Genomic DNA, 121,896 nt, shown 5'->3' with positions numbered 1-121,896 from the left:
TCCACTACACCTCCAATCTTTGTATCATCAGCAAATTTGCTGATCCAATTTGCCACATTATTATCCAGATCATTGATATATATGACAAATAACAATGGACCCAGCACTGATCTCTGTGGCACACCACTAGTCACAGGCCTCCACTCAGAGTAGCAATCGTCCACTACCACTCTCTGGCTTTTTCCATTGAGCCAATGTCTAATCCAATTTACTATCTCTCCATGTATACCTAGTGACTGAATCTTCCTAACTAACCTCCCATGCGGGACCTTGTCAAAGGCCTTACCGAAATCCATGTATACAACATTCACTGCCTTCCCTTCATCCACTTTCCTGGTAACTTCCTCAAAAAACTCTAATAGATTGGTTAAACATGACCAACCACACACAAAGCCATGCTGACTTTTTCTAATAAGTCCCTGTCTATCCAAATACTTGTAGATCCTACCTCTTAGTATTCCTTCCAATAATTTACCTATTACCGATATCAAACTTACCAGCCTATAATTCCCAGCTTACATTTTGAGCCTTTTTTAAACAATGGACTACATGAACTATCCTCCAATCCTCCAGCACCTGACCCATTGATATTGACATTTTAAATATTTCTACCCGGGCCTGCAATTTCAACACTAGTCTCCTTCAAGGTCTGAGGGAATACCCTATCAGGTCCTGGGGATTTATCTACTCTGATTTGCCTCAAGACAGCAAGCATCTCCTCCTCTTTAAACTGTATAATTTCCATGATCTCCGTACTTGTTTGCCTTGTTTCCATAGACTCCATTCCAGTTTCCTTAGTAAATACAGATGCAAAAAAAGCCATTTAATATCTCTCCAATTTCTTTTGGTTCCATACATACCCAACCACTCTGATCTTCGAGAGGACCAATTTTATCCCTTACAATCCTTCTGCTCTTAACACACCTGTAGAAGCTGTTAGGATTATCCTTCACCCTGACTGCCAAAGCAACCTCATGTCTTCTTTTAGCCCTCCTGATTTCTTTCTTAAGTATTTTTTTACTCTTTTTATACTCCTCAAGCATCTTATTTCCTCCCTGTTGCCTATACATCTCTCTCTTTTTCTTTATCAGAGTTCCAATATCCCTCAAGAACCAAGGTTCCTTATTCTTATTCATTTTGCTTTTAACCCTGACAGGAACATACAAACTCCGCACTCATAAAATTACTCCTTTGAAGGCCTCCCACTTACCAATCACATCCTTGCCAGAGAACAACCTGTCCCAATCTATGCTTTTTAGATCCTTTCTCATTTCTTCAAATCTGGCCTTTTTCCAGTTTAGAACTTCAACCTGAGGACCTGATCTATCTTTATCCATGATCAAGTTGAAACTAATGGCATTATGATCACTGGAACCAAAGTGTTCCCCTAGACACACTTCCGTCACCTGCCCTCACTCATTTCCTAATAGAAGATCTAATATTGCATCCTCCCTAGTTGGTACGTCTATATATTGATTTAGAAAAGCTTTCCTGAACATATTTTACAAACTCTAACCCATCTAGACCTTTAACAGTATGGGAGTCCCAATCAATGTGTGGAAAATTAAAATCCCCTCCAATCACAACTTTCTGTCTACTGCAGTTGTCTGTTATCTCTCTGCAGATTTGCTCCTCCAATTCTCATTGACTATTGGGTGGTCTATAATACAACCCTATAAATGTGGTCATACCTTTCCTGTTTCTCAGCTCCACCCATATGGCCTCAGTAGACAAGCCCTCTAATCTGTCCTGCCGAAGCACGGATGTAATATTTTCCCTGACCAGCAAAACCACCCCCCCCCCCCCAACCCTTCATCCCTCTGCCTCAATCACGTCTGAAACATCGGAACCCTGGAACATTTATCTGCCAGTCCTGCCCCTCCTATAGCCAAATTTCAGTAATGGCTATGATGTCATAATTCCATGTGTCAATCCAGGCCCTCAGCTCATCTGCCTTTCCCACAATACTCCTCGCATTGAAATATACACACCTCAGAAGATTATTACCACCACACACAACCTTACTATTTGTGACTTTGCATGAACTACTAACATCATTTATTTTTACCCCCATTCCACTATCTACTCTGGCACTCTGGTTCCCATCCCCCTGCAAATCTACAAACCCCATTTCCAGAAAAGTTGGGATATTTTCCAAAATGCAATAAAAACAAAAATCTGTGATAAGTTAATTCACGTGAACCTTTATTAACTGACAAAAGTACAAAGAAAAGATTTTCAATAGTTTTACTGACCAACTTAATTGTATTTTGTAAATGTACACAAATTTAGAATTTGATGGCTGCAACACTCTCAACAAAAGTTGGGACAGAGGCATGTTTACCATTGTGTTACATCACCTTTCCTTTTAATAACACTTTTTAATCGTTTTGGAACTGAAGATACTAATTGTAGTAGATTTGCAATTGGAAATTTTGTCCATTCTTGCTTGATATAAGACTTCAGCTGCTCAACAGTCCGTGGTCTCCATTGTCTGATTCTCCTCTTCACGATGCGCCATACATTTTCAATAGGAGATAGATCTGGACTGGCAGCAGGCCAGTCAAGCACACGCACTCTATGTCTACAAAGCCACGCTGTTGTAGCCCGTGCAAAATGTGGTCTGGCATTGTCCTGCTGAAATAAGCATGGACGTCCCGGGAAGAATCGTCGCCTTGATGGCAACATATGTCTCTCTAAAATCCTAATATACGCCTCAGAGTCAATGGTACCTTCACATACATGCAACTCACCCATGCCGTGGGCACTGATGCACCCCCATACCATCACAGATGCTGGCTTTTGCACCTTTCGCTGATAACATCAGAATGGTCATTTTCATCTTTGGCACGGAGAACTTGACGCCCGTTTTTTCTGAAAACTAGCTGAAATGTGGACTCATCTGACCACAGCACATGGTTCCACAGTCTTTTGGTCCATCTGAGATGAGCTCGGGCCCAGAGAACTCGCCGGCATTTCTGCATAGAGTTGATGTATGGCTTCCTCCTTGCGTAATACAGTTTTAAGTTGCATTTCTGGATGCAGCGACAGACTGTGTTAAGTGACAATGGTTTTCTGTAGTACTATCGAGCCCAGGTGGCTATAATTGTCACAGTAGCATGACAGTTTCTTATGCAGTGCGGCCTGAGGGCTCAAAGATCACGCGCATTCAACAGTGGTTTCCGACCTTGCCCTTAACGCACTGAGAGGTCTCTGAATTCTCTGAATCTTTTCACAATATTATGTACTGTAGATGTTGAAAGACCTAAATTCTCTGCAATCTTGCATTGGGAAATGTTCCTTTTGAACTGACTAACAATTCACTCACGAATTTTGGCACAAAGGGGTGAGCCACAACCCATCCTTGCTTGCAAAGACTGAGCCTTTGATGGATGCTACTTTTATACCCAGTCATGATACCTCACCTGCTACCAATTAGCCTGCTTAATGTGGAGTCTTCCAAACCAGTGTTACTTGAATATTCTTTGCACTTTTCAATCTTTTCACTCTGTCCCAACTTTTGTTGAGTGTGTTGCAGCCATCAAGTTCTAAATTTGTGTATATTTACAAAATACAATTAAGTTGGTCAGTAAAACTATTGAAATTCTTTTCTTTGTACTTTTGTCAGTTAAATGAAGGTTCACGTGAATTCACATATCACAGATTTTTGTTTTTATTGCATTTTGGAAAATATCCCAACTTTTCTGGAAATGGGGTTTGTAGTTTAAATCCTCCCCAATAACACTAGCAAACCTCCCTGCAAGTATATTGATCCCCCTATAGTTCAAGTGTAACCCATCTCTCTTGTACAAGTTCCACCTTCCCCAGAAGAGGTCCCAATGATCTAAAAATCTGAAACCCTGACCCCTACACCAGTTTCTCAGCCACGTGTTCATCTGCCAGGGCATCCTACTCTTACCCTCACTGGCACGTGGCACAGGCAGCAATCCAGAGATTACTACCCTTGAAGTCCTGTTTTTCAACTTCCTACCAAGCTCTCTCTGTCATTGGTACCGATATGTACCATGACATCTGGCTGATCACCCTCCCACCTCAGAATGCTGTGTCCATGATGAGAGACATCCCTGACCCTGGCACCTGGGAGGCAACAAACTATCCGGGATACTCTGTCATGACCAGAGAATCTCCTGTCTGTACCCCTGACTATGGAGTCCCCTATCACTACCGCTCTCCTCTTCTTCCTCCCTCCCTTCTGCACTGCAGAACAAGACTCAGTGCCAGAGATCTGGCTGCCACAGCTTGTCCCAGGTAAGCCGTCCCTCCCAACAGTATCCAAATTGATATACCTGTTTTGGAGGGGAATGGCCACAGGAAACCCTGCACTACCTGCCCTTTCCCCTTCCCTTGCCTGACGGTAACCTGTGGCCTGTACTTTAGATGTAACTACCCCCCGGAAGCTACTATCTATAAACTGCTCAGTCTCCCAAATGATCCGGTGGTCATCGAGCTCCTGCTCCAGTTCCCTAACACAGTCTGTAGGAGCTGAAGCTGGATGCACTTCTTGCAGGTATCGTTGTCAGGGAGACCTCTGGTCTCCCTGACTTCCCACATCCTGTAAGAGGAGCATTCCAACATCCTGCCTGACATATTCTCTAGTCTGAACAAAGAAAAGAAGAAAACAGAAACTTACCGGAACCTACCCTCGCCTCTGCCTGTTTCCTGCCAAAGCCTGATTGAGCCAAAGCCGTCCCAGTCCGACTCAGTCCACTCCAACGATGACCACTATGATGATGGCCACTGTATTTGGCGGTCTTTCTTTTAAACCTTGGCACGCTACGTCATGCGCCTGCGCAGTCTAACCTCTTTTCCCCGAGCTGTTAAAGAAAACCGACCTTCTCTCCACGATGCCTTCAGTCTTCCATTCTCAGCCTGTTGCTTTGATTGAAAAGACCGTTGAAAGTTTTTCTCTCCCTTTTAAAACTTGGCGCACTACGTCGCTACTGTTGACCTATTGTGGAGATAGGCAAATTACAATGGGTCCAGGTCCTTGCTGAGGGAGGAGTTCAGTATAGTCACGACCAACCTCTCAAAGCATTTCATCACTATCAATGTGAGTGCTACCAGACAACAGTCATTAAGGCTACCCATATTATTCTTCTTTGGTACTGGTCTAAATGTTACCTTTTTGAATCAAGTGGGAACTTCCACTGGTATCAATGCGAGGTTGAAAATGTCCTTGAATACTCCTGCTAGTTGGTTGGCACAAGTTTTCAGAGCCTTACCAGATAGTCCATCGGGACCTTCAGCCTTGCGAGGGTTCACTCTCTTTAAAGACAGCTTGACATTGGCCTCTGAGACAGAGATCACAGGGTCATCAGGTGCAGCAGGGATCTTCACAGCTGTAGTAGTGTCTCTCTTTCAAAGCAGATATAGAAGGCGTTCAGTTCATCTGGTTGTGAAACATTGCTGTCATTCATGCTATTGGGTTTGGCTTTGTAGGAAGTAATGTCTTGCAGGCTCTGCCAGAGTTGCTTTGCATCTGATGTTGTCTCCAATCTCATTCGCAATTGTCTCTTCACCCTAGAAATAGCCCTCTGCAAATCATACCAGGTTTTCTGGTACAGGCCTGGGTCACCAGACTTGAATGCCACAGATTTAGCCTTCAGCAGATGACGTACCTCCTGATTCATCTGTGACTTTTGGTTTGGGAATGTATAGTAATTCTTTGTAGGCACACTCTCATCCTCACAGGTTTTAATGAAATTGGTAACAAGTGCAGCATACTCATCTAAGTTCAAAGATGAATCCCTGAATACAGTCCAGTCCACCGACTCAAAGCAGTCCTGTAGATGCTCCTGTGCTTCCCTTGTCCTTACCTTCTTGGTCCTCACTGCTGGTGCTGCAGCCTTCAGTCTCTGCTTATACTCAGGGAGTAGAAGTACAGCCAGGTGATCAGACTTCCTGAAGTGAGGGTGTGGAATAACACGGTAGGCATTTTTGATGGTGGTGTAACAATGGTCCAGTGTGTTGTTTCCTCTGGTATTGCAAGTGATCTGCTGATGGTAATTACTTAGTGATTTTTTCAGACTGGCCTGGTTAAAATCTCCCAAAACTTGGTGAAGGCGTTAGGATGCACTGTTTCATGCATGTTGATCCCATTGCTCAGATCATCTAAAGCCTGATTGACATTGGCCTGAGGTGGAATGTATATTGCTACCAAAATGACCCCAGCGAACTCCCATGATGGGTAAAAAGGAATGAGTATTCCATATACTCATTCCTTTTGAATCAGAACACTCTAAACTGGCCAGTTTCAATTCTCATTGTCTTGGTGAACTAATTTCAACTTCACTCACAGAAGCAGATTTTCCCTGTTGAAGATTTTAAAACTCTGCATTTAGTACAAGTGGAAGAAACGGAAGTTTGTTCTGCTCTGTAACACAAGTTACAATCTTGTGGTCATAGTAATCTGCAACAATACTTGATTTATCCAGAAACCATAATAGAGCAAATTAAACTTTACATGAAGTCATGCAGGAATTAAAAAAGTTGAGCAAAAACTGGGCAGAAAATAAAGAGAAAAAAATATAGCAATAGAGGGAGACGAACAAGGGACAGATTTAATGGTGAAGATGGTGGGGCAGTGATAATTCACAGTCTGGGCCTATAAAATAGCCTAGTCAATAAAAGGTAAGTTATCATCATCTATTGCTGACCTCTGATCTATCCAAGTACTTGTTGTAGACCTTGTCTCCTCCAGGCTTGTGCATTCCAAACTATTTTCAATACTTCTGTAGTTCTGTAGTCTAGTGTAGTTTTTTTTCTGTGTTGTTTTTTACATAGTTCAATCTAGTTTTTGTACTGTGTCATGCAACACCATGGTCCCGAAAAAACACTGCCTCATTTTTACTATGCACTGTACCAGCAGTTAAGGTCGAAATCACAATAAAAGTGACTTGACTTGACTACTTTCACTGGAACAGACAAGAGTGTACACAATAGCTATGAATCAAAGGTGATTATCCAGCCTGCTCCTGCTGTACCACACTGCTCTCACACAATAAAGGTTAATTATAGCAGCTGAGAAAACATCAATAATTTCACATACCTTGGGAATCATTTCTCAGCAAATGCAGATGTTGATTATTACATTTAACACCTCCTTCAGTGTATCAACGTCACCTTTGGCCAATTGAAAAAAGGGGTATTTGAATTTCAATATCCCAGACATGGCTTAGACTTCATGATCTGTCTGACAGCAGTGAAGCTTGTCCTCCTGTAGTTAACATTTGAAAGACACTTAGACAATACGTGTATAGGAAATGCTTAGAGGAATATGGGCCAATATAGCAAACAGGACCAGCTCAGATGGGTGACTTTGTTGTAATGGACAGCACCAAAGGTCAGGATTAACCTACCTGAGTTGCTGGAGAAGATTCCGTGTTGAAAGTTGCTTATTCACAATAAAACCATTGATTCATAATATTTTATCAGATGTGAATTGAAATAATACATTTATTTCATTTTTTTCACTTTAATATGTGAATGCTGACTCCAATTGAGCAAGAACTATTCAGGATGTAATTGGAAACTGCAAATCTGTGGATCAGGAATGCACCACCTCATCAGCAGCCCATTTGCGTGTCAGTCCCCACTTGTTTGTGGAAGAGTCAGCAATTCCTACATTGGCCTCATTAGCCACCTCACATCCATAAAAATGGAGAGGAAATAAATCACCTGTAATCCTGCAATTTCATGTCCACTGTCCTGAAATGTTATTTTTTTAAAAACAGATCACTCCTGGCCTGTTGAATATTTTTCAGGAATGTATATTTTTTTCTTAGAAATGTTCAGTCTGTCCCAGTTAATTATTGCAACCATAAGAGGAACTCAGAGCTCTGTAAGTTTCATTCTTAGTCTAAAGATTTTGTTACATCTGTGACAGGATGTCAGTGGCTGTTCTCTACCTCCTTCCCAGCCCAGAGTTGGTCCGGTAAAATTGTCAGTGAAATTTCTTGGTGCTCCATCTAATCTATATATCCTGAAACTAATACAGATAAAAGATTCTTATTGTTAATGTGGATTTTTGCTAACATTTTGATTAATCTCGCAACAGATCGATGTCATTAATGTACATCCATATCAATCTACAGGATTTTTAACTATGAAGATAATTTATTAAGAATTATATCAAATGCGCCAAGCATCTATGTTCTATGCCACTGTTTATAGAAAGCAAGAGAGATGGCTTGGTAAAATACATTTGAACAATTGAAACTATCTTCATCAAAAATAACGTACATCTTAGCCCATTAATGGCAATCAAATTCCTATTTGGGAAAAATCATAGTTTATTTAATTGATAGTGTTTAGTATATAAGACGTTATCAAATAGTTTTAAGTTGTGCTTCACAAATCTGGATTATTTTTGCTAAAGTTAGTTCATGCTGCGGTAATATTTTATTCACCATATGTTAACATTTGTCTCAAGGACAGCCTTCACTTAAATTTGCAAAAGTGGGAACAGTGGAGTAAAAGACTGGAATTGCCACCGTGCCCACGAATCTAATCCGTTCCTTCATCTTCGTCACTTCAAGTCACGTTATCACTATCACCGCGCCGACAGCATTCCGCACATGCGCCTCTCAGATAGAAGTGACATCTGAACTTGACAAACTCTGTTAATCGTTCTTTACTTCACTGTCATTTAAATTGTTCATCAGCACCTGCTTTAACAGAGAAATGACGAAGCTCGCCGAAACACCTGCTCCTATGGAAGTAGACACAAACTCGGAAAAGATTGACATGTCCCTGGGTAAGTACAGATTTTCCTAAAGTTATGTGTACGTTTTTGTGACGCGAATCAGGCAGTAAGTCTTCATTACAAGGATATAGAATGTGTGATTTGAAATTGATAATTTTGAACTTTTAATGGGATCTTGGGTTAGTTATTAAAGTGTGAGATATAGCGAGATCCAAATCGTTGGAGTCAGTACTAAATAAGGAGCGATGATATCAAACACCGTAGCGTCACACGGCTGTGATCATAAATACTGCGGCCGTGGATCGGCGTTGGTTTAAATCTGTTTGACTATCAGCTGGTGTTTGTAAACTGATGGTTTACTGGTTTCTGAGACATTGTGCTGCTGAAATGTCCTCTTAAACCAGGTGTTCGCAACCTGTGGTCCACGGCTCCACGGTATTGGTGCGCGGCAATAAAAGGGGGTTGGGAGCCCCTGTGCGAGTAGTTTTAAAGCGCGGTCGTAAATTCAGTAAGTCAACAGATGAAAGGTTTGTTTTTTTTCTTCTGGGAATTGCACGATCCTAGACTGATGAAAATCCAATCCAACGCAGTCATCTTGGCATCATCTTTGTTTGTGGAGAAGTGGCTGGCAGCTGCTTTTCCTTCAAGTAGAGAATTGATCGTACAGTTCCAATTATTTTAGTAAGAAAGACAATCATTACTTCTTGTATGTACATCATACTTGATGTAGAAAAAACAACAACGTTAGCAAGGATTGGTAGATTAGCGGGATGGGAAGATAAAAAGACGCACCAAAGGGTATGAGGTGATCTGGTTGAAAATTGCAAAATGCTTACGGGGCTCGACCGGATGGATACAGGAGTGATGTCTCCTTCGCTGCGGACATCGTCATTTCACTGTGGGTGCTGTAATGAAATTAGGAGACATTTCTTCACTCAGAGTAGAGGGCTGATGAAATCTTTGGCATTCGTTATTCTTCAGTAATTCAATACTTTAAAGTAGAGATTGATAGATCTCTGGATATTAAGGGACTAGAAGGAAATGGGTAAAGTGCAGTAAAATTGAACTTTAGTAGATCAGTCCTGATGGTAAAACAAGTTCACAGAGCCAGATAGACATTCTCTTGCTTCGAATTTTATGCAACAGGGTTTAGTAGCATGGTGACCAATGTATTGGTGAAAAATTGATTTTGAGAAAGGGTTCCATGGAGTTTAAGGAAGCACCAGGACAGAGGGGCTTCAGAAGATAATCCAGAGTGAGTTAAAAATGGTTTTGCCATAACAATGATATGCATGGAGGAAACAATTCAGAGGAGCTGGTCATTTACAGAACGGACCAAAAATAGCACCAAAAGAGGTTGCAACAGCAATAACATAAATAGCCTCATAGAATTCCAGATGTAAAACACAAAAAATGCTGTCCAACTCATTATAGCCATTAATAAAATAAAGCTTTCCAACAAATTATTGCCTTCTGGCTCTGCGGGTAAAGGGCTTCGTGCATCATTGAAGCAATTTTCATTCAGTAGATTTCAAAATCCTATCATTTCCTTACTATTGCTCTAATCCTCCCACCAAATTCTTTAAAGGTGTGTTCCTACTTTTGAACATGATCCTAAAGGAACGAAGTCCTTCCAATTAAGCCCTTGTTGTTTTAAATTTTTCTCCTTGTTCAAAAGAAAATAACCCAGCCTATGGAATGTTTACTTATGGTTAAAAGATTCTTCTTGCTGTAATATTCTTGTGAAGCTGCCTGCAATTTCTCTACTGCATTATTCTCTTCCCAATACTCAAGCTGTGGCCTAATTGGTGTTGTATTCAGTTCTAATACAACCTTCTTGGTCTGATATTCTATATCTTGTCTATAAATAAAAACCATCCTTTATGTCTTTTTATCTACTGAATTTACGTAATTGGAGATACACTCCTACATATTTTCACAGATACCATTGGACAGGAGACACAGAAGCCTGAAGTTCCACATCAACAAGTTCAAAAACAGCTGAGGCCCTTCAACCATTGGGTTTTTGAATGAACCAGCAAAACTCTAATCACTACAGTGTAGCAATAATGAGACCACTTCGATCATTTTGCACTGAAATGATCTTTCTGTGTTTTAATTGTATTCTTTCTTGATCTTTCTTGCTGGAGGAACTCAGCAGGTCAGGCAGCATCTATGTAAGGGAATAATACACAGTTGACATTTCGGGCCGAGACCCATCATCAGAGCTCAGTGATTATACTTTGCTTCCTGACACTCAGCCAATTTTAAATCAATCTTTGCTCTGATCATGGATCCAATAGCTTTTCTTTTGTTCATTAATTTATCATGCTCACTTGTCAGAAGCCTTGCTAAAATCCATGTAGACCACATCAAACAGACTTCCTTAATTGAACCTATTTGTTGTCAAGCACGATCTTCCCTAACAAATATATTTAACTATCCCTAATTTATCTGTGCCTTTCTAAGTCAAGGATTAGACTATTTTATGGACTTGATTCTAATAATTTCCCACAGCTGAAGTTATATTAAACAACTCCAGAAGGGACAGTTCCTCCTAAACTGGAAGAGGGCTAATATACTTTATTTTCTGTTTAGAAGTCTATGGCTAATGGTCTACTGCAGGGATCAACACTCAGACAGTTTCAGTTTATTGTAAATATTAATGGCTTGGTTGAGAATGTTATAGGAATGATTAGTAAGTTTGCAGATTGCATAGAGGTGGTGGTGATGTGGAGAGCAGTGAAGGTTGTCTGAGGCAACAACAGGATACAAATCACAATGAGATGACATTGGGAAAGTCTATAGCATAATGAGGGAGGTGGCCTGATGCATGTTCTTTTTTCCCTAACACATCAGCATATGTCTTTTGCCTCTACAGATGCTGCTTGACCAATTGTTCTTCCTGCCTTTCAGAGACTTGCACCGGTTTATAATGTACCCATTCTGGTGACTATTACAACACTGATCCATCTTGAATGAATATTTTGAGGCCAGTGATTACTGTGTCTTTCATGATAGAACGCCCTGCTTGGTTCCAGCTGAGCTACTTGTGGTGCCTTTGTTACAAGCTCTGAACAGAAAGACCACATCACCATTACTATCTCTGTGGGCTCTGTGGTTACACCTTGAATCATGAGCTGAGAGAAGATGCATCATGTTTTTAAGTGTCATCTCCAATTATGCCACTATGCTGCCTTGAATGTTAGGCCTGCTGGTTTAAACAGCGCCAGCTATTTTCTCTTATTTCCCAATCATCACCTTAAGTAAACCTATAACATCTGGTCTAAAAAAGTCTAGAAAAGACATGCATTTTCCAGTGTGCTTAATTTGATCATACTTTCTCTGGTTGTAGTTGTCCAATATCTTCAGAATGGAGTGTCACTTCAAGGTTTACACTGTGCTTGACATTATAGTTTGTGTGTCTGCAACGTCCATCTTTAGTCCTACCACCTGCTGCAAGATTATCTTCTCCTTGTGTAATGTAATATTTCTCGGGTCTGTGCTCTCTGCTTGCACCTCAACAAAATATTTCTATCATTCAAATTTGGCCAATTACTCCTCAATTGGTCAACTCACTTTGATCACCAAACTGATGAAAGCTGTCATGGATAGTGCTATCAAGTGGCATTTTCTCATCAATAAACTCACACAAAATGCTGGTGGAACACAGCAGGCCAGGCAGCATCTATAGGGAGAAGCGCTGTTGACGTTTCGTGCCGAGACCCTTCGTCATGACTAACCGAAAAGAAAGATAGTAAGAGATTTGAAAATAGTGGGGGGAGGGGGAAATGCGAAATGATAGGAGAAGACTGGAGGGGGTGGGATGAAGCTAAGAGCTGGAAAGGTGATTGGCGAAAGTGATACAGAGCTGGAGAAGGGAAAGGATCATGGGACAGGAGGCCTCGGGAGAAAGAAAGGAGGGGGCGGGAAACTCAAACTCAGGTTGGAGGAACAACACCTTATATACTGGCTGTGTAGCCTCCAACCTGATGGCATGAACATTGACTTCTCTAACCTGTTAATGCTTCTCCTCCCCTTCTTACCCCATCCCTGACATATTTAGTTGTTTGCCTGTTCTCCATCTCCCTCTGGTGCTCCCCCCCACACTCCTTTCTTTCTCCTGAGGCCTCCCGTCCCATGATCTTTTCCCTGCTCCAGCTCTATATCACTTTCGCCAATCACCTTTCCAGCTCATAGCTTCATCCCACCCCCTCCGGACTTCTCCTATCATTTTGCATTTCCCCCGCCCCCCACTACTTTCAAATCTCTTACTATCTTTCCTTTCGGTTAGTCCTGATGAAGGGTCTCGGCCTGAAACGTCAACAGCGCTTCTCCCTATAGATGCTGCCTGGCCTGCTGTGTTCCACCAGCAATTTGTGTGTGTTGTTGTTTGAATTTCCAGCATCTGCAGATTTCCTTGTGTTTTCTCATCAATAATCTACTTGCTGAGATCCATTTTGGATTTCACCAGGACCACACTGCTTCAGTACCTTTCTGCAAGTCTTAATTCCAGAGGTTATATGCCCATGACCAGCTTGATAAAATTGAAGTCAACGGAAATCAAAAGGAAAATATTCTATCAGTTGGGGTCATACCTTGTTCAGAGGAAGCTTACCTTAGTTGTTGGATGTCAATTATTCTAGGCTCAGAACATCTCTACAGATTTTCAGTTGCTTCATTAACAACTTCCATCATAAGAAGAAAAGCAAGAGTATTTGCTGACCTGTACATCGTTCTGTTCCACTCCTCATCAAACAAAGCAGTTCATGTCTGCATTAAGCAAGACCAAGGCAACATTTTGGCATGGGCAGGTATGTGAAGCAATATTCTCAACATCAATTTGCCTGATAATTACTGTTTCAGCCAAGAAAGTTTCTAATCAGGTACCCAGTGTTTGAGTTCCCTGTCCCCCTCTACTATCAACATCCTGAGTGTCATCATTTATCAGAAGTCTGACAGGAGTGAGCATAAATACTGTGGCTACGAGAACATGTCACAGAGTGTCCCATGGCACCTCCTGACATGCTTATGCCTTTCCACAAGACACAGGTCAGGACTATGATGGAATACTCCTCACTCATCAGAATCGCGCCAACACAAACACATAATGTGAAGTGTCTACAAAATGCACTTGTTAATTGTCAGCCTGTTCTGTCGGAGAGTACCTCTCAAACTGATGACATCTACCACAAAGAAGAACAAGGACACTAGACAAATGGGAACACATCATTTGCAGGTCTCTATAAGTCCAAATGCAGCAAGATACAAGCAATATCCAGGCCTGTGTTGATAGGTAGCAAGTAACATTTGTGCCACAAAATTCCCACGTTATCATCAACAGGTGGTAATCATACACCAGAGACTGAACAGGAGTAGATATACAATCTAGAACAATATGGCTACAAGACCAGGTCATGAGCTATGAATCCTGCAATGAGTAACTGATTTCCTAACTCTCCAAAGCCTGTTACAAATCAGAAGTATGACTGAATATTCTCCACTTGCTTGGGTAAGTGCAGCTTGAAGAACACTAATGAAGCTCAATGCCATACAGGACAAAGCAACCCATTTTATGAACACCACTTTCACATCCATTCAGTCTCTCCACCACTGATGCACAGCAGAAGTATTTTATACCACCTACACGGCAACAACTCACCAAGACTCCTCAGACATCTTCCAAACCATGCCCTTTACCAGCTAAAAGGACAAGGGCAGCAAAATCATCAGAACACCATCACCTGCAAGTTGTCTCCAAACTATATCCCATCCCGACTTGGAAATATATTGTTGTTTCTCTACCATCACAGAACAAAATCCTGGAACCTTCCCTAACAGTATTTTGGGCATAGCTCCATCTTGGGAGATTCAAAATGGCAGCTTAGCACCAGTTTATCAAGGACAATGTGGGATGGACAATTACCTCAGCTTGGAAAATCCATATCCCTTGAATGAATAAAACAAACTCACATGTCACTCTGGTTTGGAAGCATATTCTTCTTTTACCAATGTGGCATTTAAATACCAGATCACTGTACCCAGCAGTGCTATGGGAACTGCAGAATTACAAAGGAGTGGTTCACCACCATCTGCTCATTAGGGATGAGCAATAAATATTGTTTGTTTTCAGTAATGCATTACTCATCCCAGATCACTGTCACATGCAGAAACCCCCTGCCCATGTCACCAAATGTAATATCTGTAGGTTTATTTTATCTTACTGCATGCATAACTAAATGGAAAGAATACACTTTATTGAAGATAATTGAACAATGATAATTGAACAATGTTACAATGAATCCAGCATACATATGTTTTGATGACCAGAATGTTTAATTTGTTTTATCTCTTTCCCCATATGTTGCTGAAATTGCTAATTGGTTCACAATCTTTCTCTTTTCTGGGTTTCTTTTTTTTCACAGTGTTTTACTTGATTTCCTATATACATTGTATTTTACTGAACGTGCAAGTGCATGTGTTTAATGTGTAAAATTATTTAGTTTTCCCTATTATCACCAACCAGTATGTACAATTAAAGCTGATCTTTTCCAATAAATACTAAAATTAATATGTATGAACACTCTTAACTAACTTCCAAACAGGTTAAAGTTCCTTCATGTGGAAATTGTTTCTAATTTTGTAACCTTTTCATTTTTCACTCTCTCATGAAGGCTGTTAGCGCAGGTAGTAACAGTGATGCATGCTTCTATGATTCTGTGATAATGTTCTCATTATTTTCATGGAGAGCTTATCACTTAGAATTATTTCACAGCCACAGATATGCCCTTATCTTGGTTGATCTTGGTCCAATTTTCCTTTGGCTGACCAAAATAAGGGGAAGTAATTGAATTTTGTTTTCCTATGCACAAATCAATATTCTGCATAATACTTGGCAGCATTTTCAAAGTTACATTGTAGTTACCATGTTAACGATGTTTATGCATTATTCAGATGACATTATTGAACTGAATAAAAGGGAAAACAACTCTACAACATCTGCAGTAAACAAGACAAAACAACAACAGAAAAGACAATGGAATTCACGCCTTCGTAACCCAACAATTAGGCCAGGACAAGGAATGCAGCAGAATGTACAAGGTAAACATCTTCATCAAAACTTTGCATTTGAAATCCCAAGAGTTGTATAGTTTATCTAACCTTGCATTTTTTCTTGGCACATTTGTGTTCCTGTCTATTATGTTTACAATGAGAAATTGAGATGTTTAGCACTTTACTTTGGAAATGCTATTCAAAATCATGTTTGCCTGTGTGTGCACTTTTTACTGGATGGAGGAGCAATATATTTGCAAGGCAGCATGTTGTCTAATATATGACGGATGGAGGAAAGCTAAAGACAGTTCTCTGGCGTCTGAAACCTTTCTTGTTCTTGGCAAGGGGCCTCAGAATTGGGATGTGCCATTGGAAATGTCTTTGCATTGAGTTGATGAAAAATTTTGAAGTCATTGTGTGCTTCAATGCTTAAGGGAATGAATAATTAGGATGATGGATGGGTTGTCAGTCAAGTGGGCTTCTTTGTCCTGGATAATGTTGAACTTGAAAGATAATCTAGGTAAGAAGAGAATATTTCATCATTCATCTGACGTGCCATGTAGATGAATATGGTGAGATTTTGTCTCACAAAATGCAAAGGAGGCTTGACCCAAAAGCAGTGCAGTTGAAGTGATTTATCAGTGAACAATAACTTTAATAACAACTGCAAAATAACAAGCCACAAAGGGCCACAAAACAACTGCAAACAGGTGCAAAACATCACAGGCAACAGTTATGAATAACTGGTTAAGACTGGCTGGTTTGATGGATGAACAAGCGCTGTGGATGGGAGCTTGGTTTATATAGGCTGCAGGTGATGAGTTGGAAACAAGAGGCAGAGGATTCTTGTTAGCTGGGTGGAGACTGGAAGGTGCTGGCCAGTGCAAGCCTGACAATTGGAGTATCAGAAAGTGAGTCAATCCCTTTAACATTGGGATTTATGTGGTTGGCTCAGTTGAATTTCTAATTATTTCAAAAACATTGATATTTATGCACAGCTGTCGTACTTTCATCACATTCTGGCATGAACATTCAAATTTTAAGGAATTTTGATTTAATACAAACAGGTTAAGTCAGTAGGCAGAGATGGTGAAAAGAGGAAAGTGATGGAAAATGTAATATTACCGTCTTTGGCAGGAAAAAATAATAAAGAAATGCATTATCTAAATGGTAAGAAATTGTAGAGTGCTTTTATTTGATTATTGCTTGGGGAAATTGAATACAAAAGCAAGGAAGTAATGATTTCAGTTGTACAGGGGGATTGCTGAGATCACATTTGGAGTATGTGTGCAGTATTGATCTTTTTATTTAATGAAGGATATTCGTCTAACAAAGCAGTTAGGAAAGGGTTATTAATCCAACACCTGGAAGGCATGGGATGTCTTACAAGGAAAGGTTAAACTTGATGGAAACATAAAAACTCTTAAGGGGTCTTGAAAAGTTGGAATGTGAAGATGATGTTTCCTTTAGTATCTGAATCTCAAACTAGGCTAAAAGTGGTTAAAATATGGGGTTACATATTTAAGGTGGAGATAAGGTAAATATTTAAGGTAAATTTTGCCCTCTTAGATTATCATGAGTCTTTGGGACACTCAGGATCAGAATTGGGTATGCTGCCCCTGTGACAATTGCTGTTTTATAGCAGCAGTAAAGTGCATTTGTAACGATTTGCTATAAGTTAGGCTAAAATACATTTAAAAAAAGTGAAATAGTGAGGTTGTGCTTCTGAGTTCATGGCTCGTTCAGGAATCTGATGGCAAAGGGGAGGAAGCTGCTCCAAAAACACTGTGTGGGTCTTCAGACTACCTGCTTCTTGATGGTGGTAATGAGAAGACACTCTTCCTCAAAGTGTGTTGGAAACGGTGTAAGATGGGTTCTTTTCCTTCTTTTTCAGAGTTTGAAAAATTACTGCTGATTGATGTGATTGCAAAGTTGAGGTTACTATTGGATCAGCCATGAACTTATAAGATAGTTATATTTGCTCAAGAAACCAAGTGACCTACCATACCTAATTTTTAAGTTCATATGTAACTGTACATTGTACAAACACAAGCAAATACCCTCACCTCTGACCTAGAAAAATAGGAAGGTCACTGATGATGCAGCTGAAGGTTGTTGGGTCTCAGACGCTACCTAATTGTAATGATAAATTAAAAATGCCACTAAAGTGATTTAGTTTAAAATGTTTGAATTTAATGTTTGTTAAGGACAAACATTCACTTCTGAGCATTCTGTTAATCCCTGTAGCTTTACCTGTGCTTGTTCTCTCAAACAACTCCGTTGAAGTATATCCGGTAGAAGGCTTTGATACAATGTAAGACAGTTGGCTTGACTTTGGACAGCATTATCTAAGCAGTAGTAATTTGCACTGGCAGATAGGTAACAACAAGTGAGGGAGGAGCAGAGGATGAGTGCTGTAATCCAGGTTTATGCCAAATTGAGCCAATACAATTTACTTTCAGTCCAGTCCTGAGTTTCAGAGGTGTCAATTCAATACGTACATCAGCTCTGCTCAGCAGATTATTTTTCAATTCAATTAGCATCCGGTCGTCCACAGAGAAATGCATTTGGATCACGTGTTGGTATCAATCGTTATTGGCAAACACAGGCTAGAAGTCCCAGAATTAGACCAGCTGGAAGAAGACCTCCCACAACATACAAACGAGTGAGTCTTTTAAACCATAAATTTATCAGTTATTGTAAATGAATTATCCAACCATGTAAGATCTTATTCTGAACACAAAAAAGACTATATTTTGAAAATATGCAGAAAGGAATTTCCGATGTTCTTTTGGATTTTTAGCAAATTGCACCTATTTGGAAAGGAAATCCAAGGATCACACCAGGAAGAGCACAGCAGTCCAGGAAGAACTTCAGACCTAAAAGACAGGGGCCTCCTCAAGTTTTGAAAAGAAGGTAATAATCACTAATGGTAAAAGTAAATCAGCTTTACCCTTTCAGTGTTTTTTAACTCTGCAGCCAGACTTATAAAATACCACATTCATAATATTATTTTTCTGTTAGTGTGATGGTACCATCACACTTAAGGAGGCAGTGAAAATAATGGGGAAGCAGGAGAACAAGAAAATAAATTTGGCTGACAAGCGTATAGCTATAATATTTTTTTCAATCTGTTATTTTCCTGAGTTGGGTTAAGTTGATCAAGATCCACGTGAAGGAACAAGAATATGTTTGATATCATTCTGTTTCTAAGCGTTTGCAAACAACTTACATTGAAACTAAAGACCATTGTTAAAGACAAGCTGTTTAGGTTAGCCATGACATGCATATGTGTACATCAATTTACCTATAGCATGTTCAGGCATGATAGTTGAGCACATATAGAATATAGAACATTACAGCAGAGTATAGGCCCTTCAGCCCTCGATGTTGTGCCAACCTTTTTACCTACTCTCAAAACAATCTTGTCCTTCGCTCCTAAACTGCACTCCATTTTCCTATTTTCCACGTGCCCGTCTAAGAATTTCTTAAACATTCCTAATGTATCTGCTTCTACCACCACCCCTGGCAGGGCACAACTCCTCCCTCGGAGTGTCAGACACCCTGAGCCAATAGGCTGGTCCTGGACTTTTTTCCATCTGGCATGATTAACATTATTATTTAACTATTTATGGTTTTATATTGCATTATTTCTACTCTATTCTTGGTTGGTGCAACTGTAACAAAACCCAATTTCCCTCGGGATCAATAAAGTATGTCTGTCTGTCATTCCATGCATTCAGCACACTCTGTGTAAAGAAAAAAAGACCATACCTCTCACATTCCTTACCACCCCCCATACTTTACTCCACCCTCCTTATAATTATACTCCTTCATATTAGGGAGAAAAGTCTCTGGCATTAGTCTCTATCTGTGTCTTTTATGATCTTGTACACCATTTGTATGATTCACTTCAATCTGCTTTAAACGCATATTGATAGATTGTCATCTCTTTTTCACAATAATCTGTGTACTCTCTGAAATGGTGCAGTAGATCAGGGACATGGCAGCAGAGAAGCTTTCAAAGACTTATTTCTACAATTTGGTTAAATTTTACCCATGATTCCAGATCACTTTTTGTATGCAGACTGTATGAAAATTGGCTAAAACATTTTCCCTCAAGTGAGCAGCTATGAGCTTTTTCTTACCCACTTAATACAACTTTATTCATGTGTTAACTCATTGGAAGTGTTTTCCCGACCATCCCTCTCCCCTGTAGAGTAGTTAATTTCTGTCCATCTCCTTCCCCAATATTTGTTCGAGACCTTCTTTAATACTAAATGTTTCTGTGTCTTGCCTGCAATTTCATATTCAGTTACTGGAAGGTCCTCTATTGGTCCATTTTCACGTCCAAATTCAGTGTTTCTGTGTGGTAATGATACAGCTTTTTAAAAAAATTTCAAGCTGAATACTACTTTCAATTTATATTTTAAGAACTGAAGCCTGGCTCCTGTTTATGACCAGAAGCTAAACTAAACATACAGTTGGAAGTTTACTTACAACTGTTTGATCTAGACAAGTGGTAGCTGCTGATTTTAGAAAATAAGGTTTGCAAAAAATCAAGTCCCACTTGTCTATGGAGTGAGTATCACTAATTTGAAATGTCTTTGGACTTCATTGAGAAAAAGCAAATATATAGAGGTTCATTGACAAAACAGTACACTAACTACTCACATATTGGGTTTCTAAGCTCCTGGGATAAGACTATTACATTGTTTGATGACCATCACATCACATGACTCGGTTCTCCTATGTACACTCAGTGGCCACTTTATTAGGTACCTCCGTTTCTAATCAAGTGCCCACTGAGTGTATGTCCATGATCCTCTGCTGCTGTAACCTATCCAGTTCAAAATCTGTCATGCTGTGCACTCGGAGATGCTCTTTTACATACTATTGTTGTAATGCATGGTTACTTGAGTTACTGTCACTTTCCTGCCACTTGAAACAGTATGACCATTCTCCTCTGAACTCTCTCATTAACAAGGCATTTTTGACTGCAGACTAGACTCTGGATGTTTTTTTTTCTTTTTCACATTACTCTCTTCAAACCCTAGAGACTGTTGTAAAAATCCCTGAAGGTCAACAGTTTTTGAGACACTCAGACCACCCCATCTGGCACCAACAGTCATTCCAAGACCAAAGGCACTAAGATCTCACTTCTTTCCCATTCTGATGTCTGTTCTGAACAAAAACTGAACATCTTAAACATGTCTACAATTGAAACATTGAGTTTCTGCTACAAGATTGGCTGATTAGAAATTGGCATTAACAAGCAGGTGTACAGATGTACTTAATAAAGTAGCCACTGCATGTATAAATGTATAGTTAGAAAAACAGAAGGTAACGTGTTCCCCTGCTTAGTAATCTCCTCAAGTAATCTAGTAAATCTACTTTGCGTTGCCAGAACGACATATACCCTGTAAGTTGTGATCTTACCAAAGCTATACACACATGTATACCAAAACTTCCTTGCACTTCAACTCCCTTGCAATAAAGGCCAAGATGCCATTTATCTACTGTTCTGTGAGCTGTATTGCATGCTAATTTTCTGTGAAATAGCTCTCTTAGATCCCTTTATGCTACAAGATTTACATTCCCTGCTGTTCTGTTCCATAGTGCTTCCTGTTAAAGCTAATAACCTCATATATTCCTGTATTATTATCTTCCTCTGTTTTGGTCCACATAATATATCCATGTTACTTTTCAGAGTATTCATGTATTTTGCACAGCCCACTTGTAACTGTCTGCCAATCAAAATATAACTTATTATTCCACTATTCTTGTTCTGTCCTTTAAATTATCCTTGTTGATAGGTTACCATCAAACCTATGAAGTCATATGTTAGGCAAACTTTCGTGTGACTTCTTAACTAGTATCTTTAAAAATCCAGGCTTATTGCAATTGCAGAAACCCTTTTATCTACAACCTGTATCCTCAGTTTTAAAAAAAATGTATTTAGTACTGCCATTTATTTTGCTTTAGTATCTCAAGTGTGTCTAAATGCAGAAAGCTGGAGGAAGAAGTCAGTGGAACAAACAGCATCTGTTGCGGGGGAGGTGGAGGAATTGTGGACAGTCCATCCTGAAATGTTGACAATTCCTTTCCCCCTGACAGACACTGTCCATAGCCATTATAAATAAATGAAGGGTAAGTGTGAAACAGAAGTCGACACTGGAGACAACAAAGATTTGCAGATTATGGAATCTGATAGAAAGATGGTGAATAGAATGAAATAAGGGAGGGATAGTGGGTTGCTGATTGATTGGAATGGGTGGGTGATATGCAGATAGAAACGGGGGAAGGGGGAGGGGAAGAAACTGGGAAACAAGAGCAGGTGTGTGGGACAACCAGGTGGATCAGAAGATAAAGAAACAGAAGGGGGTGTGAGTTACCTGAAATAGGAAATTTGTTAATTTGTTGTTTGTAACTGAGTCTGAATATAAGGTAGTTTCCTTTAGCTTGTGGTTAGCCTTAGCATGGCAGTGAACAGGCAGGTTGGGGACAGGACTTTTAAACGGTTTGTAGCTGGGAGATCCAGATAGACATTGTCAGAAACTGTACCTGACAAAATGGTTCCCCAGTCTGTAATTGTTCTCCTCAGTGTAGAGGAGGCCACATCGAGAGTACCAAATGCAATAGATAAGATTGGTGGAGGTTCACTTCAATGTCTGCATCCAGAAGTACTGTTTAGGTCCCTGGATGGTGCTGAGGGAGGAGATGTAGGGGCAGGTACATTGCAGGGAAGATGCCTGGTGATGGGAAGGGATGAACAAACCAGGGAGTCCTGGAAAGAGTGATCCTTGCAGAAAGCAGAAGTGAGTTGGCAGGGGAAGATAAAACCAGTAGTTGGATCCGATTGCTGATGGTGGAAATGATGAAGAATGATGAGCTGCATATGTGGGCTAGTAGAATGAAAGAGAATGTTACTCTTCTGTTTGGGGGAGGTGGGATAAAGGTAGTCGTGTTAGAAATAAAGACGATGCAGGTCAGGGCTCTGTGAATCACAAAAGGGGAAAAGCAACACTGAAAAAGGAGGACATTTCAGATGCCCTGGAACTGAACAGATGTGGTGGAGCATTGCATCCTTACAAGAACCAGGGTGGAGAAGATGTATTTTGGTAACTCTGGGAGACAGTGGGTTTATAGTAAATTAAGTGTTTGCTGAGGTGGAGACAGGGTGATCTAGAAAGGAGAGTCAGATGTCAGAAATAGTCCAAGTGAACTTGAGGACAGGGACAAAATTGACAATTTCCACACAGTTGAAAAAAACAATGCTTATGTAATCAAGATGTAGTGGGGAATAATTTGGAGAGTTGTGCCAGAGTATGTCTGGAAAAAAGACTGCTTCATGTAGCCAGTGATAAAACAGGCACAGCTACGAATGCTTAATTTTTCTAAGTGCATTATTATTGGGTTCTTCTTTCATTACAGCATTTTCCTAACAACTTTAACTGGATGCTAGTTCCTATGACTGTAACCATCATTACTACTCACTGTTACATGTACCTAGCACATTTTTTTGGTTGTACTAGAATTTCTAAACATCTGCCCCTTTCTGTCATATTTTATTTATTGTTAGGCAATTATTTTATTCTGCATCCTTGACTTTTTTTAAAAATTCACTTTCCCATGTTGCCTGAGTTATCTGCTACCTAAGTATTATCTTACAGATCTGATTCACAAGGACATTGATTTCTGCCCAGTTAAATGGAAATCATTGCAAAACAAAAGGCTTCTTATTTTCCCAGCACTGGCACCAGTGTTGCATGGATCAGAACCTTAATCATCAAATAAACATTCTTTCAGTCATAATGTGAAACATTTGATCTGTAAAATGGTATGCTATTTGTACAAGAATTGATTGACAATTAACAATTCATTACCTTTGAAGTTCTGTGTTTTAAATTGGTCCTCATTTGCTCCAACTTTCTCATTCCTCCTACCCATCACTGATTTCCATTTAGAGCACAACAGCTAGACCCTCCCTCCCATTCAAATGTAAGGAAATCTCTGAATCTGTAACAACTAAAAGGCAACACACTAATCTGTGCATTTGTTCACAACTGTGATCTATTTGTCAATGTTCTTCCTCACAGTACAACTGTGGTGAACTACATATACCTGCTGACTGCTCCTGTGGCTCCTCCCACAGACCCTGGTATAAAGGCAATTGAGGCCTGAGCACGGCCTCTCAGTCTCCAGGATGTAGTATGGTGGTCACTCACTGCTTGTTCCTTCTTTAGCCAATATCTCACCTTTACGTCTCAGAGTGAGTTATTGATGGTGCATCAACAACATTCTCTTTTACCCATAAACATTAAATTTGCTCTTTGTAGCTGAGCTACGTATCCCAGATTTCCTATCCATGCAGGCAGAGACCTGTTGGAAAAGGTCTAACAAGGGTTCCGCACCTCAGATCCCATAATCACATCATTCACAGTCATAGGAAGAAGAGGTATTTGACAATGGAAGCACACAAGGCATAGGGAATTTAACAGAAATTTATATTGTTTGCTTCTTCCTCTAAAACAAGCTCAGAGTACAGTTGGATTTAAAGTCAATTCTGAAATGGCCAGGCTATAACCATTAAATATGTGTTGTGAACATGATAGAACATAAAAAATAGAATAGTACAGCACATTACAGGCCCTTTGGCCCACAACGTTGTGCCGACCCTCAAACCCTGCCTCCCATATAACCCCCCACCTTAAATTCCTCCACATACCTGTCTAGTAGTCTCTTAAACTTCACTAGTGTATCTGCCTCCACTATTGACTCAGGCAGTGTATTCCACGCACCAACCACTCTCTGAGTGAAAAACCTTCCTCTAATATCCCCCTTGAACTTACCTTATCTTAATGCCATGTCCTCTTGTACTGAGCAGTGGTGCCCTGGGGAAGAGGTGCTGGCTGTCCACTCTGTCTATTCCTCTTAATATCTTCTACACCTCTATCATGTTTCCTCTCATCCTCCTTCTCTCCAAAGAGTAAAGCCCTAGCTCCCTTAATCTCTGATCATAATCCATACTCTCTAAACCAGGCAGTATCCTGGTAAATCTCCTCTGCACCCTTTCCAATGCTTCCACATCCTTCCTATACTGAGGCGACCAGAACTGGACACAGTACTCCAAATGTGGCCTAACTAGAGTTTTATAGAGCTGCATCATTACAGCGCGTTTTTTAAATTCAATCCCTCGATTTATGAAAGCTAACACCCCATAAGCTTTCTTAACTACCCTTATCTACCTGTAAGGCAACTTTCAGGGATCTGTGGACATGTACCCCCAGATCCCTCTGCTCCTCCACACTACCAAGTATCCTGCCATTTACTTTGTACTCTGCCTTGGAGTTTGTCCTTCCAAAGTGTACCACCTCACACTTCTCCAGGTTGAACTCCATTTGCCACTTCTCAGCCCACTTCTGCATCCTATCAATGCCTCTCTGCAATCTTCAACAATCCTCTACACTATCTACAACACCACCAACTTTTGCGTCATCTGCAAACTTGCCAACCCAACCTTCTATCCCTACATCCAGGTCGTTAATAAAAATCACAAAAAGTAGAGGCCCCAGAACAGATTCTTGTGGGACACCACTAGTCACAACCCTCCAATCTGAATGTACTCCCTCCACCACGACCCTCTGCCTTCTGCAGGCAAGTCAATTCTGAATCCACCTTGCCAAACTTCCCTGGATCCCATGCCTTCTGACTTTCTGAATGAGCCTACCATGTGGAACCTTGTCAAATGCCTTACTAAAATCCATGTAGATCACATCCACTGCACTACCCTCATCTATATGCCTGGTCACCTCCTCAAAGAGGTCTATCAGGCTTGTTAGGCACGATCTGCCCTTCACGAAGCCATGCTGACTGTCCCTGATCAGACCATGATTCTCTAAACGCCCATAGATCCTATCTCTAAGAACCTTTTCCAACAGCTTTCCCACCACAGACATAAGGGTCACTGGTCTATAATTACCTGGACTAGCCCTACTACCTTTTTTGAACAATAGTGGGCAATTATTTTCAAAACACCTTGCTTGATCATTTTAATTCCTATATTACTGTTACAGGATTATGTTTCAGAACAGAGTTTCGAACCAGCAGAAGAAACAAACACAGAATCAACAAAGACAAACCAAATCGAACATTAGAAGAATGGTGCATTATTTTATGAATAGACTTGAAAGAATGCAATTTGATTCCAGAGAGTAATCATTTAGTTCCTCATACAATCATTTGTACATTTTACTAGCTTTCTCTTAAAACTACTAATAATGTTGAAAGTAAGAGAAATATAAGAGGAAATCCTTAATTCGGCTGACAAGTAGCATGTCACCATTTTCCAATATGCTTTATTTTACCACCAATTGGAGAAAACAAAATGGTCGTTAGGCTAAAAAAAAATCCTGATGGCTCATGTAATCAGTATGTATTTGGTACTTGTTCGGGTGAAATAGGATTGATTTTTCATTTCTAAATACCAATTAATCTACAGGAAAAATTGAGGTGGCCCAACATATGTTCAACAGGACCTGTGCAATTACTAATTTCAGTTTTAGCAGGGTGATTTGATGCCACATGTAGTCAAAGGGCTGTCTGTCACTTTCCCTTCATCTGTAGCCCTTGAAACATAAACTGGGTATGAGGGAGCAGGTTACTGCTAAGTGAAAATGCATATCACTGCCAGTTATGATTTTCTCCCTTAACTGATGATCAAGACTTAATTGAAGGGAGGTAAATAGCCATAATGGATATGTCCTGTCTTTTGTAAACAGGACAAGGCAGTTTTCTGCATTGTCAGGTCAATGTCAGTGTTGTAAAAGAACTAGAATAACTTGGCTGGAGCCACAGCTACTTTTGGAATGAAGGTTTTTAGAACCACAGCTGGGATATTGTCTGGTCCTGGAGCCTTTAACATAACCTAACTTGTTGCTTTATAGCACTTAGGTTGAACCAAATTGGCTGGCTTCTTTGATAGTGGGGATCTCAGAAAGGAGCTGAAGAGAATTATCTATTTCATACTCTGGCCGAACATGGTTGTGAATCCTTCCACCTTGTCTTTAGCCCTCGCATTTTGAGCCTCCTCCTCCCAGAACTTGCTTCGTTGTCTTCGGCCTTTTACAAATTCATGTAGGGTGATGGCAGAGCTTCAAACTGATTCATTGGGTTATGATTACTTAAAAGTATCCATTGAATGATGGTGTTGTTTATTGAGCATCTAGTCCTGTGCTCCAGCATCATTGGGTTGGAACCTTAACATTTTATGTATGTCTTGAGTTAATTCCAGTCTGCCATTTTGCTTCAAAGCTATGCTAAGCTATGAAATTAAAGATCTTGGCAGTGTACTTCATTCTTGTTGCCGTCAAATGTTTGCATGTTCTAGCACATTTGGGACAATACTGGTGTCACGAAACATGATAGAACGGCTTCTTGGCTTTGAAAATGTACCTCTGCACAGATAGAGTAACTATATAAAGTAGGGCTGTCCTTTGGTTTATAAAAGCAAAAACTGCTGGAAATATTCTACAGCTTAGGCAGCATTTTTCCACAGATGGTCATTGACCCATTGTGTCTTTCCAGCATTCTTCTGTTTTTACTTGAGGTTTGCAGAATGAGCAGTTTATCACTAATTATTTGTGATGGTTCACTCACTACTTTCAGACTTTATCTGGCAACGTTGTCCTTCAGGACTCAGCGCGTGCTTGTACTACCAATTCACTCCTGGTGATTTACATTGAAGTCTGCCAACTGGAACACGTTCAGAGCCCTTGCTTCTTTCAGTACTTCTAAGTGTAGTTCAATGTCAAACACTGTATTTGCTGCCAGACAGGGAGAAACAATAAATTGCTGCCCGACAGAGTGTCTTCATAGGCTGTTTCATAGTCAACCGCATTGCCAAAGGTCTGGAATCATGTATTGACCAGATTGGGTAATGATAGCAAATTTCCTTCCCTGAACAGCATAGATAAACCAAATGGATATTTGCAACAGTTTGGTAGTTTTTGGGGTAGTCATTATTGTTATTCCAATTTCCAGATTATTAAGTGAATTTAAATTCCACAGTGCACCCATCTGTAATCCATATGTGGATGATTGTGTGAAGTGCTATGAATGTAATGAATCATGAAAAGGCATGGGGAAATACCAAAGTACATGCATCTTGTTTATTTTACTGTCTGTAACTGAAGTTGCATATGTGCATACATCACAGATTAACATACACTGTGCTCATATTCTGCAAGGTCTTCAGTTAACAAAAGTACTTACCCCATGCTTCATTCTTGTAAATATTCTATCACAGGCTTTAACGTGCTTTGTAAGTTAAGTGATCAAAATTGACTACAAAAGTCACAGTGCAAAGCTTTAACAGAACTAACAGACTAAGTATGCACTGGGAAAAGTGATTTAAAATTTTCATATAGTTAATGCAGATCATTGTGCACAATTGATTTTTAGTAAGATCTTGTTGGAGTTTATAATTAGGTTTTATTTCTGGCGTTTTCATTCATTTGGCTTTATCTGTAATTTTTAAGTCTCCTCAAATGGGTTTGGGAGCTGGACCGAAGAAAAAGGGGACTCGCATGTAAGTAATTGCCTGCTGAAAATCATTTTAGAGCTAACGAGTAATTTACTCTGTGCTGCTCCTGCCACATATTTCAGAATCAATTAAGGATGGCAAATGATCAAGCTACAATTTCAGTTAATAGTCCAGCTAGTAACTGGAAACCTCTGAGATTTTTAGGAGCTAAGAGCAAGGAAACCATGTTATTTTAAAATATCTGTGATTGAATTTGTCAAGTGCAGTCACAAATAATTCATATTTGGTATACAGAATATCTCTGTACTGGCAGAAAACTAGTATTCTCTATACAGGAAAATGGGATTCAGAAAAAGGCAAACAGACTGTCTCTGAATTAAATAATCACGTGAACCTTCAGATAAATAACATTGATCAATGAGGTTGTCTGATGGTGGTGAAACATTTAAGAGAATGAGAGCCCTATCTGTTGCAAAGGTGGTCATGATTTACATGTGAAACTTATCATCTTCCTGCATCTATCAGAAACCAGATTGCTGTGTGAATGGGCATGTTCACATCTTCTGTTGCTTTTCACCTGAGCAGCAGGCAATCAATCCTAAACTGCTGGTAGAGCTCAGTGGGGCAAGGAGCATCTGTGGAGCTAAAATGGATGTGACAGCATTTCAGGTTCAGCCCCTGCATCAGGACGGGGGTGCTGAGTGAGTAGAGGAGGGAAGATTGCCACTATATAGTAGTAAAAGGAAAGCATAGACTGGGGATTGATAGGTGGAACTCCCATGAGGAGGGAATGGGAATGATGGGCGGCTGGACGTGCCTGCGTGCGTGTGTGTGTATAAAAAAGGTGAACAAAGGAAAGAAAACCAGAGTGGACTGGATGGAGTAGGAAAGGAACGTAGTGTGTAGGGGTTAGCTGAAATTGGAAAATCCAAATGTTAATACCATTGGATTGTAAATTACCAAAGCAAGAATAATCTAACAGAAAGGTAAGTGTGATAATGGGGAGGGGAGTTGAGCTAACTTGAACCAGAAGTGCAAAATGGCCATAGTGCTCAAAACAATGGTTTGGCTGAACATGGACTATTGTTTTTGTCATCACCCTATAGGAAGGACATGAATAAAATGGATTGGAGACAGAAAAGATTGACAAGAATGTTGCCTTGATTGGAGGGATTAAGTTATTAGAGATTAGGTAGGCTAGGTTGTTTTCCCTGGAATGAGGGAGGTTGAAAACTGACATTGTTGATGTATGTAAGATTATGAAAAGCACAGTAAGGGTAAGCAGAAAATGTTTGTTTCCCATGATAGGTGTGTCTAAAAGTAAAGGGTTGAGTTTAAACTGAGAGGGAGGAGATATATTTTTATTTTATGTAGAGATGCAGCATGGTAACAAGCCCTTCTGGCCCAACAAGCCTGCACCACCCAATTACACCCATGTGACCAATTACCAAGTAACACGTGTGTGTTTGGGATGTGGCAGAGGAAATCCATGTGGTCACAGGAAAAACATACAACCTCCTTGCAGACTGACGGGAATTGTACCCAGGTCACTGACACAGTAATAGCTTTATGCTAACTGCTATGTTAACATGTTGCCCCAAAAAGGGGACTCGAAGGGTAAAATTTTTCATACTAACAGTAGTTATGAGCTGCCAGAGGAGATGGTGAAGGCAGGTACTGTAGCAACATGTACAGCGAGATGCATCTTGTGAGGAGTTTGACTAAGCAGGGCACAAATCCAGACAACTATGATTCATGTAGGTAGGCATAACTCACAAGAGCCAAGGGCCTGTTTCTATGGTGCACAACCTAACCAGTGCTTTTACTTATCCTTCTCTGTCTCTTGGGCTTCTTCTTGATCGTGATCATTTTGCAGATGTAGGACGACCATTACTAAGGTTTCCCTTATTTCATACAATTTCATCAGGAGCAGCCAGCAAGTGCTGTTCCTAGATTTCTACTAACAATCTTCAGCCCCATTATATACAGTAAATTCAGAAGCAACCAAAGACCCCAAAAGATAGATTCCTTCTGTTTAGATGGGCAGCACCATGTTATACCTAGTAGAGATGCTGGCTCACTGTTTCAATAACCCGACTACAATAGCGTGCGATCTGTGTGGAGTTTGAATATTCTCCCTGTGGCCATGTGTATTTCCTATTGGTGCTCCAGTTTCTTTCCATCTGGGTGGACACATGGGTTGATAGGTCAATTGTCACTGTAAATGACTCTTGCAGTCTGTGTGAATGATCAAATCTGGGGGGAATTAATGAGAATGTGGAGAGAATACATTGCAAATAGGGCAAGATTAGTGTCAAAAAGTGCCTGATGATTGGTGGAGACTCGGTGTGCTGAAGGCTCTGCTTTAGTTCTGTATGACTGTCTGTGACACAATTTCGTGTGTGTGGCTTCTTTTTGTTTGTAGTGTATCATATTTAGCAGAGTGGGTATAAACATCAACACTGGATGAGGACACTTTTTATCAAAACCCAGCATACACACGTCAAGTGCGCACAGAAACAGTGATACAGATTTCTATTCAAAATTCTGCACAAGTGATGATCTGCTATGTTGAAGCAAAAAGGACTATGTGACCTAGTGTTGTGGCCATAAAGGTCACTGGTCTAAAATATTTGATGATTTCCCCGTAATCTCAGCAATTCTAGCACATTCTGTTCTATTTCAGAATCTAGCATCCAAATTATTTTGCATTTTTTTAAACTAGCTGTAACTTAGATTAGTACAGTCCAGGAACAGCCCTTCATCTATTGGAGAAAACTGCGACTCGGGGTGTCCTATTAGGATCGGTGACGGGACCCTTGCTATTTGTAATACATATGAGTGACTTCATTGTGGATGTGGGAGGGATGATCAGTAAGTTTGTGGATGATATGAAAATTGGTGGATTTGTTGACAGTGTAGAGAGAGATGTTGATGTGCTGATGAAGTGGGCTAGACATGGCAGATGGATTTCTGGGTGCTGGTCTCTATTAGGGTTGGGTGCAGAGCTTTATGATTTTAGGGTTTTTGGATCATTTAGTTCTATCAATTACTTGTCATTCTATTGTCTTACCAGATATATAATCTGCTGCTAGAGTTTTCATAGTATGCCTAATGTTGCACCCAGTGTGCTTCCCTGCACTCCCCATTGAAGTCAGCTTTAAGGGTACTGTCATCTGACTTTAAATATATACAACCAAACAAACTAAAGTTCCTCTGGTCCATGGCACACCCATAAAACATATACAGTATCAGACACATCAATCCAAACATTACCATAAATAAGTTCATAAAATATTATTCAAAATGCATGTAGCGCACAGCACAGGTGAATGGAAACAGTAAATTGCTTGCTGTATTAGTGACAAAACCTCAGTGGTGACAGTGTATTCATTAGTCTCACAACTTGTGGGGAGAATCTGTTACCCAGAGTGGCGGCCCTAATCCTGATGCTTCTGTACCGCCTTCCTGAGGGTAGTGGATCAAAGAGATTGTAGGATGGGTCGTAGTGATCCTCAACAATGCATTAGCCCAGGCATGGGCAAACTACGGCCCGGGGGCCATATGCGGCCCGTTAAGCTTTTTAATCTGGCCCGCAGAACTTGATGAAATTATATTAATAAACCTTGTTAACATTTTTTCCCCGCAATTCTGGCGTTTTTCCAATAGATGACGCACTCTATATACATTTGTGGTGACCCATTTCCTGGCACATCCGAACCGGCTCACAATTAGCCAGCGTTTCGGCTAAGGGAGATAGCCTGCGGGGATTTGCGAGCACAAAGATTTGGAGCCTCTGCGCCATGGGGCGCAGGTTGAGGGAGGCTTAAAAGTGAGGCTGGGGATTTCGAATAAAGTTTTTTTCTTCGACTGCAGTTACCGACTCCGTGTCGTAATTTTAGCGCTGCATGTAGCACACCGCTACACATTGACCTTTGTTGAGGTGCAGCGTATTACTCCACATTTGCGCTTTACTCTTTGTTCGGCTCGACCTATTTGTGTGAACAGGCATTCAGCGTCATGAACATCAACAAAGCCAGCCACAGATCCAAGTTAACTGACCAACACCTCAGATCCATCCTGAGAATTGCCACAACAAAACTAAATCCAGACTTTGATGCGCTGGCTAAAAAGGGAGACCAACAACACTGTTCCCACTGAAATTAAAAATAAGTTTCTTCGTTGTGTTATGTAAAAAATGCATTTGAAAATATTTTTCTCAATAAGCCTTACATGTTACATGTCATTTCTGTTAAGTGATGGACATGAGTAGTGCGCAGGTGCACGTACGTTCTCAAAATAAAAAATGCGCTCCAGATCAAATAACGCGCTCTGCATACTGGCGCGCTGTCACTGTTCTGTCCTTGTGCTGGTGGTTGTTGAGTTTTGGCACAGGGGACAATTGAATAAGAAGGAGCAGGACAAGTAGACCTGCATCTCTTACCGTTTTTGAAATAAAGACAGGCAGGAGGAGAGTGATGATGATAATATCTTGAAGGATAACAGAATTTTCAGTGCTTTAAAATAATAACTGTTACTATTAAAAAAAGCTGTATTTTATTCATCTAATTTTCAGTGTTTTAAAAGTCATTTCAATAAATAGCTAAATACCATGGGACTTCAAAGACAGATATTTTGTTGTAATGCATTTGTTCATTTTCAATTGAAATTAAAGCACATGTTTTTTACATATCCCATGATATTTTATTTTCTCTTATGAGGTGTATTACCAAAACACTCCGTCCATCTGCTCCTGGTCCGGCCCCCCTGTCAAATTTTAGAACCCTTTGTGGCCCACAAGTCAAAAAGTTTGCCCACCCCTGCATTAGCCCCTTCATCTGCAATGCTCCAGGTAAACATCACAAACAGGAGGGGAGGGGGAGCCTAACTATCCTCTCAGTGGTTTTTTTACTGCCTTCTCTTGAATTCGATGCCTTGCAGCTTCCATGCCACACAATGACAGGGCACTCTCAATGGTGCTCCTGTAGAAAGTTGTTAAAATGGAGGTGGGGAGCCTTGCACACCTCAATCTCCTTGGAAAGTGTAGATGCTGCTGTGCCTTCTTGACTAGTGAGATGGTGTTAGACCAGGTTAATGGCCTATTATGTGCACACCAAGGAAATTTGTGCTCCCCTCTCTCTCCACGGCAGAGCCATTGATGCGTAATGGAGAGCGGATGAACTGTGCCTTCCCAAAGTCCACAGTCATCTCTTTTGCCTTGTCCACATTGAGTCTCAGGCTGTTGTTCTCCCACCATTTGACAAGCCTCTGCCCCTCCTCACTGTGTGCTGACTCATCATTGTTGCTGAAGAGGCCATCCTTGCAGTACCATCAGCGACATTGGTGATGTGGTTTGAGCTGAATCTGACAGTGCAGCCGTGAGTCAGCAGCGTGAACAATGGCAGGCTGAGCACACAGGCCTGGGGACACCAATGCTCATCGTGATGGAGCTTAAGATGTTGCTGCCAACTAAACTGACTGGGGTCTGCCAATCAAGAAGTCCAAAATCCAGTTACAGAGAGGGGTTTTGAGTCCCAGCGAGGGCAGTTTACCCACCAACCCCTGAGGGATCATCAGGTTAAACACTGACTTAAATTGATCAACAACTATTTGATATATGAGGCATTGTTTTCCTGGTGGGACAGGACAGAGTGGAGGGCTGAGGCTACGGCATCATCAATGGGCCAGTTTGAGCGGTAGGCAAACTAGGAAGGGTCCAGTGTAGCTGGAAGGTGGGATTTTATACGATCCATGACCAGCTGCTCAAAGCACTTCATGATTGTTGAAGTCAGTGCCACCGGGCGGTACTGCCACTCGTTCAGGCAAGTTACTGTTCTCTTGGGCACCAGGATGATTCTGGCTGTCACAAAGCCTGCAGGTATGTTATCCAGCCTCGCATCCTTGCATGGGTTTACCCTGGCTAGGATGCTCCTCACCTCAGCTGTGCACAGGCAGGATGCCTGTTCCTCAGGGGAGAGGGGGCTTTTCTCGTTGTCACATCATTCATCGCATCAAATCGTGCAGAGAAGGCATCCAGCCTATTAGGATGGGAAGCATTGCTGTCATTGACGCACAGGGTGCACTTGTAACCTGTTATGGTTTGTATACCTTGCCACATGTACTGCATGTCCCTGGTGTCACAAAGGTGTCTGTAGATTTTCTGTGTGTACTCTGGCTTTGCCTTCCCGAGGGCATGGGTGAGCATGGCTGTTGCTGATCTTCGGGTTGTTCTTTCCCCTGATATAAGCACAGCATTCCTACCCCTAAGCAGAGCAGGAAGGCCTCCAATCAGCCATGCTCTCCATTTTCTCCTGGCAGTGTAATGCCTTCCTGAATATGCTCCAGTCTGTCCTGCAGCGCTGAGGTGGCACCTTCTGGCCAGTTCCTGATGCCCCTGGGTACTGATCTGAATTATTTAATCGGTGGTCTACAATATGATATGAGGGATAGTGCAGAGCACACCATGAGGCCAGAATGCAGGATGTTCACCTGAACTTTATTGATAACTGTTGTAACGTTCTCCTTTGTGTGTAACGAAACGCCGAATTAAACGTCGAGATAAACCACAGTTAATAAGAACCAGATCGCAGTAAGATTAACCATTTACTGTTCACTCTTCACATTAACATATGGTGAAAAAGCGTTGCTCTCACTGTGATTTCTCATGCCTGCAAAACAACTTCTGCTCAGGTGTGCTTCGTGGAGAGCCCCTACCCTCGCGCTAATTTCGAACCGGTACTTTCCCACAAGACGCGGCGAAACCGGATGTGACGTCATCGCATGCCGATACATTTTACATGCAATGAATATACTTTAAACACTTCTAATTCTAACTAGAAAATACTATCGAATGAATTACTAAGCGAAAATATTATAAACTAAATTACTGTCGTAAAGACAGCACAACTGTGCTGTACAGTATAAAAACTCCTCCCGTGTAGGAGTGGCTAACTGGGTGACATAGGAATAACACTAATAACTACCACAACATCTCCTCTTCTTGGAAAAAAAAATGAAAAACTAGGTATGCACTTCTTGTCCATCGAACTGCATTGGAATTATTCTTACTGAGATTGAGTGATTCAGTTCACTTTACCCATACCATGTAACTTAAGCTCCTTACATAAGCATTAAAAAAAACTGGCAACATTATAACTGTCTTTCTCTTTGTGTTAATGGTCTCCCTCCCATTTTGTTTTCCTCCTTTTTTCACCAATTCCTTTTTTTCTCTCCAGAACAGTTTCCTTTTGTGAAATGATTTCAACATGGTATTTTTAAAAAGCACCAGAATCTAATGGAGGTCAGGGTCGATTACTGTACCTGAACACTCCAGCAAAGTAGAGCATTGTTCTCCCTCTATAGTCACTTGCCCAAAGCTACTAAGCTATGGAGTATATCTCTGTGATGGAACAGATAAATGACCTGATCTAGTATAGGGTCCTGAAAGTGTTGGAGTGGATAGAGATTCTGGAACAGGTGCGTCCATCTCAGATAAGTGGTCCTCATCATAAGGATTAGGCCAGTCTATTCCTTCCTCTACCTTTCATGGACTTTGAAAGCACACAAGCACACACCTGTTCAGCCTGATTTCACCTTGTGCTATTCTGATCACAAGCTATTCTGGTGAATGCTGCTGGGCCATTGTTCCTTTGGTGAGTTGGTCTGAATCCCAAACAGAACAAAGTTTTTCCTCCGTGTCTGAGATCGCGCATGCTCTTCGTTTTCTCATGCTGTTTTGTCTCAAAATTTCTCACTTTGTCCAAGTCCGGTAAGTGATGTTGGAGAAGGAAAGGAAGGACGGGCAGGCTCGTTCACAGTCTCTGGTCCATTGACAGCTCTGATGGACTATAGTCTTTCACAAGAGGTGTGGAGCGATAAGCTCGCAGTGCTTTGTAGGGGTCTTTTGCCTTCAGTAGGAGACTCTTAACAGCTTGCACTGCTCTTTCTTCATTTGCCTGTGGGTACCGTGGACTGCCTGCCTGGCGTTTCAATAGACAATAGACAATAGGTGCAGAAGTAGACCATTCGACCCCTCGAGTCTGCACCGCCATTCTGAAATCATGGCTGATCATTCACTATCAATACCCAGTCCCTGCCTTGTCCCCATATCCCTTGATTCCCCTATCCATCAGATATCTATCTAGCTCCTTCTTGAAAGCATCCAGAGAATTGGCCTCCACCGTCTTCTGAGGCAGTGCATTCCAGACCCCCACAACTCTCTGGGAGAAGAAGTTTTTCCTCAACTCTGTTTTAAATAACTGACCTCTTAGTCTCAATCCATGCCCTCTGGTACTGGACTCTCCCAACATCTGGAACATATTTCCTGCCTCAATCCTATCAAATCCTTTAATTATCTTAAACGTTTCAATCAGATCCCCTCTCAATCTCCTCAATTCCAGCATGTACAAGCCCAATCTCTCCAATCTCTCTGTGTAAGACAGCCCTGCCATCCCAGGAATCAACCTAGTGAATCTACGCTGCACTTCCTCAATTGCCAGAATGTCCTTCCTTAAACCTGGAGACCAAAACTGTACACAATATTCCAGGTGTGGTCTCACCAGGGCCCTGTACAAATGCAAAAGAACATCCTTGCTCTTGTATTCAATTCCCCTTGTAATAAAGGCCAACATTCCATTTGCCCGCTTCACTGCCTGTTGCACTTGCTCATTCACCTTCATTGACTGATGAACTAGGACTCCTAGGTCTCTTTGCATTTCTCCCTTACCTAACTCTACACCATTCAGACAATACTCTGCCCTCTTGTTCCTGCTTCTAAAGTGGATAACTTCACATCTATTCACATTGAATGACATCTGCCAAGTATCTGCCCACTCACCCAGCCTATCCAAGTCTCCCTGTATTCTCCTAACGTCCTCTTCGCATGTCACACTGCCACCCAGTTTAGTATCATCAGCAAACTTGCTGATATAGTTTTCAATGCCCTCATCTAAATCGTTGACATAAATCGTAAAGAGCTGTGGTCCCAATACAGTGCCCTGTGGTACCCCACTAGTCACCTCCAGCCAGTCCGAGAAACACCCATTCACTGCTACCCTTTGCTTTCTATCTGCCAACCAGTTTTCTATCCATGTTGAAACCCTGCCCCCAATGCCATGAGCTCTGATTTTACTCACCAATCTCCTATGTGGCACCTTATCGAATGCCTTCTGAAAATCTAGGTACACTACATCAACTGGCTTATCCTCGTCTAAAATACTTGTTACACCCTCAAAAAACCCCAACCGATTAGTCAAGCATGATTTGCCCTTGGTAAATCCATGCTGGCTCGGCCTAATCCTATTACTGCCATCAAGATATGCCACTATTTCGTCCTTAATAATGGACTCAAGCATCTTCCCCACGACTGACATTAGGCTAACAGGGCGATAGTTCTCCATTTTCTCCTTCCCTCCCTTCTTGAAAAGTGGGATAACATTAGCCACTCTCCAATCTTCAGGAACTGATCCTGAATCTAAGGAACATTGGAAAATGATTACCAATGCATCCGCAATTTCCTGAGCCACCTCTTTTAGAACCCTCGGATGCAGACCATCTGGACCCGGGGATTTATTAGCCTTCAGTCCTATCAGTCTACTCATCACAGTTTCTTTCCTAATGTCAATCTGTTTCAATTCCTCTGATATCTTATGACCCTGGCCCATCCATACATCTGGGAGATTGCTTGTGTCCTCCCTGGTGAAGACAGATCTAAAGTATGCATTAAATTCTGTTGCCATTTCCCTGTTTCCCATAACAGTTTCTCCCAATTCATTCTTCAAGGGGCCAACATTGTTCTTAACTATCTTCTTTCTCTTCACATAGCTAAAAAAGCTTTTGCTATCCCCTTTTATATTCCTGGCTAGACTGAGCTCATACCTGATACTGAGCTCTCCGTATTGCTTTTTTAGTTAAGATCTGCTGTTCCTTAAAACTTTCCCAAACATCTGTATTCCCACTCATCTTAGCCCTGTCATACTTCTTTTTCTTTAATGCTATGCAATCTCTGACTTCCTTTGTCAACCACCGTGGCCTCTTCCCCCTCTTTGAATCCTTCCTTCTCATTGGAATGAACTGCTTTTGCATCTTTTGTATTATCCCCAAGAATATCTGCCACTGCTGATCCACTGTCTTTCCTGCTAGGGCATCCGCCCATTTAACTTTGGCCAGCTCTTCCCTCATGGCTCCGTAGTCTCCTTTATTTAATTGCAACACTGACACCTCTGATCTGCCCTTATCCCTCTCAAATTGTAGATAAAAACTTATCATGTTATGATCACTACTTCCTAATGGCTCCTTTACTTCAAGATCACTTATCAATTCCTGTTCATTACACATCACCAAGTCCAAAATAGCCTCGTTCCTGGTTGGCTCAAGCACAAGCTGTTCCAAAAATACATCCCTTAGACACTCCACAAACTCCCTACCCTGGGGTCCAGCACCTACCTGATTCTCCCAGTTCACCTGCATGTTGAAATCTCCCATAACGACTGTATTACCTTTAGCACATGCCAATGTTAACTCCCTAATCAACTTGTACCCAATATCCACGCTACTGTTTGGGGGCCTGTACACATCACCCATTAGGGTCTTTTTACCCTTACTGTTCCTCAGCTCAATCCACACAGACTCTACTTCCCCTGTTCCTAAGTCACCCCTTGCTAAGGACTGAATCTCATTCCTCACCACCCCCCTCTTCCCATATTTCTGTCTCTACAATAGCACGTATACCCTGGTACACTCAATTCCCAGTCCTGATCCCCTTGCAGCCATGTCTCCATTATCCCAACAATACCGTAGTTCCCCATTTTCATCTGAGCTTCAAGCTCATCTGTCTTATTTCTGACACTACACATATTCAAGTATAGAATTCTTAGCCCATTCCTCCTCTCTTTGCTGAAAACACTGTCTATTGTACCTAACCCAGCTCCTTGAACTTCCATCGGGCTAATTGCACCTTGAATTTTGATGACCTTCTCAAGATCACTCAAACCTTCTACACATTTAACCCCATGCTCCTTCTGACCAACCCTCTGTACATGTAACTTTTCCAACACATGTTCTGTCTCACCTTTCTCCTTTACACAATTAATATTTGGGAAACGTGTATTCCCCACCTGTCCCTTATCCTTCATCATATCATCCTCTCTCGTATTCTGGATCCCTGCCCCCTGCACATCTAGTTTAAACCCCCCCGAGCAGCACTGGCAAATACTCCTGCAAGAATGTTAGTACCCCTCCAGTTCAGATGTAGACCGTCCCTTCGAAACAGATCCCAATGTCCCTGGAACAAAGACCAATTATCCAAAAACCTGAACTCTTCCTTCCTGCACCATGCTCTCAGCCTCGTATTAATGTGCATAATCATTCTATTCTTCGCCTCACTCGCACGTGGCACAGGTAGCAATCCCGAGATTGTCACCCTGGAGGTCCTGCCTTTCAGCTTCACTCCTAACTCCCTGAACTCTCTAAGCAGGACCCCCTCACTCACCTTACCTACATCGTTGGTCCCTACATGGACCACTTCATCTGGGTTCATGCCCTCATTCTCAAGAATAGCCTGCACCCGATCTGAGATGTCCCGGACCCTGGCACCAGGGAGGCAACATACCATCTGAGACTCCCGATCTGCCCCACAAAATCTCCTATTTTCATCTCAGTCCCTAGCAAAGGCCTTGAATTGTGAGCAGCTGAATTGTGGACCGTTGTCTGACTCGGAGTCTCTGGTATTCCATGGTGAGTGAGTACAGCTTTCAGGTGTAGCTGAGGATGCAGAGGGCAGCTTGAACATCTCAGCATTCCGTGAGAAGAAATCCACAGTGAGAAGAGATATTTGGCTCTTCAGCTCGAAAATGTCTGTGCCTGCAATCTGCCATGGGAAGTCTGGGAATTCTTTTGGCCAGAGAGTCCAGCATGATGTTTGTGCAGTTCTCTGCTTGCTTCACATTTGTTTTACATAATCTCCCAGCTGAGTGCTCGGACCAGGCCAGCACATGGATGCTTTGCTCTTAGGGGACAGTTTTCGAAGCCTTGATGTCCCTGGTGATTTTGAGATGCACAGATGCAGGAATGACTGGTGTGGAGCCCTTCAGCAGCAAATGATCATGAATGATAAGTGTATCTCTTTCAAGCAAATAGCATCTGAGTTTGTGACCTCCTTTTGGAACAGCTAATCATCCTTGCTCACAGCATTGCATCACCTTACTGCAGGTTGGGTTCTTTTTCAACTCAGTGCAAACTGGTTTCCTCTGTGATGCGGGAAAGCTCTCATGCACCTGAGCTGCACTGAGTCAGCTTCCATCCACACCCTCGACGGAGTGTCTGGTGTTGTGAAGGATTTGCCAGGGACATGTTCAATGTCATAGCAGTATTGCATAAGCCTCATTCTGAATCTTTGCAGGCGTGGAGGTACATCATCCAGGTCCTTTGAGCTAAGGAGGCTGACAAGTGGCTTGTGGTCTGTTTCATGTAGGAATTTAGTACCTATCAAGTAGCAGTTGTAGAGTTCACAAGCCCACGTGAGAGCCAGCATCTCCGCTTCAGTTTGGGTGTAATGCAGTTCAGACAGACTCTGTGCTGCAGATGCCATCAGTTTCCATACACCACTGCAGTTTTACATTTCCATCCCCCTAGGTCAAAGAAAGAGACGTTTGTTGAGGCTTGGCTGGTTTGTTTGGCTCAAAGAACACCAATGTTGGCAGAGAGATCAGCTCTGATTGAAATGATGAGAATGACTTCTCCTGTGGTGTGTCCGAGGTCCAAACATTTCTCTGAAACAGGAGGTCTCATCGTGTTTTTTTTCTCTCTCTGATGTATCTGTAACGAACTTTCCCAGCTGGTTTACCATGCCAAGGAAACTGCAGTTCACTGATGTATTCATACCAGTTTGTCTGAGTCTGGTTGCTGAGGACAGTTGGTGGTCTAAGAACTTCACCTCCAACTTCACATTTCTTTTAGTTCAAGGTGATTCCAGCCTGTTTCAGTTTCTTGAAGACAGCTTCCACTCTTTGGTCATGTTCCTCACATGAGCCTCTGAAGATGAGTATATCATCCATGTGGCAGACTACTACTTCCAGTCCCTCCAAAATTTGGTTCCTCCTCACCTGAAAGTGTTTAGAGGCTGACGAAATGCCAAAAGGGAGTCTCCCAAAAGCATGGTGTCCATATGGTGTGATAAATCTTGTGAGCTTCTGTGACTCAGGAGCAAAACGGATCTGCCAGAACCCTGAGCTTGCATCCAGATTTTTGAGGAACTTTGCTCCTCCCAGCATACCCAATGTGTGCGCAGCAGAGGGCAGAATAAACTTCTTCTGCCTCATTGCATTATTCAGTTTTGTTGGATGAACACAGATCCTCACTGTGCCATATGGCTTGGGAACAGATGCCTGTACATCAGTAGGTAGGTTCACTCCCTCTAGTTACAATGTCAAGCGCCTCCATTCTCTCAAGTTCATCTTTGACTTTGTTCATCAATGGGACTGGTATATACCTTACTGTGGTCAGAGTGTAGGGAATCAGGGCTGGTCTCAGTTGGATATGGTACTCATCTTTCAGTACCCCGTGCCTGTGAACAACTCTGGGTAATTCTCCTGTCACTGAACATTGTTTAGCAAACCCAACCTTGTAATGAGGTTCAGTAGTGGTGAGATGAGATTCTGAACACCATAGACATCCTCTTTTAACTGTTTTTCATCCTTACGGCTGGAAGTACTAAATATTCCTTTCACAATGAATGCCTGTTTCCCTGGCCCCATGAGCACTTTCTTTGATAGGTTTAGCACGATGCCTGTTTTCTTCACCAGCTTTAGGAACAGACATTTGGGGATGGCTGTGACATCGTCCCTTGTGTCCATTTTGAACGTTATTTCCTCATTTTGCAACTGAACTGTAGTATACCAGCCTTATCTATTTGAATCTCAAATTATTGCAAAGTAACCACTTTGGGTGTAGTTTGAAGGTGTTGCCTAGTAACCCTGGCGGATTCTCAGCTCAGTTAGCAAACTAGCATAGGCAGTTTAGGTTGATAAATAGCTGGATATTTTTCAAAAATGTATGCAAACAAGAACAGTTTACTGTAAATTCTTTATTGTCAGGGACCTCCTTTGGTCTGTAGCCTGAGTTCATCAGCTATAACACACACAAAATGCTGGTGGAACACAGCAGGCCAGGCAGCATCTGATAGATTTCCTTGTGTTTACCCAGTTATAACACCATGTTTTGTGTTCAATACGAGGGATAGAGAAAGGCACACCGGGAGGTCGGCATGCAGGATATTCTACTGAACATTATTGATAACCCTGCTTGTACAGTATGTGAGCTTCTCCTATGTGGGACTGGCTAACTAAATGACACAGGAATAACACTATTAGCTACCACAACAGTTTATATGCCTGAATATGTGGTCTCGGTATGAGGTGAGGGCAAGGGCTACCTTGTAGGTGCCACTAATGTCGGTAGAAAATGTCAGGTGTAATAGATTCTTTCCTCTGGTTGCGAAGTTTACATACTGTTAGACTGTTGGCATGATTGAGGTCACCAGCAACAATGAAGATATCGACAGGGTGAGTGGTTTCAAGGTTGCAGATGGCACTGTCGAGCTCCTGCAGTGCTTCCCCAGCACTAGCACTGGGGGGTTGGTAGTATGATCACAAAGGCAGTGAACACTCTCAGAAAGCGTAAGGGCCTGCACTTCACCGTTTTAAAAACTCCATATCTGCAGTGAGCAGTGGACCGTTAATACGGCGGCATTCTCACACTAGTTCGCATTGATGTAGACGCACAGATCTCCTCCGCAAGTCTTGCTGGAGGTCGCAGTATTTCTGTCCACCTGAAAGGAGATTAGACCTTCCAGCTGGATGGCTGAATCTGGAATGGTGTCTCAGTGCCACGTTTCTGTCAGGACATGTGTGCAGCAGTTCTGCATCTCCCGCTGGTCCAGACACGGAAGCAGGTAAACTAGCGATTGAAATTTAGCAAGTAGAATCGTTGTGAGCACAGGCCTACAGTGATCTGCTTTGAGTCTCACTTGAATACTGGCGTACTTCCCGTGATTCTGTGTTCGAGCACATTGTTTCCAATGGCTGCTTCCCCAAGTACTTGTAGTGGACAGCAGCACCGAGTGAGAGCCCACCCTCCACGTTAATTTCACACTACCAGATTTTAGAGTTCTTTATGTTCAATGGTGTTTTGCAGTCATAGAAAAGATGAACAGGACTAGAACTACCAAATATTGGCACTGGACATGAAAATATGACACATTATATCTGTATAATTCTTTCTGTCTCTCAGCAGTTTTGTTCTAAAGTTGACTTATTCATAGGACATTTGTGCTTTGGCCTTCTCCAATTTCGCTGTATAAAAGTAGTCAAATAATGCATTATAATACTATATGAAAATACTGGTGCTCTAGGCTGTGATAACATGTTAGCTGCCTATACAAGATTTCCCATAATGAAATGTAGTTGTCAGAAGTTAACCAACTTTGAGATTGCTACATTCCTAGCAGCAGTGTCAAAGTAATACAGGCAAATTGCAAAAGGTTACACTTAGCTTTTTATCTCATTCATGTGTTTGTATCTTAGGAAAATGAGAATGGGAGTAATAACATTTTTCAAGTTTTAAAAACAGGTAAAGCAGGTTTCCCCCGCTATTCGAAGGTAGGGCGTTCCTATGAAATGGTTCGTAAGCTGGAATGTCGTAAAGTGAAGAAGCAATTCCCATTTATTTATTTGGGAAAAATTTGTGAGTGTTCGCAGACCCAAAAAATACCCTACCAAATCATGCCAAATAACACATGAAACCTAAAATAACAGTAACATATAGTAAAAGCAGGAATGATCTGATAAATACACAGCCTATATAATGGAGGAATACTTTTGTGCAATTATTGCAGCACTGTCCACCGCAGTGAAAATCTCACGCAAGCGCTCTCGGCTGCACTTGCGGCAAGAACACACTTTCCAGTAACCTCTAAGCTATGAAGCTACCAAGTAACATATAAAAATACACAGCCTATATAAAGTAGAAATAATGTATGTTGAGTGTAGTTTCACTTACCGGAATCAGGAAGACAGTGAGCACACTGATGATGGTGTGTTAGGCTGAGTCGTCGGAGGTTGGGGTGGTGGGAGACTGGGGTGTCATCTCATCGTCGTCTGTTTCCATCAGGGCAGGCAGGTCACCTTCATCTATGTCTGCCTGCCTTGATGTCGAAGGTCGAGGTTCGTCGTCTGCTGTGGTTGATGTGGAAGGCTTGAAAAACGACAGTATGCTTGACTGCTTAACCTCGTGCATTTTTCTATCATACAGTTCTTTATAAGCACTCAAACCATCCTGCAAATATGCCCTAAGCCTACCCTTTCAAAATTAAAGTCATACTTTTCTGCAATCATTGCAGCTTTGTCAGTCACAGCAAAAATCTCACACAATTGAATCATGTTCAGTTCCTGGATGACTTCACTTTCGGGCCTTTTGCTACTGCGTTCGCCTTCGATTGTTATCCTTACCTCTTCATCAGCTCTTCATCTGTCAGTTCTTGGTCATGGGATGCCAAAATCTCTTCAACATCATCTTCATCAAATTCCACAAACCCTTAGCCAAACTCACTATGTCCTTTCTTTGTTCACCACGATTGAAACGCTTTATTATGTCCAGTTTTACGCTGTGTAACACCCTTACGAGCTCTTTTAGGCTTTTCCGATACCTTAGAACTCATCTTGCTAACGGATGCACAAAATAAATCGACATAAAGCACAGATGCTCACAGGCACAGGTTTAAGCAATGCCGGCTAGAATGCAGTTCCAGGGGAGGAGCTCGGCAGCTTGGCGCTCGCTGCCTTTTTTCATAACAGTGGAAACACCTTCTGTTAGCGAAAACAGGTAACTAATATAGGTCTTTTGTAACAGCGAGTTGACGGAAAGCAAATGTTCGAAAAATGGGGGACACCTGTACAAAGTTTTAAAAGTTGCTAAAGAACAGTTGGTTTCAGCTGCTGATAGTGAAAACCCGAGTTGAAGTTTACACCATCATTAACTTTGAAATTCAACTGGTGCAAATTCGTTCTCAGAAGAATGCTTGGATTCTTCAATTCAGTAATCTGGTGTGAATTTGACTCTACTTGCTTGTCAGTAAAACAGTATACATAATTGAAAGAAATTTCCAAAGAATTGTTACAGGACATCCTCAAAGCAAATAGTTTTGGCATCATCAGACCTGTGGTATATTTAATATTTAAATAATATTTGTGTAATATGATAAATATATTGTTTGATTAACAATTCTTTGTCATTTAAATAATGGTGTTATATGTAAAAGTCCATGAATGGCATACTGTTGTCATTATGCCACGTCATAATCGCAAGCCTCATTAAAGTAAAGAAACATGCAGTTCTTCTAGTCTCCCTGCCCTTACCTTTCAATTAGTTGTACGTTTTAGATTTACAAAACATAACAGTGGTGATGAGCAAGTCTTAAACGAACCTGAGACAACTACCTACCTTTTGAAGCACAGTGAGACATTCTGAGTTAAAAAAAAACACAGCGAAATGTTTGAGTTTTAAAAAAGCACAGCACATGCTTCTTTGCAAAGTGATGGAGACTTTCAAGTTTTAAAAAGAGGCAGAGAATAGATACATTGACGGTAGGCTCACTAACTGTGATAATCATAAATTTAAAAAAAACAGAGATGGCTGGCTATAGTGGAAAGGTATGTAGACACATTCAATTGCACAGGAGATAACTGGATATTGTACACTGAGGAAATTGGGCAGTATTTTAAAACAAATGGAACAGCAGATGAGAAGTGAGTGCCAGTTTTGCTGAGTGCATTGGGTGGAAGTGTACACAATTTGCTTAGAAATTTGATTACTTCAACTATAACTGCCAAAATGAGCTTTGAAAAAGTCAGGAGATGGATACAAGAAAATTTCCAAGTCACTGAATATCCCTTGGAGTACAATTAAGTTAATCATCAAGTAATGGAAAGAATATGGCACCGCTGTAAATCTGCCAAGAGCAGGCTGTCCTAAAATCTGAGTGACCATGCAAGAAGGAGATTAGTGATGGGGGCTACCAAGAGACCTATGACAACTCCAGAGGAGCTTCACGCCTCAGTGGCTGAGATGGGAGAGACTGCACAAACAACAACTGTTGCCCGGGTGCTTCATCTGTCGCAGCTTTATGGGAGAGTGGCAAAGAGGAAGCCAAAAAAAACGCATGAAATCTCAGCTAGAGTTTGCCAAAAGACATGTGGGAGAAACTGAAACCAACTGGAAGGAGGTCATATGGCCTGATGAAACCAAAATTGATCTTTTTGGCCATTGGGCAAAATGCTATTTTTAGCGTAAGCCAAGCACTGCATAGAATCAAAAACACACCATCCCTACTGTGAAGCGTGGTGGTGGCTGCATCATGCTGTGGGGATGCTTCACTGCAGCAGGCCCTGGGAGGCTTGTGAAGGTGGAGGGTAAAATGAGTGCAGCAAAGTACAGGGAAATCTTGGAGGAGGCAGAAGAGCCTCAACCTGGGACAAGATTTGTTTTCCAGCGAGACAATGACTCCAAGCATAAAGCCAAAGCTACGCAGCAATGGCTTAAAAGCAACAAAGTTAATGTCCTTAGGTAGCCAAGGCAGAGTCCAGACCTCAATCTGATTGAGAATCTGTGACTGGACTTGAAAAAGGCTGTTCACTCACGATTCTCAAGCAATTTGAGAGAGTTTGAGCAGTTTTGTGAAGACGAATGGGGAGAAACTGCAGTGTCCACAGGTGCAAAGCTGATAGAAACCTACACACAAAAAATGAAGGCTGTAATTGTTGGCAAAGATACATCTACTATATACTAACTTGAAGAGGGTGAATACTTATGCAATCAATTATTTGGTGTTTTATATTTGTAATTAATTTAGATCAATTTGTAGAGATCTGTTTTCACTTTGACACAAAGAGTCTTTTCTGTCAGCGTCAAAAAGTCTAATTAAATCCATTATGTTAATGTAAAAAAAATCATGGAAACATCCAAGGGGGAGGAACACTTTTTATAGGTACTGTACGTACACCACCCCAATGCAGATTTAAAAGTGAAACTTGGAGAAAATGCAACAAAGTAAGACACATACAGAAAGAATGTCAGGGAGAGAAAAACAAATGGACTGTACTGGGAAGAGATAAAGATTTAAAAGACAAGTTGCAGTTTCAAAAAATAAGGACAGATTAGTTGTTGAAGAAAAATCTGATAATTACAAGAGATCAAAATTCAAAATAACATTGAAAAATAGAAAACCTACTGCACAATACAGGCCCTTCGGCCCACAACATTATGCCGAACATGTCCCTACCTTAGAAATTACCTAGGGTTACCCATAGCCCTCTATTTTTCTAAGCTCTGTGTACCTGTCCAGGAGTCTCTTAAAAGACACTATCATATCCGTCTCCACCACAATCACTGGCAGCCCATTCCATGCACTCACCACTCTCTGCGTAAAATAAAAACTTACCTACGACATTTCCTCTGTACCTACTTCCAAACACCTTAAAACTGTGCCCTCTCATGCGAGCCATTTCAGCCCTGGGAAAAAGCCTCTGACTATCCACATGATCAATGCCTCTCATCATCTTACACAGCTCTATCAGGTCACCTCTCATCCTCCTTCGCTCCAAGGAGAAAAGGCCAAGTTCACTCAACCTATTCTCACAAGGCATGATATCCAATCAAGGCAACATCCTTGTAAATCTCCTCAGCACCCTTTCTATGGTTTCCACATCCTTCCTGTAGTGAGACGACCAGAACTGAGCACAGTACTCCAAGTGGGGTCTGACCAGGGTCCTATATAGCTGCAACATTCCCTCTCGACTCCTAAACTCAATCCCACGATTGATGAAGGCCAATGCACCATTTGCCTTCTTAACCACAGAGTCAAACTGTGTAGTAGCTTTGAGCGTCCTAAGGACTCAGACCCCAAGATCCCTCTGGTCCTCCACACTGCCAAGAGTCTTACCATTAATACTATATTCTGCCGTCATATTTGACCTACCAAAATAAACCACCTCATGCTTATCTGGGTTGAACTCCATCTGCCACTTCTCAGCCCAGTTTTGCATCCTATCAATCTCCCACTGTAACCTCTGATAGTCCTCCGCACTATCCACAATACCCCCAACCTTTGTGTCATCAGCAAATTTACTAACCCATCCTTCCACTTCCTCATCCAGGTCATTTATAAAAATCATGAAGAGTAAGGGCCCCAGAACAGATCCCTGAGGCACACCCACTAGTCACTGACCTCCATGTAGAATATGACTCGTCTGCAATCATTCTTTGCATTCTGTGCACAAGCCAGTTCTGGATCCACAAAGCAATGTCCCGTTGGATCCCATGCCTCCTTACTCTCTCAATAAACCTTGCATGTGGTACCCTATCAAATGCCTTGCTGAAATTCATAAACTCTACATCTACTGCTCTTCCTTCATCAATGTGTTTAGTCACATCTTCAAAAAATTCAATCAGGCTCGTAAAGCACACCCTGCCTTTGACAAAGCTATGCAGACTATTCCTAATCATAATACGGCTGTTCAAATGTTTATAGATCCTGCCTCTCAGGATCGTCTCCACCAACTTACCAACCACTGAAGTAAATTTATTATCACAGTACATAAGGTATGTGTTACCATATACAACCTGAGATTCATTTCTTACGGGCATACTGAATAAATCTATAACATAATAATCATAACAGAATCAATGAAAGTGTGCCCAGCCAGGGTGTTCAACAAGAGTGCAGAAGACAACAAACTGTACAAATAGAAGGAGATGAAGTAATAATAATAATAGTAATAAATAAATAAGCAATAAATTTTAAGAATGTGAGATGAAAAGTCCTAGAAAATGAGTCTGTTGGTTGTGGGAACATTTCTATGATGTTGCAAGTGAAGTTGAGGGAAGTTACCTGTTTTGGTTTAACAGCCTGATGGTTAAGGGGTGGTAACTGTTTCTGAACCTGGTGGTGCGAGTCTTGAGGCACCCACACTTTCTTCTTGATTGCAGTAGCGAGAATAGAGCATGACCTATGTAGTGTGGGTCCCTGATGATGGATGCTGCTTTCTTGCAAAAGCATTTCATGTGGATATGCTCAATAGTTGGGAGGGCTTTACCCCTGATGGACTGGGCCATATCCACTACCTTCTGTAGGATTTTCCATTCAAGAGCATTGGTGTTTCGATATCAGGCTGTGATGCAGCCAGTCAATATACTCTCCACTATGGAACTATAGCAGTTTGTCAAAGTTTGAATGCCTGTTATCTGGCTGTCAACAGATTTGCGTCTCATTGTTCACCCAGAACTTCTGATTGTGGAAGACTCTGAATGATTTTGCAGGAACACACTCATCTTCAACTGTTCACATAAAGTTTGTTACATCCATAGTGTATTCAGTCAGATCGACAGATGAATCCTTGAACTCGGCCCAGTCCACTTACGTGAATCAATCCTGTCGCCGCTCCTCTGCCTCCCCGATCACCTCTTTGTTGGGCTAACCTCTGGAGCTTTACTCTTTAGCCTCCGCCCGTATACAGGCAGGGGAATGTGACCCAAGTGATCCAATTTACTGAAATATGGTGTGGATATGGGTCGGTAGGCATTCCTTATGTTAGTATAACAGTGGTTTAGTGTGCTGGAACCTCTGATACTACAGGTTATCTGCTGATGGCAATGAGGCAGGATTTTCTTCAAACAAGCCAGGTTGAAGCCTCCAACTATGCTATGAAATGTGTCGGGGTGGACTGTTTCTTGCTTGGAGATGGCATCATGCAGTATCACAAGAGCTCGATTATAGGCAGCCGCTGGTTGTATGTGAGCTGCAGTCAAGGTTACAATTCCCTAGGTAAATAGAACAGACTTCAGTTGACCATTAGGTGCTCAAGGTCAGGGGAACACAAGTTCAACAAACTCATCTAGCATGAAAACTTGCTTATCATGATAGATTTTTCATCACGTTCCCTTACCACTGCAGAGGAACATTATACATAGATTGACAGAGTCTGGTTTGGGGTGTAGAACATTTTAACCAGTACTTGTATGGGAGAAAATCTCCCCTCATTACTGATCATCAACCACTAGTGTCCATTTTCAGTTTACAGAAGGGTGTTCCACTAACAGCAGTAGCATGAATGCAGAGATAGGTTGTTTCTTGGATGATACAAGCACAATTGGATTCAAGAGGACAACTAATAATAGAAATGCTGATGGATTGTCCAGTTTACTCTTAGAACAGAAAATAACTGAAAAATGTACTTAACATATTCTGCCTGATGCAAATTGCAAGTCTCCCTATTATGGCAGAGATTATTCGAAGGGAAACTAGGAAAGTTGCCTCATTGTCAACCATGGCTTTCTCTTTGCCACTCTCCCATAAAGCTGCAACTGGTGAAGCATGCGGGCAACAGTTGTTGTATGCACAGTCTCCAAACTCAGCCACTGAAGCTTGTAACTCCTCCAGAGCTGTTATAGATCTCTTGGTGGCCTCCCTCACTAGTCTCTTTCTTGCACAGTCACTCAGTTTTTGAGGACGGCCTGCTCTAGGCAGATTTACAGCTGTGCCATATTCTTTCCATTACTTGATGATTGACTTAACTGTACCCCAAGGGATATTCAGTGACTTGGAAATTTTCTTGTATCCAAATCCTGACTTGTGCTTTTCAATAATCTTTTCGCAGAGTTGCTTGGGGTATTCTTTTGTCTTCATGGTGTACTTTTTGCCAGGACACTGACTCACCAGCAGTTGGACCTTCCAGACACAGGTGTATTTTTACTACTATCAGTTGAGACAGCTTGACTGCACACAGATCTCCATTTAACTAATTATGTGACTTCTAAAACCAATTGGCCTCACCAGTGATGATTTGGTGCGTCATATTAAAGGGGATGAATACTTATGCAATCAATTATTTACAAACAAGAGAAAATCTGCAGGTGCTGGAAGCAAATTGGGCTGAAACATCGACTGTACTTTTTTCCATAGATGCTGTCTGGCCTGCTGAGTTCCTCCAGCATTTTGTGTGTGCAATCAATTATTTTGTGTTTTATATTTATAATTAGACTTGATCACTTTGTAGAAATCTTTTTCACATTGACACGAGTCTTTTTCTGTTAACCAGTGTCAAAAAAGCCAAATTAAATCCACTGTGATTCAATGTTGGAAAACAATAAAAAATGACAGCTTCCAGGGTACTGAATACAGGTGTCCCCCGCTTTACGAATGTTTGCTTTACGCCACTTCGCTTTTACAAGAGACCTACATTAGTAACCTGTTTTCGCATTACAAAGAGGATTTTTGCTTTTACGAAAATTTTTCCCATTATAAATTAATGTTTCTTTGCTTTACGCCATTTCGGCTTAAGAAAGGTTTCAGAGGAACACTCTACCTTTGTAAAGGGGGGAGCACCCATACTTTTTATAGGCACTTTATATAGTGGCTGATTACTCTGCCAACTTGCACTTCTTTAAAATGTGGAGGAAATTAGGGCACTCAGAGGAAACCCTTGCAGTCACAGGGAGATCATGCACATTGCATATAGATGGTACTCTAGCTCACACTAAGGCATATATCAGCAGGTACAGTTTGCAAGGAATCTGCACAGCATAAAAATGAGCCCAGCTACATTAGTCCATGGCCACTAACGTCCACAAGGATATGCCAATGTTGGTCAGGCTATGTGCATTCAATATTGTAATAAACTTATCCCCAAATGGATGGAGTCCTTCAGCAACTATCTTATGACCGAGATAGATTTCTCCTGTTGTGGCAATAGATACACTTGTCTTTCCTTAACTGTACTTACAGTATGGTTTTCTATTGGAATCTTTGACGATTCCTTGTGGATTCTCTTATGTGGCTGCTGTGCCCTTCCAGATGCTAGGCTACCATCTAGGTAGCAAATAATACCTTGGTTCAAATGATTCTTTTTCCTCTTGAAAATCCACCGAGCTGATGCCATCCAAAAAAAAAGTGTCTGTGGTATTGAAACAGTCCTTCAGTATTCCTTTCAGCCTTTGTCTGACCTGACCTATTATTAACTTAAGTGACATGCCAATAGTTGTGAGGGTCAGGCTTCTTGCTGAGCAAACAAATCATCAATCAGAGCTGGGTGCGGGGCTGTATCTGTTTACTATTGTTCATTTGCTGATTTGTTTTTTGATATAAACTCCATGAATACCAACCCTGTTGTTTGGGTTGAGACATGTGCATTGGTGAGAATGAGTGGTGCAGCCAAATTGGAAAATTCAATTGGTTCCATTCTAGCTCTTTTTGGTTCCTCCCCATATTTTTCTCTTCAGATGATGTTATAAGGTACAAGTTGTTCTTACCTCTCAGCAGAGGCATGTAATGATGTTGAAATTCACCACTGTCCCCATTGTGCCACCACAGTTCTTGGGCAACTGAGGAAGGGATTGTCCAGAGTTCAAGATCTCAAGTCCAATGCAAAATTCATGACTTACTGAGCAGTAGTGACCCCTGCACTCTTCTACATTTCAAAGAACCTACAGCAACCACCTCAAAGCACTGGAGAGGAATCCTCCATGTTCACAAATTTCATCATCAGCATCCTCTCCCTTTCCTGGCATTGGCTCTAATTAACCTCAGCTGGTCCCAATTGGCAGCCATATTGTTTGCATGCCATTGACTTCCAAAAAAGATGCACACGGACCTCCATTATGCCAAGTGTTTACCAGGGCAACAGAAGAAATACTTCAGTGATGTTCTGAAAGGCTCCTTGGAAGACATCTTTGTGAGAATCCTTGGCCCAAAATGAATCAAGTATAGGAGCATCATTATCTTCATTAGGTATCTAGAAGACCAGTAAAAACAGCAGAAGGAATGCACCTGTCCAGTCTGGCACCTTCTGTCCTACTTGTGACATAGTGTGGGGATGCTGCACAAATTCAACCGGAGATCAGACTGTTTCCTTGATCTAACACAATCAGAAGATAAAATCTCACTCTAGCTCCAAATTTCAGAATCAGAATTGGAATCGGGTTTATTATCATTGGCATGTGTCATGAAATTTGTTAACTTAGCAGCAGCAGTTCAATGCAATATATAACACAGAAGAAGAAAAGTAATAATAAATATGTAAGTAAATCCATTAGAGTATATGTATATTGAATAGATTAAAAAGTCATGCAAAAAAAAAGAAATAATAAATATATTAAAATAGTGAGGTAGTGTTCATGGGTTCAATGTCCATTTAGGAATTGGATGGCAGAGGGGAAGAAGCTCTTCCTGAATTGCTGAGTGTGTGTCTTCAGGCTTCTGTACCTCCCACCTGAATGTAACAGTGAGAAAAGTGCATGCCCTGGGTGCTGGGGGTCCTTAATAATGTATGCTGCCTTTCGGAGATACTGCTCCCTGAAGATGTCCTGGATACTTTGTAGAATAGTGCCCAAGATGGAGCCAACTAAATTTATGACCCTCTGCAGCTTCTTTCGGTCCTGTTGCTTCCCCATTCCAGACAGTGATGCAGCCTGTCAGAATGCTCTCGCGGTACATTGATAGAACTTCTTGAATGGTTTCATTGACAAACCAAATCTCTTCAAATTCCTAATGAAGTATTGTCACTGTCTTGCCTTCATTATAGCTGCAAAGATATGTTGGAACCAGGTTAGGTCCTCAGAGATCTTGACACCCAGGAACTTGAAACTGCTCACTCTCTCCAATTCTGATCCCGCTGAGGATTGGTATGTGTTCCTTTGTCTTATCCTTCCTGAAGTCCACAATCAGCTCTTTCATCTACTGACATTGCCTGCAACACCTCTCCACTAATTGGTATATCTTACTCCCGTACGCCCTCTCGACTCTGTCTGAGATTCTACCAACAATGGCTGTATCATCAGCAAATTTATAGATGGTGTTTGCTCTATGCAAACCACACAGTCATGGATTTAGAGAGAGTAGTGCAGTGGGCTAAGCGCACACCCCTGAGGTGCACCAATGTTGATTGTCAGTGAGGAGGATATGTTACCACCAATCTGCACAGGTTGTGGTCTTCCAGTTAGGAAGTCGAGGAACCAATTGCAGAGGGAGGTACAGAGGCCCAGGTTCTGTAACTTATTAATCAGGATTTTGGGAATGGTCTTGTTAAATGCTGAGGTATGGTCGATGAACAGCATCCTGACATAGGTGTTTGTATTCTGCAGGTGGTCTGAGGCCATGTGAAGTGCTATTGTGATTGTGTCTGCTGTTGACCTATTGTGATGCTAGGCAAATTGCCATGGGTCCAGGTCCTTGCTGACACAAGAGTTCAATCTAGTCATGGCCAACCTCTCAAAGCATTTTATCACTGTCTGTGTGAGTGGTACTGGGTGATAGTCATTAAGGCCACTCACATTATTCTTCTTAGACACTGGTATAATGGTTGCCTTTTTGAAGCAAGTGGGAACTTCTGTCCTTCATTTTCACTTTTCACATTTGCACTACTGTGCAAGTAATAGGAGTGGGAGGGGGATGTACTCATGCTCTTCATTTAGCTTAACCAACACACCAAATGCCTTGCATTCAGTTTCATATAGAGCAAGCAAAATGGTACAGTATGTCATAGCACTCGTCCTTCACAATGGACCTCTGCAGATTTATTTGCAGCTGAATATACTGTTCGATATTTTCTTAACTCAATCCATCATTTTATTGAACTATTGAAAGATTTAACGAAACAGTTGTACTTGTACTACAGCTCAATATGACTGCTGCAATTTTGAAAACTGAATCTACAAATCCAGTTGCAGAATTCCAGAGGGAAAAAAAGAATTCTTATCAAAGCAAGCAACACTCACCCTTATATCATCCTAGTTATTTTTTTTCACCCTACAGCCAACCAATTAGCTTAAAAACCCCTTTAAATGTGAACAAGCATTTAGTAACACAGCAGTTCAACACAAGGTGCTGTGATTCTACTTTTTGACATCATCAGACCACTAGAGGGAGTTTCTAGTTATTCTGCTGCATCCGCTAATTAAGAAACAATGCCTTTCATTCAAAAAAAGGTTTGACAAGTGTAAAGTAATTAATTATTTTTGAAATAAAAACACAAAATGCTGGCAGAACTCAGCAGGCCAGACAGCATCTATGGGAGGATATCTATGTGACGGTATTTCACTCCCACTCCGACATGTCTGTCCATGGCCTCCTCTACCGTCAAGATGAGGCCACATGCAGGTCGATGGAGCAATACCTTATCTCCCGCCTAGGTAGCCTCCTACCTGCCAGCATGAACATTCAACTCACAGACCTCCGTTGATACCCCTGACCCCCTCTTACCCCCATCTCTATCTATTATTTTAGTCTGGTTCTCTTTCTCTTTTTTCCCCCTCACTATAATCTCCCCCCAGTACTACCTTTCTTTCTCTTTTATTTCCCATAATTCTCCACCTTCCCCCTAGCCCATTTCCCTCCAGCCTATCACTTTCCAGCTCTCTACTTTATCCCTCCCCCCACTTCTTATCCCCCCTCGACCATTCCATGTTACTTCACTCCTGATGAAGGGTTTCGGCCCGAAACGTCGTCACTATCTCATCACATAGATGCTGTCTGGCCTGCTGAGTTCCGCCAGCATTTTGTGTTTTTATTTATTTCCAGCATCTGCAGATTCACTCGTGTTAACTTTGAATTATTTTTGAAACCTTGTCTCTGTTGTAGTGCAGGGAAACAGAACAGCCATGGTGCATTAAAGTGTAACTATTAACATTGAAATAAATAAGTAGTTAATTTTAATGATGCTGAGTTACAGTTAAACGTTGGTCAAAATGTCAGACCATTCCTCTTCATCAATTAATGACTTTAACATTATGAAGGCCACCATGATTGTGTTGAATCATAGCTAATCATTATCTCAACATTATTTCTGCACCTTTTAATATTGTCCCGAGCTCTTACTATTCAAAATATTCCAGTTTTGAAAAGTAAGTTTTATCCAGCAATTGGAATAAAATCCAGCATCTAGGGAAGAATTCAAAATTTACATGATCCTGTACTTTTATAAAACAACCAAAGTATGGGACAAACATCAGCAACCATCTAGTAAAGATGGGCATCTTGATCTGCATGGCAGAGTTGGACTGAAGGCCTTAATTCCATGTTGTATTACTCTATTGCTGTAAAACTCATCTGTGGTTTTAAAGTTCTGGTTTTGTTATGCCATTATCTTGATTTCCCCAACATAAGTTATATATTTTCTCAACATATGCTATTGACCCCCTTTATAAACTTAACTGCATTGCCTAGATCTCTCATCTGTCTTCTAAGCTGAAAATTAATACAAATCAGATTTATATTATTTGCCATTCCTATACAGCCTTTGGTGCATTCTGATTATTTATATGGCTTTTCTTTCCAAGATTAGGTAATTATTGATATTTGTGCCTAAAACTGAAAACAGTACCAAAATGAGGTCACACCTGCACTCACTGCAACTGCAATCCAGGCACCAAATATCGATTTTATTTAACATCTCACATAAAATTAGATATCTTGAATAGTGTAGCAGTTAAGTATCAATCTGGATGACAAAATGTGAAACTGACTTTGAGCTCATAATACTTTTATTCAAAATAAGGATCGACAATGCTGGAAACACTCAGCAGGACAGGAAACATCTGTGGAACTGAAGCAGTTAAGCTCAGAGCAAAGCAAATTCATTTTCATTAGGACTAGAAGATAGGGAAAGAATGGTTAGAATTGTTAGGGTGAGCCCACACAATAAATGTTTACCCACTCAACCCCCCCAACACATTTGGCCTTGATCACCAGAGATATTCCTTTGATTTTATTCATCCTTCCCCAATCTTTCTCCATCTGAAAACTAACATGATTTTCTTTCCCAGTTTTGACGAAGGTTCCTGACTTTGAAATATTAACTTTGTTTTCACAGATGCTGCCTACCCACTGAGTGTTCCTAGCACTTTCTGTTTTTGTTTGATAAGCTCCAGCTTTTTCATTTGTTTCAACAGCTAATATTTTCACTGAGATACAAAAAGGCTAGTGAACCAATGCTGACTGCTCACATTTATATATTGATTAGAAAACAGGTTTTGCTGGGCAAGGATTCAAAGTGCAGTCTGCATGTACTCCTTCCATGTGCCCCGGTGTCCTCCCACATCCAAAGGAAGGTTGTTGTAAGTTGTCCCTAGTGCATTGATCAGAGTCTCTAGGAATTTGATAAGAATCTGGGAAAAATAAAAAGTTGGATTAGTGTAAATAACTGGTTGATGATCAGCATGCCCTCAATGACTGACAACCTGCTTCTATGCTCTCTACGACTCTGAGATAATTTTTTGGTACAAATTAGTAGATCTTGCAAATATGCATTTCTAAAGATAACACCATGCAGTCTAATGTCTTTATATCTGGTTCTCTAGGTGGCAGCAGTGGTCATCTACCAACTCTATCCTAACGATATCTGTACCCAATCTGCAGACCAAGCAGCCCCCAGTGTAAGTCAGCAATTAGAGTTCACTTTTATCAAAAAAATGTTAATTCTAAAATGATTATTTGTATCTGAAAATCTCCTGTGCAACAAGCTTGCTTCAGTAGATTCATATTTGTCAAAAAATGTTAATTCTAAAAATGATTATTTGTATCTGAAATCTCCTGTGCAACAAGCTCGCTTCAGTAGATCCATATTTGTCCAAAATGTTAATTCTAAAAATGATTATTTATATCTGAAAATCTCCTGTGCAACAAGCTTGCTTCAGTAGATTTTAATGCCACTGTTCTATACATATGACATCTACTTGTGGCTGCCAGAAACGTTAATGAGTATTATAAGAACAGGAAGCTGAGCCTGCATTCACATCTCACTTCCTGATATTTAACTCTCAGACATTCTCATCCCAGTTGATTCAGTTCCATTCAGGAACATATTTATAGAGTTTTGTCAATAAGCCATGCAAGTGGAAATGTGTTACGCCTTGGCCTTCCTTTATGTGAACCTATGGGCAACAAATATGTGCTTGAGCTTGGCCATAAGAGGAAACAAGAAGAAAGAAAAACTCGATAAAAGTAATATATCATTTAATATAGAGTAGATATTTTAAAGAAAATAAATTATCAGGATGTCCCTGGTAGACTTCTGGCATCAAATATCAAGCTGCATATTAAGTCCCTGTTTACTTTCTGCTGGAGGCTGGCATAGAATTTGAAGAAATTTAAAACACACTTCCCTATGTATCAAGGAAGGCCCAAATAATATTCAATCATGGGCTGATAAACGGCAGGTAATGTTCATACCATAATAATTCCAGGTAAGTACCATCTACAGGAAAACAAAGTTTAATTGCTTATCCTTGGCATTAATGGCATGAGTGTTAACAAGCCCCCACCGTCAAAAATATTCCGTAGCTCAATGTTAACCAGAAACTTAAGTGGACTGGTCTTATAATTCCATGGCTACCAGAGCAGGCTGGAGGCTGACTATCTTGGAGTGCTGCTACAAAGAATTTCCACCATCTGCAATACACAAATTCGAAGAGTGGAGGTATATTTTCCACTCAGCTGGGCGAGTACAACACTCATGATGGTCAACACTTTCAAAAGGCAAAGCAACCCACAGCATTGACACACCATAAAGATTCATTCCCTTCATCATCAGTGTAGTATGACTGCAGGATTTATCATCTGCAACATGTACTGCAATAGCTGCTTAAGCTGTATCTCCCGGAATGACCATCAAAGGGCTAAAGGCACATAGGGACACCAATTCCTGCACACCATCCTGTCTTGGAAACATATATTGCAGTTTCACGATTGCGGTAACTTCTCCTTTACAAAAGACCACTTGACAATTTTATGGCCAAAAGAACATCTATATCTGGGACGGCAAATGATATTTACAACACAGAGGCTTCCAGGCACCTCGTGCGGCCTGGGTGGAGGAACTATATACAATGCATACTGGGAGTAAAAAGAGCGGAAGTAAAAACCCCGCCAACCCTGAATCTTGCTTGTCGTTACCAACAGCTTCCCGATTAGTATTAACTTAATTTTAATAATACTCACATTACAACACTTCTCCCCCTTTAAAATCCAACATTCCCCAAATATAGAAGAACTGGGAAGTAAAAACAGTGGTATCATTAGCAACAGGTTACTAATACGAAACACCTAAAAACATGGCAAATTCAACATTCAATCTAACAACAAGAGCAACTATCCAATCAAGGATTCAGTCTGTCAGGAGGTTTGCGAGGGCGCTGCGATCTATGCACTATCTCCGGTGACCCAGCAGGCACCGCTGGTGAAGATGTTTTGGGTGGATCTGGTGTTGGGGACATCCACATGAGAATGTCCATCCACTTTAGGGGACTCTGTCCCCTCTGCCAGTGTCTCTCCCTCTGGCAAAGTCACTGGTGGACACACTTCCCCAGTAGGCTGTCTCACTATTGGAAACTCCACGGAACTGTCTACCTCTGAGCCTGTGTCATGATCCTGATATCTGTGGAAAACACGCCCATCAGTCAGCTTTACAACGTAGGAGACTGGACCACTCTGCTTAAGAATAACCCCAGTTAGCCATTCCTGATTGTTTCTCACATAGACATTGTCATCCGGTTCTAACTGTCTGTCTCGCGCATGTTGATCATATCCCTCCATCTGCTTTTCCTGGTTTTTCACCACTTTTGCCTTCATGTCTGGGCGCAGCAGGTCCAATCTTGACTTGGGTTATGCCCCATCAGCATCTCTGCTGGAGTGCGTGCAGTTGTAGTCTGTGGAGTGAGGCGGTATTAAAACAGGAAACGTGAAAGCCGGGTACTAAGAGAATCCCTTGTCATCCGCTTCAGTCCTTCCTTCACTGTCTGAACAGCCCGCTCAGCCAAACCATTTGAGGCTGGGAGGAAAGGGGCCGTCTGAATGTGACGAATGCCGTTCTGCTGCATGAACTCACTGAACAGCTCACTGGTGAACGTTGGGCCATTATCAGTGACCAGAGTGTCAGGCAACTCGTGGACTGCAAACACTTGCCTGAGTTTGTCTATGGTTGAGAGGGCTCATGATGTGAGCTTCGGTCCATTTGGAATGCACATCTACCATTACAACAAATATCTGCCCCATAAAGGGGCCAGCAAAGCCCAAATGTAGCCTGGACCAGGGGTAGACTGGCCACTCCCAAGGGTGCAAAGGAGCTGGTGGTGGCATGAGTGGTGGAACTATATACAATGCATACCGGGAGTAAAAAGAGTGGAAGTAAAAACCCCGCCAGCCCTGGAACTAGCCTCTCATTACCAACAGCTTCCTGATTAGTATTAACTTAACTTTAATAATACTCACATTACAAAAACAATCTTAGTTTAGATATTGGAGCACCTTCCCAAAAGCATTGTGAAAGGACCCTCAGGTAAGAGGCATAAATGATGTAATGTTCTCAATTTGAAATTGATACTGCAAAAGCTGAAAATTCACAGCACCAAACAGAATACAGGAGGAACTCAGCAGGTCAGGTTAACATCTGTGGAAAGGAATAAACTGTCAACAGTTTCAAAGAAAGGTCTCACCCTGAAGTATCGACTTTTTATTCCCTTCCATAGATGCTGCCTGTCCTGATCATGTTCTCAAAGCCCTTTAAGAAGTGACTAAATAATCTGGTTTAGGTTGTGAGTTCCAAGAAATAAAACTTCTAGGGCATACACCACATGAAGAAAAGTTGCCTTTTTTTCTGGGTCATTATGACACTGGTGAAGGAAAAGATGGTTAATAACTATTAGAGATCTAGATTTTGTATCGCCAATCCATTTATCTGTTGCAGACACCAGCATTATATGTCATAGTGTCACCCAAAATCTGATCATTAACACAAGCATAAATTGATTGTCACCGAGAAGGTATGATTAGATAGTTTTCTTCAAAACTCTGTAATCACAAGTCAAGTCAATTTATTTCATTTAATTATATACATGTGTACTGTCAAATGAGACATTTCTCCACACCAAGATATAAAGCACAGTAGTGCACATAACACACATATAACACATAGTAACATAGGAGAATAAGAATTAAATCTACAAATGCATTAAGCATAGGTAAACAAAGTAAAGTGCATAAATTAAATATTATAAGATAATGTACAAATTATTGGTGGAACTTCAAATGCAGGGAGTTCAGAAGCTGAATAGACTGAGGAAAGAATCTTTCCCATCCTGACCATTCTTGCCTTTATGAATCAAAGACTCCCTGCCTGATGATAGAAAGTCAAAGAGGATGCTGGACAGATGGGTGGCATTGTTGATAGAACTAAGGGCCCTGCATATGCAGCGCTCCTATTTATGATTTTGATCACTCTCAGAGATCATAAACTCAGGATAAGGATGCAATAACAAGATCAAAATAATCTAAAGACAACAGCCTGACCATACGTCAAAATTAGAGATGATAGAATGCAAATAGCAATTAGAAACACTCAGGTAGTTTTTCCCAGATGGAGATGGAGGTGTACTGGCAAACACTAATAGATCATATCTGGTTTAAAAAAAAAAGAAACGGAATAAAACTTGGTTTGTGTTAAACCATCAGAAATGCTGTCTGAGATTAATGCAAAGAACAAAGCTTACTTGTCTCACAGCTTAAACTCCCAATTCTAAGAGTCAATGAAATCAGAAGCAAATATGTTAGTTGAGTAAAATATAATGAAGTGAAGTGCAAATAGGTATCAGATCAACTTGAACCAAGAAAGTCAAGTTCTTAACAAGAGTGGAATTTGTAGTAGCACATATTCTGGTAACATTCTCAACATCGCCACCCATTGCCTCTGAAATTTACAGTGGTGAAGATATTTCAGAAAAGAAACAAGAAAACAGTGACATTTCAGGCTGTACTCACATCAAGAGGATAACTTTTGGCCTATGCATAATGATTTTCAGGGTGAGTTTGATCTTGTAACACAAACAGCTGGTTTTGCAGAGGCTATTGATTCCTAGCTAAATTTCAAGTGTGAAAAAGCTCTGTTCCTTTACCTCCATGAGATCTCCTTCTTCTGGAGGGGTGGCTCTCCCGTACAGGGTATTTGTGACACAGACATCAGGACATTTTACAAAACTAGGTCATGACAACACTTAGTTCGAGCATCTCACTCTTTTGCTGTACTTAGATCTTTTCCAGACTTATCTAAAACAGTTTTCACTAACTAGCTGTCCGAGTATATTTGCAGTATGTTTCAACTTTGGAGTGGGAAAATCTGAGCGAGGGGTTATCTTCTGTCAAATGGAAGAAGAATCCTAAAGACGTTGGATGATCAGAGCTGTAGTGACCTGTGTTCAATACCGAACTCCCGTATTGTCCTTATGAAGTTTGCAAGTTCTGCCTGTAACTGCGTGTTTCCTCTGGGTGCTCCAGTTTCCTCCCGCATTCCCAAAAAAATGTGTGAATTCATGGGTTAAATGATCACTGCAACTTGCCTTTAGTGGGTAGATGAGTGATAGAATCAGGGGAGAATCGATGGGACTGTGGGGAAGAGAAAATCAGTTAGTTTAGGATTAATGTAAAAACAGGTGTTTAATGGTCAGCACATCTTTGTGGGCCAAGTGGCCCGTTTCTCCGCATCTACAAAATAGGAAATAGGGATGAGATGATTCATTTGTCGAAGAACTGTGAGTCTTTAAAAGTTACCTTCCTTAAAGATCAGTGAAAGAATGTGTTCAACATTTTAAGGTAAAGGTGGATTCTTGATATGCAAGGGGTAAAAGGGGTTGAAAGGTTACCAGGGGTGAGCAGGAATGTGAATCAGATCAACTACAATCTTATTTAACAGTGAAACAGTCTTATAGAACATAGAACATTACAGCACAGTAAGGCCCATTGGCCTACAATATTGACTTTTTAACCTACTTAAAAGCAATCTACTCTTCCCTCGCACACAGCCCTCCATTTTACAATCATCCATGCACTTACCTAAGAGTATTTTAAAATGTATTTGCCTCTACCACCACTCTTGGCAATATGTTCCACATACCCAACGCTCTGGGTAAAAACCTTACCCCTGACACCCCCTCTATACTTTCCTCCAATCACCTTAAAATTATGCCCCCTCACACTAGCCATTTCAACCCTGGGAAAATTTTCTGGCTGTCTAGCCATTCTATGCTTCTTATCATCTTGTACACCTCTATCAAGTTGGCTCACTCAACCTACCCTCATAAGACATGCTCTACAATCCAGGTAGCATCCTGGTGAATTTTGTCTGCATCCCCTGGTAAGTTTCCACTTCCTTCCTATAATGAAGCATCCAGAACAGAATACAATATTCCAACCGTGGTGTAACCAGCACATTATAGGGCTGCAACATTACTCCTGAACTTCGTACCCTGACCAATGAAGGCCAACACACCATAAGTCTTCTTAACAATCCTATCAACTTGTGCTGCAATTTTGAGGGAACTGTGGACGTGGACCCCAGGATCTTTCTGTTCCTCCATAGTGCTAAGAATCCTGCTATTGATCCTGTATTCTTCCTTCAATGTTTACTTTCTAAAGTGAATCACTTCACACTTTTCCAGGTTGAACTCCATCTGCCACTTCTCTGCCCCACTGTGAATCCTACCAAAGTTCCTTTGTAGACCTCAACAACATTCCACAGTATCCACAACAACACTTGAAGTGGTTTATTTACACTCCTCGTTCATATATTACTTATTATTATGTCAAAATGTTAGTTTGTATCAACAGCAAACTTGAATATTTTAGACTTGTTTTCATCCAGTTCACCAATATAGATTGGCAGCAGCTGCTGTCCTGGTTGCATGAAAGCCCACTGGTCACAGGCTCCTGACCCACATGACTAATTTTACTCCCATTAAGCCTGTTTTCTGACTGTTAATTAATTATAAATCAAAGTCTGTATATTATCAACATCAAGCACTCTAATATGAGAGCAACTTGTGTGTCACCTAGCAAAAAATGCCTTTGGTTGCTTTATGTGAACATATGCAAGGTAGGGTCATAATTCCAATTACGAGGTATCAATTTTATCACTTTTTAAGATATGTGTTGTAATCTGGAGTCAGTGATGTCTTGATTGAAATGGAAGTGTGGATTGAACTGTAAAACTCTAACCTACTCTGCATCCACAGCCAAAGACTAAGGAGACAACAACCTTTAACTGGTAGAAAGCAAATGACAAGAAAAAGCGTGAAGAAACAGCCAAAAGGAGTTTATCTTGGATTCAACTTTAAGAGTATAGCCAATCAGGTACTAGATTGTAATTGATGCAAGGTGTACTTACTCAATGATCGAAAGTATCACTGTCAGCAGCACAAGAATAGTTTTCAATGTAAATCTTCATTTCTAGAATCTTTAATGATAGAGGTTATCTACATTTATGTTCTCAGCAGAGGTTTAGTTGCAGACTTTGGGAGAAGCTGTTTAAACATATAACAATTAGTACAACTGAAAATGAAATAATTTAAACAGTTTGTGGTGAATATGTATTTTTAAAATTATCACATCAAAGAATGTGAAGGTAACATTTATTGGAATGCATTTTTAATGCATAATCCTTGCTAAATATTTTGCTCTAGGTAAAAGAGTCACAATTCAAAGTGATATTTATCTACCTTAATAACTCTGTGGTGCTGGAATCATAGATTAAAAGAAAATCTGACACTAAAGAAAGTCCTTTGGCATATCATATCCATGCCATATGGGAAATAGTCACCCTATCTGACCTCACCATATCACATTTGGTCCATAGCTCTTCAAGAGTATGTTTTAGTATTTTTTGTTAATGTGATGATGGTTTCTGGATGAACCATACTTTCAGGTAATGTGTCCCAAATTGCTTCCACCTGCTGGATGATGTAAAAATACATTTCTTTGTCAGGAAACAAAAGGACTTTGGCATAAGATGAGGGGAAGAAGTTTTAAAGTGGATGAGGAGTAAGTTTTTATTGACACAGAGAATGGTTAATATTTGGACCAGATAAAAATACTGTTTAATCATCAGACACACTTAATTAGGCTAGGCATAGAATGACATGATCCTGAGCAAAATGGGATTATTGTAGATGGGCATAAAAGAAGACATGGATGTGATGGGCTGAAGGACCTATTTCTGTGACTCCATTACTCATCACCCCTCAAACCCCATTGACTGATTTAAATCTATGTTCACATGTTTTTGACCCCTATATTAGAAAGGACTTCCTAATATTCTACCCATGATTCTCATAGCTGTAGCCCCATAGCTTCTGCTGCAAAAAGGTAACAATCCTAGGCCTCATTGCTAAATTTTTAAAATCCTGGCACTGTCCTCATATGTCTCCTTCACATCTTCTCTGGAGTGATCACACGAATCATTACGCGGTGGCCAGAACTGTATATTACTTCCATTCTTGCATAACCTTTCTATGTGTGTATTCTATGCCTTGATAACTAAGTAAGTGTGCAGCCGATGTACATTTTTTAAAATCTATGTCATTGATTTATCTTAATACTTTATATAGGCCTGCAGCGAAGCACTTCATGGCCCCTCAGTTCTTCCATCTTTTGTGAATTCCCATGGTTTTGGAACTCACCAAGTACATTATTACATACTTCTCCAGATAGAATTTCATTTGCCAATCACCAGATAATTCAATTCTTCCTGCAATTTAAACTTTCCTCCTCATTATACACCATATCACTGATGGCAAACTCATGTATCATGCCATCGGCTCTCAAGTTTAAGTTATTAAAATACTGCACATACCAAACTGCGAGGCTCTAAGCTTAATGGAATCTCAGCGATACCAGGTTACCATCGCTAAAACACTTCTCAGCCATTACCCTTCTCCTCCTGTGTCACTCACTGTTCATCTCAGGGGCCAATTATTACTTATTTGACCAATCTTCAATATAGGGAAATGTTTTGCTAAAATCCAGGTAGACTACATCAACTCTCTTTAAAAACTACTCTAGCTTAGTCAGATAGAACACGTGATATTTGCTCTTCATTTACCTTTAAATTAAGACTCTTAGTTCTTGGAATCCATTCTAATCCAAAAACCACTGAACTAATTAGGCTGCAGCTACCCAGTTTATCTCTTTCTCCCTTTCAGAAAAAACATTCCCCCCAATCTCTGACATCACTCCTCTATTCAAGATCTATATACAGCCAAAGCCTCTGTAATGTTCTCAATTGCTTCTTTTTTCAGCATGGAATATATTCCATCAGGAATATATGGTTTATTATCCACTTCCAAAAATGTTAAGTCTGGAAATGCATCTTCTTTTGCTATACTTGTCCCGTTCAACATTTCACAGGTTTACACCTTAACTAAAAGAAGTATTTGTGAGAGCCTTTTTTGAAGCCAGCTGCCCACATCTTTATTTGCACACCATGGTTACTTACATCCCAAAAGGCTGTATTCTTTCATCAGATATCCAGTTACTCTACTTGCTGACAATTTTTGTGGTTTTTTTATTTGATTAAGTTTGGTGGCATTTTAATTTCACATTCAAATAAAATTTCCTTTTAAGTTTTACTCCTACACTTTTTGTACTCTTTTATTATGCCCTTGCTATCAATTTTTTTTAACTTACTCTAAATTCTTTGCATCTTTTCATCAGAAAGGAGTGTGCTCTAGATTTGCTAGTCCCACTCTTCATCTATCTGGTATCTTATTTATCTGGAATCCTTTAAATCTCTTTCTGAATGCCTCCTTTGTTCTGACATTGAATCACCTCCAAGCAGCTATTCCTACTTTTGCTGAATTATATTCAGCTGAGTAAAGCTGATTATGCCCACAATTTAGAGCCCAAATTCCTGTGTTATCTCTTTCCTGGTGCTTACATGTGCTCAATTTAATTTAATTTAATTAGGAGCACTACACAACTGTTAAACCACCTTAATCACTACTTCAGTATTCCAATACCAAGAGCACTTTACACTACAATGGAGTTAGTGTTTTTTTTATAATAGTGTTCTTTCTTGTATAAGTTTATCTTGCAAATGTTGTTCCTTTGATACTATGTGCCTGTGACTCTGCTGCAAGTAAATTTTTCATTATGGCTCAGCATACATGTCCTTAAGCATACAACAAATTTAACTAGTTCGGACAAACCATCTTGGTACCCTGTACAATGCACAAACATTCATTCCCTCCCCCACTGGTACACTTGGGTGTCTTTTGCTAAATGCACAGCCGGTTTTCAGTCAGAGGATTGTAATAAGCTGTTTGGGTGCAAGTTTAAGGTCTTTTCACTCAAACAGCCGACAAGATGTAATTCATGAAGTCCTTCAGTCAGTCACAAGAATTGCAAATCAGGGAGGTCAGGTTAAATTTCTATGGGTTCCAGTTCATGTAGGGGTGAAGGGGAATGAGAGGGTGGATGTGTTGGCAAAGAGGGTGTTAAAGAAAATATAGAAATGCACATTAGTATCAGTAAAGCAGAGGTTAAGTGTGTTATCTGGGAAAAAATCAACCAAATGTGGCAAGAAAGATGGGACAGGGAGGGGAAGGGGAGGCATTTATATCAAACACAAAAGAATGTTACAGGTACTAGGGTAGGCAGAGGATACAAAAGAGAGGAAACTGTGTGGTCTAGGTTAAGGTTGGGGCAGAGTGCACTAAACCAAACATTGAAATTAATAGGGAAACACCAGACAGGACTGTGTGAGGAATGTCAGGAAGAGGAGTTAGTAGAACATGTAATTCTGAGTTGCAGGAAGTTTGGGATACAGAGAGAGATGATGAGAATTAATCTAAGGGATTTGGGGGTGCAGGAATTCACATTAAAAGAGTTGCTGGGCATGGATGAGAGAGCACAGGTTAGGGTATTTTTAGCTTTCTTAAGGGGTACAGGGTTATTTTTAATAGGAGATGATGGATAAACAGGAATAGGGTACTAGGTTGGCTAAAGTTGGGAGGATAAAGTTTAGGTTAGGGTATGTGTGTGTGAGATTGGGTGAAGGGATTTAGAATATGAGTCTATCACAACCTCCAGAGCAGAAGGTGGCGGTAATGCACCACTAAACTGGGTGCCAACCGCCGTAAAACAAGACAGAGAGAGAGCTGTTTGGGTCTGAGTGGGGTGCTGGAGAGCATCGGGCTCTGAGGTTTTTAGAGCAGTAGAATTGGCTAATTGTTGCTTAATGAGAGTTGTTAATTGTTTAGAGTTGTTCTGCAACCTGTTCTTTATAGTGAGGTCTCCTGATGCTTTTGGATTAAGTCAGTTAAGGGTACAGAGGAGATTTACAAGGATATTGCCTAGATTGGGGAGAATGCCTTATGAGAATAGGTTGAGTGAACTTGGCCTTTTCTCCTTGGGGCAACAGGAGGATGAGAGGTGACCTGATAGAGGTGTATAAGATGATGAGAGGCATTGATCATGTGGATAGTCAGAGGCTTTTTCTCAGGGCTGAAATGTTGCCATAAGAAGACACAGGTCTAAGGTGCTGGGGAGTAGGTACAGGGGAGATATCAGGGGTAAGTTTTTGACTCAGAGAGTGGTGAGTGTGTGGAATGGGCTGCCGGCAATGGTGGTGGAGGCGGATACAATAGGGTCTTTTAAGAGACTTTTGGATAGGTACATGGATCTTAGAAAAATAGAGGGCTATGGGTAAGCCTAGTAATTTCTAAGGTAGGGACATGTTCGGCACAACTTTTTGGACTGAAGGGTCTGTATTGTGCTGTAGGTTTTCTATGTTTCTATGTTTATTATGATAGTCTCAGGGATTCTGTGTTACTTGTGTTATTTAAACAGATAACCGATAAGCACTAATCATGGCAGCCTTGTTCTGAGAATGTTACATCTCGCAGTGTCACTCGGCTGGGCCATCAATTTTCCTTTGGAATTATTATGATAAACTCATTAGCATCTCTACATTGGAGCTGTCTTTCCTCTCCACCTGCCAAGTAGTGGACCCAGCAAGGATTGATCAGTGGCATTTTGACTGTGGCTTTAGGTGAGAACTAGACAGCGGAGTGACCCGTTGGGGCACCCTTTGAGAGAAAGGAAGTGCAGTCTGATGTGACCAGAATGAACATTAAATTTCCCTGAATGTTTAGAAAGAAAGAAAATTTCTCTGAATGCTATTGGTATTGCTTTGCTTTGGAAATTGAAGAATAAAAACAAGTTTATTAAAGAAGAAAGACGCATAGCAAGGCAAATATAATGAAGGATACTTCTGATGGCAACATTTCTGGTTGATCTGTCACCCTTGTGGCTCTCGTTGTCATTCTGGAGATGTGCAGTCCTTTCATGCGCTGTCTCCATGCGCTGCTGTTTGTTCTTTGTCTCTGATCCTGGAGACGTGCATTTCTCAGCTCCTTTGTCTCTTCCTCTCTCCTCCTTCTGTGCCAGCTGTTGTCATTCTGGAGACGTGCATGCCTCTCCTCCTCTGTCTCTTCTCTCATCTTTTTTGTCCTGATCTTGTGACCCTGGCCTCATCTGATTCTTGTTCTCTCCCTCTCCTTGCCGCTTCCCGGCGACATTTGATGTTTGACATTTGACATTTCTGTTTCCGCATGGCATAATTACTAAATGGATCCTGACCTGGATCTGGGCCGTACCTTCCAAATATCTGGACCTGACTTGCACTACCTTACTTTCCCTTTTCCTGTTTTCCAGTTATGATTTATAATTTAAATTTTTATTATATTTACTTCGATTTCTACTTCAGGGAGCATGAAGCACAGAATCAAATATAGCTGTGATGATTGTACGCTGTAGTATCAATTGTCTGATGACAATAAAGTAAAGTAAAAGTAATTAGGCTGACCATTTTTTTTACCCTAATGCTGGATCGAAGATACAAAGTAATAATACCAAAGGAAGCTGATTATTCTTGATGATGTGGTTGGCGCTCTCCTAAATGGACATGATATAGTCACCGCTGTCCTTTGACTGCAGCAAAGGGTTTTATAGGTGTCTCGAGGTACGTCATTATGGGTTACGGGATGTTACGTTATGCTTAAGTTTAGAGAAGATCCGATGTTCAGTTTTTGAATCTAATCAAGACTTTTATATATTGCGGGGACCATATTTGAGTTATTTTCAAAATCTTTTGATTTGTTGTAAAAGTTCAGATGGTGACTAATAATATATTTTATTATATGATGAGGGTTCCACTCCCCTTTTTTTCTTGCTTTACTTAACAGCTCTGACTTCGGTAGTGGGTTTAGATTTTTTTTCTGTATACCAAATATTTTATATTTCAATTTTACGATTTAATTTAATCTTTATGAATACAGGGTTTTGTGATTGTAACTGTTTTTAATACAATGTATTTGGTACCTTTTTAACTTATATATACCTCCTTGTACTCTGTATTCCTTTATGCAGAAAGTAATAAAAATATTGAAAGAGAAGTGCGTCATTACAATAAGATTTAATGATCTCTTATCGATGGGTGGCAGTCGGATCTGTCCCAATCCTGCACGTGCTGATGGTGATATGTGACCACTTGAAATAGAGCTGCCCTGACCTTTTGCTCCGGTTGATGTTGCTACTGAGGCTGGCCGTGAGCATGCGTTGTGGTGTCGCGTCCCAATTTCCATGATGGCGGATCGGCTCTCGGGTCAAAGCCAGCCTGTTGATTTTTGCGAATGAGCAATTTTATACAAATATATAACCCTGAACTCTGCAAGTTAGTGCATTTTAAGTTGATTTAGCCAAAAAAGTGCCACTGTAACTTTACTTACTTTATTGTCACCAAACAATTGATACTACAGCGTACAATCATCACAGCGATATTTGATTCTGCGTTTCATGCTCCCTGAAGTACAAATCAAAGTAAATATAATAAACATTTAAATTATACATCATAATTGGAAAATAGAAAAGGGAAAGTAAGGTAGTGCAAGTCAGGTCCAGATATTTGGAAGGTACAGCCCAGATTCGGGTCAGGTGCTAATTGGAGGTCACAAACAGACTGAGAGTTTTAGTAGTATATAGATAGAAGATAGATAGATAGATGGATGGCATCTATTCTCAAGTCCATGTTCTGAGTTCCTTGAATTTATGTTCCAAGTGTCTCTAGTCTATGTTCCAAGTTTCTCAAGTTCACGTTCCAAGCTTCTCTGGTCTACATTCTAAATTTCTCCGACCTCTGTTCTGAGCTTTTCAAATTGTAGGTACCTGGGTTCCCAGCCTTGGGCTCCTGTGACTCAGGTTTCCTGAATTAGTACTTTGAGTTTGCAACCTTGAAGAACCCAGCTCCAAAGGCTGATCCCTGGCTGGAATGTGCAAACACACAAGTAGAGTAAATCTATCAAGAATAAGCTACATTGTACTTAAACCGCTTGATGAAAGTTATGGTACAGACTATGAAAACTGAACTTCCATGTAACAAATGAAACAAATCTATAGAGGGCCATCAGGCACAGGTATAGAAAGAGCCTGTCTATGTTATCTCAATCTGTAAAATTGAGAGTACAGCCTTCTGTTAACGCCCAAACAACAAGGACTTGTTTTTTTGTTTAAACAACTTTTCTTTTAAAGTCTCTCTTTAATACCTGAGGGCCATCACCTTTACATCCCACAATTCGTCTCTCTCCATACACATGCATGTGCATAACAGGGAGAGTGCATGTGTACTAGATACTTACATAGGCCAAATGAACAAAACTCAACACTCTCCCATCCTTTTTATGTATACATTAAAAAATTTAATTTGAAAAAAAATTAAGACAATTCAAATGTCCATTAGGATATTGGAATTAGTTCTAACCCTTGAAGTTAGTACAATTCTTAAGGTACCAAATCCCTTCACTAAGAGTCTTTAACAGCACAAGAGCTGGTGTTCCTTTCTTTGTGAGACTGTCAGCTAAGGTGTGGCCAGAAAAAAACAGCATTGTCAACACCTTCAGACATTGCAACGGTTTCTCCTGCCAGTGTACTCCATGTAACTCTTTGAATCCTTTTTAATTGCCAATAGAAAGGTGAAAATCTTCCCTCTTTTCCTTGAGTACCACCATCAGGAAGATTTCCAAGAGAAACATCACTGAAGACAATGAGTCTCAGTGAGCTATCTTTTCCAAGCTGCTGGAACTTCAAAACTACTTTTTCAGATTGAATTCTGCCCAATATCTTGTTTGCCTCATGTAAAGTTTGTACTGTGGCATTTTTTTATGCTGGATGCCAAGTTGCAGGCATCAAACATGATGTCAGGTCTGCTCTGCTTTGCCACCCATAGATTCTGACCAATCTTTGATTTAATTTGCTCTGCCTCAGCTTCACTGATGGGTGCATCCTGTTGTGTGGCACGAGAGGATTCCGTGTGGATTTTCTGAGGATTCCTGATGTAGCTTTCTTGGCGCAATAGTGCTGTTCTGTCATCAGCAAGGATGCCTATCCCTACAGAACAGAATCTGTCATGTTCCTCCCATCCAGCCTGAAAAGCTGACTTTATCTGAGGGATAACAGTTGTGGCAAAGTTTTGTGACAAAGTCATCTATGACAGGCAAGTAGTCCAATCACATGATGTTCTGAACCTTGCCAGTAAAAAGCAGCTGGATCCACTTGTGACATCTTTCCACCCGTATTCAACATTATTTCCTTGACCTTTTTATACCAGTAAAGTGATACATCTGCTGGACCGTACACTCACTTTTTGAGTTTCCACAGTGTTCCTTTGCTTCTGGCTTCGGGGGGGGGGGGGGGTGGGTGGGGGGGTGGGGTCGGGGTAATGTAAATGTCATATGGCAGCTCCATTCCCTGTAACAATATAGATTTTATGTCCATGCAATAAGATTGTCAACGCTTTTGACATATCACTAAGAGAACTTGTCAGAGAGACTCTGATGCACATGTTGGCAAGTCTTTTTGGAGTTCATCTCTGTTAAGTTCCTCAAACCCTCTAGCCACCAGATGTACTTTTGGTATAATTCCTATCAGGATTTCTTTCAGGGTGTAAACCTATCTTGTAGACACTGTTTTTTGGTCATTGTCTCTAGCTTCCTCAAACATTCCATTATTTCTCCAACTTCTGATTTCGTCCTGTTTTGCAGATTCAAATGACGCCTCTTTAGTTACATTACACCTCTTTAGAACATTTTAGAACATTTAGAACATTTTCAGCTTGATATTTCTCAGATGGTCCAGCCTGATATATACTTGATTCAATGGGAAGTCTGTCTACACATAACATGTCAGCAACTGTGAATGTTAGGTAATTCAAGTGGTACCAACTTTTGTATCTCCCAGTGGTTTTGCCTGCTCATCTAAGACTTCAGCTTTGCTTGAGATACCAATGTTTTGGTCTACAAATCTCACAGCTTGCCCTGTTTTAAGACTGAAACTTCCATGCTGTCTTTGCACTTGTGATAAGTTCTGTTCAGTTTTCAACACCACTCTCCTCTGCATTGTCTGTACCCCCATTGAGCAAATCTATTGAGTCCCCAACTGCACTCTCTTCCCCACTGTCAGTGCCATTGTTGAGCAACTCTGTTGGGTCCTTAGGTGTACTCTCCTCATCCCTGTCTGTCCTATGTGACTGTGTGCTAGGTAAGTGCTTTTCATTTTTGTTTCATTCTCCACGGAGTTGTGATGGTCTTCAGTATGTGCTTTATGTAGTCTGGAATGATGCATTCTCACATACATACCTCTATGTCTTACAAATAACTCCATCTTGGCTAATGACAGCTTCAGGACCTTTCCATTCTGAACAGTCTGCTCTTTTGTAATATGCTTTGTCCCCGTGTCATATTTGTCATTTGTACAATAGACCTGTGCCCTCAGTGCTCTTTGAATTCTCTTATATCTACCCTCAACTCTCTTTTACCCTTTACATACTTAAAAAAGCTTTTAGTATCTTCTTTGATATTAGTTCCTAGCTTCCTTTCATAATTCATCTTTTCCTTCCTAATGACCTTCTTAGTTTCCTTCTGCAAGTTTTTAAAAGCTTCTCAATCTTCTATCTTCCCACTGGCTTTGGCTTCCTTGTCTGCCCTCTCTTTTGCTTTTAGTTTGGCTCAGACTTCACTTGTCAGCCGTGGTAGTGTCCTTCTTCCCTTTGAAAATTTCTTCTTATTTGGAATATATCTGTCTTCCACTTCCCTCATTTTTCTCAGAAACTGCAGCCGTTGCTGCTCCGCTTGTCCTTCCTGCTAGTGTCACTTTCCAGTCAACCTTGGCCAGTTCCCCTCTCATGCCATTGCAATTTCCTTTATTCCACTGAAATACTGACACATTGGAATTTAGTTTCTCCTCAAATTTCAAAGTGAATTCGATCATATCGTGATCACTGTTTCTGTAAATTTTGTCGAAGTCTAAATATGTCTCATAAATCTGATCCTTTTCATCCTTCAAAAACAGTCAAATGCATTTATTAGTGAATTCATACTTTCATCTTACTTCAACTTTTCCACTGAAATTCACATCCTGTTCTCTCTCACTCTTCCTGAAAGTGACAACACAACAGCCAATGCTTGCTTCTTCTCCAGTTCCGTAACACAAGTCCATATTCCAATCTCATTTTTCCAGGTTTTGTCTGGCTTGCTCTCATCAAATGCTGGCAAAATCCTACAATTGGAAACCATCCTCTCCTGCCACTGTTAATGCCCTAACAATGACACATTTTTCTTTTGTTAAAACAACTTTACTTTCAACATATCCCTCCAAAACCTGAGGGCTGTCACCTTTATATCCCACAATACCTCTCCCTCCACACGCATGCACATAACAGGGAGTGCGTGCATGTGTGCTAAATACTTACACGATCCAAATGTTCTGGCCTAAGTGTACAAGGTTCTCAAGGATCTCTAGATCCCCCATGGACTTTAAGCTTCCACAAGATTTTTCAATGTTCTTCCTGTCTCAAGGACTCCTAGTTCTTTCTCGCAGACTCCCAGGCCTTCCTCTCATGACCTCTCTTGAGCTTCCCTGGTCTCTCAGTCTCTCGAGGTTCTCGTCTCCCTCTGCCTCGAGGTCTCCCGGGTCCCTCCCTTGCAGTCCTAATCTCGAGGTTCTCCAGTTCGAGTACCCCAAGTCTCTTGAGTCGTCCCTGGATCTCAAGTTTTTCAGTTTCCCTGGGCCATCAGGTGCCGGCCGTAGGAAGTGGGAGACTGTAATGAGCTTTTCAGGCTTGTACGGGGCACCAGAGAATGTGGGGTTCTGAGGTCTTTGGAGCACCTGAATTAGGTAATTGTTGTTTAATGAGAGGACATTAATCATTTACAGTTACCTATATTATTTAAGCAGATGCGCAATTAGCCCTAATTGCAGGGTCCCAGTTTTCAGAATGTTACTTCTCGCAGTGTTGCTCGGCTGAGCCACTGATATCATTTGGAATTATTATGAATAAACTTATCACTCTCTCTACATTGGAGTTTGCTTCTCTGCCACACTTGGGTTCTGATATTACCAGCACGCACCGTGACAAGGGATAGTGGTTACCTGGAATGAACTACCAGAGGAGGTGTTAGATACAACCATAGTTTGGACAGAGACTTGAACGGGAGAAGTGTAGAATGATATTGATGTAATGCAGATAAATTGTATTAATATAGCTGGATGCCGCAGTTGGCATGGTGTAAGTGGGCCAAGAGAGTAAACTGGGGGTTTTATGATCTTCAGATGCTGGTAATCCAGAGCAATACACACCAAATGCTGAAGGAACTCTGCAGGTCAGGCACTATCTATGGAGAGAAATAAACAGTTGACTTTTCAGACCAAGACCCTTCATCAGGACAGGAAAGGAAGGGGGAGAAAAGGTCAGAATAAGACAATGGAGAGGGAACAATGAGTGAAGATCTCACTGAACTCCCATTGAAAAGAAGAATTAAATTTCTTGAGGAAGAGACTCACAGTGAAGCAGAAAATCATAAACAGAGGAGATCATTGAGATGCTGGAATTCCAGTTGCATTAGAATATGATAACACCATACTGACACATGCTTTTATACATTTGGAGTGCTAAGCAAGTGTTGCTGTGACAAATGTTAATTGAGTTCACAAGTTCTTTTATTTTTACAATCTTTGATTTGTAAATGGGATTTTGGCTGGTGCTGATACTTTCAGTTTTTGTCGCCCTTCTGCAATGATGATGGGGGTGTGGAAGTGGAGAAACAAGTATGCACTTGTTATACGCTTAGTATGCGCTTTCCTTGTATGTGGTCCAGTTCGAAGAAAGAATGAAGCTTCTTCATTAAAGCCTTACTTAATATTTCCATGGTTATACCCGGATCTGTGGAGACAATTCTAAGAGATTTAACAACATATTACTGCAGATAAGACTGATATCGGAGATATGTAATACACATAATTATTTGAGTAAGACTGAACAAAGGCACAGCTAGATTTATAAGCAACAACAGATCTGGCAAAATAGCAGACATTGGGATATTGCCAAAAGATAGAGTTTTTAATCCACTGATAGCTGAAGCAAAGTTACACCCTCTCCTACTTGGTAACAGGGAATTTCCCTGCTGTATACTTTTCCCATTCTTACTCCTGTTGGTAGACCTTACAGAGTCCAGTTGGCTCCAATTTAGAATTTGATGTACCTACTGTTAAAAAGATAGATCATTTTGTACACAAATCCTGCAACACCTTTTATAATAATTGCTATACATCCATGTCTGTTTCAGTTTATCAGTCTAGTTCATTCATCCATTATATCATTGATCACTGGCATCAGTTAGTTATATTTGTTTAATCATGCACTGGGCTATATACCAACTAAGTAATTATTTTTTTATTTGAATAGTGGTCTATTACTTAATATGTTAATTTCTTTATTGAAATCCAGAAGATTCTCGGTAACATTTTTTTTAGGAATAAATCAATCTGTTCTAAATCTGTCTGTGTTTTCCAATTTAGATTTTTGCTTTGTTGGTAAGCCTATGTAAATGGATTTTTGCTTCCTCTGCATAGCTATTCACACAAAACTTCTTGTGTATAGGTTATAGGAAGAAGACAGAAGAATAGGGTTGACAGGGAGAATAAATCAGCCATGATGGAATGGCATAGCAGATTCGATGAGCCAAATGGCTCAATTCTGCTCTTATGTGTCCAAGATGGAAACCCATCAGATTAAGGGAATTTGTCAACATAGACATTAAAGAGGAGGAAGAGTGGGATATTTGTGGATGTTATTCTTCAAGACTTGTGTAGATTCCAGTAAAATAGAGTATGTGACACAAAACTTAGTGATGAACAAAAGTTGAGAAAAATCTTATGTTTTTAATACAGCAAAATGTAAAATAAGGAAAACTTATGGAAAGATAGAATACTGAAAATTTACAACTTTGAAAGGTTTGGATGAACAGTTAAGTTCTTGTTTCTGCATGTGTAAATCCTTAAGGGTTCTAGTTATATTGAAATTATATATAAGGACACAAAATATTTGAGACCTATCAATTTGAGAAGTATCAGTATTACAGTGGAATAAAAGGAATGACGAGGAGTTGACCAGAATTGATTGGAAAAGAACTCTGGCAGGGATGATGGTAAATCAGAAATGGTTAGAATTTCTGGAAGCAATTTGGAAGGCACAGGGTTTGTACATCCCAAAGAGAAAGAAGTACGCTAAAGAAAAGATGACACAACTGTGGCTAACAAAAGAAGTCAAAGCCAACGTAAAAGCCAAGGAGAGGGCATATTATAGAGCAAAAATAAATGAGAAGTTAGATGATTGGGAAGCTTTCAAATACCAACAGAAGGCAACTAAAAAAGTCATAAAGAAGGCAAAAATGGAATATGAAAGTAAGCTAGCCATTAATAAATAAGAGGATACCAAAAGTAGCTTCAGATATATGACATGGAAAAGCGAGATGACGTGGATATTGGATCACTGGAAAACAATGCTGGAGAGGTAGTAATGGGGGACAGTGAAATGGTAGAGGAACTGAAGAAGTATTTTGCATCAGTCTTCACTGTGGAAGATGCTAACAGTATGGTGGAAGTTTGAGAGTGTTAGTGGTTATGAAGTGTGTGAAGTTACCATAAACAGAGAGAATTTTCTTGGGGAAACTGAAAGGTCTGAAGGTATGATAAGTCACGTGGACCAGATGGTGTACATCCCAGGGTTTTGAAAGAGGTGGCTGAAGAGATTGTGGAGGCATTAGTACTGACCTTTCAAGAATCACTTGATTCTGGAATAGTTCCAGAAGACAGGAAAATTGCAAATGTCACTCCACTCTTCAAGAGTCCATGGTATTACAGGAAAAATTCTAGCATAGATAAAGGAGAAGCTGATGGCAGAAGGCAAAGAGTGGGAATAAAGAGAGCCTTTTCTGGCTGACTGCTGGTGACTAATGGTGTTCCACTTGGGTCTGTGTTGGGGCCAATTTTTTTTCCGTCATTTGTCAATGATTTGGATGATGAAATTGATAGCTTTGTTGCAAAGTTTGCAGACAATATAAAGTTAAGTAGTGAAGGACAAACAGATTAGGAGAATAGGCAAAAAGAAATGGCAGATGGAATACAGAGTTGGGAAGTGTACTTGCTTAGAAGAAATCAAAGGGTTGACTGTTTTCTAAATGAGAGAAAATACAAAAAAAATTATGTGCAAAGGGATTTGGGAGTCCTTGTGCAGGATTCCCTAAAAGTTAATTTGCAGGTTGAGTCTGTGGTGAGGAAGGCAAATGCAATGTTAGCATTCATTTAAGGAGTGCTAGAATATGAAAGGAAGGATGTAATGTTGAAACTTTACGAAGCGCTGGTGAGGCCTCACTTGGAGCACTGTGAGCAAGTTTGAGCCCTTATCTTAGAAAAGGTGTGCTGAAACTGGAGAGGGTTCAAAGGAGAATAATGAAAATGATTCCAGTGTTGAATGGCTTGTCATATGAAGAGTGTTTGATGTCTCTGGGTGTATTCATCAGAATTCAGAAGAATGAGGGGTGACCTCATTGAAACCTATCAAGTGTTCGAAGGCCTTGATAGAGTGGATGTGGAGAGGATGTTTCATATGCTGGGAGAGTCTAAGACCAGAGGACACAGCCTCAGAATAGAGGGGCATCCTTTTAGAATGGAGTTGAGGAGGAATTTCTTCAACCAGAGAGTGGTGAATCTGTAGAATTCTTTGCTACAGGCAGCTGTGGAGGTTGTCTTTATGAATATTTAAGGCAGTGTTTGATAGATTCTTGATAAGTTAGGGTATGAAGGGATACGGGAAGAAAGCAGGAGATTGGGACTGAGAGGAAAATTGGATCAGCCATGATGAATTGGTGGAGCAGACTGAATGGACCAAATGGCCTATTTCTGCTCCTATATCTATCTTGCGGTCTTATATGCTTACCTGAATAAATGAAACTAGAAGGTAATATATATATATATATATATATATATATAAGTTGGCTGTGATACATTGGTAAACTTTACCAAGTGTGTTAATGGGTTGCAGGCCATGAATAATATTGAAAATTCTGTATGCATGAATAACAACAATAATTAGGAATATAAAGGAAGATAGCAAAAGCTTTTTTAGGTATGTGAAGAGAAAGAAGATAGTTAAGAACAATGTTGGGCCCTTGAAGAATGAATTGGGTGAAATTGTTATGGGAAACAGAGAAATGGCAGAAGAATTTAATGAGTACTTTAGATCTGTTTTCACTAAGGAAGACACAACCAATCTCCCAGATGTATGGATGGGCCAAGGATATAGGGTAACAGAGGAAATGAAACAGATTGACATTAGGAAGGAAACGGTGATGAGAAGACTAATAGGACTGAAGGCTGACAAATCCCCAGGTCCCGATGGTCTGTACCCTAGGGTACTAAAGGAGGTGGCCCTGGAAATTGCGGATGCATTGGTAATCATTTTCCTATGTTCCTTAGATTCAGGATCAGTTCCTGAGGATTGGAGAATGGCTAATGTTATCCTACTGTTTAAGAAAGGAGGGAGGGAGAAAACAGAGAACTATCGACCTGTCAGCCTGACATCGGTGGTGGGAAAGATGCTAGAGTCCATTATTAAGGATGAAATAGTGGCATATCTAGATAGCAGTGATAGGATTGGGCCGAGCCAGCATGGATTTACCAAAGGTAAATCATGTTTGACTAATCTGTTGGAGTTTTTCGAGGATGTAACCAGGAAGTTAGACGGGGAGATCCAGTGGATGTAGTGTACCTTGATTTTCAGAAGGCATTTGATAAGGTCCCACATAAGAGATTGGTGGGTAAAATCAAAGCTCAGGGCATCAGGGGGAAGACATTGACATGGATAGAAAACTGGTTGGCAGATAGAAAGCAAAGGGTAGTGGTGAATGGGTGTTTCTCGGAATGGCAGGTGGTGACTAGTGGGGTGCCACAGGGCTTGGTATTGGGACCACAGCTGTTTACCATTTACGTTAATGATTTGGATGAAGTCATAGAAAATAACATCAGCAAATTTGCTGATGATACTAAGCTGGGTGGCAGTGTGACATGTGATGAGGATGTTAGGAGAATTCAGGGTGACTTGGATAGGCTGGGTGAGTGGGGAGGTACTTGGCAGATGGCGGTTAATGTGAATAAGTGTGAGGTTATCCACTTTGGGAGTAAGAACAGGAAGGCAGATTATTATCTGAACGGTGTAGAGTTAGGTAAGGGAGAAATACAAAGAGAACTAGGAGTCCTTGTTTATCAGTCACTGAAGGTGAATGAGCAAGTGCAGCAGGCAGTGAAGAAGGCTAATGGAATGTTAGCCTTTATTACAAAGGGAATTGAGTACAAGAGCAAGGAAATCCTCTTGCATTTGTACAGAGCCCTGGTGAGACCACACCTGGAGTATTGTGTACAGTTTTGGTCTCCAGGGTTAAGGAAGGACATCCTGGCTGTAGAGGAAGTGCAGCGTAGATTCACGAAGTTAATTCCTGGGATGTCTGGACTGTCTTACGCAGAGAGGTTAGAGAGACTGGGCTTGTACACACTGGAATTAAGGAGATTGAGAGGGGATCTGATTGAAACACATAAGATTATTAAGGGATTGGACAAGATAGAGGCAGGAAATATGTTCCGGATGCTGGGAGAGTCCAGAACCAGAGGGCATAGTTTGAGAATAAGGGGTTGGTCATTTAGGACAGAGTTAAGGAAAAACTTTTCCCAGAGAGTTGTGGGTGTCTGGAATGCACTGCCTCGGAAGGTAGTGGAGGCCAATTCTCTGGATGCTTTCAAGAAGGAGCTAGATAGGTATCTTATGGATAGGGGAATCAAGGGATATGGGAACAAGGCAGGAACCGGGTATTGATAGGAATTGATCAGCCATGATCTCAGAATGGTAGTGCAGGCTCGAAGGGCCGAATGGTCTACTTCTGCACCTACTGTCTATTGTCTATTCATTCCCATCTTGCTCAAAAGTAAGTCAGGAAAGATAGCTCACCCAGGACTTGCAAAAGAAATTAAAGATTGCATTGGGCACAAGGAGGAGACATATGAAATTGCAATAACAGCAGCAGGTGTGAGAATTGGGAGTAGTTTAGAATTGAACAAAGGAGGACAAACATGATTAAGGGGTAGATGGAGTATGGGAGTAACCATGCAGGGAACATACAAACTGATTATAAAAACTTTTGTAAATACTGTATGTTAAGAGAAGTGGGCCAGTGAAGACTTTTGTAAGACCACCACAGTCAGAAATAGCGAGACTTTTAATTGTAAAGTAAGTTATAGGAGAAGAATTAAACACATACTTTGCTTTTCTCCTTAGAAAGAAATAGCCTCAAGGCTAGTTCAGGCAAAAGTTAGTCAAATAACCACATATTACAAAATCTGCTACCTCCTTTACCTAGTTAAATGACCACTGAGTGTATGTTTGTGTACCTGTGCTGCTGTAGGCCATCCACTTCAAGGTTCACCATGTGGTGCATTCAGAAATGTTCTTCTGTACACCAGTGTTGTAAGCATGCTGTAACACACTGAGTCACAGCCAAGGGATTGGCTGATTGGATATTTGCATTAATGAGCAGAGGTACAGATGTACTGAATATCGTGGCCACTGACTGCATGTTGGAATAAATGAAGAATTGGTTAACAGGCAGGAAGATGATTAAGAATAAACAGGTCCTTGTCCAGGTGGCAGACTGTGACCAGTGGAGTACTAGATGGGTCCAAGGTAATCACGGTATAAATGATTTAATTGAACTAAATTATGACACCTTTACATTGTCATCAAACTTGTAGACAAATTAAAAATTGTTGAGATGACAGGGTGAAATGAAAGTTGTTAAGATGATACACAAAAATAAACCATTTGATTCAGACACAACATGGCTACAGTATATTTTATTAGGACTTTGAGGAGGTTTGGTATGTCATCAAAGACACTCACAAATTTCTACAGATGTACCATGCAGAGCATTCCAACTGGTTATGTCACTGTTTGGTTGCACAAAACACCAAATTTCATGACATATGCCAGTGATATTAAACCTGATTCTGATTCTGACAGGCTGTGGGAAAGTGCAGGACCGGTAGAGAATGATTTAGGAAATGCCTGTTTCAAAAAAAAAACAGAATGATTTACTATTTGAATGGTGATCAATTGGGAAAGGAGGTGAAAAAAATGAGATACTGGATGCCTTTATGCACCAGTCACTGAGCAGAAATACTTAGGAAGGTAGATGATTTGTGGGTTTTCATTGTGAAAGGTTTTGAATAGAGGAACAACAATATTTTTCTGCAGTTGTACAGAGCTTAATGACATCACACCTGGATATTTATATACTGTTTTAGTCTCCTTCTCTGAGGTGGTATGTCCTTGCCAAGAAAGGAGAGTAACAAAGCTTTATTAGGTTGATCATTAGGATGGCAGCACTGACACATGAGGAGGGATTGGTTTGATTAGGTCTATATTCATTAGGGTTCAGATTGAAATGTACAAAATTCTAACTAAGTAATCAGACGAGATGCACAAAGGCTGTTGCTGATGCTGAGGAATCACTGTTTCACACTTTCAATTCTTATGATAGCATCTTGCATTATTATCAGATGCTTACTTATATTCAGGAAGGGAAAGACGAAGGAGCACATACCAATCCTCATAGAGGGATCAGAAGTGGAAAGAGTGAGCATCTTCAAGTTCCTCGGTGTCAAGTTCTCTGAGGATCTAACCTGGTCCCAAAATATCGATGTAGTTATAAAGAAGGCAAGACAGCGGCTATACTTTATTAGGAGTTTGAAGAGATTTGGCACGTAAACAAGTACGCTCAAAAACTTATATAGTTGTACCATGGAGAGCATTCTGACAGGCTGGATCACTGCCTGGTATGGAGGGGCTACTGCACAGGACTGAAGTAAACTGCAGAAGGTTGTAATTCTAGTCAAGTCCATTTTGGGCACTATCCTACAAAGTACCCAGGACACCTTTAGGGAGCGGTGTCTCAGAAGGGCAGTGTCCATTATTAAGGATCTCCAGCAACCAGGGCATGCCATTTTCTCACTGTTACCATCAGCTAGGAGGCACAGAAGCCTTAAGGCACACACTCAGCGATTCAGGAACAGCTTCTTCCCCTTTGCTATCTGATTCCTAAATGGACATTGTATCTTTGGACACTGCCTCATTTTTTTTAATATACAGTATTTCTATTTTTGTACATTTAAGAAAATCTATTCAATATACATAATTGATTTACTTGTTTATTTATTATTATGTTTTATTTTATTTATTATTATTCTTTTCTCTCTCTGCTAGATTATGTATTGCATTGAACTGCTGCTTCTAAGTTAAATTTCCCGTCACATGCTGGTGATAATAAACCTGATTCTGATTCTGATTTCATACAGACCCATACATAAACAACAATTCACATGGACTTCTTTGACATGATCCATCCAGTATAGTATCTCACTTTTAATAATCTGTACCTAACTAATCAATTTCTTAAGTTCTAACGGTGTGTATTTTTATTTTGCAGACAAGTTTGACTCTGAATGATCGATTTTCCTCCATGAAGATCATTCCCTGTCATGCAGTATCAAGAAGAGGTGGCCGAACCGTCACTATTGGCTAATATTCACTTTTGTTCTCAGGGTAAAATATAAGAGATAGATTTTATTTATTGTTGACAATGCTGTCTGATAAATTTTTAAATACAAACATATGCTGAACATTTTATGTGTTCTCAGAACAAAATATTTTCATTCTACTAAACAAATGCCCAGTCTAATTCCATAAATTTAATATAATTTTCCCAAGAAAAGTGACATTTTCTTTCACTCAAATGAAGCATTCTATTAAAGCAACATAAAACAATTTAAGTAAATCAAGCAGCATTTTTTTTTGCTAAAAATCAATTTAAAAGAGCAGCTAATTTAAATTAAGATAAACAAATTGTCCATTGAAATTAAAGATGAAGAGTGTGATTCCATAACTGTATCTATCAGAATGGACTGCTGAACTGGGGTTTCATTGCATTGAGTTATACCAGAACGTTTGAGAACCAAGTGATGCAGATCTGATTTAAATTACAATTTTATGGAGACATTATAAATGCCTGTTGCACACCAATAAGTTAATGATCTGGATGTCAATGACAAGGCTAGCATTTGAGATCATAGAGTAGAATCAGAGAATATTTACAACACAGAAGGAGATCATTTGGCTCATTATGTTTGCTCCGACTGTCTACCAGAGCAGCATACTAGTTCTGCCAAAGACACTTCTCAGTAGCCATGCAAATCTTTGCTTAACATTTTTTTAAGGCCACAGTGGAGCCTGCCCGCATTTCAAATTCAAAGCACATACAGTGTAAAATAGTTTTCCTCATGTCACTATTAATTTAGTGCCACTTTATTTTATTCTTGTGATCACAAGTCCTTGACTCTACACCAATGGCAATAGCCTCCAGCTGTCCACTCAGTCCAGGCCATTCATCGTAACCTTGAAAGGAACTAGTCCCAGACTCTCTAAATTATCCTTGTAAATGTAGTTGTTTGTCAAAGTAATCTTACCATAAATCTTTTCTAGACACTTACAGATCAGTATAATAATGATGTGGCCAGAAATGAACACAGTACTCCAGTATATATATTTTTTCTGTAATTAGCCCCATTCTTCCATGCTACATGTAGTAGCCCACTGTGTGCTAATGGTAAAGAGAATGGATGGGTCACTAATCCATTGGACTGCTTTGGTACAAAGTTTTTTGAGAATTGTTGGAGCTCCCTCATCCAGACAAAGGGAGAGTATTCTATCTTGCTCCTGATTTGTCTCTCATAGCTGTTTGAAAGGTCATCAGGCAGCAGGAAGCGAGTCGTACACCTAAAAATACCTGGCCCTGACTTGTTTTTGGACACCTCATATCTATTCCTAGTTTTCCCAGATTGATCTCTTAATCTGCCAGCTCATTCTACCATCCTCCCCTTTGCACGTTGCTCCTCACCACCATCATCTGAGCCTTGCTCATCTTCTGATTCAGCACAGCACAAGCTCTATCATTAGCACCCAAAATGGTTGCTGATGTCCCACTGCTCTGCCCATCCTGTATACTCAAAAGTATTGCATAATAAGTTCTAAGCAACTTTATTCGCAGTGTTAATTAAAAAAAAAGATTCTTTCAATGAAACAGTTGGAGTTAAAGCCATTTACTGATGAGATGGAGAATTATAAATCAGGTTGACCCAAAACTCTTTACCTCAGTAAATAGCTTTAATTGTAAAATCAAGTTTTATGTTACCTTGACTGTGACTTTTTTTCATTCATACCAGAGTTTAATTACAATTATATTCTGGTAAAATACCTGACATTTTCTGCAAGATTAAATTTAATGACAATGTATTTTGTTTAATGCAACAGAAGGAGACATTGTTTAATAAAGTGTCTATTTTATTTAATAGAACAATATATTGATTGCACAACCAGATAATTACAATGTGATGGCAACGTAAATAGAGAATTAAAAAAATATTTAAGTCTCTTGTATTGCACTGGGATTTCATGGCTTAGACACTTGTGTGATAAAAATTGTTTAAGTTGACACTGCATTGAGAACCCACACCACCTTGCTTTGGTGCTGTCAGTGTATATTTGTCATGCAAGGAGATATGCACTTTAAAATAATTGTATTTGTTGCACACTCGATATTTCTCAAATCCTGCACACCTGCCAAGTGAACTAACTAGATGATTGACACCATGTGTCTTGTAAGCTTCAGGTGGTTGAAATATGCCACTTCTACCCTGTCTGCTGCACACCTCACCATAAATATACCCCTGAGCTTTACTCATTTCTGGATACCCATGATGTAGTGTCCGTTCAACCTCAAGCAATGGACCCATCCCATTGCACGGAGAATAAAGATACCACATCACTGCACCCAGCTGTGTCATTCGACAGCTGGGATGTTGGCACTTTGTCGACATTAAAGGGAAATTTGGAGCAGAATTTACATGTGGCAAGTCACCTGGCCAGGAGAAACTTATAACTTCTGTGCTAGGCTCAACATAAAGTCACACAGGAATTTTGCTCTGTGATTCAGAGGAGGACTTACACGGAGAAGCAGATAAATGAAAGCCATCATGTATGCAGTTGGAAATGATTGCAGCCTACCTGACGTATCCATGTGTTGAGGGCTTCTCCTTCTATCTTGCTCATGCCTTGGTACAGAGCCAGGGAATTTAGCGTGTGGAATTAGTGGCCAGGATGCTCGTGGTGGCCTGTCCTGGTGTTGGAGGCCTGTCTCTGTGTGTAATTGGGTGGGTAGGTGATTTTCTTCCCACATTGCTTATCTACATAAAGATAATCAAGATGTATTAAAAGCAAGCAGAAATTTTATTCTGAGTTAATATTGCTTTCACTGAAGTGAGATCTGATTCCTGAGAGAGAGATATATATATATATATATAATGCTTGAGGCAAAGATGCCTGATGGGCAGCGGTAACATTTTTGAGGGACAGAGGCCTTAATTCATTATTTATATAAAAAGAAATGCTATGTGCAACAGTTCAACAATATTTAATTTCTGATCATAAGTATTAGTTCAACCTTAATAAACTTCTGTGCAGCTAATGTCACTTGTTAATGAAGAATCGAGGTAAACACACTGCTCATGGACGTACAAAGCTGACCACTTTCATAATATGAGGGATAGAGTAATGTCACCTTGTTCTCCCCAATCAGCCTGTGCCAGAAGCATCTGTAAATGTGATCAATGCCCAGTTTTGTGGACAGAAAGTTCTGCCTTCATGCAGCAGACACCCACGATTGTGGAATGTGACACTACAATCATGCTAAATGGGAAATACACAGTACAGATACACAGTTCAAACTCAATTGCTGTGGATTTCCAAGTTTTTGATACAGTGTTGCCTGATAGACTTACAATAAAGTGGAAGCATTATGAAAAGTACAGTGATAGCTCCTGGCTGTCACATGTGGCTTAGCTACTAAGCCCAGCAGAACCACTTCTACTATAGGGGAAGGGACAAAGGCATGTTACTAGCGCCTTAAAACCAATTGCTTTGCGCAGAAGGGATTCATCAGCTGTGGTTAGCAGCTCATCTAGGAGAAAGAAAACTCTGATCTCAGACCTCCACTGCCTTGTGGCTATACCCACTCATGGGGAAGGCTTCGGGAGTAAACCCCGAGGAAAAAGCTGGAGCTGGAGTCCCTTTGACAGCCCTACATTGAGTTCAATGCTGACTGGTAACTGCTGGAGTGCTGCTGGTGCCAAATTGTATTGGTCTCTGCCATTCATTTGGATTCATCAGCTGCATGGAGAGGGGGAGCCTGTTCATGGGCAACAGCTCACCCTCTGTATCGTACTGCTCTGGCTCGCATATCGACTGAATATAGACAGCGTGGACACAACATCCATGGTCAACCACTACCAATGGATGATTTTGCAGTGGTCAACAGCAGCTGACAGAATGAACAAACACATTACAGTTTAATACAGAGATATGTGAGCTAGTGCATTTTAGTAGGAAGAATGAGGAGAGGCAGTATAGATTAAACAATATTATTTAAAGAATTAAACAATATAGATTAAAACTTTACTGATCTAAAAGGGGCAGGAGATGAGCAACCTGCAGGATGAATGAGAAAGCTATTGAAGTTGCAGGCTAGTTTAAGAAAAAGGTTATCAAGCCATGAGCAATTCTGGACTTCACCAAATTTGATAGAGAATATAAAAGCACAGAAGTTAATCTGAAACATTATGAAACATTAATTCAGATTTAAATGGAGTTGCATGTTTAATTCTTAAAGCCCCATTGTAAAAAGGCTTTGGAGATAATGGAATCAACCAGAGGAGATTTACGTGAATGGTTCCTGGATAAGAAATTACAGTTACATGGACAGAACACAGAGGCTGTGACTGTTTTCTTTCAGGAAAGGAAGTTAAGGAGGGATCTGATAGAACGATGTTAAATGATATGAAGTCTGGGCGGAGTGAATAAACAGCAGGCTGTACCCATTGATGGAGAGCTTAAAGTTTGGAGGTCACAAATTTAAAATAAAAGGGGCAAGTATTAACAGAAGATGAGCAAAAGCTTTTTAATGCAGTCTTTAGTTGGAATCTGGAATGTGATGTCTGCAGAAGTGATGGAATGGGTTCCATTGTGGCTTTCAACAGGTATCATAAATATCTAAGTTGAAGAAATATTGGCAAAGCTCCAGAAAAGGGGATGGGCGGTGGAACTACTGTGTGGTTCTGGAAAAGAGCTCTTGTAAACATTATAGATCGAATGGCTTCCTTCTGTGCTGGGACATTCCATAATTCTGTGTTTATTCAGTCTTCAAAGCTTTGTGCATTAAACAAGGAAGTGTATTAGATTAGATTATTGTTCAACAATAATATCTTCAACTCTATTTACCTTCTCAGTTCTATAAACAGCATTACAAGTGGCCAAATAACAACTTATATGAACAAAATTGCTAAGTCTGTAGTTGCCCTTCCACAGGAATTGTTTTGGTCAGATCAGTGAAGTAATCACTAGTGATCAGTACAGTCCCTTTGATGTCTGACCTGGTGGCAGCAAGCCCAGATGAAAATGACTTCTACTGTGTCACTTAATTGCTTATTGAAACGATTATGTTTAACTCAGATTCTGCTCGCTTTGTGATTAGTTGATATCTGCCTTCTCTCTGATTTAAAAGTTCGTAATATTGGTTGACCCATGATTACAGCACATAAAGGCTGTTTCTTTTTTGGATATCTTACTTGTGTGAAATGTTAAAACAAAATCACATTTCAGCACAGAAAGATGATGACATTTTTGGTCAGCTACAATAATCCCAATTGTCCACATTAGGTCTGTATCCTTCTATACATAGCTTATTTTAAGTGTCTGCATAAATGTGTCTTATACATAATGATAATATCTGATTCCCTCACCTCCACTGGCAGCAAGTTCCAAATATCAGCTGCCCTCTGTGAAAGAAACTTTCCTCTTAAATCCCTTGGAAGCTCCTTCTTCTGCTGCTGTGGTTTTGAGATTAATTTTTGGGAAAATTATTCTGACTATCTACTCTATATAAGCCTCTTACAAGTTAATATACACCCAGTGACCACATTATTAAGTATACCTGTACATTTTTTATGAGGCACGCCTGCTCATTAATTCAAATATCTAATCAGCCAATCATATGTCAGCAACTCAATGCTAAAAGCATGCAGCAAGAAGTTCAGGTGCTGTTCAGACTAAACATCAGAATAGGGAACAGATGTGATCTAAGTGACTTTGACAGTGGAATGAATGTAGGTGCCAGACAAAGTAGTTTGAATATCTCAAAAACTGCTGTTCTTGTGGGATTTTCACACACACAAACATCTGTTGAGAAACACCCAGGGAACGTCAGTTCTATAGACAAAAACATCTATTAGAGAGGTTAGAGGAGAATGGCCAGACTAGTTCAAGCTGACAGGAAGGAAACAGTAATTCAGATAACCACACATTACAGCAGTGGTGCACAGATGAGTGTCTCCAAATGCACAACTCATCAAACCTTGACGTGGATAGTCTGCAACAGCATGAGATCACAGATACATGGAATGGAAACATCAATACCCTTCAACAGAAAATCCTGCAAAAAGTAGTGGATATGGCCCAGTTCTTCACAGGTAAAGCCCTCCCCACCACTGAGCACATCTACACGAATCATTATCACAGGAAAGAAGCATTGATCATCAGGGACACCCACCACCCAGGACATGCTCTCTTCCCACTGCTGCCATCAAGAAGTTGTTCCAGGAGCCTCGGGACTCACATGACCAGGTTCAGCAGCAGTTACTACCCTTCAACGTGAACAAGAATCAGAATCAGGTTTAATATCACCACCGTATGTTGTGAAATTTGTTAGCTTAATGGTAGCAGTACAATGCAATACATGATAATATAGAAAAAAATAAATCATTACGTCAATTACAGTAAATATATATGTATATTAAATAGTTAAATTTAAAATAGAGCAGAACGAAAAATAATATATAAAAAGAAGTGAGGTCGTGTTCGTGAGTTTAATGTCCATTTAGGAATTAGATGGCAAAGGGGAAGAAGCAGATCATGGATCACTGAATGTGTCCTTTCAGGCTTCTGGACTTCTTTTCTGATGGTAACAATGAGAAGAGTGTGTCCTGGGTGATGGGGGTTGCTGCCTTTCTGAGGCACCTTTCCTTGAGGAGTTTGTAGATACTACAGAGGCTCGTTCTCAAGATTGAGCTGACTAATTTTACAACTTTCTGTAGCTTCTTTCAAATTTAGTTGACAAAATCAAATCTCAAATTTCTAATGAAATATAGCCACTGTCTTGTCTTTTTCATAGCTGCATTGATATGTTGGGACCAGGTTAGGTTCTCAATGATCTTAACATCCAGGAATTTGAAAATGCTTACACACTCCACATCCGATCCCTCTATGACAATCGGTTCATGTCTTACCCTTCCTGAAGTCCATGATCAGCTCTTTGGTCTTACTGATGCTGAATGCAACGTTGGCGCTGTGACTCCACTCAACTAGCTGGTATATCTTTCTCCTGTACGCCCTTGTGTCTCCACCTGAGATTCTGCCAACAATGGTTGTATCATCTGAAATTTATAGATGGTATTTGAGCTGTACCTAGCCACACAGTCGTGGGTATAGACAGAGCAGAGCACACATCCCTGAGGTGCGTCAGTGTTGATTGTCAACGAGGAGGAGATATTATTACCAATCCGCACAGATTGAGGTCCTCTGGTTAGGAAGTCAAGGATCCAATTGCAGAGTGAGATACATAGGCCCAGTTTTTGTAGCTTATTAATCAGGACTGTGGGAATGATAGTGATAAATGCTGAGTTATAGTCAATGAACAGCATCCTGACATAGGTTTTTGTATTGTCCTGTTGATCTAAAGCCGTGAGAAGAGCCATTGAGATTGCATCTGCTGTAGACCTATTGTGGTGTTAGGCAAACTGCAGTTGGTCTAGGTCCTTGCTGAGGCAGGAGTTGATTCTAGCCATGACCAACTTCTCAAAGCATTTCATCACCATAGATGTGAGTGCTACCGGACGATAGTCATTAAGACAGCTCACAATACTCTTCTTGGGAACTGGTATAATGGTTGCCCTTTTGAAGCAGGTGGCAATCAAAGGGGATAGCTTCACTCAACTTCATTTGCCCCATCATCAAAATGTTCCCACAACTTATGGACTCACTTTCAAAGCTTGCCATCTGATGTTCTCGATACTTATTGCTTATTTATTTTTTATAAATTATTATTTCTTTCTTTTAGTATTTGCAAACTTTGTTGTCATTTGCGCACTGGTTGAATGCCCAAATTGGTACGGTCTTTCATTCTATTGAAATTGATTCTATTGTGGTTATTATTATATTATGGATTTATTGAGTATGCCCACAAGAAAATGAATCTCAGGATTGTATATGCTGAGATATATATATTTTGATAATAAATTTACTTTGAACTTTGATCATAAGAGGTCATCACTCAGCCTCCTTTCCTCCAAGAAAGCCTAAACATAGCTGATCCAACCTCACCCCATCATCAAAGTCTTTAATCCAGGCAACAACCTGTTAATAAAAACACAAAATGCTGGCAGAACTCAGCAGGCCAGATAGCAGCTACGGGAGGAGGTAGTGACAACGTTTCGGGCCAAAATCTCTTGATGAAGGATTTCGGCCCGAAACGTCGTCACTATCTCATCACATAGATGCTGTTTGGCCTACTGAGTTCTGCCAGCATTTTGTGTTTTTATTTATTTCCAGCATCTGCAGATTCACTTGTGTTGTCCCTGAACATCCTGTTAAAACTCCTTTGCACTCGCTCCAGCACAGCCTCATCTTTCTTATTTTGTGGTCCAAACAGCATTTTGCAATGTTACAACATAATGTCTTAAGTTTTACATTCTGTTTCAAAATCTATGAAGGCAGTTGGGCTGTCTGACCTCTTCTCCATCCATTGACCTGTGTTGCCACTTACTGGAAACAATGGACTTGAACCCTAAGGTTATTCTGTCCATCAATATTCCTTGGTACCCTACATTTTATTGTATCTTTCCTACCTGTTTTATTTCCCCAAATACATCACCTTGCACTGATCAGGATTAATTTCATCTGCCTGTGCACTTTGCACTTGATCTATATCCTGCTGTAACTTCAGACATCCTTCCTCATTTCCACCACACTACCAACTTCTATTCTCTCTGCAAACGTACCCATCATACCTCTACATTCACATTTATATATCTCACCAACATAGGTCTCGGCACCAATCTCTGTGGTGCAACACTGGTCAAAACTTCTAATCAGAAAAGCATCCATTCACCACTACTTTCTGCTTCGTATTACCGGTTCAATTCTGGATCCATTTATCCAGTTTGTCTTGGATTTTATGTGCCTTAACTTTCTGAAACAGCCAACCAGGCAGGATTTTGTCAAATACCTCACTAAAGTCCATATGGACAATATCTGCCATCTTGCCTTCATTACATGTCATTGATTCCTCAAAATACTCCATTGCTGGTGAGCCAGGACTTCCCCCCGCAAAGCCACACTGACCAAATTTCATCATCCCTTCCTTTCCAAATGTTCATGTATCCTATCTCTTACAGCTACCTCCAATAATCTCCCTACCACTGATGTAAAGCTTACCTGCATGTAGTCACCTGGCTTTTCCCTTCTACACTTCTTAAAGCGAGGGTTGAGAGTTTCTTGATTGGTAAGGGGGGTCAAAGGTTACAGAAAGAAGGCAAGAGAATGGATTTGAGCAGAAAATAAATTAACCATGATTGAATTGTTGAATAGCCTAATTTTGCTCCTATGTCGTATGGTCTTATAGTCTTAGGAATAGTTGGACCTCACCCACATAGTCAGGCTCCATACAAAAGTGTGGATGCTCAAGGGGACATTTGGTCCCTAAGGAGTCCCACTCTCTTGCTTACTGGACCTTTGCTTCTGCTATAGAATGCCCTTGAGTTCTGTTATATCAGACCAGCCAATGATATTCCTTGGCTCAAACATGAGGAAATCTGCAGATGCTGGAAATTCAAGCAACACACACAAAATGCTGGTGGATGCAACAGGCCAAGCAGCATCTATAGGGAGAAGTACTGTCAATGTTTCGGGTCGAGACCCTTCGTCAGGACTAACCGAAAGGAAAGATAGTAAGAGATTTGAAAGTAGTGGGGGGGGGGGGGGGTAGGGGAAAATGCGAAATGACAGGAGAAGACCGGAGGGAGTGGGATGAAGTTAAGAGCTGGAAAGGTGATTGGCGAAAGTGAAACAGAGCTGGAGAAGGGAAAGGATCATGAGACGGGAGGCCTCAGGAGAAAGAAAGGTGGGGGTGGGAAGCACCAGAGGGAGATGAAGAACAGGCAAACAACTAAATATGTCAGGGATGGGGTAAGAAGGGGAGGAGGGGCATTAACAGAAGTTAGAGAAGTCAATGTTCATGCCATCAGGTTGGAGGCTACCCAGCCAGTATATAAGCTGTTGTTCCTCCAACCTGAGTTTGGATTCACCTTGACAGTAGAGGAGGCCATGGATAGACATATCAGAATGGGAATGGGACGAGGAATTAAAATGTGTGGCCACTGGGAGATCCTGCTTTTTCTGGCAGACCGAGCATAGGTGTTCAGCAAAACTGTCTCCCAGTCTGCGTCGGGTCTCACCAATATATAAAAGGCCACATTGTGAGCACCGGACGCAGTATACCACACCAGCCAACTCACAGGTGAAGTGTCGCCTCACCTGGAAGGACTGTCTGGGGCCCTGAATGGTGGCGAGCTTTTCTGATAATTTAATGAAGTGTCCTTATCATTAGTTTAAATTACTGAATATTAATTCGGATCTTGGTGGAGAAAGAGTGAGAGAGAACAGGGAGAGTGGAAGTGAGAAAGCTGAGGAGGGAGAACTAGAAACAGAAAGGGAGAGAGGGAGACAGAGGAGGAAAGAGGCAGAGGTAACTGAGATCAATAACACTCATCAGCATTTTGTGCATTTTTGCCATTGCAAAAATGCTTTCTTATTCTTATTGTTCCAGCTGCATGAACGATGTCAGAACCAGTCTTCAGAAACATTTGTATGAAAAGACCTGTGTGACCCTCTGGAGCAACACAAATGTGCTAAGCCTCAGTAAAATACTTACTGCAATTTCCATCTGACAAATAACTGCCAGTCAATAAACTCACACTGTTACTTCCCATATGTTATTAAATGGAAGTAGAGGCATGACTCCATGTAACTTGTGCGATGCTACATCAAGCACAGTTGAATTTTAATCACTGCCCCTCACTGCTAACTACAGCAGTGCAAACCTTTAGAAATAAGGGTAATGTGGGCTGAGTGAAACTAGACGATGTTACAATTAGAAACCAAACCACAAAAAGTGGTGGTGCTGTCAGTAGCAGTGTTACCAAATTCTCCCAAACACGGCAGCTTCCGAGATTTAGATGCTCTGAATCTCCGGAGTACAGGTATGTAGCTAGTGCAGCCTTTTTAAGGGCTAAAGACATTCCTGTTAATTGAAAACCATGTTCTGGCTGTGAAGAATTGAGTATTTAAGGAACGCCTGAACATAGGTTCAGTGCTCAATTGTAAGCCTACCAGTGATTTCATCTACTTGTACTGAAGCCCTTCATTGGTCATGGCTGTCTATGTGATACGCAAACCAGGGCAGTGCGATATGGAGAGCAAGCTGTTACCCACACAGCAGGCTTCCATCTCTACCCAGCTGATGAATCCAAAGGAACGGCAGAGACCGATACAGTGTGGCACCAGTGGTGTGACAGGAGTGGCCAGTCAGTGTTGAACACAACTTAGGACTTGCCTTAGGGACTCCAGCTCCAGATATTTCCTTGGGGTTTACTCCTGAAACATTCCCCGTGCATGGATATACTGGATTTCCATGATTTTTGCTACTGCTGCTCTTTCCATGCCAAACAATCTGGGATGAATCCAATGCAAACTTTTTTTTTAAGTACATTTAAGTCTTTTAACTGTGTTCCTCCAGAATTTTGTGTATGTTGCTTGGATTTCCAGTATCTACAGATTTTCTCTTGTTCGTGAAATCTACTATTCGTAAAGCAAATGCTGCAGGTACTGGTAATCCAAAATTTAAAAAAAGGTGTCCACAGAGAGAGTTGATGCTTAAGCTTGATCACTATTCTACAGTTCTCAATTATGTCTTCCAAGGTCCTCTTGGTATCTATTTTCATGCAAGTTCACATTTAGTACCAGGCCCATGCCGTCTGTCTGCATGAATGGAGCATTTTGATCTCTGACTTGCCTGGTCTCTCCTTTTATCATCTATTTGCTATTCACATATCAAAAAATTATGTTCTGTTTTTGACCATAGAACATTGAACATAGAATATTATAGCACATTACAGCCCCTTCGGCCCACAATGTTGTGCTGACCCTCAAACCCTGCCTCCCATATAATCCCCCACCTTAAATTCCTCCATATACCTGTCTAGTAGTCTCTTAAACTTCACCAGTGTATCTGCCTCCACCATTGACTCAGGCAGTGCATTCCATGCACCAGCCATTCTCTGAGTAAAAAACCTTCCTCTAATATCCCCCTTGAACTTACCTTACCTTAAAGCCATGTCCTCTTGTACTGAGCAGTGGTGCCCTGGGGAAGAGGTGCTGGCTGTCCACTCTGTCTATTCCTCTTAATATCTTGTACACCTCTATCATGTCTCCTCTCATCCTCCTTTTCTCCAAAGAGTAAAGCTCTAGCTCACTTAATCTCTGATTATATTCCATACTCTCTAAACTAGTCAGCATCCTGGTAAATCTCCTCTGTACCCTTTCCAATGCTTCCACATCCTTCCTATAGTGAGGCGATCAGAACTGGACACAGTACTCCAAATGTGGCCTAACTAGAGTTTTATAGAGCTGCATCATTACATCGCGACTCTTAAACTCTATCCCTCGACTTATGAAAGCTAACACCCCATAAGCTTTCTTAACTACCCTATCTACCTGTGAGGCAACTTTATGGAATCTGTGGACATGTACTCCCAGATCCCTCTGCTCCTCCACACTACCAAGTATCCTGCCATTTACTTTGTACTCTGCCTTAGAGTTTGCCCTTCCAAAGTGTACCACCTCACACTTCTCTGGGTTGAACTCCATCTGCCACTTCTCAGCCCACTTCTGCATCATATCAATGTCTCTCTGCAATCCTCGACAATCCTCTACACTACAACACCACCAACCTTTGTGATGTCTGCAAACTTGCTAACCCACCCTTCTACCCCGACATCCATGTTGTTAATAAAAATCACAAAAAGTAGAGGTCCCAGAACAGATCCTTGTGGGACACCACTAGTCACAACCCTCCAATCTGAATGTACTCCCTCCACCACAACCCTCTGCCTTCTGCAGGCAAGCCAATTCTGAATCCACCTCACCAAACTTCCCTGGATCCCATGCCTTCTGACTTTCTGAATAAGCCTGCCGTGTGGAACCTTGTCAAATGCCTTACTAAAATCTATGTAGATCACATCCACTGCACTACCCTCATCTATATGCCTGGTCACCTCCTCAAAGAAGTCTATCAGGCTTGTTAGGCACGATCTGCCCTTCACAAAGCCATGCTGACTGTTCCCAATCAGATTATGATTCTCTAAATGCCCATAGATCTTATCTCTAAGAATCTTTTTCAACAGCTTTCCCACCACAAATGTAAGGCTCCCTACTACATTTTTTGAACAAGGGGACAACATTCGCCTCCCTCTAATCCTCTGCTACCATTCCCGTGGACAACGAGGACATAAAGATCCTAGCTAGAAGTTCAGCAATCTCTTCCCTCGCCTCGTGGAGCAGCCTGGGGAATATTCCGTCAGGCCCCGGGGACTTATCTGTCCTAATGGCCTTTAACAACTCCAACACCTCCTTTCCCTTAATATCAACATGCTCCAGAACATCAACCTCACTCATATTGTCCTCACGGTCATCAAGTTCCCTCTCAGTGGTGAATACTGAAGAGAAGTATTCATTGAGGACCTCGCTCATTTCTACAGCTTCCAGGCACATCTTCCTACCTTTATCTCTAATCGGTCCTACCTTCACTCCTGTCATCCTTTTGTTCTTCACATAATAGGGTTCTTCACATAGGGTTTTCCTTTACCCTACTCTCCAAGGCCTTCTCATGCCCCCTGCTTGCTCTTCTCAGCCCCTTCTTAAGCTCCTTTCTTGCTACCCTATATTCCTCAATAGACCCATCTGATCCTTGCTTCCTAAACCTCATGTATGCTGCCTTCTTTCACCTGACTAGATTTTCCACTTCACCTGTCACCCATGGTTCCTTCACCCTACCATTCTTCGTCTTCCTCACTGGGACAAATTTATCTCTAACATCCTGCAAGAGATCCTTAAACATCGACCACATGTCCATAGTACATTTCCCTGCAAAAACATCATCTCAATTCACACTAGCAAGTTCTAGCCTTATAGCCTCATAATTTGCCCTTCCCCAATTAAAAATTTTCCTGTCCTCTCTGATTCTGTTCTTTTCCATGATGATGCTAAAGGCCAGGGAGCAGTGATCACTGTCCCCCAGATGCTCACCCACTGACAGATCTGTGACCTGACCCGGTTCGTTACCTAATACTAGATCTAGTATGGCATTCCCCCTAGTCGGCCTGTCAACATACTGTGACAGGAATCCATCCTGAAAACACTTAACAAACTCTGCCCCATCTAAACCCTTGGGACTAGTCAAGTGCCAATCAATATTAGGAAGTTGAAGTCACCCATGATAGCAACCCTGTTATTTTTGCACCTTCCCAAAATCTGCTCCTCGGTATCTCTGCTGCTACCAGGGGGCCTATAGAATACCCCCAGTAGAGTAACTGCTCCCTTCCTGTTTCTGACTTCCACTCATACTGACTCAACAGAGGATCCTGCTACATTACCCACCCTTTCTGCAGCTGTAATAGTATCCCTGACCAGTAATGCCACCCTCCTCCTCCTTTTCCCCACTCTCTATCCCTTTTAAAGAACTGAAATCCTGGAATACTGAGAATCCATTCCTGCCCTTGTGCCAGCCAAGTCCCTGTAATGGCCACTACATCATAATTCCATGTATGTATCCAATCTCTCAGTTCCTACATTTTATTTTCTTTTTCACTTCCCATCTGAATTTTCTGTGAACAGTCTCTTCTCTTTTGTATTATCAACCTGAAGTTGTGGTACTGCAGATTTTGCAGAACATCCTGTTCACATATTCTGTATCACACTCATTCTGGTTTCCATACTTATTCCTTGCATTGCTCCAAAAGTTTCTAACATGTGCTCACTTTTCTTTTTTTTAATCTGTGAAGTTCTGTTATTAACTACCTTGCTTTTCTCCATTGTTCAAAGTTTAAATGGACCAAGCATAGCAGAACTTTTGTACTCAACATAATCGTATCAGCACTTTTGCAGCCATACCCATATCAGATTTTATGGTTCTCGCTTGTGCTGTTGCAGAAAGTGCAACACGTGTCCCTCCCTACTCATCCCCAAAATAAACTACCCAGCTGAAATGCTAATTATTTGCATTATTTTCAGTATTGCTGTGTTTATTGCCCATAATCAAAATTCTGCTACACGGAAAAATGAAATTCTGGTCAATGAACTGCTTTGTGGAATTTCCTATCACACATTCTGTATCACTTCCACTCTGATTACCCTACTTGTCCCTTACATTGCATATATTGCTCCAGAGCTTGTGATAATGTGTCTCCGCTGTTTTCCGCCTCATCCCAACCCATTTTCCTTTAACCTTGTGGCACCATTTCCACACCTCCTTCTCCTATCCAACCCTCACTACATTCCTTTGATGCAGGAACTCCCAATCCTTTTTATGCCATGGACCCCTGCCATTAACCCAGGAGTCCATTGGCCCCAGGTTGGGAATCCCTGCTTGGAGGGTCATGAAAGTCCTGGGTAGAGACTCAGGGGTGCCATCACACTCAGATGGAGAAGGATTCTTCATTGCTGTTTCCATAACAGTTTTGTTTTCCCTGTCAGGGTTAATGGCCTTGAACTGAACTCTTGAACTCAGGATTTCAGTTCAGGGCCATCAACCCTGGCTGATAAAACAAAACTGTAATGGAAACAGCAAAGAAGACTGCTTCTCCATCTGAATGTAAAAGTGACCCTACCAGGAGCCAAAGCATAAACACCTCACTTAACCCAATGTAACTCTTCAGGTCTTTGAGATATGCAAGCCTCTGAAACACAATGAGGTTATGGTCCTCTTGGAGGTAGTCAAAAACATCAACTATTTATTCCTCTTCATGGTGGCTGCCTGATCTGTTCATTTTCTCCAGCACGTTGTGTGTGTTGCTCAAGATTTCCAGCATCTACAGAATTGCTTGAGTTTATTCCCATCACCTTTATCTTCCTCCCTCTTGTTCCCCATCACCTTCTCATATTACATGTTCTATAGTCCTTTCCTATCAGATTCCTTCAGCCCTTTACCCTTCCCACCTATCAACTCCTTGCTTCTCATATCATTTCTGCTTTTCTTCTCTCCTCTGAACGTCTGTTTTCCCCCTATCACAGACTACATCCTGCTCCTCCCCACTCTGATTCTTGCTTCTGTCCCCATCCTTTCTTACTCTGATAAAGGGCATTGGCATGAAATGTCAACTGTTCATTTCCCTCCATAGTTGCTACCTGGCCCTCAAGATTACTTAATATGTATTGAACCAAATTTCCAACATCTGCTGTTGTCATGGTCCAGTCCGGCAATCGCCCACCTGGCTATTTACCTCAGGAATTGGGCCTCAATCACCTCATTTTGATCCAATCATTCCCAGGTCCCATTAACTACAAACTCCTGCTTTCCATCAGCCAATGCAGTTTAAGAATCCTGTGACCACAACGAGAAGGTGCCAGAAGTGTATGCCCTGTTTTCGCTACTGCCGATGCCCGTGTTGCAGATGGGGGGAACCCGGATAGCTTCTGGGGGGAGGAGTTGGTGCATGCGTGAATGTGGTTTGGAACTTGTTGAGGGAAAGAGTGGGGAAGGAGTGGGAATTGCTGGGAGGGGGTTGCCTGGGTCTGGTAATGGCAGACAAGGCGAGAGGAGGGGCTGAGGGAAAGAGAGTGGAGAAGGAGCGGGATAGGGATTTGGAATCAGGTGTAGGCAGCTGGGGAGAAATGGATTATTGTGAAGGGAGAAATAAAGGGAATGAGGAGATAGTGAGGGGATGGATGAATGAAAACCGAAACAAAGGGAATAAAAGAATAAGAAATGACAGTGGAGAGAGTTCTGAAAGTGAGGAAGATGAACAAGTTCAGAGAGGAGATGTTGCCATAATTAGGTTTCATGAGAAGGCGCAAGGACACATGAAGAAAATTAACCTGTTTGTGCTAACAACTCTGGCAAATAAGATAGGGGAAATAGTATTTGCAAAAGTCCTTAATGATGGCAATCTATTGGTAAGATGTGCAAATGAGGAACAACTTGAGAAAGCACTCAAGCTATAAGAGATAGGAAAATACAAGGTGGAATATACAGGGTGGGTGGGAGCACGAAATGGTGGTTGTAAAGGAGTGATCACGGGTGTACCAATGAGTATAAACATGAAGGAGTTGAAGAGGAATATCAAAGGGGGAAACGTAATTAAGGTTCTAAGACTGAAAACAACAAAGGAGGGAATGAAAAAGGAAAGTGAATCAGTATTGATTGAATTTGAAGAAGAAAGAGTGCCAAGGAAAGTGTTCCTGGGTTTCATAAGTTACCCAGTAAGGGTATATGTGCCAAAGCCATTGAGGTGCTATAATTATCAAAGGTATAGCTAAAAACTGTAAAAGGCAGAGGAGATGTGCTAGATGTGGGGGTGATCATGAATATGGAAAGTGCGGAACAGGAGTGCAACGAAAATGCTGTAATTGTGGAGGAGCTCATAATGTGGCATATAGTGGGTGTGAGGTTATGAGACGGGAGAATAAAATTCAAGAAAAAAGAGTGAAAAGAAAGATCACTTATGCAGAAGCTGTAAGAATGTCAAGAGAACAGAATAATGCTCCTAATGAACAGGGAGCAATAAGGATGCGAGAGATGCAACAAAGAACAAATGATAGGATTTATGTTGAAAAAAAAGCTCTAGTAACATTCATTGCAGGAGGGATTAATAGTACAGCTGAGGTAAAGTCAAAAAGTGACAAAATTCAGCTGGTGGTCAAAGCAGCATTTAGGGTTAGTAGGACTGACATGAGAAGAAGTGAGGGAGAACCTTACTAATCAGTCAAGCCAGGAAGTGTCAAAGGTTGGTTAGTATTCATTATGGTGATTCTTTTGCAATGGAATACAAGGAGTTTACTGGCCAATGGCCAGGAATTTAAGGACTTTATTAAGGAAATGGTTGTAAAACTGGATGTAGCGTGTATTCAGGAAACTTGGTTGAAACCAGCTTTAGACTTTGTGGTATATGGGTATATAATAATAAGGAAAGATAGAAATCTAGGGGGAGGAGGGGGTTGTGCTATGTTAATCAAGCAAGGTATACCATATAGGGTACTGGAAAAAGGAGATGATCACGAATACATAGTGGTGGAAATGTGGGAGAGAGGGGAGGGAGTGTTTATAATTAACTACTACAATCCATGTAAAAAGTTGCATTTGGACAGCCTATTAAGGATATAAGGACAAAACAGACAAAAAGTAGTGTGGTGTGCAGATCTCAATGCTCACAGCACAATATGGGGGGGGATCCGATTACAGATCCAAATGGAATGGTAATTGAAGATTTGATGGAAGAAGGGGATTTGGTGTGTATGACTGACGGTAGAGGAACAAGGATAAACACAACAACAGGAACTGAGTCGGTATTAGATATTACGTTAGTGTCTAATGTCTTGGCTGGCATCAGTAACTGGGGAGTTTGGACTGCTTCAACAGTAGGCAGTGATCACTACCCAGTTTTATGTTCAGTGGGTGAAAGGGACCAGGTGGGGGAGTCCCAAAATGGGTGTTTGGGAAAGCAGATTGGGGTAAGTTCCAGAAGTTAAGTGAAGAAGCATTGTCAAAGATTGACATTTCTGGAAATATAGATGAATTGAACAGTCAGGTGACTTCAGCAATTATTATGGCAGCAGAAGGATCTATACCCAGGAGTAAAAATAGGATGAATAGAAAACTAGTGCCATGGTGGACAGAGGAATGTTGTCAGGCTGTAAAAAACAGAAATAGGGCATTCAGGCTAGTTAAAAGAACCCATAATATGCAGCATTTGATTCAATATAAGAAGGCACAGGCAGTGGTGAGAATAACTATACGTCAAGCTAAAAGGGCAAGTTGGAGGAGTTTTTGCAACAAAACAGGAAGAACAACAGCTGTGGGAGATGTACGGAGAATGATTAAGAGGATGGGGGGGAGATAGTAGGGATTGGGAATATCCAGTCATGATATCTGAGGAGGAAACTGCAGTCTCCAGCAGGGATAAGGCTGAGATCATGGCCAAGTCATTTGTAAAGATACATAGTTCAGAAAATTTGTCTGAAGAAGGGAGAAGGAGAAGGGAAAGAACAATGAGTCAATACCCAGGTGTGTTAAACAGGAGGGAAGAAACAGATGATTTAATTAACGATCCATTTACTTTGGCTTAAATGGTGAAAGCAATAAAGAGATCGAGACCAAACTCCCCAGGGAAAGATCTGATATGCTATGTTATGCTAAAAAATCTAGGAGAAGGAGCGCTCTTGAAGTTACTGCATTTTTATAACAGAGCGTGGGAGGAGGGAAGATTACCAAGTGCATGGAAAGAAGCAGTAGTAATTCCAATAAGGAAACCTGGCAAGGATCCATCAAAACCCACTAGCTACAGGCCAGTAGCACTAACATCAAATATATGTAAGGTAATGGAAAGGATGAAAACAGAAAGGTTATTGTATGATCTTGAGAAGAGAGGAATGCTGGCAAGTTATCAGAGTGGTTTTAGGAAGGGAAGGAATTCCATGGACTCAGTGATAAGGTTAGAGACTGAAATATGAAAGGCCCAGGCAAATAAAGAGTCAGTAGTTGCAGTGTTTTTAGACATTGAAAAAGCCTATGATATGATGTGGAAGGAAGGATTATTAATTAAACTGCACAAGATGGGGGTTGGGGGGAGAGTTTTTAATTGGATTAAAGATTTTTTGTTTGGAAGAAAAATTCAAGTTCGGATTGGATCAGAATTATCAAATCAGTACATAGTGGGAAATGGCACACCTCAGGGTAGTGTGATTAGCCCGTTACTTTTCATCATTATGATCAATGATGTCTTCACAAAGGTACCAGTGGATATAGGTAGGTCTCTGTTTGCAGATGATGGGGCCTTGTGGAAAAGAGGCAGGAACATGGAGCTTATAATCAGGAAACTACAAGGAGCAATTGATGAAGTGATAGAGTGGGGTTATGATTGATGATGTAGATTTTCAGTAGAAAAAACTCAAAATGTATTTTTCACTAGGAAAAGAATTGAGGTAGGGAAGAAGTTAAGGATGTATGGGATTGAATTAGAAAGGGTTGGATCATTTAAATTTCTGGGAGTTATATTTGATTCGCGATTAACATGGGCAGACCATATCAGGAAAGTTGAGGAGAAATGTAAAAAAGTAATAAACGTGATGAGATGTTTGACTGGTAGGGAATGGGGAGCAAGTTGTTCAGCATTAAAGAGAATGTATGTGGCTTTAGTAAGATCTGTGTTAGATTATGGAAGTGTAGCATATGGATCAGCAGCTAGGTCCCTTATAAGGAAATTGAATGTGATTCAGGCTTTGAGAGTGTGCAGTGGGGCTTTTAAAACATCACCAGTATCAGCCCTGCAGGTAGAAATGGGAATAATACCTTTGGAATTAAGAAGGATGCAATTGATAGCAAACTACTGGGTTAATTTGCAGGGACACAATGATTCTCACCCTGCTGAAGGAGTGTTGCAGGAGTCCTGGGAAAATGGGAAGTTTCAGAGGGAAAACTTTAGTCGGGTAGGGAATGATATTGCTAGATCATGTGGAGTGTTTGATCTAAGGATAAGTCCTTCAGTAGTTTATCCGGTTGTAGCTCCATGGAAGCTGGTATGGCCTGACGTAGACTGGCATTTGTTAGAGGTAAAAAGGAAAGGAAAATATAAAACTGATTTGGTAAGTGCATTTAACTGTCATGTGATGGAAAAGTATAGTGATTATACTCAGGTATATACAGATGGTGCTAAGGAACCTGAGACAGGAGTGACAGGGTTTGGGGTGGCTATACCAGCAAAAGTAATTGCAATCAGCAGAAGAACATCTGATAAGTTAGCGGTGTATACAGTGGAGATGATGGCAGTGTTGGTTGCGTTGCGTTGGGTGGAGAAAGGTAGACTAGTCAAAGCGTTGATATGCTCAGATTCATCTTCAGTACTAGCAGGTTTAAGGTCTTCACACTCAAACAGCCGGCAAGATGTACTTCATGGAGTCCTTCAGTCAGTCACAAGATATGCAAATCAGGGAGGTCAGGTTAAACTTCTATGGGTTCCAGCTCATGTCGGGGTGAAGAGGAATGAAAGGGTGGATGAGTTGGCAAAGAGGGCATTAAAGAAAGAAAATATAGAAATGCACATTAGTATCAGTAAAGCAGAGGTTAAGTGTGTAATTTGGGAAAAAAATCAACCAAATGTGGCAAGAAAGCTGGGACAAGGAGGGGAAAGGGAGGCATTTATATCAAATACAAAAATGTGTTGCAGGTGTTAGGGTAGGCAGTAGATACAAAAGAGAGGAAATTGTGTGGTCTAGGTTAAGGTTGGGACACTGTGCACTAAACCAAACATTGAAATTAATAGGGAAACACCAGACAGGACTGTGTGAGGAATGTCAGGAAGAGGAGTCAATAGAACATGTAGTTCTGAGTTGCAGGAAGTATGGGATACAGAGAGAGATGATGAGAATTAATCTAAGGGAATTGGGGGTGCAGGAATTCACATTAAAAGGGTTGCTGGGCATGGATGAAAGAACACAGATTAAGGTATTTTTAGCTTTCTTAAGGAGTACAGGGTTTTTTATAGGATATGATGGATAAACAGAAATAGGGTACTAGGATGGGGAGGATAAAGTGTAGGTTAGGGTATATGTGTGTGTGCAATTGGGTGAAGGAATTTAGAATGTGAGTCTATCGCACACTCCGGAGCAGAAGGTGGTGGTAATGCACCATTAAGCTGGGTGCCAACGGCTGTAAAACAAGAGAGAGAGAGAGAGAGAGAGAGAGAGAGAGAGAGAGAGAGAGAGAGAGAGAGAGAAGGTGCCAGTTCGTTGGTCAATTTGTGTACGAGTAACCTCGTTCCATGGTTCTAAGGACTATCAGTTCTAAGTGTATCATCATTTCTGAATTCTCTACTAAAACCAAGACTCCGGGTAAAGACTCCTTTGGCACCAACTCCGCACTCGCTACGACCGTAACGCCTCCCGACTTGCCCTCCGTGCCTGTGTTCAGCACTTGGGTTCATTTCCACCGTCACGTCCCTGCAGCAGAACGAACTGGCCACGATGAACCCAGTGGACACGGATCCTGTACAACAGGCCCTGGCCAGCCAGGGCTACCTACTGGGTGCCCACAACCAACTACTTCGGGAGATCACGGAAAACGTTCGGTCACTAACCACGAATGTGCAGAAGGTCAGTGAACGAGTGGACTGGGTCTCCACGTCTGTTTCTCCGTCCCCTCCAAGAACCCCGACTACCCAAACCGCACCGCTCGGGATGGCTTCGTCCACGGAATCAGCAACCCTATCCCCTCGAGAGCCGTATGTGCCCGAGCCTGAACCCTACGCCGGGGACCCAGGTAGGTGCCGGGCCTTCCTGTTACAATGCTCCCTGGTCTTTGAGCTCAAGTCAAGTCACTTTTATTGTCATTTTGGCCATAACTGTTGGTACAGTACATAGTAAAAACGAGACAAAGTTTTTCAGGACCACGGTTTACATGACAGTACAAAAACTAGACTGAATTACATTAAAAAAAAAACCCAGAGAAAGCTACACGAGACTCCAGACCTACACAGGACTACATAAAGTGCACAAAAACAGTGCAGGCATTACAATAAGTAATAAACAAGACAACAGGGCAAGGTTTCAGTCCAGGCTCAGGGTATTGAGGAGTCTGATAGCTTGGGGGAAGGAACTGTTACATAGTCTGGCCATGAGAGCCCGAATGCTTCGGAGACTTTTCCCAGACAGCAGGAGGTAGAAGAGATTGTATGAGGGGTCCATGGGGTCGTTCATAATGCTGTTTCCTTTGCGGATGCAGTGTGTAGTGTAAATGTCCATGATGGCGGGAAGAGAGACCCCGATGATCTTCTCAGCTGACCTCACTATCCGCTGCAGGGACTTGCGATCTGAGATGGTACAATTTCCAAACCAGGCAGTGATGCAGCTGCTCAGGATGCTCTCAATACAACCCCTGTAGAATGTGATGAGGATGGGGTTTGGGAAATGGACTTTCCTCAGCCTTTGCAGAAAGCAGAGACGCTGCTGGGCTTTCTTTTCTATGGAGCTGGTGTTGAGGGACCAGGTGAGATTCTCCATCAGGTGAACTCCAAGAAATTTGGTGCCCTTTACGATCTCTACCGAGGAGCCGTCAATGTCCAGTGGGGAGTGGTCGCTCTGTGCCCTCCCGAAGTCAACAACCATCTCTTTTGTTTTGTTCACATTCAGAGACAGGTTGTTGACTCTGCACCAGTCCATTAGCCACTGTACCCGCTCTCTGTAAGCTGACTCGTCGTTCTTGCTGATGAGACCCACCATGGTCGTATCATCGGCGAACTTGATGATATGGTTCGAGCTGTGTGTTGCAGCACAGTCGTGGGTCAGCAGAATGAACAGCAGTGGACTGAGCACACAGCCCTGGGGGGCCCCTGTGCTCAGTGTGATGGTGTTGGAGATGCTGCTCCCGATCCGGACTGACTGAGGACTCCCAGTCAGGAAGTCTAGGATCCAGTTGTAGAGGGAGGTGTTCAGGCCCAGTAGGCCTGCTGCATCCACATACCTACACCTCCGATAAATCAAAGATTGCATACATCATGGGGCTGCTACGAGGGGATGCCTTGACCTGGGCAACCTTCGATATGGGAAAACTGACTAGAGGTTTGTTCCTCCTACTCCTCCTTTGTTGCTGAAATAAAGGAAGTCTTTGAGCAATCCACTCACGGTAAGGACGCCGTGAAATGGTTGCTTACTCTTCATCGGACTTCGCGAAGTGTGGCCAGGTATTCCATTGAGTTCCGGACCTTGGCCGCAGACACTGGGTGGTTTGACAAGGCCCTACGCGAGGTGTTCCGACAGGGCCTCTCGGATCAGATAAAGGATGAGTTGGCCGCGAGGGACAACACGGACTGTCTGGACTCTCAGATCTCACTAGCCATCTGATTAGATTATCGACTTCGAGAACGTCTGAGAGAGAAGACCGGGTACCCCACTCCTCGGGCCACCCTACGGTCCACCTTACCTTCTCCAACCTCTCTCCCCCTTCTGTTCCTCGCAGAGCTCCCGCTCCTACTGTTCTGGTGGGTCTGACAACACTCCCTTCAGCCCCCCAGACTCGGATGCAGATCCCGGCTACCGTGAATTACCAACAACAGCTCCTGTCCCTATCTGCTTTGGTGGATTCCGGTGCTGAGGGCAATCTGCTGGACGAGGTCATAGCCACCCAGGCCGGAATAACTTGCGAGCTGCTAACTACCCCCCAGAGGCCTGGGCCCTGGACGGAAAACTGCTGGCTCGGGTAACCCACTGTACGCCTCCCCTGACCTTGATCCTGTCCGGCAACCATTGGGAGGAGGTACGTTTCAGTCTCATTCGTTCACCTCAAGCCCCGGTAGTTCTAGGGTACTTATGGCTGACCCAACACAATCCCCACATTGACTGGTCTACAGGGAGGATAGCCAAATGGAGCCTGCTTGCCATGTCAACTGTCTGCGGACAGCCCCATCTCCCAAGGAAGCAACCGCGACCCCGCCTGTCCTGGAACCCCTCGACTTATCCCGAGTCCCCACAGAATACCATGACCTGGGACCAGTATTCAGAAAACAACGGGCCCTTTCCCTGCCTCCGCACCGCCCGTATGATTGTGCCATCGACATTCTTCCCGGGACCTCGTTACCCACCAGTCGCCTTTTTAACCTATCCCGACCGGAGAGAGGGGCCATGGAGAAGTGAGTCAGTGAGTCCCTCGCGGCAGGCATTATCAGACCTTCACCTTCCCTGGTAGGTGCCAGGTTCTTCTTTGTAGAAAAGAAGGATGGGACGCTTCACCCTTGTATCGACTACCGAGGCCTAAATAACAGAACAGTTAAGAAAAAGTACCCTCTACCCCTCATTAGTTCGGCATTTGAACCCCTGCATGGTGCCACCATTTTCTCAAAGCTGGACCTTCCATTTAGCCTTCCATTTAGTCAGGATGAGGGAGAGGGACGAATAGAAGACGGCCTTCAATACACCTCTGGGCCACTTTGAATATTTAGTCATGCCGTTTGACCTCACCAATGCTCCCGCCATTTTCCAAACCCTGATCAATGACATATTGAGGGACTTTAAAAATCAGTTCATATTTGTTTACCTTGACGATATCCTAATTTTTTTTGCAGCCCACAAGAACACGTACACCCTGTCCGTCAAGTCCTCCAGAGACTGCAGGAAAACCAGTTATTCGCAAAGGCAGAAAAATGCAAGTTCCATGTCCCTTTGGTCACCTTCCTTGGCTACATCATTGAAAGTGGGCAGGTAAAAGCAGAGTGGAAGAATTTAAAAACTGTCTCTGATAACATAAAGACGTACTTAAATGAAAAAGAGGCTACGACCCTTTCCATGTCTGCTAGGTTAGCAGATGAGTATGCCTTAACCCATAAAGTTAAGCTTGTCCTGAGTAAGAACTACCAAAGGAGTAACAGAGATAGCAAGGACAACCCTCAGGTAAAACCGGAAAGTAAGTCAGGAACCGGTGACAGAAGTAAGGAGGAAGGAAAACAGTCAAAAGGAAATTTTTCCAGTTTCACGTGTCACTTTTGTAAGAAGCCTCGTCATATGGTGGCTAATTGTTTTGCTCTGAAAAGGGAAAAAGAGAAAGAAAAGGAGACAATTCAAGTGCTTGTGTTCAGTCAGTTGAGGCACTGCTAAGGAAGGAAGGGTCTGACCGAGTGCAAGAGGGAATTAAGCGGTTCATCTCAAATGGGTTTGTGTCTGTAAAGGAGGGGTCAACCCCAGTTCCAGTGAAAATCTGGAGAGATACTGGGGTTTTTCAGTCACTAATATTGGATAGTGTTTTGGAATTCGGTGATGAGATGAAAACTGATGAAGTGAATATTAGCAAATGTATTGGAAAGGGGACTGAGGCTGTGCCTTTGCATAAGGTAATTTTGAAATGCGAATTGGTATCACGGCTTGTTAAGATAAGGGTACGATCTGAATTGCCGATAGACAACGTTGATGTCTTGCTTGATAATGACCTTGCAGGTGGGGATGTTTATCCAACATGCAGCTAACGAGCAAGCCTATTGCTGACGACCCACACATGGATACTGATACATGCGCAGTGACCCGAAGCATGTCTAAGAAGTCTGCTGATGCAGGTAGTTCGGAGCAGGAGGATTCTGAGGCCCATGATAGCAAAAACAGGGGGTTAAATCGTGATGACTTGTCAGAGACTTGGATATTATGGAAAAAATTTTAGCTCTGAATCCTTGCCCGAAGGGTTTAGTAGCCATCATTTATAATATGATCATGAAAATACAGCCAGAAGTATCAGAAAAAATTAAGAAGGAATGGGAAAAAGAACTTCACTGTCTTATACCCACAGAGTAGTGGGAGAAAATTTTACAATTAGTCAATTCTTCTAAACATGCCCTAATACAATTTAAGGTTGTACATAGGGCTCACATTTCCAAGGATGAACTTGCTCTATTTTATTCTTATGTTAATCCAACCTGTGACAGAAGTCATTCTGAAGTCATTTCATTGATCCACATGTTTTGGTCTTGCCCCTGTTTGCAAAATTATTGGAAAGATATTTTTGGTATTATTTCAACAGTTCTGAATATCAAATTGCAACCGTGTCCTATTACTGCAACTTTCGGTTTACCAATGGTGGATAATAGTTGCTTATCCCCCTCAGCCTGGCGGATGATTGCATTTGTTACATTAATGGCTAGAAGATCTATCCTATTGAACTGGAAAGAAATTAATCCTCCAACTATATTTCAGTGATTTTCTCAAACTATTTCTTGTTTGAGTTTAGAAAAAATTAGAAGTGTTGTCTTTGACCCTTCAGTTAAATTTGAAGAAACTTGGAGACCATTTATTCAACATTTTCATATGAGCTAAACTGATTTTTCCTAAACCTTACTTTTATTATCCTTAATTATTTGGATGGAGGTGCGGAGTTACTGACGCTGCTGTGTATTTTTGATATAATGCAATGGCCCATGTTGGTTAGGTTTTTTCTTCCTTTTTTGGGGGGGGGGGTTCTTATTTTCTCCATTTTTATAAGCACTATGAGTTTGGGTGGTTATTGTACATGGATTATTATCTATTTGTATTTATACCTTAACCTATTAATTATGTACTCTCAAGCTCTTTGTATTCATGTTTCATTTATGTTTGTTTAAAATCAATAAAAAGATTTAATAAGAAAGATTTGTCAGAGACTTTTCTACCCTCCAGGTGTCAGCAGGACTTGGGTAGTAAGGTGGATGAGAGATGTTTGTCGTTGTCCAGGAATGAATTAATAGTAAAACAAAACTGAAATCCTGAGATTGCTGCATTAAAGGAGACCTCTCTGTCTGAGGATGAGGTTCAGAGGGAGTCAGTAGGATATTATCTTCAGGATGGGGGTATTAATGAAGAAGTGGAGGTCACTTACAGTGCCGGCATGTGAGGATTGGGCTATTGAGCATCAAATGGTGGTTCCAAAAGCTCACAGGGCTGAGATTTTAAACATGGCTCATAATATGCCTTTAGGTGGACATCCTGGAGTGAGGAAGACAGTGCACAGGATTAGGAAGGAATTCTACTGACCTAATTTAAGAAAGGATGTTGTGAATTTTTGCAGGGCTTGTCACACTTGCCAAATTGTGGGGAAAGCTAATTAGGCCATTCCAGTGGCACCACTTAGGCTGATGCCTGCTTTTGGTGAACCCTGAGTCATGGTGAATTGTGTTGGCCCATTGCCAAAGACTGCAACTGGCTATCAGTATTTGTTAACAATTATGTATGCTATGTCTAGGTTTCCTGAAGCAGTTTCTCTCAGAAATATCAAGGCTAAGACTGTGGTAGAAGCTCTCAGCAAGTTTTTCACACTGGTTGATCTGCCCAGAGAAATTCAATCTGACTTTATTTCGAGAACATTCCTGAAGATAGTTGGTGAGTTGGGAGCTAAGCACATTGTGTTGTCTGCATATCACCCAGAGTCCCAGGGAGCCTTACAGTGGTTCCATTCCACTCTCCAGACCATGATTAAAATACACTGTGTGTAAATTGGAAAGGAGTGGGATGAAGGTATGTATTTACTTAAGTTTGCTGTTAGAGACTCAATTCATGAATCATTAGGGTTTATCCCGTTTGGATTTGTTTTTGGTCACAGGGCCAGAGGATCCTTAACTTCACCCAGAGCAGTGGTCTAATCAGGAAGTGTGTGTCAGCATGCTCAATTGTGTTTTGGAATTTAGAGATAGACTTAATAAGGTTTGTGACCTTGCAAAGCAGAATTTACAGCCCTCTCAGAGAAAGATGAAGGTCTGGTGTGACAGAAAAGCTAGGGAGCAGAGGTACCATGTTGGAGATAAAGTCCTGGTACTGTTCTCCCTTCTCACCAACCCCCTTCAATTGAAAATTAGTGGACCATACCAGATAATTAAGAAAATTGGCTCTTTGAATTATGTTGTGAGGACTCACGATCGGAGGAAGGCTACTCAAGTGGTACATGTAAACATGATACAGCCTTATCATCACTCCGAGACAGCACCTGTGAGTACTGCTATGAAAACAAGTGAGGTCGTGGAGGCTGGTAACGAGGTACCAGATAATTTTAACAAGCTCAGTATAGTCTCAACCATGCTCAAAAATTCGGTTGTTGTGGAAAGCATTGACAGTAAAATCCATCATTTGGAGCCTGACCAGTGAAGTCAATTGAAGGGGCTAATTAGCAAGTATGAGGATTTATTTCCTGACGTTCCCAAACAGTGCACAGCTGCTGTGCATGATGTAATTGTAGATAAAGTTGATCCAATGAAGCAGCATCCTTACAGAATGAACCTAGACAAAAGTAAAATGGCTGAACAAGAATTTGGATACATGCTGACAAATGGCATTGTTAGGCCACCTACCTCAGACTGGGCATCGCCCTGTGTCATTGTGCCTAAGCTGGATGGAAGCATGAGGTTCTGTACTGATTACAGGAAAGTTAATGTAGTAACCAAGATAGATGCTTATCCTATCCCAAGAGTGGATGACTATATTGTTAAAGCGGGGAAGGCTAAATACCTTACAAAGACTGACCTATTAAATAGATACTGGAGTGTTCCCTTGACAGAAAGGGTTAAAGAAATCTCTGCATTTGTGACACTTTCTGGACTGTATGAGTACAATGTTTTACCCTTTGGGATGAAAATTGCTCCAGGTGCATTCCAAAGGATGATAGATTCAGTGATTCGAGGTTTAGAAAATACAGGGGCTTATATTGATGATTGTGTTGCATGGAATGACACATGGGAAGAGCATACCTCGGTGGTGGAGAAACTACTTGACAGGCTTTCCAAGGCCAATCTTACTGTAAACCTCGCTAAAAGTGAATTTGGTTACACCACCATTACTTATCTTGGCTATATAGTAGGCCAGGGCCAACTGGCTCCTGTGTAGGCCAAGATTCAGGCTATCACAGCCATTCCAACGGGCAAGAAAGTGTTAAGGAGGTTTTTAGGAATGTTTGGGTATTACCGTAAGTTTTGTAAAAACTTTGCGGGCATTGCTCTCCCTCTAACGAAACTACTAGGGAAGAGTGAAAGATTTGTATGGAGTGACCTGTGCCAGGAGGCATTTAAACACCTGAAAACCATTTTGTGTTACCAACCTGTGCTCAAAGCACTTGATTTTTTTTATATAGCGGTAGACGCTAGTGATGAAGCTGCCGGGGCAGTATTGTTGCAAAATGATGATGATGAAATTGAACATCTAGTAGCTTATTTCTCAAAGAAATTTAATGCGCAGTAGAAAAATTATTCCACTGTTGAAAAGGAGCTGCTGTTGCTCATTTTAGCATTGCAACATTTTGATGTGTACATATGTCCTGCGCAGAAACCACTGTGGTTTACACGGACCATAATCCATTCGTGTTTCTGAGTAAAATGAAGCATAAGAATAGAAGGTCACTAAACTGGAGTCTGACCTTGCAGGAATATGACATGGAAATAAGACATGTGAAAGGTACTGACAACATTATAGCAGATTTTTTGTCCAGATGTTAAGTTCAAGTTTGTATAAGTTTTATGCTTTGTTACCTGATAATTACACATGTATTGTTTCAAGCTGTATAATCAATAGTTAGACAAACTTTTGCTCCTTGATTAAAATTTTTCCTAAAAGGCGGGAGGTGTAACGAGATCGTATGGTTTATTCAATATGGACTGTTCCTTTTAAAAAAAAAGAGAGGAAGTGTGTCTGCTGATTCAGAGAGAGAGAGAGAGAGAGAGAGAGAGAGAGAAAGAGAGAGAGAGAGCGAGCGAGAGCACCTAACAGCCCGTGAGTTGCCATGGTTACGGCAGGGCAGAGCTATATGATGGACAGCTGGTGTTCAGCATGTTTGGAATATATACAAGGTCAACTGGCTTTTTAGACAACACACAGGAGACATGGAAGAAATAGACACTGGATGAGCTTTGTGTGCCTACAAAAGGGTGGGTTTTGCTTGCAGTGTAGAAATGGGGTGACCGGTGGAAGGCTATCATTGTGTTTAACCCTTGCTTGGGTTGATAGCTTCACCGCGTGAAGACTGTCCCTTTTGTGGGGTCACAGTTGGTGACCTCAACAGGACTTCGGAGGACAATGTGGAAGAATCAACAGCATCGGCTTACTTGGAAAAGAAATCACCTCCCCCTCTCTCTCTCTGCCTCCCTCTCCCTCAACTCAACTCAACTCAACTCAACCCATGACTTCATTCCTATACCATCATAAGACTGTATCATTTACCACCTGAGCTTGAAGAAGTTTGGGGTTTTATATTTACACACTTATATATGCATAAACTTTGCTAACCTGTTTGATTTATCTGGTTTTATTACTATATTATGTAGTTAATAATAAATAGTATTTTGTTTATAGCAAGACCGGACTCCAGGTTTTGTTCCATTTCTGCTGGTCCTTTTAACCCGTTATGGGGTACGTAACAATATATAAAAAAAAACACAACGTTGGGAGCATTTAGTAGGTAGTGGGAGCTTATCCCCACTACCACCCCTGGCTATGGCAACCTTAAAGAACTTATTTCCACTACTTTCCCTGCAACTTATTCTCTCACACATCTGTATTAATGCTCCTTGATTCAAAGCAGCCAATTATCTTACCAACTGGAATGCTTTTGGGATGTGGAAAGAAACTGGATCACCCGGGGAAAGCTCACACAGTCACAAAGGGAACATGCAAGTGCCATCCAGACAGTGCTGGAGGTCAGGATTTAATAAGGGTTGCTGGAGATGAGAGGCAACAGCAATACAGGTGGCCACTGATCTCCTTACATTTACAATTCAGAGCCATTACGTTGATGGTTTTCAACTTTTAATTGTGTACAACTCCAATAGATTGTGAGTAGTCCTGGTATGGATAGATTTGTCAGATTCAGTTCTCGTAATGATGATTATAATAAAAAATGTCAGCTGCATGTTTGATTCTACTTCATACCAAAAATATCCATGAATAGAGTATATAAAGACAATATATCTATCCATTTAAAGAGTACATCCAGTTTCAGCAGAATAGTTTATTCAGATCATAACATATAAAATAATAATAAATTAATAAATAATAATAAATTGTGTTCAAGAACCAAGAGGTTATGTTATAGCTATATAGGATCCTGGTTAGACCCCACTTGCTTAGTTCTGGTCGTCTCACTACAGGAAGGATGTGGAAAGCATAGAAAGGGTGCAGAGGAGATTTACAAGGATGTTGCTTGGATTGGGGATCATGCCTTATTGGAATAGGTTGAGTGAACTCAGCCTTTTCTCCTTGGAGTGGCAAAGGATGAGAGGTGACCTGATAGAGTTGTATAAGATGATGAGAGGCATTGATCCTGTGGATAGACAGAGGCTTTTTCCCAGGGCTGAAAAGGCTAGCATGAGAGGGTACAGTTTTAAGGTGCTTGGAAGTAGGTACAGAGGAGATGTCAGGGGTAAGTTTTTTACGCAGCGAGTGGTGCGTGTGTGGAATGGGCTGCCGGCGATGGTGGTGGATGTGGATACAATAGGGTCTTTTAAGAGACTCCTAGATAGATACATGGAGCTTAAAAAAATAGAGGGCTGTGCGTCCTAGTTAATTTCTAATGTAAGTACATGTTCAGCACCGCATTGGGGGCTAAAGGGCATGTAATGTGCTGTATGGTTTCTATATTTAGACCATGTCCAGGAACAATTAGAATATTTTTACCTCTGAGAGTCTGAACACTTTTCTCTGTAGGAATTGCTGGTACAGTGTCTATAGTAAGTACAGTCCACCCTCCTTATCTGCGGGGGATTGTTTCTGGGACCCCCTGCAGATACCAAAAAACACAGATGCTCAAGTCCCCTATTTAACCTGTCTCGGTGCGGTTGTCCTTAGGACCCAGCGGAACCCCGGACCTTATTTAACCTCTCAGTGCGGTGGACATTAGTACCCAGTGCAGCTCTGAATCCGCAGTGTTTCTGTTCACGAAAATAATAACGATCACGATTGAAAATGAAGTGGAAGTAATAAAGCGATCGGAAAGAGGTGAAATGCCATCGGTCACTGGAAAAGCATTAGGCTACATTCGGTCAACGACTGGAACAGTTTTAATGGAGCATGTGAAAGGCCCTGCCCCAATGAAAGCTACAATTATTACTAAGCATCACAGTGGTTTAATTATTGAAATACATACATTTCTTAAGTGTTTTACATCTGTAGAAAGGTAAAATATATACTATATACTAAGACAAACGTTTGACTAACTGATACTAAATAATACCGGATGTACCTGTTCTGACTTCAAATCTGACTTAAACACAGACTCAGGAACAGAACTGGTTCATAACCCCTGGACTTCCTGCACTTTTAAATCATCTTTAGATTATTTATAATACCTAATACAATGTAAATGCGATGTAAATAGTTGTTATACTGTATTGTTTAGGGAATAATGACAGAAAAATAGTCTGCACATGTTCAAATAACGAGTGCTGGAGAGTGAACTTCCGGGTTTTCCCGATCTGTGGTTGGTTGAATCCGAGGATGTGGAACCCGTGGGTAAAGAGGGCCGACTGTATTCATCACCCCTTGGAAGTTTTCATGTTTTATTGTTTTACAACAGTGAATCACAATGGATTTAATTTGGCTTTTTTAATACAACAGAAAAGACTCTTCCATCTCAAAGTGAAAAAAGATCTCAGCAAAGTGATCTGATTAATTACAAATAAAAAACACAAAATAATTGATTGCATAAGTATTCACCCCTTTTAATGTGACACACAAAATCATCACTGGTGCTGCCAATTGCTTTTAGAAATCTCATAATTAGTTAAATATAGATCACAGTATGCAGTCAAGGTGTTTTAATTGGTTGTAGTAAAAATACACCTATACCTGGAAGGTTCAACTGCTGGGATGAGTCAGTATTCTGGCAAAAACCACAACACAAATTCAAAAGAACACTCTGAGCAACTCCATGAAAAGGCTATTGAGAAGCACAAGTCAGGAGATGGATACAGGAAAATTTCCAATCACTGAATATCCCCTGGAGTACAATTAAGTCAATCATCAAGTAATGGAAAGAAAGTGGCACAGTTGTAAATCAGCCAGAGCAGGCTGTCCTCAAAAACCAGAGTGACTGTGTAAGAACGGGACTTCTGAGGGAGGCCATTAAGACAACTGTGGAGGAGTTACAAGCTTCAGTGGCTGAGATTGGAGACTGTGCATACAACAACTGTTGCCCGAGTGCTTCACCAGTCACAACATTATGGGGGAGTGACAAAGAGAAAGCCACTGTTGAGAAAAACTCCCATGAAATCACTGCTAGAGTTTGTCAGAAGGCATTTGTGAGACTCTGAAGTCAGCTGGAAGAAGGTTCTGTGGTCTGATGAAACCAAAATTGAACTTTTTGGCTATCAGACTAAATGCTATGTTTGACATAAGCCAAACACCACAAATCATCAATAACACACCTTCCCTACCATGAAGCATGGTGGCAGCTGCATCATGCTCTAGGAATGCTTCACTGCAACAGTCCCTGGAAGGCTTGTGAAGGTAGAGGGCAAAATAAATGCAGCAAAATATAGGGAAATCTTGGAGGAAGATCTGATGCAGTTTGCAAGAGAAAAGTAACTTGGGAGATTTGTTTTCCAGCAAGATATGACCCCAAACTTAAAGCCAAAGCAGTCACAAGTTTGTCACCTTGTCAAAAACCTTCTGAATGTCTAAGTACACAACATCCACCAATTCTCCTTCATCTATTCTGCTTGTTATTTCTTTGAGGAATTCCAATAGATATGTCAGACAAGACTTCCCCTTAAGGAAGCCATGCTGACCTCAGTCTATTTTATCATGTGCCTCCAAGTGTTGCAAAAACATATCTTTAACAATTGGGTCCAACATCTTCCCAGCCACTGAGGTCACATGAATACGCTTCTCTTCTGCCTCTGGCCCTCCTTGAAGAGTGGAGTTACATTTGAAATACTCCAGTTCTCTATAACCATTCCAGAATCGATTGATACTTGAAAGATAATTACTAATGAGTCCACAATCTCCTAGGACATCTCTTTCAGAACCCCAGTGTGTACACCATCTGGTGCACATGATTTACCCACCTTTCAACCTTTCAGTTTCAAGACCTTTCTCTCTAGTAATGGTGACTTCATACACATTTCCCCACCCCTGACACTCTCGAATTTCTGGCATTCTGCTAGTTTCTTACACCTGACGATGCAAAATTCTTATTGAATTTGTCCACCATTTCCTTCTCCCCCATTACTATCGCTCCAGCATCATTTACCATTGAAGATCAAACTCTACAAGCTGGATAAATCAGGCTGGATTTCAATAATGGTTACATATCAACAGTTTGCTCTAAAGCAAAATTTCATGCTACTTTATATGGCAATGACCGAGGAAGGAAATCATGTTGAGCGGAGATTCCGTCAACACTGTGGTGGACTTGCCAAGTCAAGCCATGTCATTAGGTTGCTGCATCATCATAGTTGGGGCTGAATGCTCTTTACAAAACCAGCCAAGCAGTTTCTGGAGGACACTAAGAGTATGTTCAACTTTAAAAGAAAATAAAATGTCAACCCTAGTAGTTTAAAATAAATGCAGATATTGTAATTAGTATATGGATAGAAACAACATTTTAGGTAGCCGTCCTTTCTTGGGAATATATCATCAGACGGAAACAACTTTTTAACATTTTTCATCTTTACTGTCAAAGCCTGTCTCCACCCTGTCTTCTGGTCCCAAAATGAAAGAGACCTCTCTCCTCCACAGAGTCTCCTATTATTTAGTGGCTTAGGTGATTTGAAAACCCTCCAAATATCCAAGATCACTGGAAGAGGAGGCCACCCTATGACACAAGACAGAAGTCTCATTTCCCAATGATCAATGAAGGAACTGTTGGACCATTAAGTATCCTTTTAGAGAATGAACAGTCAGGCAACATGCCTGTTTTCCGATCGGTAAAGGCAGTCACAGCCCCGATGGTTTGAATGAACTTCTGCCTTGAATAGCTTTAACAATTATAGTCAGTCAAACCCATTCGTAGTATGTATGTCATGAATTATTTTCTATTGAATTTTGTGCAGTGGAATGGTGTGCAGTGATTATAATCATACACATACAATCACAAACTGCAAGCTGAAAGGGTAGGATTCTGATAACTCCTGTGCACAGGAAAGCTGCAAGTCACCTGTTCTTTCCAGCAAGACACTTTCAAGTAAACCACAAGCATTTAATACAAAGTTGCCGCATAAAGATTTACTTTAAATGCTCTTTGTAATAAAGAGTAAATTTTGAATACAAATTACTTCGATAAATATTATGATGATTGCAGCTTGCTCATTTTTTTGTTTCCGTAGTTTGCATCGTGGATTTCCTTATTCAAGAAAATTAACCAAATGCCTACAAAGTTCCCAGGTGTCCTGGGGATCTGTTGCGAAAAGTGTGTATCAAATATAAGTAAACCAAACTCTGCAGGATCAGAATGGCTTTGGGGATAGAATGCAAAACAGAAGCTTAACGTAACAGGAAAAGGGCAATCATCAGAGTGTGGTCACAAAAACAAGCAGTCTGAAAGGAAATATGATCCAGTGAAAACTTGTTGCAAATAAACTATAGACTCTGGACAAGATGATAGTGCCTTTAATTTTCAAAGCTGAGGGGTTCAACTAAAGCCAGATAGCAGTGTAGCTTTATTAAAACACAGGAGTGTTGTTAATAAACACTATTTTCTTGCATTTCAATAACAATCAGAAAACATTAACCCATGTAACATTTTCATCTCTTGCGGGCTGACACACTGACAACTGATAAAGTTTCACATTTTGGGGCCTTTCAATTCAGCCAAGGAGCCTCTGAAACCTTGATACAAGAAAGAGATAAGCTGGAGAGAGAGGTAATTTCTCTAATGATTTTCAAGAAAGCAAGCTGTATCTTTACTAACTTCATCAAGTTCAGATGCAGAAGAATATAACTTTACCCTATTAAACTCAGAAGTCTATAAGTTGACTGACTTATCTGCCATGTTTCTGCTCAGAACAGATTCAAATTACTTTCTGAATAAGATTGGGAAGAATATTGAGAAACAAATGGAGAGAAAAATTATAGAAGGTAGAAGAACTTATTTTATATAAATATTTTATATTTATTTTATAAATAATGGGGGAACTTCAGACATCATAATATGGAAAATCATATTAAAGAAGATAATTCCCCAGGCTCTGACCAAGAACATCCTCTGACCTTGTGGGAAGCTGGGGAAACCTCATCTCACAAATCCATTAGGAGCTTTTTGAAGATGTAACCAAGAGGACTGATGCGGATATCAGTGGATGGCGTCACCATAGACTAAAGCAAAAGCCTTTGAAAAGGTCCTCTACGGATGATTAATTTAAAAGGTTAGGCCTCATGGGATCCAGGGACTGCTAGTTACTGTATATAGATAAGTGATTGGCTTATTTGACCTTTATTACAAGGGGAATTGAGTACAAGAGCAAGGATGTCCTTTTGCATTTGTACAGGGCCCTGATGAGATCACACCTGGAATATTGTGTACAGTTTTGGTCTCCAAGTTTAAGGGAGGACATTCTGGCAATTGAGGAAGTGCAGCGTAGATTCACTAGGTTGATTCCTGGGATGGCAGGGCTGTCTTACGCAGAGAGATTGGAGAGATTGGGCTTGTACACACTGGAATTGAGGAGATTGAGAGGGGATCTGATTGAAACGTTTAAGATAATTAAACAATTTGATAGGATTGAGGCAGGAAATATGTTCCAGATGTTGGGAGAGTCCAGTACCAGAGGGCATGGATTGAGAATAAGAGGTCAGTTATTTAAAACAGAGTTGAGGAAGAACTTCTTCTCCCAGAGAGTTGTGGAGGTGTGGAATGCACTGCCTCGGAAGACGGTGGAAGCCAATTCTCTGGATGCTTTCAAGAAAGAGCTAGATAGATATCTGATGGATAGGGGAATCAAGGGATATGGGGACAAGGCAGGGACTGGGTATTGATAGTGAATGATCAGCCATGATCTCAGAATGGCGGTGCAGACTCGAGGGGCCGAATGGTCTACTTCTGCACCTATTGTCTATTGTCTATTAATAGTTTGAAGTAGAGGGTAATGGAGGTTATTTTTCAAATTGGAGACTTTTGCTAGTGGTGTGCCACAGCGGTCAGCACTGGACCATTGTTGTTGGTCATTTATATAAGCTATTTGGATGTGAATAATGTAAGTGTAGTTTGTAAGCTTATGGATGATAATAAAATAGGAGATTTTGTAGACATTGAAGAAGGTTATCAAAAATTATGAGTGGACCTTGATCAGCTAGGCAAATAAACTAAGGAATGGAAA

General features: G+C 41.1%; 1 protein-coding gene across 1 annotated transcript; it reads left to right on the top strand.

Annotated features, from left to right (window-relative positions):
* Nucleotides 1–8,637: 8,637 nt before the first annotated feature.
* On the top strand, nt 8,638–84,284 carry LOC132397763 (UAP56-interacting factor-like). Its single transcript, XM_059976528.1, has 7 exons — nt 8,638–8,776; nt 15,680–15,826; nt 18,319–18,443; nt 18,582–18,694; nt 57,720–57,794; nt 64,419–64,536; nt 84,102–84,284. Exons 1-7 carry the CDS (start codon nt 8,704–8,706, stop codon nt 84,195–84,197), a joined length of 747 nt encoding a protein of 248 aa, XP_059832511.1. The 5' UTR covers nt 8,638–8,703; the 3' UTR covers nt 84,198–84,284.
* Nucleotides 84,285–121,896: the final 37,612 nt, after the last annotated feature.

This window comes from Hypanus sabinus, chromosome 8 (genome assembly GCF_030144855.1).
Source record: "Hypanus sabinus isolate sHypSab1 chromosome 8, sHypSab1.hap1, whole genome shotgun sequence".
NCBI classification, from domain to species: Eukaryota; Metazoa; Chordata; class Chondrichthyes; order Myliobatiformes; family Dasyatidae; genus Hypanus; species Hypanus sabinus.
The sequence above is the reverse complement of the archived record's forward strand: the minus strand, read 5'-3'. Positions and strand labels throughout refer to the sequence as shown.

Coding starts and splice junctions, on each gene's coding strand:
- LOC132397763 (XM_059976528.1), top strand. CDS start 8,704: ATGACGAAGCTCGCCGAAACACCTGCTCCTATGGAAGTAGACACAAAC. Junction 8,777..15,679: donor AAAGATTGACATGTCCCTGG/GTAAGTACAGAT, acceptor TGCATTATTCAG/ATGACATTATTGAACTGAAT. Junction 64,537..84,101: donor TTAAGAGTATAGCCAATCAG/GTACTAGATTGT, acceptor TTTATTTTGCAG/ACAAGTTTGACTCTGAATGA.